The sequence below is a fragment of the Rissa tridactyla genome, chromosome 10 (assembly GCF_028500815.1).
Source record: "Rissa tridactyla isolate bRisTri1 chromosome 10, bRisTri1.patW.cur.20221130, whole genome shotgun sequence".
Classification (NCBI taxonomy): Eukaryota; Metazoa; Chordata; class Aves; order Charadriiformes; family Laridae; genus Rissa; species Rissa tridactyla.
In genome coordinates, this window is record NC_071475.1 from 21175445 (window position 1) to 21319623 (window position 144179).

The window sequence follows — 144179 nt, forward strand, 5'->3', positions numbered from 1 at the left end:
AGAAGCAGGCATGAATTCGTGATGAGGAGCATGAGATACACCTCAGTTCACACACTAACCTAGTGTAACCTGCAAACCAGAGAATTTTTTCATTGCAATAGAGGTTCCACCAGATTTCAGAAAACACAGGGTTATCAACTTGTTTTAAAATTTTGGAAGTTTTATGTTGCAAACACTGTGCTGTATTTCAGTAAAGTATTGACAAAGATGAGCAGCTAGCAATTACTTCCATAAACCCTTCAACTGGTAGAAGACTGAATGGGAATCAGTACAAGAATAGAGCAGTGGATAAAACACTTATCACTAGGAATTAATCATTTCAAATACCGAACCAGCAATGACCAAACACCTTCTGCGTCTGCCAGTCATCCTATAGACTGTTCTTTGGAGCAGGCTCCTTCAATTTGGTATCATTAGGCTATTTGAAGAAAACTGGTCTTTCCCATGTATTGAATCATCAGTCAAATGTTTACTGTCCCTTAGCTTCCCTACATTTTTAGAATTACTTTCAGGAATGAAATGAGAATTCAGTTTCAGCTTTGATGTTTAAGTGTATCCTGTTGAGCCTGCTCAGCCTGGCTGGAATACAGAAAAACAATGCCTGTTTTGCTCCCTGCTGAAAACTAGATGAAGGGGGGGGGGGGGGCAGAATGAAACAACAAAAAACCCCTCCAAGTTGATTTTGGTTTGTACAAAGCCAGGTTGAAAAAAATGGATCTATTCCATCCTCAGTTAATGAATACCAGCTGCATTAGAAACAAAACAAAAGTAAAACACAAAAAGACCACCCAAAACCAAACCCGGCTCTGGTGATATCTGTGGAGAATGCTCTCTTTTTTTTTTTTTTTTGGGGGGGGGGGGGGGATCAAAATTCAGCAGCTCTGTCATAGTTTTACCACTAGCAGTTTTTCATTTCACAGTGTAGGTTTGACTAGTGCTATGTATGTTGGTATCAATAAGAAAAGAAAGGGCCTCATCCTGCACCTGTTAGGTGCAAATGTTTATGTGATATATAGTTGACAGAGAATGTAGGGTGAGGCCCCAACACCCTCTCTTGTGGCATGCATAATTTAAAAGCAAAATTCTAAAAATTTTAACCACAGTAGGAGCTTCAATGTGTAAACACACTGAGGCTACATGTATAAGCTTCCAAAGTCAGGTAAAGTTAATATAAAATCTATCCATAGGCATCTTTCCACTGTCTTCAGTAAGTACTGGATGAGTTTTCCTGGGAGTGTGAAAAGTCTATGGAGCTGGAGGGCAAGAGGGAGAGAATGCACATGGAAGAGCATGTCCCTCGTGTATCCGGGACAGCATTCTCCAACACACTCAAATGTAATCCAGGATTTAAGAGACCGTGTTCCAAAGCGCATCTCCTGTATTTTCAGAGCAAAAAACATTGGTGATCATAGCTGCAATGGGAGAGTTTGGATCTGAGGGAAGAGCGAAGCTAAAACCTGGGTTGGGTATTGCCATTTGCCAAGGTGAAGCTGCGGAGATGAAAAATGGAAGAAGTAATTAGTTTGGGTTGAGAAACATGGAGTGGGGTGGAAATAAATGACCTACCAAAAAAACCAGGGGGTGGAAAATTAAATAGGGAAAAAAGTCTCTTTTTCATGCAACCTGAAACAAAACAGTTTGTATTATTTTTTTTCTTGCTTCTATTTTACACTTCTTTATCTTGAATTTGAAGCAAAATCCCGGTCAGAAATGCCCACGTGGGCCGCTTGTGCATTTTCCCATTGTAACTCCAAAGCGCCCACGTTGTCTCCACACTTTCCAAATGTTCCCCCCACATATTTTTTTTTAATCCGTTCTCCCTTCACCGTCCCTCCCCTCCCCTTCCCCCCACACCCCCCCCGGCCCCTTAATGTCATCTGTTTTACGGCGGGCTCCTTTTTGTAACTTGCCAGCCCCCCCCCCCCCCCCCGCGAGGAGCCCACCCCCGGCAGCAGCAGGCGCGGGGGAGCCGGCGGCCGGGGCGGCGGCGGGGCCGGGCTGTCTCCGCCGCGGCGGGCACTGCAGCACGGCGGCCGGCAGGTGCGCAGCGAGCCGCTGCTGCGGGCCCTCCGCCGGCCGCATGCAGGTCGCCTCCCCCTCGCATAGCGAGGGAACCGAGGGGGCGCAAAGAGCAGGGCTGGGGACCGCCCGGTGCTTGGCCCTGGCTGCTTTGCGCCGGGGCGGGGAGGGGGGAGCGAGGGGCTGGGGATGCTCGGGTGGTGATGCTGGGTGGAGGAGGAGGAGGAAGAGGAGGAGGGGGGAGCTGGCGGGACAGCCTGAGGTGGGCGGAGGGGGGAGGCGGGTGTTATACCATCGCACTGGGGAAGGCTGAGCATTTGCAAATTCCGGCTCCAGGGCGCGGGGAGCATCCTATCCCCGCCGGCCGGCCGGGCAGCAGCCGCAGAACAGGACGCAGCTTCCCGGCTCCTGGTTATCCTAAGGCTGTCCGCCTTATCCCCGCCTCCCCCCGCCCGCCTCTGCCGCTGGGCGCCGGCGGCCGCCCTGCCCCGCGCCTCCCGTGCAACAGAGCGCAGAGCGGCAGCCCGCGAGGTGCGCTCGGAGCCGAGCCCTGAGCTAGAGACCCTGTCCCCCTCCTAGCCGCAGAGGCAGAGCCCTGGGTGAGTAATCTGGGAGCTCCCTCGCTCCTCCAGGCAGGCCAGAACCATTCAGGGCCCCTTTGCCGCATCCCTTTCTTCTGTTCTCAACTGTGTGCCTGAAAGGTGCGGGAGATCTCTGTCCTCTGGTAGGTTAGTCAAGCTGGGATCCTTGCTCGGGGAGGGATTTTTGAAAGGCTTTGCTGTCTGCGCTTTGAAACAATGTTGTACTACTAAGTTGTCTGTCTCAACTTGGAAATCCTCTTCTCCTTCCCTTGTACCTAAGCTTCTCTCCCCCCGCCACCTTCCTTTTCCATTTTTCCTTCTTTATAACTTTTCCAGCCTTACGGAGTTGCCTCCGTCACTTTCACCAGCTAACTTCTGTAGGTAATAAGAAGCCAATGACGACTGAGGGATGACTTTAATCGGTTAAGGTTATTACTAACAAGTGACTTAAAACGCCTGTATGTTTTTCTTTTGTCTCCCCTAGGCTGAACAGTCATGACAGCTGAAAAGACTATTCCTATAATTAATGGCAAGCCAGAAGATGCTTTGGACCCAGAAGCCTCAAGTACCAACCTCGTCCACAGAAACGATAAGAAAGTTCATGAAAGAGGTCACTGGAACAATAAGGTTGAATTTGTGCTTTCTGTGGCAGGGGAGATTATTGGGTTGGGAAATGTATGGAGGTTCCCATATCTTTGCTACAAGAATGGAGGAGGTAAGAAGGCATCATGTGTTGATTTACAACTCACCATAAACGTGGGAAATAAACAGTTAAGCATGCTTTACAGTGATTTCTTGCCCTAGTAAGGATTTCAGTGTATGTGCGGATAGGGAAGTATCAAGCATCTGACAAATAAGAAAAAACTGCTGTGTTTCTCAGCTTCTCATGCCTAAATATTGTGTAGCTTACTTTCACGAGTTTCTTTTGCGTTAGTAAATGGACATATTTTGTTCTGTAAGATTTTTAGTGTGGAAGAAGCCAGTGTCCTGTTACAGTTGTACATTGCGTGTTTTCTTCTGCATGTGAATAGACCCAAGCATACTTAAGTAAGCTTGTCTGACACAGAAAATAACGTAGCAGTTTTTCACAACAGTATACTTTGGAGAGGATGAATATTGTTTTGGATAATGCTATGAAGATTACTTTTTTTCTTTGTCATATGAAAATTTCTTTAACTCAGCCATACTTTTTTTTCCACATTGCTTCCCAAACCACTACAGTAGGGCAGGGGAAGATGTAAAAGCTGCCTGTTACTGAAAGAAGAGAGCAAACCCTATAAAATTTAGAATGTTATTTGAGAAGGAAAAGAATAGACTTAAGTTCTACAAAAGTATAACACGTGGCATGTATTGGTTATAGTTAAGTATAAACTATGTAAGATTTGTGACAGTTAAGAATAAACATGTCAGCTGTGACTTGCGAAGCAATGAGGAGAGAAAAGTAAATTAAAAATTTAGTTTAGAATTCTGTGGACTGGATTCAACATTCTCCCCACTTAAGGTCTGAATCAGTGTTAGTGTCAGCATATAGGCTGGGAGAAAAGTAATATGTTCGGTGGCTGATCTGCAAAGATCTGTTCTTTAACGGGTTTATTTGCTAACAACACCGTGCCAAATTTCTTTCCCTTGTCCCTCCAGAACTAAGCACGGTTGTCTGAACTCAGGAGTGGTTTTGGCCCATTTTATCTGCTGTTTCTGTAAGGCTAATACTACCCTGGAAGATGTGTTTATGGTTTGTGGCTCCTTTCTTTATGTATCTGTACTTTGGCAAAACTAAGGTAACAAGAATTCACTTGTTTTCAAGAATGGTGCTACCAAGTACTGCTGTTAGTATACAAGTATTAATATGCTGGATATGATATGGAGAACAGTTTCTTGTTGGTTGTCAGAGTTTTCCCAGAGAAATTTTGGCAGAGGAAAAAATAGAGTTTGGTTTTGGTTTTTTTTTAGTATATAATGTATATCTCCTTGTGCACAGAGTGGCATTTATATACCCATTTGTATGTATACGCTAGCTTTTCAAAATGTGGTGCTAACATTTTTAAGGGTATAACATTAGGTAGAAAAAATTCTAACCATGCTTTTGAGTGATTTGGTGGAAAAGTAATTACTTAAATATCATACTTAATCACTATTGTATTCTTTAAGAATAGAATTAACATGTGTGGTTTAACGGGGCATGTCCTGGCACCATGGGAAATTTGCCATTGACTTCAGTGTTGCTCAATGAGGACTTGGTCTATGACCTGTGTTTTTGTAACTCTCTGGAATGCCCTGCTGGAATTAGACCAGAGTTGGACTTGTTTGATGCATCAGATGTTAATACCGAAAACTACTTAGTGTGTGGTAAGTGAAGTCATTGGGAAGATCATATGAGCGAGTTATGACATAACTTACTAGATACAGATCGAATCTAGAAGCAGTCGTATGGAGCTTCTGAGGTCTGACCTCTCTCTGTTACTCACTCAGTAACGTAACAGGTCCTAACAGGTAGTCTAGGCATAAGCTTCTATAATTTTAATTTGCTCTTATTATATTAGTGGGGGTTTTAGGAAAATTAATTTCTTTGCATGCTTAGAATTAGATATTTCTTGGAATATGGTGTGTTTGCAAGCTGGAAAACATGATGGCCTTTGATTTCCAGGAGGCATACCTGTTGTAGAACAGCGTTGGAAAAATAGAGTCAAAGCCAATACTTTTGATTTCAACAAGTCGCTATGTTAAACTCGCTATGATTGTGTGTATGAGTCGGCCAAGCTTGGCTAGCAGTTCACCTGGCCTATAAGGATAAATCACATCGAGAAACCATGTTTTTAAGTGTAACAATTCATTCTTTGTGAAATCTGCGTGTATTGCTTGAGATGCAGCTGAGATTCAACTATAGGCAAGTTGTCTGGTTGATGGAAGATACTGCCAATGAAGAGATCTCTCTGATGTTCTGGGTCTGAGGGAAGAACCTGCAAATCAAAGCAGCTGTATTTGTCTCAACTTTTGAATCAAAGTGGCTAAAGCATAACAATTGTTGCAGGTTGTGGGGGTGTTGTGGTTGGGTTTTGGTGTGTTGTTTTTTGGGTTTTTTTAAGGTCATGAATGGGATACCTATTTGCCTTGTAGTTGTAGAAATATTCCTGAATCATATTCAGAAAGATTTTGTTCATAGTTAATATTTTGACAGAGATTTAGTATTAGAGAGGTAGCTGTTAAGGTGCTGTTCATAAATGACCAAATTGATCTTCAGGACTTCCACTGAAGGAAGGAAATGCTGCTATTGCTAGTGCTCTAAAGAACCAATCAATGTACGCAATGATGCACAGCACTGTAAAACGCACCTTCCTAGGAAAAACTGCAGCCACCAAAACTTTTCTGTGTTTAGCGTACCTTGTGTTGATTTGAAATGGAGTGAATGGTGGGATGCTTACATCATTAAATGAGAGCTTTAAATGAAGTAAATTAGTGTTGTGGGATTATTAGTTTGGGAGCAAGTAGGTTGAGGCCTCGATGCAACACATTTAGTGTGCTCTACTAGCCTTTAGTGTCATAACTTAATGAGACAGTTAACGCTTTGTAATTTTCCTACAACTTCAGATAAATTATTATGTGCAGTACTTCACTGTGCTGGTCTGCCTAGTTAAACCGGTAAAACTTTCTTGGTGTAAGTAAAAATGGCAGAATCAGTTATTTTGTGCTTTCTTCTCAGTATTTATTTCCTTCTTTCCTTGTTTCAGTCTAAACTAATATAGTTGCATGCTTTCCACCTCATCCTTTGACTCATTAGAAAGTCTAAATACTTGGGGAATGAGGAAGAAAATTCTTTATGCCTTATGTTAACAGATTCTCTACGTAGTCAAAAGGCTGTATCTTATTCCTTATTATTTAGGTTCAGTTCTGAATGGAATACTTAAAATCTACATTATTAGCAAGTGACACTATGCCTAATATATATACATCTTCTCTGATTTCTTTGCTTCAGCATGCTTCACAGCCATGTTCTTTAGGTGCCATACCCAATAACACGATCAATCTCATTACATAATACAGTACTTCTGCTATGTGCTAATTGATAACAGATTATTTTTTTTGTTGTCATATGCAGTGCTTCAGCATTGAATTCTACTATTCATTATCTATGTTGTAGTTTACTGTTAGCATCTAACAAAAATGTTGATGCTTTGTATTTTGCTATAATTTCACGTTAATATTTCTAGCTGGTAAGGCCAAGCCCTGCTTTGCTGTTCTTGTAAGTAGTTCTAAAACGTATCTCATCACTTCTTTTTCATGATCTTTGTCATCAGGCTTATCCAAATAATGTAAAGGACTTCTTGGATTTAGTTTCCATAAAACTTCTTCATCCCTGCTTTCCTGAGAAAAGCACAGAAGACAAGATAGCGTAGACTGACTTGATGATCAGAGCAGAACTGCGTGGCTGGCTGAGCGAGACTGTGGTCTTTTCTGTGCTTGAGAGACACATGAGCAGAGTTTAGTCTATACTGAGGAACTTTGATCTGGTCCTTTTTAGTCCATGACATTGGCTTACAGGTTAACTTTTGATATTTGAGGCCAGGAGTGAACTTTTTCTGCACTTTCAGCATGATGCTTGAGAAATGGCTAATAGGTGATCCTTCCTTTATTAAGAAAACTAATTTCTCACTATGCTGTCCAGGAACTGTATTGATTATAACCAATACCCCCTCAATGTTTGATTGTAGGTGCTTTCCTCATCCCATATGTGGTTTTTTTTATTTGCTGTGGAATACCAGTATTTTTCTTGGAGACGGCGTTGGGACAGTTTACTAGTGAAGGAGGCATTACATGCTGGAGGAAAGTTTGCCCTCTATTTGAAGGTAACAAACAGTTCTGTGTTCTACTGGAAAAGAATGCATTAAATTTGAAGTAAAATAAAATAAATGATATCAAAATTCAAGTTAAGATATGCTTAAAGTAGTAAGCATTTGTTTTTAAATTACCTGAAAAGTAAGTTTTCTATTGTCTCACTTTTTTTTTGTCTAGGTATTGGATATGCTACCCAAGTTATAGAGGCACATCTAAATGTATATTACATCATCATTTTAGCATGGGCTATCTTCTATTTGTTTAACTGCTTTACTACAGAGCTTCCTTGGGCTACCTGTGGGCATGAATGGAATACAGGTATGACCTTAATAGAGATTATTGCTATATAAATGCCTCCAAGTAATTGATTAATATATTAAAACGTCAGGAACAAAACTATTCTGTTAGAAAAGTCTGGGGAAGTGGACCAACCACATCACACTACGCCATGATAAAGGAATCCTGGAATGAAGACTTATTCATACCTTTTTGGTTTAGGTCATTGCATGAGCATTTCTTCCTGCAGAATGCAACGTTAGATAGCAGAAGATGACTTTGGATTTTGTTAATTCTGTAAGATATTCTAGCTAAATCCCAAGACTCTCATTTGCAATCATATCTATTCTCCCTGAATACAGTAAGTGAATTGTACTGAAGAGCTGATGACCTGATGACAGGTTACAATCTTGCTCTTTCACTCTGATGAAATCAGGAGGAGTTTAAATGGAGAGGAAATTATTAAGTGTGGAACTTTGGAGTCGCTCTTTTTAATGCCAGATGTTGAGGGATAATGTTCATCAAGCTACTTCTGAAAATTTAGTCACATGAATAATTCTTACTGCATGCAAAGTAGCCTCTTGCATGAAAGATGAGGTGTGTATTCATAAGGATATGCAGTATAGGGCTCTTCATCTGTCCTTTCATTAATATTTTTATCTGTAATGTTCAACTTACTGCATTTGAAGACCACAGACATCTATGGGGATGAATACATACCAATGCTCTTACTTACATGTTCCTGAAGTAGCATTTATTCCTTATGTTACTGTCTGATTTCAAATCATGTATCGATTGTACTGTCTTTCATGGTTTTTATTAATTGGTCATTATCTTGATGTGCTCTTTGAGCACATCTAAAACTATCAGAAATCTTGCAATTTAGGTTATGGGAACTAGTCTTGGGCCCAACACACATGGAAGGCTTCGGTATCAATTTTGGCAGCCCTGCAAGGGAGCTTAGCCAATGTTGATTGCTGTTCAAATACTGTCAGCGTAACAATGCTGAGCTGCTTTGATCTCCTGTCTCTGTATTAGAGATAATAGTAATAAGCCAGAGTGACTTTTCACTTGCCATATTAAGGCAAAGTGGAAACTTGTTGCTGGCTGTGTTTCGTAAGCCATTGTTACTATTGGCCATTGAACCAGCGGTTGGAGTAGCAGTATGTTGTAATTCCCAATCAGTTGCCTCAGTTTTTCAAAGCATCTTTCTTCTGCCTCAGATGTTTTATTGGCCCTTGCCGTTGCAACGGTGCCTTTGGAAAGTGTTACAGGAGAATGTAGCATACTGCGTGGATAATTTTCTGGGACAGGCCTGTGATCTAGTGATCACAATATAGTGTTGTAGATGTAGCAGCTGCGGCATTGTAGTGTACCTGGAAATCCTTTAACCACGTAGAGAAAATGTATTATAGAATAGTAGCTTTACAGGATGCATAAACCAGAAGATGCACAAGAAGAAATGTACTTACATGTCAATATAGCAAACTCTTTTTTGTTCTTTTATAGAAAACTGTGTGGAATTTCAAAAACTTAATATGAGCAACTGCAGTCAAGTGTCTTTACAAAATGCCACTTCTCCAGTGATGGAATTCTGGGAGTAAGTGCACATAAACTTTATGTTTGATCAGACTATTCATTATCTTCCAATATTTTGATCATATACACGTGATTTACACCTTGTAATAACCCTATAGCACTTAGTGATGTGAGTTCAGATGGAAATTTTCTCATACAGCCAAAAAGATTCAGGATGAGAGTTTTAACTTTTTTTTTTTCTTCCTAAGAGGATACGAGGCAAGGAATTCCATATCCTGAAAGAACATAGAACAAAGTGTGCCACTTGCTTGGGAGCTTGGCTCCTGCTGCTGGAGGAAAGAGCCTCAAATCCATACTAATGAGGAGGCAGAGGTGAAAGAAAAGGAATGATTTTAAATATTTCTTGTTTTTTTCCAGAATGTTTTTTCTTTTAAGAGTTTGGGAGTTGCATCTTCATCCTTGTTTGAGCTAACTAATGCGTTGGCTTCTGTATCTCGTTAGTTTTTAAAGGACTATTTAAGTGTTAGTTATTCAGCTATAGTAACAGGAGAGTTTAACTCTCTTGTGTCTCCTTGATTCTGATTTCTAGTTAGAATAATGGAAGAGAATTATATCTTTGCAAAATATGGTCTGCTTTTGTGATGTCCCATTTTTTTTCATACTATAAATATTTAATTAGTGCATGTGTAGTTGCATATTTGTTCCTTGCAGGGTGCAGTGTGTTAAGACAGTCATAGAAATGGAATGTTACTTTTAATACTAAGCCATCTCACAGTTCAATGTGTGTTCCAAAATTCTAGGTTACTAAAATTTCTTGAGGGCCCTTTCTAATCTCATTAATTTTATTATTAAGAGTGAGCCTTTTTCTGAGGCCGTGTGTTCAAAGCTCTGTTTTACGTTCAGGACAGCAATAGCTATGCTTCGAAAGGACCATAAATTAAGACTCCCCTTGAAACAAGAACTTTACATTGACATTGTTTTCTTGAATGCTAGCATATGCTATTGTCTTTGCTTCTCAACTTCTTTGTCTTGCTACATAAGTTAACTTAGCCTTCGTGGGTGATAGTCATTGCTTCAGTAAACAATATTGTTTTATTTAAAAATAAAAAATCCCCAAAACCAAATTACGTCTGAACAAGGCACGAAAATGCATATACTCTTTGGTTAATTTCTGTTAAAATTTTCAATAATCTGAAAACCTAACACGTTAAATCAAAATATACCCACTCTACCCAGTTCCCAGCTAACGTTTCAGAATAAACAAGAGTTCCTTAGGTGGCATCTCTTATTGCTATGACTTCATAATTATAATAAAAACATCTCACTGTTCTTTGGGATAACTAGAACTAAGATTTCATATAGTGAGAGTAAAGGAACAAAGTATTTTCTCCAGTACTAGCCTTATTTACCCACTGTGTTTATTTGCTTATTCAACAATATTCAAAACTCAGCAATTGATGGTGACTCCAGTTATCCAGAAAAGCAGGCAATCTTCAGTTGAATTATATGCAGGGCACAGACTAAGTTTTATATGCTCATGTTTCTAGGGATTTGTGGGTTTTTTTGTTAGTGCTCATTTTTGGATTGCCTAAATTCTTATGTCGGTGTTATTTTGACATACATACAGATGTTTTTGAAGCGTGTCTCTTTCTCAGAATTCCCTAAAAATTAAGCTAAACAAGATTCTATAGCTAAACTTGGATTCAAGTTACAGTGGCTTTTAAATCCTTCACATTTTGGACATATTTGCCTGTCTGATTTTGGCTGAGTTAGGAACGAATTATGAAACTAGAAGGGATAACTAGATTTAGCCTCTTCTCTAACTTGTTTTACAGTCTTGTGCATACAAACTTGAAAATACACACTCCAAAAATTTTAAAATCACAAAAATCAAAAGAGAAGGTAAACAAATTAGTTTGGTTTTTTATTTGAAACTTTTTTCTTTGTTGTGTTATGGACAAACTTTTTGTAATACTAACAGTACACCAGCCAAAATAGTTTAAGATATTAAATTTATCTATTTTCTCTGTCCAAGCAAAACTGAAGTTGCATGATGTTTCACCCTTGGAAACTGAATGTACTCTCTTCCTGCTGAGGAAGGTATTTGCCTAGTTAAAATTTAAGTAGGTATGACGTTGCATGGCTTCAAAATAGACACGACAAACTAGTGTTTGGTAGTGGAAGAATGAGCTTTATTAAATATCAGGACTGATTTTTGCATTAAAATAACTAATTGGAATAAACAAAAGATTATTATTAAGTAATGTCTTAAATATATCAGACATAAATGTACAGTAGAGGTCTTGTGTATAGATATGCGGTGCAGATCACAGAGTAGTTAATGTGAAGTGAATATATTACTAGATTAGTTAATTTGTCCAGCAAGTCATTTTATAGACTGTAGATAAGTGTTACAGGAAATGTTATTTCACTTAGCCAGAGGTCTTGTTCACATGATGTTACTTTACTCCGTTATAAATTCTGGTGTCAGGAATCATAAACTTATTGAAAGAGTCTTTTTGAAACAAGCAGTGAAAAGAAAGTTGATGGGGTAGACTGCACAGAGCAGATGCTCGTTGCTATTTTCAGAACTCGTGTGGATAGTGTGTGAGAATCTTCATTTCTGCAATAACCAATCACAGGACTGAATTCATTTGCATAATGACCAGGTTCCTTACAATTAAGCTGATGCCTGTGAAGGGAAGGGGCAGGGTCTAGGTTTCTTCTGAACAACCACGCCATTCAAAACCTTTACACGTTACTCTCTCCAATGTCAAGTCTGCAGTTGAAATTCCTCTAAGTCATGGCCAAATAAAGCAAATTTATCATGTAAAAAGTCAGCTGGGGGGAAAAAAGTTTGAGTTTTGTGGGTTTTTTTCGGTGTCTTGTTTTTGTCTGTTGCTATCTACTCTTGAGATAATCTGTAAATTAGCGGTGATTATTGTGAATAGTGATCCTATTTGCTAACTGTATGTGATCTCATTTACATGTAGTACTGAATACTGCGTTTGTAAACTGTCAGGCTGATGTTACAACCTTTCTTTGATAATGATATCACACTGCCACAGTCTTCTAAAGTATTCACAATATCTTCAGATTATTTTTTTAATTAAAAAAACCCCAACCCCCGAAAAAACCCAAACCAAAAAACTCAAAATGGTTGGGGAAGACTCAATATTTACAAAAATGCATGTTTTAGCAGTGCTATGTGTTTCTTTCCAGCCAAGTGCTCTCAGTCTAAAGGTTAATAACGGTGAGGGATATAGAGGTTGCTACGTATCACGCAGCAGACTGTAGACTGGCATTATGTAAATGCCAGCAGAGGTTAGTAGCAGGGGCACAAGTTGGATTTGGTTTTGTGTGTGTGTGCGTGCGCGTAAATGAGTAGACTGGGCCCAAAAAGATGTCTTTATTTCTGGCTTTTAAAAAAGACTCTTTTTTTTTTTTTTTTGTCTGTCTTTTTTTTTCCTTGTTTTTTCTCTTCCTTTTTTTTTCCCTTCCCTCATTTAACTAGTACTACTAGGTCTTTTCTGTCATCTGGGCTAGAAGGCTCAGCCCTTACTTATTTGTGACTGTAAGCAAATCTAAATGCTCAGCTCGTTTGAGCATTGCAAATAAAAATTTCGGCCTCTCTGCTGAAATATTTCTAGCTTTTATTGCTTCTGTGGCCTTGGCTACTCCTAAAGCTATTGCTGAAGTCAAACAGCAACTCACCCAAGCGCAGTGATGATGGAGAGGGTACTCTGCCGTGCTATGAAGCTTTTCTGACATGCAGACTAGCAGTTACCCTTCCTCAGGTCTGTACAGAGGATACTGTTTCTTTGCTACACTAGTACATATAGAGTTACTTCCTCTGAAAATCCAGCATCTTCTACCAGCTTTGGTGGCTGGGTCACACCAGAGGGTGAAGGCCCATTTATTGTCTTGCATAGATTGTTAAAAAAAAAAAAAAAAGCAAAGACTTTAGAGATAAGTAAGGTCCTAGGTGCTGTTTTCATTTTGGTACACTCAGAAGAATCTCATTGTACATGCAAGGACCTCAAAACTTAACATATTTTTGTGGGCCCGTAATCGATAACTAACTTGTCTGTAGCCATACAATGAAAATGATCTGATCCTGCTTGGAGGAGCAGTAGACAAAGTCTGTGAGTTTGGACCCTCTATGCTTGTTTTCCTGCTTACAAATATCTATCCTTGTTAATGTTTTAAGACTTCATTCAAGTTAGCAGGCTTGCTACTGACTACAGGTATCAGTGTTGACAACTCTGGGAAAAATTAGGAGATTAAAGGATTTCTTACCTTACTTAAAAAGACTTTGCAAGCTATAATCTTGAGAAGTCTCACATTCCATCTGCAAATGCAGATTTCTAAGGTAAGCAGCTGAATTGATAAAAATTCACTTTTTATTCTTCAAACTCTCTGATGCTATGTTCTGAAGGACAGGCAACAGTCTGAAACTTCACTTTTCATTTCATACTGGTGTCCACAGCATTCAGAGACTGTCCAGATAACTACTGTTCATGGTGTTTCTCTCATGCTAATTGTATAGCTTGATTAAGAGTTTTCTAAGGAAAAATAATAATTGTAACTTCAAGGTACAGCACATGGAATTTTTAGTGTCCAAACTTTAAACAGTTAGTAGCAGTAGCTGCAGTAATAATAGAGCTGTTGATCATTTTGGGTATGTTAAAGCTGTCCTATGAACGAGAGTTGTGGCCGTGGATGAGGCTATATTTATAGTCTGGGAAACATAATAGAGGGGAGAGGATACTCTACTCCATTGCTCTGTATTCTTTCTTAGGAGAGGAAATAGGAAACAGGTATAGGGGGCAGCAGCTGTGTCTGTGTGCTCTTTTGGCTGCTACTCCAGTCTGTCACCATGGTCAGGAATTTGAGGTTTCTAGTGCCTGGGAAGGGAGCTGGACAGACAGAGGACCCATGGTTTTGTGGTTGATTCCACCTCAATAGTTTTTTATTGGCTGTATAACAACAACTTAGTCCTCTGTTAAAGAAGGTCTAGTTGTTGGCCTGTCATTCTCTAGAGGGGGTGACACATCCTTAGCATTTCCAAGTAAAACCTAGTGAGAAAAAACATTTTTTTTGTCCAGGGAAGAGAAAAGGGGCTGTTCTCAGCAAAAAGGAAAAGGCACAAACCCTTTCCTTGCAAAGTCAAAAAGAGTTTTTCCTGTTTCATTCAGGCTGCAAATGACTGCAAGAGTTACATTGTGGTTAATCCCTGCTACTCTATGAAAAGTCATTAGCAAGTTGGGCCTGATGCTGCAGTGCTCAGTACCGAGAGACCTTCAACACCTCTCAGAACTAGGCCCTTTGTGCATCTCTTGTAGAACATTGAGTTGTGCCAGACTCTCTTGTTTCTGTTCAGTTCCTAAAAGGCCGTGTGAAAAGTGCTTTTTGTTAGGAGTCACGTGAACTCTACATCTGGTTTTGCCTCAAAACCACTGACTTTGCCCGGTTTCAGCTGAAAGAAGTAAATGGGATAGGTGTCAAAATGCTAAGCTGATTTCTTAATATTGAGGGATAAAAGTTACCCTAAACCAGACAGATGAACTTCCATGTTTTTTGATTTTTATCTTGAAGATTGTACATAATGTTTTTATCATAGAGAAAAAATGACCTTAAAAGTTGCAAAGTTAAGTATTTGGGTATTAGGAAATACTAGAAGTAAGGTTGTGCAATTTTAAGTTCACATCTCTTATGAATATGATCGTCCTTAGTTGGAAAACTGCCTAATATTTTTTTTTCGATAAATCTGCTTTGTTCTTGCTAGAGGATGGATAGGGAGCAAACACTGTGAGGGTATTCAATATTTTGTTGCTCTTGTCTTTGTTAATTTTCTTATGTTTTATATTCTCATTATTATAGGGTTCCTGTTCTGCTGGCAAAGTTATTAATTTAATCAAGGCTTACTAGGGTGCTTATGATGTGGATGGCTTTGCAATCATGGTTTTCTTGATTATTTACATGTTCATTTATCTTCACAAAATCTCAATAAGGTCAAATTATTCCCATTTTACAGAAGGGTATCTGAGCTACACAGAGAGTAAAAGTGCTACTTATGAGAGGCCCAAGACATTTTTTCATACTATTTAGCATTAGGGTTGCGCAAATTTTATTTCAATTAAGAAACAGGAAAATGTACACAATTCAGCTTTGTCCAAAGATGAGTATAAAAAAAGCTACTTAATTGAAGACACTGTAACATTTGATTGAAACAAATATTTGCTATTTGATTTAAAAAAAAAAACAAAACATTTTATTTTGTGCACTTGCATGAAAATTAAAGGGAATTATTAAAAAAAAAAGAAACAGTAACTTTTTGTCATCTTTGCTCTAATGACTCAGTATTTAGAAGGCTCCCTTCACTGTATTTTGTTCGCAAGAAGTTGAGTATGTATGTTCCACTTCCTTGAATGTGTTCTGTGGGGGGTGGGAATTTCACCATCTTCTTTTGAACTTGCTCTAATTTGTATAAAAGGAAATAATCATGGAGTATAGACTGGGATCCTGATATCTTGCTTCTCAGGTAAGTGCCTTAGCCAGAAGTTTGCAGGATTGTTCTCCTACTGCCTCAGTACTTATTTAGATGGTTTAGATTGAAGAGGATGCTTGTGGACAAGAAGGATTGAGGGAGACTTTTCTGATACTTTATAGGTTAACAGTTAAACCATCCGGTTCCAGTCTTTATGCCAATAAATATTTAATTGTTTATCCACAGTACTAACGAGAGAGAATGAAAGTCTTTTCTGAATCCACCTACTGCAGGATAGCAGGAAGCTTGCTAGCTAAGGAGTTCTCGTGGTACAAAACTTTAGGGTAGAGGAGCACTATGAATGTGGGTTTCCAGCTTGATGGGTGAGCTTTTTGATTGTTCCCTCTCCTGGCCTCTTCTCTCTGTTTATGCAAATCAGCTCTTCATTCCCTATGTTTCTAATCTTAGTACTGGATACTTTGAAAGGTCTGTTCAGAGAGAACCTAAATGTTAGCATGCTTCTGGGACATTGGTGAGCTATCTCAGTTCTTATCGTAACTCCTCAGTTGATCTGTTACTCCCTGGTCCATAGCTAGTGCCTGCCTGGCATCCCCACCACAACTGTCCAGTTTAGCGTCCTTCTCTAGGATCCCATCCCATCCTGCCGTTCCCGTGTATACTTTCCATCGCTGTCTCTTCTTTGTGTTGTAATTCATCCTAGTCTCTTTTCTTGGGCAGTTCAAATTGTCCTCTGACTTGTCTCTAAATCACGTATATTACGGCTTCCCACCTCCAGCCACCCAGTCCCACTCATTTTATCCAGCCAGTTGCCCGCTCCCCAAACTTACATCTGGTCTCAGGATGGACACTCACTGTCCTCCGCTCTTAACTCCCTAAACATTTTTCATTTGCTCCCTAGATTCATTGCCCAGCTAATCACAAACTGCTCTTCCTCCCGCTCATTGCTGCTGTTCCTCTGCCCGTGCCTAGCTGCTAGTGAGAGCGAGACTGTCTTCCTTGTCCCAGTCTCAGTCTCCAGTCTCCCTCACTCCCAGTCCTCCAGGTGGTTTTTCCTTCCTGATCTTCTGCAAATTGTGCGAAGCTAGCAAGTATGCAGCGTTAGAGCAGTTTCACAGAGGAAACTAGGAAGATTTTTATCTGTATCCTGATGAAGTCTTCTGGCAATGTGTGCTTTTTTTTGTTTTTCTTCAATGATAAGGCTGTCACATTATTGCAATAAATATTTTTTTCCTATGCCTGGGTTTTGAGTGCAGCCAAAAATTGCCATTAACATTTTTGAAGCTAATTTTCGTAAAAACCTTTCTTTAAACAGTAGGAGTCTGAATAAATATATTTCTATCTGAAAACAGGATATTGTAATGGAAAGTTTTAGTCCTCCAAATAAAAATACAGTGTTAGGAGATGCATCTTTATGTTTTAGAGAAGTAACTTTAAAATGTTACAAACTCCTCTTCAGTAGTTGTAGGTACTTAAGGGAATAATACTTTGATTGTGAAGTTTTTCCTAGCTATTTAGAATGATACCGTTATTCAGATATAGTTCATGAAACATTTATTTCACTATCTACTACTTAGAACGCCTTTTGGGAATTAGTAGCATTCGGTTGGTTCTTACAATAAAATATGGGAAAGTTTTTTGGTGGGGTTTTGGCTTTTTTTTGCCTGCAGTGTTGGCAAAAATAGAGATTACACTTTTGTAGCAAAGATGATACACGAGCTATTTAAAATATCCCTTAATTACACAAATGTAAAAGTTCTAACAATAATATTACCTACTAATAGTTGGAAAACATGCACAGGGAGATGAATGACGTGCTCAAAAACCTGTGACCTCTAGAGGCTGCTGGCTCAGATATCCAGTTTTGCTGAAGAATGCTAAACTGTTGTGGTTTTTTTAAGGATTGGAATACTATGGGCACTTTCCTTATTGTTATTAATGTAGGACTGTGTGTTTAAAGACATGTATATCTATATATGCACTCTTTGATCTCGTAGGGAAAGAAATGTTTGAGAGAAGGGCAGTTTGATTGCAGGGAAATTAAAAAAAAAAAAAAAAGTGAAAGGTCTAAAATAGCAAAACATTAGCTGTGCCATGACAAGCTTGGCCAATTCAGTCACTTGCAGAACATGCCAAAATAACCAGGCATGTTTCTTCTGGCTTTGTTAGGGTTTTAATTGGTTTCCCATAGATTTATTTTTGTTGTTGTTGCTTATGTAAGAGAAGACCTCTACTGAAAGGCCTCCTTTCAGTTATGTCTGGTTTTGTGCAAACAGAAAAGTGAGCTCATCCTCTTCTTTTAAGAGTTATTATGTATAGCCTCTTACACTTGTATCTAAGCAAACTTTTAAATCTTCTAGAAAACTAAAAGCATGATACGGTTAGTGGCAATTGCTGCCTGAAACCAATTAGTCCACTTCAGTAGCTCCCCTAAAGAAGAAAGGTGTCTTGCACAGGACAAGCTGAAAAGTTCCATTCATGTTTTACAAGGTTGCCCTCCCCAATAAATATTTTCCCCATCAGTTTACCATGGAAATTGGATTTGCAAGACTAGATGTGCAAACAAATAGCATGTAACTCTTCCAAGATATATTTTTCAATACCTCTGGAATCCTTTAAATATGCATGGGCCTTTGTAAATAATAGACTGTCATTTTCAACTGTCCAAGAATGTGTCTGTTAGACTTGCTCACTGTCTTGAAATTGAAAATCCTAAGGACCTTGGTACAACGGATTTTAGAGATGCCCAAGTAACTCTGAAAACATTGTTAAACAGCAGTCACGTTCATCTGCTTCTTGGCTATTGTAGCATGTGTAATGCGTAAAGCAGATAGTTCCATGCAATTAAGCAAGCCCCGATCTATTTTTGGCTCTTGAAGAAGTATCTTCACACACACAAAAAAAAAAATTTAGAGACTTTTTTTAAGAGTATTTCCCAAGTATGGCTTTCTAGATTCAGGACATTAACAGAAAGGGTGGTTGCTTATTTTCTTTAGTCAAATTAAATGCTCAAAGCAGAGATGTTCTTGCTGTCCAATAAAATATAGTGAACGCAGACTAGAAAAAAACCCCACCCTTTTTTGGTAAATTTTCCACTGTTTTCTGGTATATTCTTGTATGACAGCAAAAAAATTGCTGTGCAGTGTCAGGAGGACTTCCTGAGGAAGACTCATGAAATATTCCTATGGAATTCCTGTAAAATTTGCAGAATATCAATCAGTGCAGACCTTGAAACAATGATGTAGGTATAGTTGTCTTCTGTGTAGAAAGGGAAATGACTGATATTCTCCCAAAGTCCCTTCCGCAGCTATTTTATAATGACTTCAACTCTGCTGACTATTGTTTTTAGTTTACAAATGAACTACAGAGCCAGTAGAATTTATCTGAATTTGTTCAATTATGAATCATACTGTAAGTTGCAAGTGCTACAGGAGAGTTGTATTTTATGAAGACTCAGTAAATGTGGACAAAGGACTTGGGACCTCCCAAAATAGCTCCTGTATATTCGCAGTTTTCTTTTTTCTCTTTTGACCTACCAGCTACTCTTTACTGCCTTGTGCCCCTGCTCCTTTGCGGTTTCATTTCTTAGTTTTTTTTTGTAAGTAGGATTCAGTACAGGGCCAGTGAGTATGAGAAATATGCTGACAGAGTAATTTTTTAAATTTTGTGTGTGTCAAGTGATGGTTTTATATTGGCCTGTTCTGTGTGGAAGAGATAAGAGCTTAACGTCACTCATTTGTTACATGAGTTTGTAGCCAAGAGCTCACTATGAAGGACTATTCTACAAAATCATGGAACCGTTCTCATTTTTCGTGTGGTCCGTAGTTCTCATTTCATGAACATTTAATTAAGAGTGAACAACCGAGTATAAGTCTACAGATTGTCTAAAAGGCTCAACAAAACTTTTGAGAGCCATCAGGCTAACTTACATTTCTTCTAGGTGCTTTCAGTTCACAGCTGCTACTGTGTTCTGTGTGCTGAACTAATATATGTCACTCAGAAAGTAAATAAAAAGGGAGTTTTTGTTACCGCGTGACTTCTTCAGAGAGGAGTAGGGGGAAAACTGCAAAAAGACCGAAGGAGTCATTGGATGTATTGAGAGAGTAGCAAGAAAAAACTATAGAGCAGAGGTGAGGGGAACAGTGCAAAAAAATTATTTGACAGGAATAAACTCTCAGACTTGGTTAAGAAGTTACCGTGACTTCGGTGAAAAAGGCTGAAGGATAATAGGTCAGGAATGGCAAGAAGAGAAGTGGGATGTTCTGTGTTTATCCATCACTGTCTCTGCTGCTACGGATATACATAAATGCACACATATGCACATAAAAATGAAAAAAAAGCAATATATGTATATACACAGTAGCTGCTAAATAGTGTTACATTATGTTCAGGTAACTTAAGTACTGACTTTAATGAGGCAAGGGTTGACATGAGAAATACATGTCATTATTTGCAAGCAGTGGTAGAAATTTTAGGGAAAAGCCTGGTAAGCAGTGTTTAATCTTACCTTTTAATTTGATAAAAAGCGTAAAAATGAATAATGAATGAAGCAACATTCAACCCTATCAGGACTTTAAGAAGAAAGAACTAGGCTGAGCAGCAGCAAATGTGTTTCAACTAGGAATAATTCATTCTGATGTGTGTAGGTCACAGAAAATATGCTGTGAGAGGTAAATATTTCAGAGTTGTGCATAATGCTTTAGCTGAGGGATTCTCACTAATGTGGCCACTGGGAATTGTCTGTCTGCTGCTCTAAAAAAAAAAAAAAAAGCCAAATATGGAATTAAGTGGATTTCTGGAAGAGAATTCGTACAGTTGAAAGAATTTTATTACAGATTCTTTAATCTGTAGATTATCTTCTAAAAGCTGAAATACATCTTTCTAATCAGTGAGCACTGATGGTTTGAGACTACAAGTTGGGTATCCAGCAATGTCTGGCAAGAATTATTTGTGGTATTTTTAGAAACCTGTGGATATGTTATTTTTCCTATCTTAGAGTTTACATGAAACCTTAAAAAGAGATGCATGTACATTACACAGATTCTGTATCCTTTGTCAGTTCTGGATATATAACTTTCAGAAAAGTGGAAGTATCAGGCCATGTTGACTTCCAGTGAGAGTTTGGTGCCTGTACTCTGTTCATTTCAAAGAACATCCACTTTTAGTGACTAAATCTGCTACAAATTCACTGGAATATTACCTTTGTTCAACTTCATATTTGTAGCTATGCTTGTTCTGGAGGTGTTTCAGTGCTTACCATGTTGCTTCACTGAAAAAAAACCCTGACACAACCAGCACGTTTTTAGTTTCCTAAATGTTAGGATCTGGAGGGGAAAAGAATCCTTTCTTTTTAAGGCATTCGCTTTCTCAAAGGTACGTGCCTACTAGATGGTACTAACATTATCAATATGTCATTCTTTCCCATGTCATCATGACATAAGCAGAGCTCCTCAGGTGAGCAAGGCAAAGGATGGCTCATGCACTTGCCAGTCATGCACTGCCTCTTCTGAAGGCTCCTCTCCTTTGCTCCTATTAACATTTGAGACTGCATAATATGGATGCAAGTAAGATCAGCATCAATTTAACATGCAGCCTGAGTCATATGTGTTGCTAAATTTTGCCATTGGATTAGGCAATGCAGAGTATATTATATGTAGTATAGGAGTAGTACGTAGTACATATTATATGCTGGGGCTTACAATTGTAAGGGTTATCCCTGTTCAAATATACGTACCCTTCCTGTAAAAGGGAGGCGTCTCCCACACATTTTTGCCAAAGTCCTGCCTCAGGTAGGTTCTTTTCTAACAAGAATTTTTATTCGTCTGTTGATTGTTGCTCACTCAGTGAAGCCCAGAAAGTCACCTTTACTTTATTTGGCAGCTACCTTTTAATATATAGTCCTGTAAAGTATAGAACAGGGTGTTTGATTTATATTTTAAAACTGAGAAACATTTCACAGCTTTCATATTGCTAATACATAAAATGTTGCTATACTTGCTAAAACAACATTGTACTGTTCTGTATGTTTTCTTATGTCAAGAGATAATGAACCATGCCAGAGAAAATGCAGAGTTAGAAAAACAGTGTGAGTAATAAACACAGTAATAAGTTGACTAGGGAAGTAACAAGATTGACCCTTTTTAGGTTAATTTTATTGAAGGATAATTTTTCTTTTTACCTTGTCCTATATATAATATATATATTTAGTAGAATATCCCAAGAAGTTTACAAAATAAACTCCTAGCCTTTTGATTTTGTAGAGTTTTATATCCTTTAGCATTCAGCATAGATTTTGTAAGTTTTATCACATGAGTACCATTATCAAAAGTTATTATATGAGTTTGTAAGGCAGCGGAGAATATGATCTCAAATCTTTAGCATCTTGTATACCCTGTTTAATGCTATTGTTTGTTTGTGAGATGGAAGCATAGAATTGTCAGGGTCGGAAGGGACCTTAAAGATCATCTAGTTCCAACCCCCCTGCCGTGGGCAGGGACACCTCCCACTAGATCAGGTTGCTCAGAGCCCCATCCAGCCTGGCCTTAAAAACTGCCAGGGATGGGGTTTCCACCACCTCTCTGGGCAACCTGCTCCAGTGTCTCACCACCCTCATGGTTGAAGAACTTCTTCCTAACGTCCAGTCTGAATCGACCCATCTCTAGTTTTAATCTATTCCCCCTAGTCCTACCATTGCCCGACATCCTAAAAAGTCCCTCCCCAGCTTTCCTGTAGGCCCCCTTTAGGTACTGGAAGGCTGCCATAAGGTCTCCTCGGAGCCTTCTCTTCTCCAGACAGAACGACCCCAACTCTCTCAGTCTGTCTTCATAGGAGAGGTGCTCCAGCCCTCTGATCATCCTCATGGCCCTTCTCTGGACATGCTCCAGCATGTCCGTATCTTTCTTGTAGTAGGGGCTCCAGAACTGGACACAGTACTCCAGGTGGGGTCTCACGAGAGTGGAGTAGAGGGGGAGAATCACCTCCCTCGACCTGCTGGCCATACTTCTCTTGATGCAGCCCAGATTACGATTGGCTTTCTGGGCTGCTAGTGCACACTGATGGCTCATGTTGAGCCTCTTGTCCACTCTGTATTCAAAGAAAGGTGGGAAGCATGTAATTTTGGTGAACTTACCTTCTCTTGGCTGTTATTCCTTACTTTATGAGACTTCTAATGTGTCTAGTCAGTAAACTGGAGACTACTGACTCAAGCGATAAAGCCTTCTCTGAAATATCACTGCTTGTATGTTTATGTATTAATATTAAAATGAACATTTTTTCAGAAGTTTTTGTTTGTCGTAAGCTGTTCCTTTTCCACCTGAGTTATGCAGTCCAGATCCATGGATCAGCCTCTCTTCCAAATTAAGCCACAATTAGCACAGATTAGACAGCCACAAGGAAATGTCGCAACTCCCTGACATGTATTTCAGTACAGAAAAGTTTCTGTGCTGTTCAGCAGAGCTTAGTGTTTTAATAGAATGAAAAGAGCAATTTCACTATTTGAGAGCTCTTTCAAAGCTGCTTGTAATCATAAGAGTTGAGGAAGCACTGACCTGAGCAAGAATTCACAGCACTGCTGCCCAGGGAGAGTGTGGGGTCAAGTGAGCCTCAGCATTCAATTTTTGAGATTCTCTATCAGATGGAGTGAAAGCTGCAGCGATTCAAATGAGAGAACAAAGCTGCAGGTGGGGAAACAACTCAAAATAGATGTTGCGAAGCCATTCCTATAGTTGTATGGTTGGCCACGCTCCCATCAACAAATAATGTGTCACAAATGCATTACATAAGCAGCTGCTTCTGATCTCTGTGACAGAAAAAATGTCACTTTTTACTTACCTGTGTGTCACTGGCAAACATCTCAGCCTTCCAGTGTGTCTGGAAGTACTGCCATCATTATGGTCTTACAAAGGAGGCTGATTTTATGACTGCTAACTAGTTGAACAAGCATCTGAGAGTGCAGCAATCCGCAGTGTGATTGTCTTCATGCAGATGTTTACCAGAACCCTGTATGCTGGCAGCTCTCTGGCCTAGCAGTTCAGCCATCCGCGGAGGATTCTGACATATGGAATCTGAATCCCACCGTTTTCAAAATTCAGTTAATACCTGATCAAATTTCTGCATGTCAGAAACTGTACTTGCACACAATACTTAAATATGTTTGGGTATGGAATACTCGTACCAATAAATTTTCGCAAAAATTAAAGATTCTTAACTGCATAAAGTGCAGTAAGAGAAAGCAAGATGAGAGTTTAGTAAACATGTCTTTGGATAGAAACCTAAACTCATTTCAATCCAGGAATAGGGGATACTTGAAAGATATTGATACTTTTCTACTAAACCGATGGGAAATCTGTGCAGCACTGGTACTCAAATATATTATGCTTTTTGTACAAGGAGCTCAGTAATGAGGTTCACAAGGTAAATATGGACTGGGGCTGAGAAATCTGCAGGGGTGAAAGGAGCATACCAAAACATATAATAAGAAAGGCCACTGTACAGTAGTACCACTGCTGCTTAGTGGCTTCGTTTTGTTTTCCTTTCGTTCCCCACAGCATTCTCTGAGGAGAGAGTCTGGCCCAGAGTAAAAAGGAACACGGCCACCTATGTTCCTGGCTGAACAGATACAGATGGAGAAGTGACCTCAAGAGGCTGCCGCCTTTGTTTGGCGGTGGTGTTGTATTTTTTTATTTTTTTTAAAGAAAAATGTCTCGGAAACATGAAGGGACCTTCCTCAAATAGATTGAATCTGTTCTTCAGCTTCCCAAATGATGAAATAATGCAATAAGTACTCCCGGTACATTCCTTTCAACAATGTGTTGGCAGCAGTTAATCCTCTTTCTATTCAAGAGCCTGGTACAGCTCCACACATTGGAACACTTTAATAAAGACGCTCTTTCCCAGGAAAATGTAGTGGTTTCCCAGCCGATAATGTAGTGTTACAAGCTTTCAAAATGTCAGTTTTAAAATTTGGATGGAAAGGTTACTTTTCAGCTATGACCAGTCAGAAGTAGCAGTTATCTCATAATGTGCCCCCCTACAGCAATTCAATATACAACAATAGACGGGGTACTTCTTCCTGGCAGATGTACTGAACTACTAAATTGAAAGGTGTTTTAGTACATTCTCAAACAAATTAAAGGCGTTTTCACTAAATATATAATACTTGTTGAAATAATTTCCTCATGGGATTTTATCTTCCTAGATTTTGCTAGGGCAATGATGTTAATTGAAAGAACAGAGGTAACCATTAGCAACAGTACGTTCCTGGAATGTAGGTAGCAAAAGGTCGTAGTGTGCTGTCTGGTTTCTTGCTAAGGATATTATTTCACGTGTACTTAAAGTATGCTGAAATTTTTTTATGGCTCTGTTCTCTCTTCCATATGCTGTCCGTTTTCATTTGTTTTTATCCACGCTTACATTTTGATTCAAGTTAAACTGTAAGCTCACAGTAGGCTTACAATATTTGGTACTATAGGCTGTAACCAGAGTAAATCTACACTGTAGTAACAATGTCATGGTTTTTGTCAGTCCAGTTGTAAATACTCTCGTGACCAAGCATCAGCATTTCTGACAGCTAACGGGAAGCACAAATAATGCCACCCTTCAGACCTACGTCCTATTATTGCACTTAAATTTATCTTTTATTTATTAGATTCCTGTAACTTTTATCACTTTTTTTTTTCCTGTGTTATGTACAGGAAGAAAAGTAAAACTCTTCAATAACATTTAGTCAAGCTGTATATGTGTGACTAGAGGTAGTGAAACCTTCATAGTGTGTCTTTGGGTGGAGACACATTATAAATCCACTTTGGTTTAAATTCAATTTCCTATTTAGAAGCAAAATATCCTGTATAGAATTAATAGTTTGCTACTACTGAATTAAAAACCTTACTCTGGTTTGAGTTAACCTTTGCATTCCAAATTAACCCTAACACCAGTTTCCCTCAATATTCTGTTCAAGATGTTCAAATGCCACCAGTCCCCTGGCTTCTTTCCCAGGCTATTGGCTGCTGCAAGAAACTGAACTGCTGCGTAGTTTTAAACAAAAAACCCCCAAACAACTACAACAACAAACCCCCAAACTCAATACCTACAATAAATCTTTTCAAACTCTCATCAATTTCTATTTTCAGTGAGATCCAAAACCAGTTAATGATTTGTATCTTCAGGTCTCTGTGCGAGACAAATCTTTTTTACGGCAAAGTTTCATATGGCATTGTTGAGTTTACTCAGTTTGCTGCCAAAGTTACGCTGCTTAAAGGGGCTTGTACTAACCCTCACCTTACACTCTGCAGTGATTCAAATGGCTACCTACAGCTACTTCCAGTTTGTTGTACCGGCAACTACAGTGCTCCTCAAGGCTCTTGGGCTTTTTTCTGTCAGGACGGTGTTGATTTTTAAAATTTCTTTAAATGTATGATGATTTATGGAAATTTTCATTTATTAAGAGAACGTTAGCTAAATTTCCTGAACCCAGTATCTTTTCCCCCAAATGCCCTGCAAGGTGGCTGAGTTTGCAATATTTTTTTGAAGGTAAGTGCATTCAGGTCTTAGGTCCATGGCAGTAGTGAATTCAAAACATTCCAATGAAATGTCTGTTAAGATATTTCTCCTCATTTAATTTTGGGTTTTTTTACTTAAAGATCCTCAGCTTTAATAAGTCTTGATATACGTAAGGAAGAAGTTTGAGGTTTGGTTTTTTTCCACATAAGTATGAACCAAACCAGCTGAAGTGAAAATGAACTCTCTGGATTCTGTATTTTCAATAGTGCTGTTAACGACTGGAATGTGTGATTCCTTTGGGAAAGCATACAGAATTAAAGAAGCAAAATCTAGGAGGCAATTACTGGACGTGTCTGCTTTTTTTTTATAGTATGCCTGGCATGTCGTGGCACCTTTGCTAAATCATATGGGCACTGGTATTCTAATCCCTCCTGGGCTATTCATATTCAACAATTAAAATGTTTTATCAAAAAGAAATGTCTTGAACTTGTCCCTTAACTTAGACTTCTGATCTTTGATATTTGAGTTATATAAATGAGCTTTGTCAGTTATCGCCAGTGGCTTCCCTGAGATGGTCAGGCTTATGTAGTTATCTAACTAGGGCAGCATGTGCTCAGAAAATCACTATTTTTCATTTTTACTTTTAAAATCACCTGATAATTAGAATATAAAACCACTATGAATTTTTAGTTTGTCTCGGGATCCCATTGTCTTATTTTACAAGCCCGTGTAGTTTCTACCAGGTGATGCTTAGGGTGACACTGAGACCCTCTGTTCAAGAATAATTTCACTTACAACGACTGTGAGGCATTCACAGCCTCTTCCCATCGCAATCGGCATAAATTATGCAATGTGCATGAATTACTCCCTTCTGCTCTGCTTTAGTACGTGCAGTCACAAATGATGAGACAGTGGTGCAAACAGCCTTCATAGATGCGGCTGTTCCTGTATATCTCGCTATAGAACTTCTCTTTTTCAAATGCTTGTTATTTCAAAACAGAGAGTATCGCTTTCAGTGCTGATTTTACTGCTCTTGTTCTTTCTCTGTCCTTCCCTGCGTTAAGAGATGAGGAGAACAAGGTAGTGTAGGGGACTTGCAGTGGTAAGAGAAGACGATGACGACACAGTGAAAGCTACACTATCTCTTTTTGTGTTGTCTGTGTGATTTATGTAAGGTCGTGTCAGTTTTAGATAGAAGCTGAACTGCTGAGGAGCAAGAAGCTGTGATCAGCCATCATCTTCTCACCCTTGAATACATCAACCTCACTTCTTGGATCATGTGTTGGAATTATGTATTTTTAAAATGCTCCCCCTTTTTATTTTAGTTGAATAATAATAAGAGTAGATGTGAGGCTATCTATGGTCAGACTCACCGGCATTGTGAGAAGAATTTTATGTTCTGAACGCCGCCTCCTTTCAAAACCTGCATCTGCTGCTGTTTCGGATGGTTTCAGAAGGAGAGCCAAGGCCCTGGCGTTAGGGAGAGCTGGATTGTGCCTGCGGAGGAAATCACTGCTAGCCTCTGAGCAAGACTTTCTCTTCCTTGGATCTGTTCTTTGCATACATTGTATCTTAGAGTTTAATTATATGTTCTGGACTTGTCACTGCTTACTTTCTAAGGGAAATACTAAAACTTTGTTCTGCTTGAACAAAGAAAATACAAAACAAGTTCCTGCACTTCAGTATATTTAAATACTCATTATGGTGCTAACAGTTCAAGTTGATTGGCACCGTGTGTCTTTTTTCAATGTGAGCAGCAGGGATAATTGTGTTGAGGCCATTCATTTGCCATTTACCTTCTATGACAGTCTTTACAAAAGAATTAGGCCAAGATTTTTGGATGGGCAAGGTGAGACTTCTCATAGAGCATTCAGAAAAGACTGAGCACTGACTTTCTGCAGACAGCTTCCAGAAGCTGGTTGCTTTTAAAAATCCTTATCTCAAATCTTCACTGAGAATTGTGTTCTTAAGACAAAGTTGTCTTCTGGTTTGTGAAACATTCTAACCCTGAGAGAGTAATAACATTTATTTATTAAGAAGTTGTTTGCAGTTAGGGAAGAACAGCGTAGTAATTCAAGCGACTGACTGCTGGAATGGATTACCTTGACAGCTGGATGCAGATTATGGCGTGAGTCTAAAGTAATTCTGCAAGCTCTGTTTGAGCCTGGGTATGCTAATGTATCGGTCGTATGCTTCATCACGGGCGCTCTTTTGCTGTGGCAGCCCTATGGAATTATTGTTGAAAGCTTTCCACATCTCTTTCCCACAGCATGCAATTCTGCAACCACATTACCAGACAGCTGAATAAAGATTGCTATCTGAGTTGACACGTACATGGCTCTGGAAGTTGAGGAGTGCTTGTAGCCCTGTGCAGAACTGTTGGCAGGACATGAGTATTGAGAGGTACTGTGAGGCTGGGCAGGTGGTATTCATGGGAATTAGTGACTGGTGTGGTGCACTTCCAGAAGATTTGTATACAAATCTTCAAGTGAGGAAGTTGCCAACCTCTTAAATAAATTTGCCAGTCCTCCAGGAGCCATTTCTGTTGCTGGGGGTTTGTCTTGTGGCAGATTTTGTCACGAAGTTCATAGCTACATGATACGACAGAGTTTAGTGCAAAGATTCCAGGCTGTCTGAACAGGCTAGTTCATGTGCCAAAGCAGCACAGGTGTAGCCATGGTACATGTGCTACAGCCAAGTAACTCCCTGTGATACTTAGCCCAGCAGAGTGCTGTGTTAACGTGGCTCTGTGGCACACAGAATTTCTCCTTAGCATTGATTTGCATTACTGCAGCCTCGTACCTGTGGTCACACCTCCCCATTTTGGAAAAGAAATGCTACATATGTTTAGGTGCACAAATACATAAATATCATCCAAATACCCAGAAAAAAAATTTCTTTAATTGAAACATAAGGTAATCTGTTATTTTTCAGTGAAAATAAAGCTAAATGAAAGAAAGTTTCCATTTCACTATTATTGTGGCCCAAACCAAACATTTTGTTTAAGTTTTTTTGATTGTATGGTCTCTTAGTTTTCTTTTTCATCTTTAAAAAAACCCCCCACACAAACTATTAATTTGAAAATGTAGTATGCCACTTGAAAATAAAATTTAGAACCTTTGTAAGCAAAACAGCAATTAAAGTTCTTTAGGCTGTCCCTGCTTGTCTTCTGAGTTTCTCTCACTTCATCTGATTGTGAAGTTCAAACTGAACTTGGACCAGTCTCTTTCCAACCTGCATCTTTAAGTCAGTCATTGATACTTCTCAAAAAAAAAAAAAAAAAAGTAAAAATCATTTGTAACTATAAACTGAAAATTATAGGTAATGTACACTTCTGTGTCATTGCAGAAACATTGGGTATGTATAGTGTCACACCAAAACTATGTGCCTTCCATATTGCGGGTATATCAGGTATATACTGTGTAGATGTGTTGACTGTACATTATGCTATGTGCCAACAGGCTGATAATGTGCTGCTTTCTTTTCATAAGGTTGCAAAAGGTCAGAGTGTTTACAACAATCTTTCCTTAATATTAGCAGCTGCATTTGTCAAAGCTGTTCCTCCTTAATCCTGGCAGAGCAAAAATCTTACTGGTGGCTTAAGATTGTTGGACTGGGAGGCTTTGCGTGGAAACACTGGTGCCCAAATGAGGAACATCAACATATTTATTGGCTAGTTCTTTTCCATGAAAGTAATTTATAGTTTGAGCCTTTTTAGTCCATTTAGGAAATGGTTTTCGTTAAAAAGAAACCTTTTAGTACCTGCAATCAAAATAGGTCTCTTTGCAAATACCTGTTCTTTGCTTTGGCATCAAGTTTCGGTGGTGGACTGTTAACTCTTAACATGTCTTTCAACTTGGTTATCTATAACCTGTTGTCAGTACATGCTCATTGGCCTTTTATTGCCTAGTCCCTGTTTAATCATATTATAGCACTTTTTGTCTTGGTTCACTTGAAACTAACACCCTAGTATTCAAGGTGAGCTAAGAATTCAAGCACTTCTTTTGCTTTTTGAATGGGAATTTATAAAGAGGGTGGATGTCATCCTGACTCAAATTCCACATGATACAATCTGTCAAATTGCTTAGAAGAACTTGAATTTTAAGTATCTATTTCATCTGCCTTTCTGTATAATTACAGCTCAGTGATGTTATTCTCAATTCTATACTGTAGATATAAAATATGTGCTTCCCCTTCTTGATTAAAATAGATCCTTCATTAAAAGCTACCTCTCTTCAGGTTTGAACGCATTTTGATGACAGATCTTTAGGTTCTTTGCAGGTCTTAGCTAGCAGAAGATCACTTCTCTCCCTAACTAGATGATGGCAGAAGCTTTGCAGAATAAAGCTAGTTACTGGACGAGGAGAAAATGTGGATGAGGTGGCGAGAATTTTACATTTAAGCACTTAACACTTTCTGTTGCAGAAAGCTTGCCTAACCTTCTCTCTTCCCCCCCCCCCCCCCCCTTTTTTTTAAAGTGGAAAGATTTTCCACCTGTATATTCATGAGAAAATAAGACAAACGAACCTCAGGCTTTAGAGTTCTGGGGGTTTTTTTGGTGATTTTTCTTTAATCTGTTAAATTTTGTCCTGCCTTAGCTAAGCAGTAAACTTGTAGCACCTACATTGTAAATGGCTGGACCCCAGGGCTGCAGCAGCAGCTGCAGCACTTGAAGAGTGCGAAAGACTAACTGGGTTCTGCAGCATCGGGATGGCCATCTGAAAGACCTGCTGATAATTAGATCTTCTCTTTCTCCTACTGTATCACCAGCTGTTGGTGTCTCCATCCTCCTACCCCATCACTAGATGCAGGTGAAGGAACTTCCCTTCATCTGCAACCTGCTGCTGGTGAAAGCAGAAGGAACCAGATCAGATTCCTCCCCAGGTAGCCCCAGTGTTTATATTTATTTTAGGCATGGCCTTGAATTAGAAGATCGTACTTTTTACTCCCTGAATTCATTGCCTCAGCTAATGACTGAATCAAATGCAAAAAGAAGAATTATTTCATATGGGTAATTGTAGGTTGGACTTTTTTTAACTTAATACTCAACCTAAATATATTTTTTGTAATTAATTACATTATCTGCATAACCATATGCACATTAACTATATATACAGGCGTTGGTCTCTTTTGCCAGGTAACAAGTGATAGGACAAGAGGAAACAGACTCAGGTTGTGCCAGGGGAGGTTTAGATTGAATATTAGGAAAAACTTATTCACCGAAAGGGTTATCAAGCATTGGAACAGGCTGCCCGGGGAAGTGGTGGAGGGACTTAAAAGCCGGGCAGACGTGGTGCTGAGGGACACGGTTTAGTGGTGGACTTGGCAGTATTAGGTTTACAGTTGCATCTTAAGGGTCTTTTCCAGCCTAAATAATTCTATGATATAATACAGTGATTATTGTTAGAGGGCTTTTAGCTATGTCAGAGTACGTGTGAAATTCAGTTCACTTGTTTTCATTTACAATGCCTCTGGGAGGGAGGGTAGTGTAAGTCTAGGATCTCTGAAGTTGTGTAGATTACAGGTAATAAAGATTTCTGAGAAAACTTTGCTCAGGATCATTTCCGTAAGGTTGAATGGTGGAAATTTTTATGTGAATGTGTGCATACAGGTATGCGAATGTATTTATGGAAACACACATGGAATGAGCCATGATCAGTCCCTATAGAGATTTGATTAAGCCGATTAAAGGCATGAATGACTGAAATTAATTATTCTGTGTATGTAATTACAAATGACTAATTGCTTGCTTTAAGTTGTTTAAAAATGATGAGGTGTTTCTAAATTGTTGAATGGATGGAATTTAAATCCATATCAACTTCTGACTTCACATACCAGTTAAATCATACTTTTATTGTTCTGGAAGATGGAGATTCCTGAAACGGAGACTTTTTAATTGTCTGTAGGGTTTCTTCTGGGCTGAAGGACAATTGAAAAATCTCAAGAGAATTCATGAAATCGTAGAGTGTTATAGGAATACATTTTTGCTCTTGCTTTTAACCTCTTCATCCATACAACCAGGAGTACTCATGTTTTATTTATGGGCCGGTAAATAATTTACATTTTCTTTAATCTGAGTGTTTATTTAAAGGAAAAATAAAAGGGCATAAAAGGACAATGCATCTCCCAGGTAAAAGAATCATTCTTATATAAAAAAAATCATCCTTGTGAATAACACGCTAGCCCAGGTTTCTGGAAGCCAGCACTGAAGCCTGGTTCTGCAGGTTTCCTGTGTGAATACCAGCAGTTCACTTGATTTTTCTGTTCCCAAATTCTTGTTTAAAAAACGTGAAAATTCATTACTCTCTAACTACTAAGTTAGTAAATTCTTTGCCCCAGGATTGTGAGCTGCGAGGGGTGTTTCTAAAATACATGAGGACTTACATTTATAGAACTGAGTGGCTAGTATTTCAAATACACTATTTTGAACTAGTAAATGCAATACATATTTTTGCTGACCACTTTTCAGAAAAAAAGGGGTTTTTTTGTTTGGTTTTTTTTTTTTTTCAAATAAACATTTTAATGTTAGCTTTTCCCAAATAAAATCCCTCTGGAGGATGTCATGATGTTTGACAGTTCTGGAAATAAATGTTTTAAAAGGAAAAGGAAATTTATGAAAATAAGTGTTACAAGGTAAAAATAAAGGCTAGAACTTCCTTTTTGAAAAAACAGTAAAAGTGAAAAAAATTATTATTGAAGTGTTTTATTTTGGGCTTATATAAGTTATTAATTCAAAGAAATTTGGGGTTTTTTCTTTGAGTTTTACATAATGCACAAGCTATTTAAAAATCTTTTTTATTTTTCACTGACCTGGAAAAATTAAACATTTGTTCATTTTTAACCAGATGTAAAATCCGCTGAGAATATTCTGGTTTTTACTTCTCTCTCTTATGTCTTAACATGGTGCATTTTCAGTAGTCAGTAACCAGGAGTCTCCTTGGTTGAAGCTGATTTGGTTTTAGCCCAGTATTTTCCATGTAGTGCTGTTTTGCTTCAATATTATTACCTTTTTTTCCTTTTTTCTTTTTCTTTTTTCTTGGAAGACGAAGGGTGCTAGCTATATCCGACGGAATTGAACATATTGGGAATCTTCGCTGGGAACTTGCACTGTGCCTCCTTGCTGCTTGGACTATCTGCTATTTTTGCATTTGGAAAGGAACAAAGTCTACTGGAAAGGTGAGGTTAAAATTCTGCGCATCAGCTGTGTTATGACTCTCTTGTGCTCCAAACCTATGTTGTCATTTATATTTATTTAAATCAGAAGGGTAGAATTTCACATGCATCTTGTATTGCTGTAAGCAAATATACTTGGGAGTATATAAATTACGTGGTAATCAAAAATCAGTCATACTTTGCATTGTTTTGTTCCTCTTGGTTTTAATGATTTGCTTTTTCCCTAAACCTGTTGGATGGGGTTGGGTCTTTTTGGTTTGGTTTTGTTAATTTAGCGTACTACACTACTGGCCAATCCTTGGACCCTGAAATCAATACTGGGTTGTGTTGATTTCTGTGCATGAAGTATCCAAAACTTGAATTTTGTCCCAAACTGACAGGAGTTGAAACTCTCAGTCATAGAAGTAATTTACACGTAAGCAGAGAGAATTTATAAATATAAGCAACCTACAACAAATGCAAATGGGACACCAAAAGCAGAAATAATGAAAAAACTCAGAGGTAAAGATGGACATAATAGAGGGAAAAAAGAAAAATATCTAATACTCGTAACTTTTTGAGTGAATGCCATTCTAAAATGGACACCCAACAGAGAGATGCTACTTCACAGCTGAAGTGAGTCATGGGGTGATGGAGAGGTTGCCCCTGGAGTAGCAGCAGATGTACTTCTAAGTAGAATATATAATTACTCAATTAAACAGGTAGAGGAAAAGAGCCATAGTTCTGGATGGGAAAAGGGGGTCTAAAAAAATCTCTGGTTTCTCATGTTGTAACCAAAGAATACAACGGAAAAAATTGGTGCATTGAAACATTTGATGCGTTTAATTTTCAGTTGTTTATTACTTAGTTTGAAAGTGTGGTTGGATTTTCTATTTTTTCCTGGTTTAGTAGCCTACATTTATAAATGACATGTTTGAAAAGTAAAGGGGTTTTTTAATTTAGAAAATGTCAGAGTGAAATTTTTCAGCTTTCTCAACCACACACATCCTTTTTCCTATCAAAATTTTTGCTGAAGCTACTTGCTGAATTCTGTCTGTATTTGCCAACTGTGTCAGTCAATCTGGTACTGCGTTTTTCATCTAAGAATTTGCACACACAGATTTATGCAGCTCTGCTTTTATTAAGTCACTGCAGGAAAAATGCTGAGAAAGACTGTCTAGGGATACGTATCAGCTTGAATAGTTTAGAGGAAAGGGGGGGGGGGCTGGGAAACTAAGGAGAAAAATATAGAGAAGCAAAGGTGATATAAGGGAATGACAAGATAAATGTCCATATGTCTTTGAAGCGTGCACTCCAGGGAGGTACAGAAGTGTTTTAGAGTTGTCTGAGGAGCTACAGCCGGCAGTGAAGAAATGAAACTGAGCAAAACTAATTTTCTTCTTTTCCATCAGAAAGAATGTCTGAAGATGGATATCTATTCTACCGTAGTATAATCTGACCCAAGGGTGGAGGAAAAAAGATGTATTCTGAATGCACCTGCGTGCGTGCATGCAAGGTTGTGCAGAACTGCACTGTACTTAAGAAAAATAGCATTGGTAGAAATCATTTACTGATAGGGAGAGGCTCTAGTGATTTCAGAAAGGATATATTTTTTTTATTTCTGTGGTTTACATTCAGATTTTTGTTGTTTTTCGTATACACGTCACACAAGATTCCTTCGGCTTATACCATTTCCCCAGAAATAGATCTTGCATTTTGGAAGTAATTAAAGTGAAACTGACCTGTTTGACTTGGTTTTTTTTGTTTTTTCCACCTCAGTTTACTGGTAGGTGAAGTAGATTTTATTTCAGTGTGATTTTGATAACCACCTTGCTGATGAGGTTAGGTGAAACAGACTGAGAGACATGTCTTGCCCACTTGAAATGGGATGGTAAGCTTTCCAACTAAGCAGAAGTAACAAGCAGTCTTCCAGCAGAAGTGCAAAGTAAATGGAATTAATACCTAGTATACAGCTTTATACGTCTCAAGCGTAAAAAAAAAATTAGATCAGGGTCCTGTAAGAAGTAGACTCATCGACTATTTACGCTAATTAGATAGGTTCTGTTTCCAAAATCCCGAGGAAGCAGACTGGTAGATTCCTGTGTTCCTCAGGAGACACTGTGGTATCCAGCAGTCTGCCTATGCAGACGATCCATTGCTTCTCAAGAAACATGCAGTAAGGATCTTTCATAGCCAATGTTGATTATTTCTTTTTACTGCTCTGCTCCTGTAATCAGTAAGGAAAGCCTTTTCCTAGATGAATTTGTGACATTGCAATTGGTTTCCAGTGATAACCTTTTTTTCATGAACGTAAGTTCACTTTTTAGATGTATTTAAGAATTATAATATTCTTATTCTTGCCACTCATTACAGGCAAAGTCACTGGAAATGTGTGCCATCTCACTGCCTCCCCAGACCAGCTAAACAAAGACATAGCAGTCAGGTGTTGTGGATGCTACAAAGGAATGAAGTGCTCTGAAATATAGATGACTGGGCTGCAGTTTCCATTTCTGATATATTGCCAATTCAAAAGTTCATATTTAAGCTCATCTAATCATAGTCCTTCACACTCGATTGAATTTATTATATGCACATTTCCAGGAAACATTTCAGATTTACTTCTATATTTTTATCATAATATTAAAAGTGTCCTTAGGCTAGCCTGTTAAATTTGCTATATGCTTTAATTGGATTGAATAATTTCCACAAAATAACACATTTATTCAAAGCAGAAAGCTTCTTAGAATGTTATTACTTTTGGTAGCATTTTCAAAGGGAGGTGTCTGTGGGACAGGATAGCTAGAGCAAAGGAGGACAGGGGGGCAGAAAGAAACAAAGTGAAGAAGGGGAGAGAAAGACTTTACCATCTTCATAGAGCTGTGTTCTGTGAAATATTCAAGAGGCTGGTTTACTCTTTTCCTCTTTTTACTCTGCATCCTAATGCATGGTGAAAAAAAAAAAAAATCCAAGCCTTAAAAGCTGTCGTAAAATAAACCCATCATTTTCCAACTAGCACTACCACAGAACAAATCTAGTCAGATTATGAATATTTAATATTTTAAGATATTAACTATATTAAATCCAACATAAAGTTTAACTCCAAATGAAGTGCTTATGGCACTGTTAACAAGATGTTTCAAACTTTTCCATTACTGTTCTTGAATGTCATCGCTCTGTCACAAAAAACCCTTAGTTTTCCATTCCAACAGACATGTAATATCGAAATAATTTCAGGTGGTTCCGATGGCTTTCAGGAGAAATGTATTTGTGCTTTTTCTGGTTCTTGCCATTACTTATTCAGTCTTTGATCTGAAGTTATTTGTATGCCAGCTTTCACATTTATCATAGAATCATAGAATAGTTTGGGTTGATCAGCTAGATCAGGTTGCTCAGAGCCCCATCCAGCCTGACCTTGACTGTTTCCAGGGATGGGGCGTCTATTGCCTCTCTGGGCAACCTGGGCCAGTCTTTACCCAAGTTAAATTTTAAACATTTAAAATGTTGCTTATATACTAAATGCAGGGTCTTTGAATGAAAAACTCAAAAACAAAAGGAGAAAAATATGACAACGTAATGTTGTCACGATGTTATGTGTATATTGCAACTTGCTGAGCTTGCTAATACATGGTAGCCATCTTATGCAGGAGTATTTTCAGTAGCCAGCATCAAGTGCTTCCAAATATGAGGTAAGAATGGTGTAGAAAGCTGAAGAAAGTTAATTTTCTAAACATTCTAGACTCTGATCATTAGGGCTTGGTTTAGCATCTTATTTTTCCAAAATATTTATGGTTGCTAATTATGACAATTCTTAGTATTTCTGTAATGTGTAGTTGCTGACTAGTTGCTGAGTCTTGCCGATTTTTGGTCTTCATATAACATTCATGAAATGCTCAGGTATGAGGGAACCAGTTCTTTTTTGGATCTTGACTATCCATTTATTAATTTTACTAAGTGTCCTTGTACTTTAAACTATGAGAAAGAAACACCAGAAGTTCCTAATCTATTTTTCCTAAATTGCTTGCTGAATGAAGTAATCCTAATATTTACCTTCTTTTTTAATGAGAGTATGGTATTTTTCAGGTAGTGATCACTCCTCTGAGCTCATAGTGACTCCTCACTTGCAGCAACTTCCTTACTTCTTGTAGCCTCTTGGAGAAAAAAGGATCAATGCTGAACTCAGAACAGTTTTCTTAGTGCTTTGTCTGGCTGCTTCTTAAAAACCTCCAAGGACAGAGATTTCACATGTCTTGGGGCAACCTATTCCAATGCTTAATTGTCCTCATGATACGAGTCATTTATTAATTACTTTTTTCCCTACATGTAGTGTTCATTCCAGTATTTAATTTTCTTACTGAATTATATGGGTTTTTTTGCTTAGCTTGTTATATTTCGGTCATCCACTCCTGATTAAAACACATTTTTGTATCATCTGTCTTAATACGTAGCATGGGTTTGACTGCCTGCAATTACTCATGCACACAAAATTACTTGAAAATACTCTTATATTAATAAGCTAAGTTAATAGCTGGATTCTTTCTTTTCTTCTTTAGTCTTTCTTTCCTAGTCGGCATGACTGGCCAATTCATAGATGGGAGTTGCAGCTAATGGGGATATAACATGTCACACGGCCATGGGACAACTGATCAGACTTGCTCATGTCTTTAGAATATCATTGCATGGTGTGCTTCTGTTCTCTGTGCTGCATAAAAGACCACTACTTCTGCCCACTCCATAGGTGAGGAAGGGTAAAAAGGGTTAAAAAGCAACTCGAAGTCTTGCTATCATTTTCAAGTATGGATATTAGAATATTTTTCTATACCCCCAGCTTTGCATTTTTAAGTGCAATATCTTATGTTTGAAAGCAAGCCACAAAGACAAAAGCGAAACTCCTTGTAAAAGGGAAAGTGATATAATAATGGCTAATAGATTTGCATCCAAAGTCTGGTTTAGGCAAGTGAGTATTTGATGGGTAATGAAGTCCATAAACTGCCTTTGTGCATATGCAATATCTCTTACATTTCTTGGGAAATCAAGCTAAGACCCTTTCAGTCTTACTGAAAGAGTTGGACCTAATGAACAAGTAATGCAAAGTCTGCCGAAGACTTCCAGCAGGTCTGCCAGAGGATATTACAGATAAACATTGCCAAAAAGACAGCTTTCATCTCACAGAATATTCATAACACATAATATTGCCACATGAATTTGTACCCCAAACCATTTTCTTTGCTTTGCCATGTGTTCTATGGCAACAGATTTTGTTACTAAATAATTGTTTGGTTACAAAAAGCAGACAAGAGAAAAAGCTTATGTTCCTTACAAAGTAGTAAACTGCATTCAGATTTACAGTGCATTCCAATTTGTTCTCTGAAACCTTTCCATAAAGAAAGTTGGGTAACACGAATAAGTGTAATTATTTCTGGTATAATTTGTCTGGGTAACACTAATTTAAAAAAAATCTGGATAGCTGGAGGGAAATTGCTTTTGGTCTAGGAAATATCATTTAGTAAACAAACAAACAAAAATGTTCATGTCTGTTGTAAAACTGTAGGTCAGATTTTGTCATTTTATGACTCAACACAAGGTTGGCATTTTCTGATATGAAGTGTTAAAAGAATATTCTTGTGTACCTTCAAGATTTTTGCATTATTTAGTATTAGAATATCCCACTGCTCGTATGACCGTTAAGACCAAGACTCATATTTTTTGGGTCTTTTTGAGTAAGTCCTCATTAGTATCATAAAGACTATACTGCTATTCTTTTGCCAGAGCCAAACCCAAATAGTTCTTCCACACTGTTTCGTACTTCTCTGAGAGCCGCTGGCCAATATGTGTTGAGAAATCCTTCTCACATTGTTTCAGGATCATCTGAAAGAGGGACAAATCTCTTAAGAGTCCATTCTTCAAATTTTTCTGGAACTAATTTATGTATTACAGAGATAGGCTTCAGTAATCACTGAATATTGCGCGCTCTCTCTCTGAGGGCTTCTGAACCTTTTGATCCTTTCCTACTCTTTCTGTTGAGTTCCCTGAAGTTCAGCAGCATCCTTATCTTTGTGTTAACCTTATGCGGTCTCTCTGCTTGAAATACTTCAAAACTACAACAGAAGCAGAGGCTAATAAAAATAGAGGGTGATGCTGAAAGGTAAGGTCAGGAGCGTTGTCCTGATTTGACACAAGAAGATGCAGAAAGGTTCAACTCTTTCACAGGTATCGAGTGACTGCGAAACAACCTAGAGGAGTAGAGCCAGAGCTAAGAGGCTGCCCTCCCTGTAAAAAGCTGTGGAAGTTGCACTAAAACAAATTTGCTTGTTTTTTCAGATCATAATCAACTTTTAAAATGTCTCATCAAGCTTTGACTGGAAAACATGCTAGAAAACAATGGTTCTGTTTATCGCTTGCCACCCTCTTTCGCTCTGTAGGTATTCCCCTAACAATAGCACAGAACGTGTTGCTGAAAGGTATTGCTGTGCTCACATCTGTCCAAGTGCTACAGAAGAAAAAGCACTGATATAGCTGCTCTCTCTACATAAACATGAGTTGTCTAAGATGCTTGATTAAATAGTCCCGCGAGTCAAAAGCTAAAATAATAGATTAATGATTACACAGTATCTCCTCATGAAACATTTATGACTTCTCTCCTAATTCATCATTAGATATCCTCATCCTTTGCATCTCTAAAAAGGATAGTGTTTGGTTAAAAAAAATATCTGTGTCATTGTAAAATATTAGAAATGACCTTGCAGGCTTTCTTGGTGATGTAGTTACTGTATATAAAAATAAAAGTATGAGGCAGTCCCAACTTTTTTACTTGTTGCTTTCATTATTCATTCAAGAATGTAACTTTCTACCATGACTTCATCAGAAAAGTTATAAACACCTTAGCAAAGCAGAGAACTTCCATTTCTTAAAGGAACAGCAGTGCTGTTTTACCTACCACAAGTAAGCAGGATATTGGATTGAATACGTGTAAGTGATGGCATAATTTGTTATTTTACTCTTATGCTATTGAGTTTTTTCTTTCTCCTGTGTATGTGCGTAGTGTCTTAACCTGTAATGTCCTCTATGGTTCTTTTCTGCTTAATGGTTCCGATGAGAGCCTGTCTTATTCTAAATGTTATGTTTGTCAAACTTGTTTTTTCCTGGTTTGAGTGTTTTATTTAAGCTTTATATGTATGTCTAAATATGTCAGAACATATGTCTAAATTGGAGAGACATGGATTTGATGGATGGGACCGCTCAGTGGAGAAGGAATTGGCTGGATGGTCACACCCAAAGAGTTGCGGTCAATGGCTCGATGTCCAAGTGGGGACCAGTGATGAGTGGTGTTCCTCAGGGGTCAGTATTGGGACTGGTGCTATTTAATATCTTTGTTGGTGACATGGACAGTGTACCCTCCACAGTTTTGCAGATGACACCAAGCTGGAGGGAAGGGATGGCATCCAGAGTGACCTGGACTGGCTTGAGAGGTTGGCCCTTGTGAACCTCATGAAGTTCAACGAGGCCAAGTGCAAGGTCCTGCGCATGGGTCACATCAATCCCAATCACAAATATAAACTGGGCAGAGAATGGATTGAGAACAGCCCTGAGGAGAAGGACTTGGGGGTGTTGGTTGATGAGAAGCTCAACATGAGCTGGCAATTCAGACTACATATAAGGAAGTAATTTTTTACAATGAGTTGGACTAGATGATCTCTAGAGGTCCCTTACAACTCTGAAGATTCTGTGATTATGTGGTGAGGCCCTGGCCCAGGTTGCCCAGAGAAGCTGTGGCTGCCCCATCCCTGGAGGGGTTCAAGGCCAGGTTGGAAGGGGCTTGGAGCGACCTGGGCTGGTGGGAGGTGTCCCTGCCCAGGGCAAGGGGTGGCACTGGATGATCGTTAAGGTCCTTTCCAACCCAAACCATTCTATGATTCTGTGAAGAGTATTGTGAAGGCTGCTAAGTGCATTTTATAGCGGTGATCAATATGAAGGTCTTAAGCTGGACTTTGTGAATTTCATTTAGTAACTGCATGGTTGTTGCCCTTCCTAATGCTGGACTGTTCCTTACTTCTTAATTAGTTTCACTGATCCATTAGATTTGCTGAGCTGAACACAGTGAAGGGCCATTTAAGTGTAAATTGTCATGAAATTTTATGTTAGTCTGTATTAATTCTATGTGTTAAAAGAGCAGAGAAAAGAGAAAACAGTAAGGTATAGCCTGTTTGTCTGGGGCTTCCTGACATAGACCTATTAACAATAAGAGAAAAAGGGCTTGGTAACTACTTTTGACATTATTGTTAATCTGTGAATCTGATGAGCAGGAAACAATCGCTGAAAACTAAGATCATTTATAATGAATAAAAAAAGATGGCCAATGAAACAGACTAAAATATACATAATTAGCATCGCCATTTTAGCAAGGTTTAACTGAAGGTGTAGAGCCCTGTTTTTTTCACTCTGTAGTGCTTCCGAAGACCTCCTGTCCCAGGCTGCAGTTCTCATAGGCCAGAGCGCTTCAATACAAAATAGACATCTGAGCTGTTGAGAGTTTATTCCAACAAATCAAACTCCTCCCTATGCATTACTGGAAAAAAAAAAGTCTGCAACTGCACTTAACTATTGGTTACATTTTATTTTTCATTTTTCTGTTGGGGAAAACCCCAGAATTTGTGTGAACATTTCAAAATGCAAAATATAAGCTGTCAGGCTCTGGCTGGCGGAGTGTAATGTCATCTCTCACTATTGAACCCCATTTCCCTCTTACCTCCCTTTTTATAGTCGTGCTCCCTCCTCCACGTAGGATGATTTATGGATGTTTCACTGTTCATCCCCCCAGATAACTTCATTAATCAGGCTGGAGACAATAGAGGGCATGCTAATTGTAAATTATTTTTCACAGGCCCCCGCCAACCTGATAGTTGAGATGTTTTCAATTTTATGTAGCAGCTACTCAGAACTTCAAGATTTGAAGGCTTTTCCCCTTCATTCCAAGCCTTAGATTTTGCATATTTGCCAAAGCTGTCACTGTTAGAATGTACCCCCGTGGCAAACGACTGACCCCACAGAGCTTCCCACCACGAGAAAGGCAGGGAAGGCCAGCAGCTTCTCTGCCAGCCTGCGAACACCTGCTGAAGCCGGCCTCTTTGGATGCAGGACTCTCTTCTTATGCCAGGCAGGGCCTGGTGTTCCTTTTCTTTCTCTGCCCTCAGACAGGTCTCTGCTTGGCCCCTCTGTAGCCCCCTTGCTTCTCTTGCGCTGTGGACCTGTATAAGACCTAGTTTATCACCCCAGAGTGGCAGAGTGTTCAGCTTGCATTGCAGGTCTGTTCTCATTCGGGAGTAAACTGCAGTGCACCCCATTTGAATCTAGCTTTAGTGTCTTCGAGTAGTTTATCACACCATTAGCAGACCTGAACAGTGCTTATATTTCTGACTGTATTAATTGAGAGAGGACCCAATTTTACATCTCTTTCATAGCAGCGCTTCTCTGTTCACGTCAGAGAGCCTTCTAATTCACAATTGTGCAAAAAGGACTGGCATATGGACCTAAACCAAGGAAAATAATTTAGAAGAGTGTATTGATCTGGTTGAAAATACGAGCAGAAAGATAACTCAGTGTATCTTGACTAGTGCATGAAGGAGGTGGAAAAACTGCTAGGGTTAGGATGTTCCTTTTTCTTGAGCTGATTACCAGCAAGGCACTGCAAGGTATCTGGTGTGCTCAAAGACCCCGAATTCAGAGGTGGACTTTTCATACCTTTTACCCATCGGTTTCTGTGCCCTCCCATCAGGAGTTAAGCCTTGCTTGCCAGCAGTTAAGACTCAGTCACTAGTCCCCAAGGAAATTTATTTCTCAATAGCAGGCTATATAAAGGCCTTAATGGATTCAATGAGGCAGAAAGAAAAAGTAAAAGGACAGAAGAAAAAAAAATAAGAGAAAGATGTGTGGAAGAAGAAAAAAAAAAAAAAGAAAGAACTGGGGCCCATTGTAGGAACCCAGGGAAAGGAACTAGGCAGCAATGATTGTATCTCCTGAAGTGTCTTTTGTTTTAGCCTAAAGTAATAGCAAAGAATAGCCCTTCATGGCGAGGCTTTAGCACTCTGTCCAAGACTGATCTCTGTATTCAAAAGGGGAAAGTAGAACATTCATGAGATGCATGCAGAGTTCCTGCTATCCGCCTCCTCTGTGTGAGGTTTTAAAACAGCTACTGTGATATTTTTTTTTCACTCTCCTGTGCACTGAGCATTTAAGGACACCTCAGATTTGTTAAAAAAGGAGATTTTCGTGCCTCTCTGAGTGTTTTTACCAAACTTCTGTTTGGCAGCTGGGAAAAATATGAAATAGTAAACTTAAATCAGAATCATATCTTCATGATTTCATATCTTCCCAGCTGTACCTTAACACTAGGGATCTACTTTTATCTGAATACTCACTTAGACTGGATCCAAGCGCTGGTCTGTAGCCCAAGCAAGTCAAAAGTGCGTTTCAGTGCACTGAGGGACAGCTCAGGGCACATGCAGATGTGAGAGGTTTTGGGCAGAGATATCATCTGATCTGCCAACCCTAATGTATGAAAAAGCAGCATGGGGACGGGAGAGGCAGAGGGCAGAAAGCCGGCTGTGATATTTGCAGTGGTAGTGCAATGAAATTTGCTGAAAAATTAAAGGTAAAGCCAGAAGGCTCAGATTAACATTGAGGCATCTCTACTCCATAGGAGAAATGTATTGATTGGCTAAGGTACTGTATACAGGTTTATTTGTTCCATTGAGGTTACCAAGCACTTTTACTCATTATCAAAAATAAATACACTGACCCAATAAAAAAGACTTTAGAAATGCAATAGTTTCAGTCATTTGTTCCTATATGACTTTTCCTTTCATAGAACTTGCCCTTCTTTACTAGTTGTCTTATCCTCCACCCAAAAACGTTATTCCTTCAAGTACATGACACAGTGCTTGTACCTGTGATTTGTAACTGTTGAGGTTTTATGAAGCTGTGTTTTTTAAAAATGTTTGTGTGGTTGCACATGTCCTAGTCTCTCTATGTATGTACAGAAATCCCTATAGATACTGCTTTTGTTGGATCTTAGTTTATATATTTGGAATATGACTTACATCTTTTAGTCAGCAAGAGCATACAAGGTATTTCCTTAGTCCCTCAACTCGAATACAGAAGCAAGAGATTTGGTACTGTTTATAGCACTGACTCTTTTAGTGATGCTTCGCTTTCATGTTTCTTCAGCTGAAGTAGAATAGATATATTCCCCTGTTCTCACACAGGTGGTTTGTCCTAAGCTAGTGCTAACCCATATCTTCAAGATTGGCTCATTCTTAGGAATTTACAAAGTAGTTTATAGGTATCCATCCCCCTGGCACTATATGTAAAGGTTAGTGTTATATCAAATTCCTGCCAGTGGGGAGTCTGTCTCTTTAGTTTTTGCAGTCAGTATAGGCCAGATTTTTGGCTTTATGTACAACGTGAAGATGTCTTTGTGGTAGAAATTTTGTTTACAAGGCTGTTCTTGGGAGATTTGCAAACTTTAATTCTGTATACCACCCCGGTGTCAACTAACATGGATTGAATCCAAACTCAGTCTTAAGAATGGGAAAGCTTAATGAAATAAATTGCTACATGAGCAACAAAGGCAGCTTGAGGCAGCTGCTGCTGCTGTGTTGGTAACTAACACATCCCTGAGAAGTGAGTTGGCTGCAATGCACCTGCTATTCACTCCTGCTGCTGGGCAATGGAAAAATTTCTGTGGTTAAAAAAGAAAAACCTCAAAAATGCCAGTATAAGCTTGATTGTGTCATGTGTAGGAAGCGTAAGGCAGTGCTATAACTGTCTGACACAAAGAATTAACTGCAATAAAAACTTTTTTGTTACTTGCTGTGGGTATAAAATGTCTTCATTGCTATATGAGATAAGTGACTGTAGTTAGGTCAGTAAGTATTTTTGTGGTTTAGTTTGTATGTCACTTGTTCCTGGAGTGCCTTACTGAGGTTAGAATCTCAGCGTACCGGGCCTTGGATGAAGACAGTGAGATGCCTCTGTTCCCTAAGGAGCTTGCCTTTATATCCGCGCACAAGACAGAGATCTCTGTTGAACTGAAGGATGAAGGGGGAGCAGAGAAATCAAAGCATTTGCCTAAGATAGAAAAATAAATCTGTGGTAGTAACATACTTTTAAGTCACGCTGTCTTCCAGCCCAATGTCTTTACTGCGTGATTCCTCTCATTTTTCCTACGCATTGTACCACCTCTTCTTCTCAGACTGAAACTTGGCTCAAAAATACAGTTAAGTTGTAGCACACTGTGTCAGATCGGAGTCCTACAAGTCAGCCTCAAGTTGATTTAGGGGCTCAATTTAGAGGCTGTTTAGTAGGGAAGTTACAGTGCAATAAGCCTTTGGGTAAAATAAAGATGTGACTAACTGCATTATAATAGATGTAGTAGCCATAAGGAATGGAAATATGGAGAATTAGGGTCTGGGGGATAAGGACCCTTGTTAATTTAGGTGGTAAGGCTATTTATTATATTTCTGTTATAATTATTATATGTAATACACAAGTACTATTGCAAATGCTTTATGGTGAATACATCTCTCGGCTGTCACCATGGTGATAAGGGCCTAAATTCCTCAGTGGATGATAGAAAATGGTCTGTCATCCTGTGTGTAGACAAGCACACACCTTTTTCAATAATAAATGATAAGCTCTTTATTATCCTATAAATGTCCGGAACAAACCTCCCAGTAGAATCAAAGAATGGTTTCTGTTGGAAGGGACCTTTACAGGTCATCTAGTCCAATACACGAGATGGTTTCTTGATTACAAAAATTATCAATAGAAAGAAGAGATATGAGTGTGCTATAGGGATGCCTTTTTTGCCTCCTTGTCTACAAATCACTGTTTTCCCAGCATTTACTGCCCAACAGTAAATACTGCTGTGGTACTCTCAGAAAACAGTGTGCAGAATTGGCTGATAAATCATTTAGAGATGGCCAGTAACATATCTGCTTGAGTGCTTGGAAGATTGATAGACTACATATCAAAAAAAGACTCGTGTGACTAGTTTTGGTGCGAAGTTCTGGGGAAATTCCTAATTCTTATTGCATTGATCTTTCATGGTTTTAATATTTGCAATTTTTAAAAATTTCTGATGTAGTCATGCATTTGTTTTATGAGTTCACAGATGCTGACTACAGTGCCTGATTCTTTTCTTACCTCCTTCCCAGTTAAGGCCTTTGTGCAGATAGTATACTCCGATTGCTATATTGACCTTTGCCGACTGGCACCTTTTACCTTTTCCGTAGAATCATAGAATCGCCTAGGTTGGAAGACACCTTTCAGATCATCTAGTCCAACCATCAGCCTAACTCTGACAAAGACCCTCACTAAACCCTATCTCTAAGCACCACGTCTGCCCGTCTTTTAAATACCTCCAGGGATGGTGCCTCAACCATTTCCCTGGGCAGCCTGTTCCAATACTTAATAACCCTTGCAGTGTAAAAATTTTTTTCTAATATCCAGTCTAAACCTCCCCTTGCACAACTTGAGGCAGTTTCCTCTTGTCCTATCACCTGTTACATTGGACAAGAGACTGAGCCCCACCTCTCTACAACATCCTTCAGGTAGTTGTAGAGAGCGAGAAGGTCTCTCCTCGGCCTCCTTTTCTCCAGGCTGAACAACCCCAGTTCCCTCAGCCGCTCCTCGGAGAACTTCTGCTTGGGACCCTTCACCAGCTCCATTGCCCTTCTCTGGACTTACTCCAGAATCTCAATGTCTTTCTTGTAGTGAGGGGCCCAAAACTGGACACAGCACTTGAGGTGGGGCCTCACCAGTGCTGAGTACAGAGGGACAATCATGCCCTAGTCCTACTCACCACACTGTTCCTGATACAGGCCAGGATGCTGTTGGCCTTGTTGACCACCTGGGCACACTGCTGGCTCATATTCAGCCAGCTGTCGCCCAACACCCCCAGGTCCTTTCTGCTGGGCACTTCTCCCGCCACGCTTCTCCAAGCTTGTAGCGCTGCATGGGGTTGTTGTGACCCAAGTGCAGGACCCAGTACTTGGCCTTGTTCAACCTCATACCATTGGCCTCAGCCAATCCAGATCCAGCCTGTCCAGATCCCTCTGCAAATCCTTTCTACCCTCAGGCAGGTCAACATTCCCACCTAACTCGGTGTCATCTGCAGACTTACTAAGGGTGTGCTCAAACCCCTTGTCCAGATCATTGATAAAGATATTAAAGAGAACTGGCCCCAATACACTAGCTCAGGGGGCTGGGTACTCTGGGTACTTTTGTGTCTACCTGAAGGAGGCGTCCTAGCTAGGAAACCTTACCTACTAATGCTTTCTGTAGATAGCATTGTACCCACTTTCCAGAGTGCATGCAGTCCTCTTTTTTTCCTTAGTGGTGGTGGTTGTTCAGGGTGTGTGTTTTGGGGTTTTTTTGTTTGAGTTTTTTGTAAAGACCAGTGAGGAAATTCAAGCAGAACAAGTGAGCAGTCTAAGCTGGAGATGATAAGGAATGTTCTGGTAAAGCTCTGGTTCACTGGAAAATGTTGATTCACTGAAACTAGTCATTCTTCAGAGCAACTAATAAGTAAATGAGGACAACACTCATCTGGAAAACTCAGTTTCATGTTCTCTAGCAAGCAGTCAGAGGGCAACAAACCTTTACTGCCCTCTGGATGGGAGGAAAATTTGGCCAAAACCTTTGAGTTCATTCCAGTGCAGATTTAAGATCTTACAAATTTTTGTGTGACAGGAAAATCATCTCCTGTTCTGACCTTTGCATCTTTATCTGCTTTACACATTAAACATTTTTAGAATGTGTCAGAACCTACTGTGGTACCTTCAATGAGAGCTGGAAGGCACGGCTAGAGTAGCTGAGAAATCAAATTCATTTAGCACCTTATCAGTCCCCCATCTCTGCCTGTGTAAACTCAGTAACTAAACTGGAAATACAAGTGCTAGTATGGGATAATTCTGACCCGCTGTAAATTATTTTCACCGAAATAGAACTGTCCTATATCAGGAATAGCCATCCCAGATTAAATGTTTTTTAAGTAAAATTCAGGTTTCTGTGCATATATGAACTAACATCAGTATCTGGCTTGTTGTGTATAGAGGCAAACTAGATGGCATTCAGAGGTCTGAAGATCCTGGAAGGTTCTAAAAAGGAACAGCTTTGATTTATAAAAGCTTGAACTCTTTAAAGACCTTTTCAAAATGGAAAGAATCCCTCAGTTGATTAATTAGTCCTAATTTATATTTAAAATTCTTCCTGATTGATTTTTTAAAGTTGACTTTTACTTGATTAAACAGCAGTCTTTGATTTTGAGATATTTGTGGCTCTGCAAATTCCCTACTTGATGGGAGCTCTGCATAAACACTTTTGCTTGCAGTAATGAGCTTGGCCGAGATGCTGAAGTTTGCTTCCTCCCTACCAGTCCTCCTCTCCCTGCCCGCAACCACACGGCAGCTCTTCCTCTTTGTGCACTTGAAAGTTAACAAAACCACTACATTAACATTATTCTTTTAGATATTCATAGTTATAGGATGCCATTATTCCATTTGCTATTCTAGTTCGAGGCTGGCACATTTATGGCGGAGATAAAATAATGAATTTAAATCACTAGTCTCTTCAGGGTAAAAAAAAAGAACACCCAGACAACCCCCCGCCCCCCCAACTTGTAGGTACTAGGGATAATAATACCCTGATTTTATCATGAGATTGTTTCTTTTGTATACACTGGCCAAGCTGTATCTGCTTGCCAGATCGCAGCGCTGGTTTTGCTGAAGGTTTTCTGCAACTTTCTGCACTTGAAAATTACACTACAGACCTCCCCTTGTTTCACAGAATTGTTTTAGGCGTACTGTTTTTACAACTGTTGAAATTTTTGCATTGGCAGTGTATTAACAATATATTAACAATGTGACAGCACACTTTCTAACAAATGGATAGCATGCTCTTAGGCATGTTAGTGTTTAAAATTGTTGCATCCTTTACTTTTTTTATCAACATAACTCCTCTGAGGACACTCAGGTAGTTGGTAAGTGTAGGGTGAATATTGAGTTTGGACAATAGAATTTTGGAGACTGAGGAACACCAGCACTGGGAGGATGCAAGCTGTTGCACTGAGTTCCTAAGATTTCTCTGAGTTGTATTTACTATAGGTATTTATGCAGGAAGTCTTCCTGCTTTCCTCCTTTGGCACTTAATGACAACAAAAGATATAGTAGCACTGATGAAACGGTATAACTAACAGTCTCACGGTGTCTTAGTTCAGGCTGTGTCCCTGTTCAGGCCAGCAAGGTCAGCACGGCGTGGATTCACTAGTGAATCTTTCTGTATGCTTCAGAGCAGGGTCTCCAAAAAATGCTATAGAGTATGCATGAGTTTGTGGACTGCGTAAACTTAGGGTAACCATGCCACTAGTTTCCTGTAAACCTTAATCTAGATAAAGCGAGTCTCTTCTCTTGATGCCCTGAATCAAATTTTACTATGAATTTCACCAAGGCCTATTCAGACTGGAATGGATTCTTGAAATACATGGAACTGTGATTTAAAGACATTCTTTCAGTATCCAGCCCGTCTATTATGATCAGTCCCGGTTTTTTAGGAGCTGTTGGCATATTCTTTGTAAGGGATTAGGTCGTTATTAAACTGTGCATGCATATGGTCAGTTCAAGAAAGAATCTGGTTATCTGCAGTTACCGTTAATTAGTGCTTGAATGCCGGTCCTCAGATAATTGCTTTAAATAATGTAACAGAATTAACTGCTTCTCTACTTCTGTGTGTTCTCTTCCCCATGATTGGGCTTTACTGATTTTTGTCTGCATGGAGTGGAAATTCTGTTCCAAGCAGCACTTCTTGATCTGTGTTTTCCAGTTGTATGGGTCGGGCAGTCTCTGCAGAATCACTGAAGCTCCCTTCTACTCACAGAGCAAGGTTCCTTTCTGTAGGAGAGGTGGGCAGTTTTGCATCCTCTCATTGTGTGAAGGCACCGAGTTGGGAAGCAGGGATAAGCAAGGAACTGGGGTGTTGCTGGGGGTGTGGTGTGAAGCCCCAGTTCTTCGGTGTAGTTACAGCTATGTTCCAAGATATTTGTCTTGAAATCTCTCAGGCTATATTTGTGATCATTTCTGTTTGGTTTCTCTTGGCAGTCTAACAAATGAACGTTTCGGGGCAGCAGTATCTGTTAAATTAGAGAATTTTTGCACAAATACACGGAAATCTAGCTTTGCATTTGATCTAGGCAGTACATTTTTTTTTTTATTATTATTAAATATGAGTCCCCATCAAAATAACCAACCAGCTTGAAGAGCAGTTTTAGCAGAAATAAGACAGACCTTGATTTCAGTGGTCCTGGGCTGTCTGGAAACAAAACCAGCTGTGGTAATTAGCTGGGAAATAATTTCAAGTAACACATATTTAGAAAACTTGACGTTGCTTAAGGAATATTTATGGGGACAAATAGCTCATCATCTAAGTGAATTGTTCCCTCACTTCAGCTGGGGATGTGAGCTGCTGCACTGCAGTGATATTGTCTGCCTTTGGTACTTTTTCATTGCTTTCCAATTTTAGCTGCGTTCCTGGATTGTCCTGGTAGAGGCTATTAGAGCACCAGGGTCCTCAGCACTGAGTCAAAACTTCCACCATATTCAGACAAAAACCTCAGTGTGATGTGGTATTAGAAGTGTTTATTCCTTTCTGCTGGTTTTGTGTTACGTACAATCTTCTGTTTCCGGTGATCACTGTACATTTGACAAGGTTCTTACATACCTTCGTTAAGCGTCCTCTCCTGGCTTCTATCTTCTAGCTCATCTTGCATTCCCAGTGAATGCAAGATTCTTTGATACTTATTTCTCAACTCTGGAATCTCATTAAATTTTCTTACCTGTTGGTTTTTGAACTTCTTTCCTCTCCATGTGAAACTGTCTGCACTCACACATGATTTATTAGTAGCTTAGAAGAAATTCTGCAGTTTGTAAGCAATCTGGTGAAGGATGGTTCACAAGATTATTCTGGAGCAAATCTCCCTCTGTGGATAAACAAACAAGACAAACAGAAGATGATGCTGAATAAATCGATAAAACACACAGACAAATTAGAAAATTCAGCCATTTTGCTGATTTTATCTCCCCCACACCCTCCTAATCATACATCACGCAAATCCACTCATTTGCTATTTTGTTGGAGTTTTAGTTTAGTTTCTTTTTCTGCATATGAAATTTTAGTTGTAAAATGCAGGCAGATCTAGATGATTTTTCCCCCCTTTTTGACATAATGTTTAAAAACTTATGAATCAGCTGTCGTTCCTTTCTACTGTTTTGTGCTGTTTTTCTTGTAAATCAAATTACTGTTGAAAATATCTCTTTTCGGTTGTCATTTGTATGTCCATAGTGTCATATCAGCAAGCCTCTCTTTCAAACAATGCTATGTGGAAAATTTCACAGTATACCATGGTGGTTGCAAAAGAAAATCTTTTATCGTGTTATCATCTGCTGTTAACATCTAGGAAGTTAGAATTTGTGAAACTGGAAAAATATGACTGGAGCCAAGATGTCTGGGTTAACTATGGCATGTAGAAGTCTTTCGAAACTTCTGGTGGAAATCATGCCCAGATTGGTAATACCTGGGTGTGTCTACAAAGACAGGGCTGCCAGACAATGGTAAAATAATTATATTTCTGTAGTTGTGCGAATATGCTCTTCTGTAACAACACGGTAAAGCGGGACAAAAATTACTCTTTTCCCTGTCACATTGCTCAGGTAGTGAACTTTTGGTTCCCAAGTTGTTTCTCCACGCAGCAGTGTACAGCAGCGTGGGCATACTTTTTCTTTTATTTGTCTTGTGTAGGGAAACCTTGTATGTCACTGAGGTCTGAAGACTCAGCAGTCTCCTCTTAACAGAGTTGGTGGTGTCAATCTAGTTCTTGGTGGTCACGGCGTCTACTAAATAAGTAGGCTAAATGACTAGCCAATAGGCTGAAAACACTAAATGAAAGATCCAGGATGGGCAGTGTGTGGGGTTGGCTCTTATTCTCCATGCAACTCTTGTAATACTGAGTGCAGGCGAATTACTGGCAGTCTTGCATTGCTACTACTTGAGTTTATAGCCTAATGGAGCAATAGAGGATTTTGGGGGAAGGGGATTAGCAAGCCAGAAATTTTCTGAAGCATCAAGTGAAATTAAACCCTTTTATTCCATTTAGAAAATGCAATTGGTTCATTATAACGCAAACAAGCTCAAACATCGCACCTTAGAGGAAAGTATTCCCTCAGCTTCCTAGCCTTAGAAAGTTATATTTTGTTCATTGAATTCTAGTTCTGTTATGTTCTCAGCAAGAGCCAAGCAGAGGATTAAAGTTCACTACTTCCTATTTGTGACCCACCCTCCTAAGACGCTGCTGTGAGGTAGTGTGTGAACCTCAGGCCGGTGTGTTCTGTAGTAGCTGTAGCCAGAGAAATCCATTTTTAGGCTTTTAGATTTCTGTGGGTGTGTGGCTCAATTCATTGCATGCAGGGCTTCTTTCTTATTCTTAACAGTTTTGTCCTGTATTTCTTCTATGTTTTCTCACAAACCAAGTCACCTTCAGTTGAACCTCTGTGGCATGATTTGGACAGAATGTTCAGAAAAACACCTCGTCATTTAGGACAAGAAGTTCAACAGTGTCCCAGTAGCCAAATTTGAACCTGTGCACCATATTTGCACTTTGAAGATATTTAGGTATGAAAAGAAGCCACCTGTCAGCTAGTTCAGTTCTCGAGATCTTTATGGTGCCCTTCTCATGAAATCATTGCATACCTAGATATATTTATAACTAACCTTGAGTGATATAGATCTCCAACTCTCTTAAGGTTTTGGTATTTAAAGTTCCAGTACTTGGTACTTAACTTACTTCCAATACTTTGATACTTAAAGTTCATGGCAGTCAATGAAATATCTGTTCTCAGGATCTTTGGTCCTAACGTACCTTCAGTTAAGCACCTAAGTATGCTTAAGAGCAGTTAGGTGACCAGGTAGGTGCCTTTCCACATATTTGTATGTCTAAATATCTTTGGAAATTTGTCTTTCAATTATATTGTAACAGGAGAACTTGGTGCAAAAACTAGCATGCCAGAAATTTTTAGTTTGTTTCCAACTGCTTAAACACTGGCATTGCTCTGACAAGGGTTTAAAAAAAGCATTTTGAGCATTGGAATGCAAATTAACATACCAAGCAATTAAAGTCAATTAAAACAGGATGCGGTGTAATTAGAAACAGTTGTGTTCGCATTTATATTCAGAGAGGTTTGATGTGTTGAAAGAAAAGAAAACAATTCAGGAAACTTTTAATGCCTACAGATGGGATGATGATACTAATAATGGCGCTTGATTTCTGAAATGCAGCATCCTCCCTCACCTCATGGGCTCTTGAGAAGCATGATAAAATGAGCTACTGATGCACTGGAATTAAGTGACTGAACATACTGGGACACTGGAACAACACCCAGAACGGTGGCCTTCTCTCCCCTCTCTGAACACCACACACACACCTATTGCAGTACGAGGGAAGCTTACAGTTTCGGCAGCCTCGTTAGCTGGATGAGCATTGTCACCCATAAACTGCCAACAGTGTCAATTGGCTCAGGAAGGGTGTATCCTTCCCACATATGCTTCCTTGGTGTCTCTTTTGTTGTTGTTCTGGGTATCTGCATTAGTATTTATTGCCAGAAATACTGAGCCAATTGTGCTCTATTTATATCCTCTTTCTGCATAGTAACCAGAAAGGAAGGAGAGTCCCTGCTCTTCCAAAGCTGACGCGCAACTATCCTCACGATAAAAAATATGCTAGAGGTTGTGGTTCTAGCACTTGCAGTAACGCTAATAGGTGTGGATGGGCTGTGGAAGGCATTCAGAAAAGTGAACAGAAAACTGTCGAGTACAACTCTACAAGCCTGGACGGCTGCTGTGGGATTACAGCCTACTGTACAAGGGTGCCTTTACCTGCCCTCTCCTGGGCATAGGGATGGGTGCTTTCAGCTCTTCCTTGATGGAGCTGAGTGAGGAAATACACCCAAAGGCAACTGGGAAGAAATATGCCTCTACAAAATTGTGGTCTCTTTGCTGATGTAAAATGTTTCAAGGCAGTGGCAGGATGCACAAGATAGCAGGCTGCACAAGCGTGATGCAATGAAATGTTATTCTTTAATGTTGTAACAGATGTTCAGGTGCAATACCTTCCATTTCATCAAATGATAGTCTCTTGTCTATCCTCTGTTAAAAGCAACTATTGACTTAAAAGAAGTAGAGAAAAATAGCTGGCAAAGAATTCAATACAGAAACATGAAAACCAGTTGCTGGCTACTGCATCCTTTCCACCCAATATAAGACTCAGAGCGGGACTACGTCCATTCCACGTGTTTCTTAACTCCTTAACTCCTTCTTATCTCCTTAACTGGTGATCCGTTTTTATTTGAAACCTACATGCGGAGACCAGTCTGTTTGAGACAAGGTCTATTTAAATTCAGCCAGTCATATCAGTTTGCATTTCCAATAATAGTCAATAAATGTAAACACTGGGATAAAGCTTTCTATTTTGCATTTTGTTGACCTATGAATTCAGGCTTCTGAAACCTATAGGAATATCATGGTTGTCTCCATTTCCTGGGAAATTCATGGCTTGTCTTTTCAAAAGGGTAAGACACCTGAAAGATAAATAGATGCTTATCTCCTGTTCAGGTCAGTGAGAGCAAAGTGGCTAAATATGTCCTGGGCAGCTGGACATGTTTAAAATCTGCCATGTGATTTTCTAGGTCCTCCATTTCTGAGTGTGCCAGCTGAGGCACACACAAGGTGATTTCGTGTTTGGGGTTAAATACTCAGCACGGTCTGAAAATCAAAATTCAGTTCATTAGTCATGAAAATGAGTTTGAGGATCCTTTCATGGGTGCATTCTCTGATGTATCTCTTTCATTTACATAGGCACGAGACAGGTAATGAACTTTTGAATTTAAAATGTGTATTTTTGAGTGCTGTACAGGTTATGTTTTTCACCAAATGATTTTCTCCATTCTTGCAGCTTGTTAAGTAATTTTGACTTGTGCTAGGCAGGTGTGTAAGACTAACATCTCATATTGGGGTATTTTATACCTACTTTGTACAGGCAGAAATGGCTATAGAGAGTTATGGAGACTTAAGTTTAAGGTATGTTATTATTTAAAGGAAATATTTATAGTGACATGGAATTTATCACTTTAATCCATCTCCAAGTTTGAGTATCTATATACTGCTCTTGGGTCTGTCATTGTAAAACGGGATCAATTCTGCTCAGTTTTTTCTTTGGAAAATAAGACTCCTTGCAGGTTTCTAGAAAAGCTCAGTTGTTCCCCATGCACAGAGCAAACTGATTTCTGAAAAAATGCGGCCATATATATGTGAAAGTAGAAATTGCTGGGCTTGAGCACTTCAGAAATCTTTCCTGAAGGTGCTTTGCATGATAAGGTTACTAGAGCAAATCACAAGGAGATGTACGTAGCATTTAACCTTTAGGTTTGATGAAATGTTTATTCCTCAAACACAGACATGCAGGCAAAGCAGTCTTATGAGATGACAGTTTAGTAATTACTAGTTGACTGAGAATTCATTGCGTATGTTGTTATATAATACATATAATGCAATTAAAGACTTGCTATTATGAGTCAATTTCCCTGGATCTGTGTTTGGAATAGTATGGGGTATCGTGTACAGGTACACTATAGCGTGCTGTCTGGAAATCTGTCACTAAGAGAAGTAAATCATGTACTTCTATATACTTAGAGAGAGACTTCCCAATCTCTCTGTGAAAAGGTGTTGACTTTTCCTACAAGACAGAAATAGTTTAGAAGGGAATATGTTTGGAGGACAAAATTCACCTGCACATACAAGGCTATCAGTAGCACTTTTCCTCCAGAAAAGGATTTGGTTTTTATCTAATCACGAACTGAATGTTGAAATGAGGTGGTTTTTTTGCGGTTGGAAGAAAATACTTCTCTAACGTTTGCTTCTTCTTGCTAGGTCGTATATGTAACAGCCACATTCCCCTATATCATGTTGATGATTCTCCTGATTCGTGGAGTAACACTACCAGGTGCTTCCGAGGGGATAAAATTCTACTTGTACCCTGACCTTTCTCGACTGTCTGACCCACAGGTAGGACCGTGGTCCGTGTATCTATTTTCCTCTTTGACTGGGAAAAACTGCAATAGTTTCTTGATTTTTGAGCCTGAATAGAGGTGATTGCTGGATTAGTTGTTCATTGTTAGAGATCTGGAATTGCAGATAGGGCGTTAAAGCCATCACTGCTTACATGTGTTGGAATATATTATTCTTTTGGTAGAAAATTACCTTGGCTGATACATCAAAATTTTCAGAAGTGTTTGGTTGCAGTTGCTGCTTCTGCTATTGAGGGGCAAGAGCATTGCTGCTCATTTCAACGGGAACAAATTTAACTAAGACTTCTCCATTTTTTGGTTCTTTGGTCATTCCAAATCTAAATCTCAGTCAAGATTAGTAGACAAATTAGTCATTCAGATGATTGTTGTCTTTGAAGCAGAAGTCTCTATGTACAATCAAAGAGGAATGAAGTACTCAAACCAGGAATTCTGTCTTTTTCATTGTTTCCAGAGTAGAGTTGGTCATGGAAATACTGGATAAAGTTGATTTTTTTCAGTGGCATAGGAGTACAATAAAACAGTTGTTATATATCATTTGTCTGATATCAAATGACACAAGTTCTACAAAATCTGATAGGTTGCAGACAGCGTTTCACTTATCTGGTTTGGCAATGTAAAAGACATTGTACAGTGTGACTCCTAAGGCTGTTACAATATTAAATGGATACTGAGATGGAGATAGAAAGAAAGTTTGGGAACATTTGTCAGAACTAATTTTTTTAACCTGCTTACTGAAAACGCATCAGCATGGGGGTTTTTTAACCCTGCTTACTGAAAGTGTGTATTTTTTTTCAAAAAACAATAGAGGAGACCCTTCAGGTTATTGCCTTGAAGCATCTGAAATGACTGACGCATGTAAAGTTCACTTTAAACACGTAATATTTCAACAAAAAAAAACAGCTACAAAGAAAAGGATTCATTTAAAATATTGAAAATTTTAGATGAAAATTTGATCGTGTTGCCACTTTTGGGCTTGACAGTGTTTCCAACTTTTTACATCAGCATAGATGGGAAGTAAAAGGAGAGTTGTGGATGTGGTGTTAGAACGTGAGTGGCGGGCTATGGCTTCCCCGCAGCTAGCTGCCTTAGAGGTGGCCTCAGGTCACCTGAGAAATTACCACATTAACGGAGGAATACAGCAGGGTTCTCTGACACAATCCTGGTTATTTGTTTGCAACGCGTAATACTGTAGTGAATATAGTAAGCCAGTCCAATTTCAAGTGAACCCCATGTATCTTAACTCATTTTAGCAGAGACAAGAAATTTGACTATCGTATGCTTATCTGAGAAAATGGATGATGTTTATTTCGTCCAGTTTTAACTAGTGTTTCACCCTGCTGTGTTGTGCTGACTACTAAAGTTACCCACTGCCTTAACAAAAAGTGTTCACCAAGTACGCTTTTCTTGTTCTACACCATGAGGCCCCCTCCACCTGTGCCGTCCGAGCTAGTAGGAATGCTTACACGCCAAGTCCTTCGCTTCTCCAGTGCTGTGTGAGAGGCCTGGTAACAGGATTTCGCCCCGCGCGTGGATTTTTCACGTGCCACTGACACCCTTGCTTCTCTTTGTCATTGAGGGGCGGCATGCAAGCTTAAGCAACATCATTGTCAGGCTACAAGGGGGTTTTATATGCCTATTTACTATACTGGTTCCATTTGTAAAGAAATACGTGGTTGCCCTGCCAATTTCCAAAGCCCATAGTATTAGCCTAAGCAGCCTGTGAAGTACAAAGCATTAAAAGACACGTGTGCGTCTATCTGTTTGTCCCACACATATAGCTCAGCTGATGCTAGGAAGTCTTTTGGGAAGGCTTAATGGATTGCTTTAACAACCAGTTGCTTTAACTTTCTTCTGCGTTTCACTGAGACTTTGAGTGACACATTGCTGTACTTCAGCCTAAGTGTTTTAAGCACCTCTTTGTAGGAAAGAAGCTGAGGTAGGATGGACTATAATAGAGATTGTGGACACTAATACAGGCAATTTAACTGTAGTATGCGTGATGAAGTGGTTTTAGAGAATTATTTGTGTGTTGAAAAAAATGTTATTTCATTGAATTTGGAATACTTTGTTGAGACTAATCAATTCACTTTTTGAAGAAAGACTGATATCTGCTCAATTTTCAAGAAATAAAGTAAGTTTGGCTTCTCAATCTTAAAAATAGAATTTGGCAAAATTTGTTTTATTAAAAAAGTAAAATGAAACTGGTTCATCTTTATTGCAACTTTCAATGGTAACAAGTAGATAGATATATGGACATTTCCCATTTTTGAAAATGTAGAACCTAATAATGTTCAAACCCACGAATTTTTGTATCAAAAAACCCCCCCTTCCATAACCCTCTTCTCAATTTGTTGTTGAGATTTTTTTGCCAAGAAGCCAGTATAGGACAACTGAAGTAACCTTGACATTTGTGCTTCCAGTTTTCATCTTACTCTTGTTTGTTTGGATTTACTCCACAATATCAAAGCATTATGCATGTGTACTAGCAGAAGTTGTTTTCCTCTTCGGTTGGAGGTCTGTTTAAATAATGTTCCAGGGAGACTACTGTGTCTGTATTAGGAGAGTGGTATTTGAACCACAGTGCCAACTATGTTTACTGTGGATTAAATAAATTAAGTTTCTCTTCAAGGCTCACTTTAGTTTGAAGTTCTTGAATCTTTTGTCTTTGTGTAATTTGCATTCCATGGTTCGTTATAGCTTTCTAAGCAGCTATTCATCTGTCTTTTCAGTTCCTCTTAGCTTTCAAGTGCTGTGTTCTCTGTTTCATTTTTATATTCTATCTTTTCAGCAGACTGAATCCTCTTGGTCTGAAAATGCCATCTTTTGTCCTGTGTATCTGTAGAACTCATACCAATCTCTTTTCATTATAATATGGAGTACTATATTTAAGCTTCAGAAATGCTCTGTTTCATCAACAGTAAGGTCTCTATAGCCTTCATGCTCAAATTGGCTTGAATTATGTCCTTCTACCCCACTCTGGAAGATACAGGTGCTGTTTATAGCTTAAATATGGGGTCTTTCCTGAGTAATAACTCTCGGAAAAAAAAGTATTTTACAAAGTTAATAGGATTGTTACAGTTTTTGTGTGCAAGTCTGACTCAGATTATGGTTCCGTTGTCCCTCAACAGATTTAAGTCGCTTAATATGTAATTGTGCTTGTGTGTGGTACTCACTGCTCCTTTTGGGGGGAAACATTTGGTTCTTCGTAATGGGATTTTCCAAGCAGTTGTGCATGGAAAAGGTTAAATCAGTTAGGGACTAGCAGTCGTACCGGTTTGATGGATCAATGGATCAGTTATGGTCAAAGATCTGGAAGGCACATGTATGTAAATGTAAACCCTGCTGTAGCAGTGGATTCTTAAAGCGAGGAGGAAAATAAAAATAAAGCCTTATTGTTTATTGTGTGCTTGTATGCTAAACTGGCTGGGTTATTGTTTTTTTATTTTACATAGAAGTATTGTTTTAATGAAGATATTCATTATAGCATCTGTAGGGGTGAACATTTCAACACAGTCAGAATTGCACTCTCCTCTGAACAGTTGGTGCTTACCAAAATCTTGAACAAATTCAATTAATCTGGGTTTTGCAACTGAATCGTACATGAGAATACATTTCTACGTGGAAAGAATACAGGATGTAGTTCATCTCTGATCTACTCTCATGTGAATGTTGAGCAAGACGAATGACAGGGCAAATTACATGTAAAGTGCAGGAAAATTTGACCCATCACAGTTAGGATTGATTTTAAATTTCTCTGATCTTTTATTTGCTGTAAGAAAGTGTTAAAATTGCACTAAAATGTCCGATGGCAGAAACATTTCTACAATTCGGCTCTAGTAGCTCAGCTATGAGAGTTCAACTATTAGGTAGCCATGACTGTGGAGATGACTGCGCAAAGCTTCCAGGTGTTTTCTGTGGGCGCTCTCACAGTGGGTACTACACCCAGTCTGAAAATGGCTTCCAGAAGGACTTTTTCCCTACATTTCCCTGGCACTGAAATTTGGTTGACTGGCTTGGAGCTCACTGGATTTTCCTTCCTGGAAATCGGTATCGAAACATGAACGCGCAGCAATGAGCATCACCTTAACCTGGAAAAACCCTTGCACTAGATAAGTCTTGTACTACAAAGATGACTCTTCTCCTTACATTGCCCTCCCTCTCAAAAATGTCTTTCTTGCTGCATTTTCCCGTGTGGCACTTAGGCTAAGTTTTCATGGTCTGTGTGTTTATAGACAAACAGAACATTTTAGTACATCGGATATCTGGTTTAGGGAAAACACTTTTTTGGGGGTAGAAAAATCACTAGAATAAATGCACATGTTGTGTTGTTGCTGGGTTTTTTGCCTGAAAATTGTACATTGCATTGCATACTCCTTAATTTTTAATCTGGCATAAGTCTATTTTGCTAGTTATTCACTCCTTCCATAACGTCTACTTAGAATGTTTGAACAGCTACATCAAATTATACTTTTAAAAAAGATGCTACTCGCCAAAGCCGTAAACAATTGCTACCTAATTATCTTAATTACAATATGCATATGTGTGAGAGACATTTGGGAATACTCTATAGGTGTAGAGATAGTATTTTCTTACGTCCTGTTTTGAAAATCCAAACTGGGAAAGCATTTGAGAATTTATCTTCCCTTAACTTTTTATTTGCAATGTTTAATAATGCAGAGTTGTTTTAGCGATGAGAGTTGCAGCAGTAATGCCACTTGGATTCTTTACTAAGAACTCTCTTCTTAGCAGTAGAGGAAATCACCCAGATTGATTCGATTTTATTACATGCAGCCTTGGAAGCCAGGAACTATCACAATTGTATCGCCACCTTGAGGCCGAATGAAACTTTATGTTTTCAAAGGCAGAAGAAAAGAAAAATTATCTCCTAGCTTTGGAAGTGGAGGAAACTGTTGCAGTTAAACAGAAGTGTTAGGTCTCTGTTTTCTTTAAAAAAACCCCAAATTGTAGAAGAAACTGTGATTTCATTTTTGGGTGGTTTCACGCTCAGAAAATCAAGGGAACTGTATGGATTCCTGAGGAGCGTTTTTCAGACCTGTACAGTGTATCTATCTAAGCATACTAATCCTTAAAATTGAAACCTAGGAATTTTCATATTTTGGCAGCGAAATGATATCTAATTGCTGGAGGATTTTTTGGTGCTTTTATTTGTTTGGAATGTGACAAGTGAGAAACTTGCAGTCTAATGAGAAACTTACTTCACAGGATGCGTTCAATGCTGGATGGTAAGCCTAGTTTTTAAGCATAGTACTTGGAGAAAGGGTTCAGAGGCACGTCACAGGTCCTAAATCTTACCAGCCTATTCATACCACTAAGTCTATTAATATCTTCAGCAATTTACTGCGTTTTTTACAATTATAAGGGTTCATGCATCCATTTCTTACAAAAAAACCCCCAATTAACTGGGAAAAAATAGTAGTAATGAGAGGAGGAAAATGTCCCGTTCCTCATGTAGTTCTGTTAACAGCTATGGAGTTTGCTCTTCTTTTTCCTACCAATTTCTTCCCATTCTCTGTATTGTTTGCTTCATCAGGTATTCACTTTCTGAACCAGGCAGTTGCGATGCACACGCATGGGAGTGGCAGTAAATTTTAAAAAGAGTGAAATGCCAGAAATTCCTATGAGGGCCATAGGTATGAGAATCCTTAGCTGAATTTACTACCTATAAAACTACATTTCCCACTTTACACATGTATCTTTGAACAGTCTTTGTTCATTTGATGTGGAGACTAATTTTCAAACTGTTCTTTCTATGAAAGGAAAGAAGCATGGCTGCTGATTGTGAGGCTCTCATGTTGCTGTTAAGTACTAATCCCCTACCCAAACTTTTAAAATTTAAACTTGAAAAAGAAGTAATTCTTCTCAAAGTCTGCTGTTTGCACCATCATTGTAGGGTAAGCACAGGATATAGACTGGCACAATGTTTAGAAACATTTTGCCCTACAATGCGATTTATAATCTCCACAATGAGGAGCTATTTCATTCTACTGCGCTCTATGGCTTTTGCATTACAAACTGATTATGTGGTTTTAAAGAATAGGAAGGCCAACAAATTGCTGTAGTACATTTTTCTTGCTGAAAGGGCAGGGGTGTTTAACAAAGCCATAAATCACTCCTGGGACAGATACTATTCCCATTTTCCCCAAAGAAAGACTAAAGGCAAGCCTGGGAGCACAGTTCATTTCCCCTGCTCAAGGGAACATACATACTGCTCTCTCGCCATCAATCTGCGCCGCAGTGACTGGGCACAGACGTTTCAAAAGGCATGGGCTGAAGACATTCAGTGAGCAGAAGACATCCTATGACAAAAAATTCCTCTCTGCGATACACGAAACAGCTTAATATTTGTTCACTGCACAAGTCATTACATTGTGCAAAGATTTTTTTTTAGGTGTATTTGTGCCTTCCCCACAGCATACTTAATGTAATTGCATACATCATTGGTAAGCTGTTAGAGTGTATGAGTGAACATGACGTGCCTTTTTATGCCTCAATATACAACTCTTTTTCAACGGCATAACATTGTGAATATTAATTTTTATGTAGCAAATGTGGTTTCAGAAGTCCAGTTAATGCTTGGAGAGTTATTTCAAGCCCTGGACAAATAGCTTGCCGCCTCCTCCCCATGGTCTTTCCTTGTGTTTCTTGCTACGGCTACCCAAGCGACAGCAAGCTGAGCAGGCAGCAGCAGATTTTGGCAGTTAGAAGAGACTTGGTGAAAGAATGGGGTAATGGGGTCATTTGGTAATTTCCCCGGGGCTTCTAGGCCGCATGAAACCTCTTCCAGCTATCCTTGCAACCCCTTAGCAACCTCAGCAATGGAGAGACATCATCTGAGTTTCAGGGAAACTCTAATTGCACTTTAATATTAGGCTTTATGGCCAGTGTGATGTGCCACTGGAGGGAGACAGGATCCACACATTAGCTGAGTGTATTGGCATAACAGGGAGAGATTTTTCACTGTTTGCAATGATGCCACCTGAAAAGAAGTGCTAGATAAACTTGAAGAGCCATTTTGTGCATAAATTCATTAATGTTCTCAGGAACATTTAGGGAATTGTGGATGCTATCAATGACTGCAGCCTGTCAGCTGCTCTGGAAGTCAAGTCTCCTTAGCAAGAGAAAAGCTGCTGTTAAGAATTCATTTGTTTCAGATGAAATTAAAAATTGGTACCAAAAATACTGTGATATATGGATATTAATGAGGGAATAATAATCAGAGACCTTGTGCACAGTAAGGATAGTCAGTAAGTGAAGCAGATAAATATTCCACACTATTTCTGGGACAGTCACGAGTGGGTATATAATGCCATATAAATAGAGGCACTGGAAATACATAGTTATTTTAAGAATTGCTAGCAGGATTCTTGTTAATCCTGTTATTCCAGAGGAATGAGAAAAAAAAAGAAAAAAAGAAGATTACTACACTGTGCAGCTTGCAGAAAATCTGTTATTTACTGTTTAAAAAATTGAGTGCTCCTAAAGATTTTTCTTTGAAGACCTGTACAAAAAGTGCTTTCTAATCCCCCAGACATTTCTGAGACTCTTTTTATTTCTATGCTAGAACTGGAATAACAGTTGAATTCTCAAAAAAATCCAGTAAAAAGCAGGCTGGGCAAAAATCTGCAGAAAAGTAGTAATGGCTGGCGTGTATCGCGTACAGCCCACAGCCTACCCCGGGAGAGATGCTGTGCTGTAGGGGCTGACTGGGAGCCTGGCAACGTCTCTACCTAAGGCTTTTACAGTAAACGCACTGGGGTTCCCACACGTTTTTTCCTCAGAAGTAGCCCAGAGGGGATTGGTGCTGGAGTTTCTCCCCTGAAGGTGTTCTCTGAAGGACTGGAAATACAAAACGAGAAAGGAGCAGAAGAGGTGCTATAAGTTGGGGACTGCATTGAGCTGTGGGCTATGTAGGCGTTTTATAACTACCTGTGCCTTACGCCGCTCCTCCCTCTTCCTACCATGCTTTTTGTATCTGCCAGCACATAACTTGTATGACACTTGTGCGTACATGTGCAATTTATTTACAAGGGCAGTGTGGGAAAGGGAGAAAAAAGTGATAGAAAGCCAGGCGAGGGAAGCTGGGAGAAGAGGTGAGAGGTGACTGGTGACAGTTGCTGGCTCACTGCCCTAATGTATGTGGGAAAACAACCTGCCTCTGCCGTCAGGAACCGTCCCCAGCTGCCGGGCAGCTGGCAGCAAGGATCCAGGCCCAGCAGAGCAAATTGCAAAGATGAGGAGATGTGTGTATTGACAGATGTGACTTTCTGATGCTCTCTACTCTCAAAGTCCATGCTAAATTGTTGACTGTTCCTTCGTTATGGATAAAGTAACTCCATTGGATTCATATAGTTTTTGTTGAGGCTGTTGAAGCTGGATGGATTGTCAACTACTTTACCTAGCATTGCATATTTGTTTCTTCCTTGTGCTTTATGAAATGTTTATACGTGCACACATACATATATACACACAAAAGTTATATCATCAAAATTGCCCATGAAGGTAAATGGCAGGTTGGGATAGTCAACTTGTTTTCTTAACTTCATATTCTGCTGTCGTGCACTACTACCTGACCTGGGGATACAGTTCTCTTTTTTTTTTTTATCTGAAATAAGAGTCTTTTAAGAAATAGATGTATTCCTGTGTTAATGTTAAATTCCAGAAAATTTTGTAATACGGGATTTCCTGCAAAGGTCAGCAATGTCTTTAAAGATATCTTCCTTAACTCTGTTCATAGTCTTAGATTTCCATGTGTTAACGTATTTTCCCCTATGGATGTTTATAGACAGCTACTTTAAACACTGAGGCTCAAATAAATGGAGCATTCTGTGACCATTTGCACCAGAATCCTGGCTGCAAGAATATCTTTTCATGCCATCAGAGAATAGAGGCAATAACATGTGTTTTGTCACACCAGTGCCAACCAAACACGACTGCTTCCATTTAGGACTGTAAATAAGGATAAGAAAGAAAGCATCTGACTGTCATAAAGAGAGAGACAATAAAATGCATTGAGTAGATTTGTTACCAACTTAGCAGGAAATCGTCAGATGTTGATGCAGTTTGGGACAGGGGTTCACCGATCTTTCATTTGTTTGTTTATTGTCAACCCATGTGAACTTTGCAGAGAACATGTGAATCAAGAAAGCGCAGCTGAATTTGTAAAGAATGGGAGGCAGGATCTGGTTCCTGGTGATTTTGCACTGAGGTTCTGTGTTCACATATTGATACTTTAGCAGAACAAACACAAAACATTCCACACAGATCAGAGCTTTAAAAAGTACGTCTGTTTAAAAGAAGTATTTTCCTTGTTCTTTTTACATTTATTATTATGTTTCGAAAGAAAAGATTTAGGAATTAAAAATCAAACGCTTCATTTAAAAATAGAGAAATAATATTTGACTTCTCAAAATAACCTTTCAGGTTTTGACCAAATTGTTTTAGTTTTTAACACAAATTTACAAATAATGTAAATTAAACTGAATCTTCATTCTTCTGCAAAATGAAACATTTGATCAACGTCAATAGTTTCAGTGGCTCCCTTAGCGTCAAGAAGTGCAGGTCCTGAATAAAATTCCTAAATGGCATTTTTTTAGTCTAGTGCCTTTTTTATCTTGAACTCAGTTTTACTTTAAGTTTCTGCCAGCTCTGTGGCATAACTGAAAGGTTTTTCATTGCCCAGCTCTCTTTAAAAAGGACTAGGCTCACAGCAGAATTTTAGTGAATGCTGAGTGGCTTGTTTACTAAAATTTGCCAGATGGGTATACAGTTCCTGTCACTCTAAAAACAACTCATGCTTTTAAAATACTCTAAATCCCTCTGTGTAAAATAATAAAACAACCCGGTGACTCTGAGGGATGTTCACAAAAAGGTATAGTGGGCGCCGGCGCTTTACCAGCCTGGAGGTCTAAGTGAACTTGTTTCTCCATCCGTGAAGGTGAGCAGAACGTAGGTGGAAAATGATTGCAGCAGTTAAAGGACTGAAAAAGGTATAGTTGGGGAATGAGCCTTCAGTGAGTTACTGTCTTGTGGAGGAAGGCAGAAAAGGTGGCACATAATTAGGGATTACAAACGAAAATGATTTGTTCTGTATCTTGATCTTCACAACAAAGTAGATAAGGTGGTCCAGAGTCGTCCTATGTAACATTACGTGTATAAGTGGCATGTGTAAGCGAGGTTCTGACTTTGCAGACGGCTGCCTCTCTCATCAGCGGAGAGCGAAAGGTGTCTTGGAGGTGTAGTTTTGTCACCCTCCATTTGCATGAGTCTTATAAATTGCTTTTTACATTAATTCTGTAGGGCACCTGAAATGACCAAAGTCTTACAGCCAGTGCAGAGACTGGTACCTCAGCTTGAGTGAGAGAGGCAGAGGCTGAATAACGTATGAGCCGATTTACTCTTCTGGATATTTTGAGACTGACCAGGCAACGATTTTCAGTACTGGTATATCACCGATAACTGTATTTTTGTATTTATATAACTCCACTTACCTGCAGAATTTTAAATAGTTTAGGTGACAAAAAGGTAATATACATAGTCACTGAATAAGTCAGTTGTTAAAGAATCCAGCCTGTCAAACACAACTCCAAATAATAAAATATTAATATTTCTCTCTCTTTAGGTCCAAGAGGGGTCGGTTGGTTTTGTGGTTTTTTGGATTTTTTTTTATACACTGGCTTAAATTTTTGCTTTAGCTGCATAGTCATACAGGTGCAAGTAGAAGTAAGAACTGGGTGCATATTACCAAAATATGGGTTTGAAGAATGCAATGCAAGACTAAATGAGTTAGGAGCAAGTGGGAAAGGGGAAGAAATAAACAAAAACATGGTCCTTTTGTCTTCTTTCCATCCTGTTGTACTGAGTACTGTAGATTGGAGGTATCAGACAGAAGCAAATCGTCCTTCAGATGGAGGGGGAACATGAAAGAAGTGATTCTGAGGGACAGACACAGCATCAGAGATGCTTGTATGTTGGGACGACCTATGCGTCACTCTGTGCTCCTGGTTGGATATGAGGAAAAATACCTACCAGCACATCAGCTCTTTGAACAGTAGAGATAAGCATTTTAAATAAGCCTAGGATATCAGCAGTACAATGTTTGTTTCCTGAATTAACTTCTCCAAGACAAAGCCATCACAGGGAAGAGATGACAAGCTTATGGCTGGAGGTCTAAAGCAAATTTGCTTTATTACTTTGCCTATCTCTATCCCCCCTTGCATTTATTAAAATTATGTAGGGAACTCATTCTGATTTTTCTATCTGTTGAGCCCCTTATGGGGCCCAGCGTATCTATGTAACCCCTTATGGATGTTGTTAGTAGCTCCTTACCTAGTTTAAACTGTCAGTTGGAGTCTCAGCGACTCATAACTGAGAAACACCAGAAAACCCAAAATGCCCTTTAAAAAAAAAAATAAAAATCTGAAGATCTGAGATTGATTGGCTAAGATGTTGCTTTAAGCTTGCTAGAGGAATCTGAGATTCTTGGCACATAACACTGGGTAGGTGCCAGGCTCTTGGTCTGGTTCCAAGCAAATTCCAACGACCATTCACCAGTAATTAACTCTGAGATACATAGTCAGATGGTACATACCAAGTTATCATCTTTGCATCAATGCTGTGGTGCCCTGCCCGTTGCAGAGCTGTGGTGATGCTCATTCATCCACAGCATCACATTTGTCCAAGTCCACAGAACGAGTCGATGGCTGGTCTACCTACCCTTAGGTACCAGCCCAAATTCCTCCCTGGGAGTCTTGGTCGCACACCCTTCATAGCAGTGCTTGCTGTCTATGGCAGGTGCCGCAAGGCTTCCCACCTCCAGCTGCCCATTACATTTAGGATTGGAGGCTTCTGACTTGCATGCAAGTTAAGAGTATGGGGAGAGATGAATTTAAAGCTTAAAAGGTTAGTTTAAAGTTAGTTATTCCATGATTCTACAAAATGCCTAAGTTAATGACTATCACTTGCTCAGTACTTAATCACTGATGAAGTTCAAGGAGGAAGAGGCTACAGGACAAAGAAGCAGAGTCTCTGTTTGTGAATGTGGAGTCTTTGAGAGTGCAGTGAATAAATATATATGGTTTTGAGGGACACGCTCACTGAGGAGGTGACTGTAATGCTCAGTATTCTGACATAGTGTATTACCGGGCAGTGTTGCTACAGAATTGATATTCTGAAGGTCTAGCTGTGAGGTAACCTTAATGGCTTCTTACTTTTCCTTCCTAGAATATTTTGATGGAGAAAGATAAGTAATACGTAGCCTTTTGTTTTAACTCATTTGGGTTTGCTGTACACAGTGGGGGCATGCCCATTTAGCCTTAATTGTTGCTTAAAGGCATTTATTGTCTTTTCATGTCTACGTACTTCCTTGGGCTGTCATGCAGACAGTTCTGCGTATCCTCGACTCATTCCTGTTACTTGTCTTCTGCGTTCAAACAACTGGGTAAAATTATTTGTTTGTAGTTTGAACGTGATTGTACAAAACATCAGGAAGTAGGGCACCAAACGCCAAAGCTGTACCCAAGGTAGGGGCTGAGATGCTCTGGCCCTGAGAGTTTCTCTGCGAACTCCTGAGGCGGAGGGATACAGTTTAAAGCCTGTTCCGTACCCGTGACCTGCAGCCAGAAGGTACGTGGTAGGGGGAGGAGAGGTGGTGGGGCTCCCAGGCTTCCTGTGCGGACAATGGAAAGAGAAAGCCGCCTCTGGAGAGCCTTTCCATTGCATTGTACTCAAGTCATTTGAACATACAGTGCCATGTAACATTTTGATACGGTGTAACTAAGTAGAATAAACGTTTGCTGTAGTCTTTCCCTGAGCATCTGGGTTTGGCAACCGTTGCAAGAGGGCAGCGGGTACCTTTGCACTGATTGAGTGTGGCCGTACTTTTCTTATGTGTTTATATCCAAATATGTATCCTTTGTACACAAGCAGCTAAAGTGAAAAATGGTTCTGTTTGACTGTCTTGATAGTAATTTGAATCCTTTCCATTCATGGTCTCAAGTCATATTAAACAGAAAATGACAGTTCTCAAATGAAAAGAAGACTTAAGATACTTTAGTAAAGCGGTTAATGCTCTAAATTAACTCTACGGCTTTTCTTAGTTTTCAGGGGCAAGTTGTGCTGAGTTAGGATGGGATTATCCACATGTCTAGCTTTGTTGAATCATGAGTGACTAAAATGTGATTGAATTAGAATAAAATTATATACTTTTTTGTTTGTCATTTTGGGTTGTTGACCTATATTGTCTACCAATATTTGAAGGAGTGTGTTGCACAAGATCTCAGTTCTTTATATTTTGAGATTACTACTTTAAAAAGATAATTAACTTTTTATTACTTGTTTTGCCTAAGTATTCAGCTTTTATTAAGCTTGTGAAGGGCAATGTTCAAATTATTATGCAGACAGCGTGAAATCAGTGCTGTCTTCAGTTAAGCATTTATTTGTGTAACAGAATGATAGGTGATAAGTTGTCACTTGGCAACTTTAATTGGTTTATTAAATACTGGTTTTAGTTGAGGGATTTTCTAGAGATATTCCTGCTATATTTTAAAAACATTTTCCACTTTTCCTTTTCGTCATTAGGCAATAACTATTTTTTAGAATAAATAAACTAATAAACTACAGTAGAGGTACTCAGTAGATATTAGCTGGAAGCTGGATCACAGTTTTGGTGATATTGTAGAAAATTAAGTAGTCAGAATGTTTTTTCAGAGAACTGTATCGTATTTGTGATGCTTCTTAGAAGGCTGGTCTGCTAATTAAATAGCAATGGTAGCTCTATAGGGCAGTATATAGCAAACAGTCACTGGTGGGGTTTTTTTTGGGGGGGAAGCTTTTACACACAGTCTGACCTGAAACTGGAGCACAGTCCTCCCGGTTCTGCAGCCAAGAAACCATTCCCTGTTTGTGTGGCAGTCAGCCAGTAACTCAGGAGGTCCTACTGGAACCCTGCCTTTGATTTGGCAAAAGTCTATAAAAATGGAGATGTAGTGGGTTTAGAAAAATACAAAAGAATGTTCTATTTCACACAATGAATAACTAAATGGTCGAACTCACTGCTAGAGGATGTGGGAGGCCGAAAGTATAAATTCATTCAATTAATTATGGGTAGGTCAATTGTGAACTGTTTAACACAAGAGTCCAAATACAACCTGGGGTTCCAGCTTTTCTCCTGGAGAATTTCTGCCCAGCTTCTACTGGCAAGTTCCCTGTCCTGGGGTGTCCACCCTGCTGGGTGCAGTCTTCCGTGTCTGTACCATAAAATAAGATGAAGTACATGCCAGCTAGTCAGAACATGTTTATTTGAATAGAAAATAACCCTTTAGTGGCTGACTACTACAGATTTGTAGTTGTCTGATGTCTTTAATTTTTTGATAGCAGTTATTCATTGTTTTCATTATCCTACGCATCAGTTGGTGAGAGAAGTTGTGCCAGAAGTTGTATAGGCATGGAAACATAATAATCCTTGTTTGGGTACTGGCATTATCAGCTGAGAAGTGAAGAGAGTTACAGAAATAAGTGTAAGAAAACAATTAGATAATGGTGAATAGAATGGACAGTCAAGTCCAACATGCTAATCTGTTCTGCAGAACAGGGAGCATTAAAGTAAGCATCAAGCAATATGTTATTTGCTTGAAAGTACGTAAGATGGTGCTTTACATACAAACTTACCTGGAACAAAGATCATGTAGCCCAGCGTGCTGTCTCCAGCAGTGGACCTAAGAGGATTCCTAAGGGAATACATGATATTTGTCCCTTGAACTCTTTGGACAGCCAGGTATTTTCAGCTCAGCTGATTTCCTGAGGTCTGTGTGGCTTTTAATGTTCAGAAATCCTCAGTGGATTTCCCTTCCATGTAGTTTTCTGAACTCCCCTAGAGCCCATGAAGACTTTTAGTATCCCCAGCATCTCTTGGCAACAAGTTCCACAGGTCTGCTAATTGTATTAGGAAGAGCTACCTCCTTTCATTCCTTTTGAACTGGATTCCTAGAAACTTCACCTGATGATTCAAAAGTTCTTGAACTGGAAGAAACAGTGAACATAGTATCCCTAATCTTTCTTTCTCATTCATGACTTGTTAAAGTGCACTGACATCCCACCTCAGTAGAAGATGTCCTAGCCCACTCAGTCTGTTCTCACATAGAATCACAGAACAGTTGAGGCTGGCAGGCAACTTTGGAGATCTTCTAGTCCAGCCTCCCTCTCCAAAGTAGGTTCGACTAGAGCATGTTGCTCAGGACCATGTCCAGTTGAGTTCTGAGTATCTCCAAGGGTGGTGACTCCACGAGCTCTCTGTGGGCAACCTGTGCCAGTGTTTGATTGCTCTCACAATAGAAGTTTTTTCTTTTAAATGGAATTTCCTGTGTTTCAGTTTGTGCCGGTTACCTCTTGTCCTTTCATCAGGCACAAGTGAGAAGATGCTGGTTCACTCTTCTTTACTCCCTCCCATTAGGTATTTATACACATTGTTCCGATCCCCTGAGTCTTCTCTGCTCTAGCCTGAACAGTCCCAAATCTCTCAGGCTCTCCTTCCATCTTAGATGCAACAGTCCCTTAATTGTATTGGTGGCCCTTCACTGGACTTACTCCAGTATGTCCATGACTCACGGTCAGCTTGTCCCTTAGGACCTTCCAGAAGGTTGTCCCCTAGCCTGTATGGATGCATGGGGTTGTTCATACTGCAAAATACAGAGCTGGTTTTGGTTATCTGTTTCGTCTTTTTCTTAGCCCTTTCCAATTCTATTGTAACTTTTTAACGTGAGGAGACCACAGTGAGAACTGTATGGAGTATTCAAGATGTGGACAAATGATGGATTCAGTGGTATAATGCTCTTCTCTTCCTTAGTATTCCTTGTGGTTATTCCTTAATAATGCCTAGCACTTAATTTGCTTTCTTGAGCACTGCTGAGCACTGTTGGAACTATCTAAATTAACTACAAGATAATGCTTCCAAATCAAAATTATCAGCTAAGAGCCCATCATTTCATAGGTCAAATCGGAATTGCTTTTTCTTGTATATTTTACTTTAAATGTAATTGAATTTTATCTGCCATGTTTTAAAATCTTGTTTTCCAGCCACGCCAGTTCGTAAGATCCATCATCATAATTGGCTGTCATTCTTGCTGGTCTGGGTAACTTAGCGTCTTCTCTTTTAACTATCATCTTTGCAAGTCTGACTAACTTTGTGTCACCCTTTTTTTCCCAGCGACTTGTGAAGAAACTAAGCAGCAGAGGCAGAGGTCATTGTAGTATTCTGTTGGCGGCCTCCTTCCACTGTAAAAAATACTCCTTTACTCTGATGTGGTGTTTTCTGTCTTCTCGTCAGTTATATTTCCAGCAACAACTTTTGTTCTTGCACTACGGGCACATTCCTAAAGAGCTTTTGGTGACAGATTTTTTCCAAAATGCTTTTGAAAATCAAAATAGGATTCCACGACCTTCAACCACATGGTTGCTGACCACTTCCAAAAAATTTAGGAGGGGTAATCTCTCTTGGTTGGTGTTTATCTTTCCTGCAGTTTCTAAGCTTTACCAGCAGCTTCAGTCATGTTTCCAGCACCAAGTATAAAACGAACAGAAGGAGCAGAGGGAACAGGCTCTGGAAATAGAGATGAATTCTGCACTGCTAATGCTTTAGAAACTTGATTGGTTTCTTAATTTTTGAAATGCAGTTGCCAGTGGCACAATTCCAGCAGCTGGGCCAGAATCCAATGGTGAGGTGCCCACCCGCGGCACTATGCCAGTGTAGTTGAGAAGGGGAAATATGTTCTTCACCTCTGGGCAACTCAACACTGCAGACTTTTGCTTAATTTGCCTTTGGGCTTTTATGCTTTTGGCAGTGGCTGGCGAAAGGCAATGCTGTGGGTCAGGAAGCTGTGCTCTTATGACTGCTTCTCTCTGCTTTCCATGAAGTGTCAATGGAGACAGACCATTTTCTTACAATCACTTGCTGTCTGCAGTCACTGAAAGAAGAGGTTGTATGAGTAGAAACTACAGCCATAAAAAAGATTATGGAGACTTAATGCCATCTTCCCCAACGCAGTTGGAGGAAGGCAGTAATTTAATCTGATCTATGCTGGGAAAGTGTGAATCAAATGTTTAGTGCATTGATTGCCCCAAGCAGCCTTCAGTGCTGGTGCTGCTACTGTAGAAAATGCAAAAAAACAAACAAGAAAAAATACGTAAAAATGAAGAGCATGTGTTGAGAGAGAGCTGTTTCCACTCTGGCTGCTCGCTCTTTGTATGGATGGTGTCTCTCAGTCTCTGGACACCCCACTCTAAAGGAGAAAGTAGGGTTATTAGATCTCAGTGCAGAATGCAACCTGGGAAAAAAAATATAGTATTGGTATGTAGAGGCAAACCACTGTCATATATGCCTTCGACACCCACTCTACAGTCAAAGACAATTCTTTTTGCCAGGAGTTAATGAGATCTTTGTGTATGTGTGCAAAGACAGAATTATGACCTTGGGTATGCATTACGTACTAAGCTTGATCTCCCAGATCTGCGAATCAACAGTATCTTCAGACTGACTTGACCAGGTAGTGCAGTGACCTTAACAGGGACCTTCCCTGTCTTTGCCATGGTGTACACAGGCCAGAATCTCTCTATATGCTTATTTTATCATATTTACTACAATGGTCCTAATACCTGAATGCCACCATTAGGGTTGCTTCTGCATGATATTTGCAGTCAGGAAAATCTTTTGTGGCATGAAAGGAATTTTTGAAGTGAAAAAAGACTGGATGAACGTAGATAAGCTTTTGTGAGAGAAACTCTTATTTACTGCTTAGAAAATTTGAATATGTTCCCGAGGGTTTTTTTTTATTTAGATTAGAATTTATATTATAAGTTTAATTATTCCAACCCAGCTCAATTTTAAATCCTTTATAATCTAAGGGATGAGTATTTTCTTTGTTTTAATCTGCATATAGAGTTCTGTTTTCCTAACGTAAATTGAATCCACTCTGGGAGTATCTTTCTGGCATGCTATTAGGCACAGATTTGCTGAGCAGGGAGAGGGGACCGTGAGCCACCTTTTTACCTGCTCCTGTAGCAGCGTCTGGGCTTTGTTCCATTTTGGGTATGCTGCACGGCTTCTCCCTCCACGGCACCGCTGGACTCAGCCCTCTAGTACAGCATCCTCCTTGCATGGATGGAATACTTGTAGCCTGCATATGGCTGTAGTGTTTTTTAAATTGTACTTTGTTGTAAGGCTGCTTAACAAGCTAGTACAGACTTGACTATTTTGTGCGGCCGTATTGCGTGACCTTGCTGGGGAACTGTCTGGCCTATAAACACTGGAACAAGCGTGCTACTGCCATGTTCTCAGTACCATGAGAGTCCCACTTCTGCCTAAATGAAAAACACTGTCATTTGAAAATTATCTGTAAGGTGTGATTTTACAGCCTGTCCGTCTTTGAGTTGCAGGTTTACACAAACCAAAAGGCTTTTCATTGGTTTGTACAGTATTCAAAGATGAGGAAATACTTCTTTCAAGAAATCTAGCCTCTATTTTAAAAGTGGTTCCTATGCAGTTCAATACAATTATGTCAGTTATTCTTAGTAATACTTAGTATGTGTTCTAGTTATTACTGTGTACGAATAATACATGGCCCTAAGTTACTTCATCAATACAACTGAAGCTTTCGGATCAGCATTCTACAGCCGTAACTGTTTAATACCACACGTACAATACACAATACTTCAAAAGTCAAAGTTTGCTTCAGTCAGGGTTTACGTATCCTTTTAGCATTCACCAGTGGGGACTTGGGACAGTGTCTAAATTGTAGAAATAAATGTAGAAATGTGGAAAACTCAGTTTAGTATGAGGTTTAGGCCATTTTCATTAAAAGGAAGAATTCAAGATCAACTAATTCTCATGCTTCTATAACTGTATTTTCTTCTGTTTCAAACTCTGTTCTCTTTAGACACTTTGTTAAAAGTGCAGTTTCTAAGGTAAGTATTTTTAAGAAGATTGCTTAAAAAGAATTCTTGAGAATATTTATTTTTAAAGAAGTTAGATTAAATAACATTTAACCTGGTTTTATATAATGTAAGTATAGTTTCCTCATAATTTCTGAGTAAACAGGATTCTTTGAATAATGATTCATGACCAAAACACTTACCCTTTTTTAAAGTATTTGCAGTCAGGGCTGAATACTGTATTTAATGTGTTCCCCAAGCTTCAAGGTGCTGAATCTTAAGAAAGGAACAGGACTAAACAAAAACGCTTTCGGAGAAGGATCTGTTTCGTTACTGTGATACTACAGTTAAGTGGCTCCGTAGTGGCAATTAGGTATCTTGAAATGATCCAGTTGCTGAGGGGACACAGAACCCCTCCTGCAGTTGCTACAGCCCTGCCTCACCCTCTCCCCCTAAACCTAAAATCTGAAGCAAGCCCAGAGCCCTACTTTCTGGCAAATGTTATGCAAATGGAATATTTGAAGAAAAAAAGACCTTAAAAACATTTTGGTTTGGATTCAGAATACTCCAGAAATCAGTCAGGATGACTTCTCTCCTCAGGCCCTCCGTGCAACTGAGCGTAAATATTTTGAAACCCCTCTGACTGTCCATAGACCTTTTAGTCTATGTGGGAGCAGCCAAATATCTCCTCCTGAGTGCGTTTGGTGGTAGTGGCTTCGTCAGTAAAGAGGAACACTAATCAACACCCGCATTTTAGAAATTAGTTAACTGCACTTCCTGCATCTATTAAAAAAAAAAAAAAGAGCATCTTTATTTATCCTTTATAGGAAATGATATTGAGTGTGCCTCAACTCCCAAACATGCCCCCCAAAAGACCCGGTGAATCTGGTGTCTCTAGGACACTGAAAATACACTCTCTATTGAAAAGGGAAAGAAAGGCAATGGCTGGTTTTTGTGCTTTTTCATATCATGCACAGAATTAAAAAAAAAAACCCCAGCTTACTTTATTTCCAAATGCCTGAAGCTTTATATAGTGCAAGCGTATGAGAAGGCAAAACTTTCGATGCTTTTAAGGCATGCTACAAGAGAGCTGTACAGCACAAGTGGAACATGTGGATGCTCTAGCAGTCACCCACCCTACCAGCAGCGGCTGAGGCAGCCCATCCTGCTGATCTGAACCCTGTGTGCGTTTGGAATGCAGTTACAGGAATTGAGTCAGTGAAAAAAACAGGTGTTGCTCCCAAGAGATATTGGAATTTAATGAGATTTTTGCCTCTTATCAATACCTTTTTAAAAAGGTTTCCAGCATCCCAAATTTAAGCTACCAATCTACGAAGAGAATTTTCATTTCTTATCACTCAGACACAAAAGAACTGTTCCAGCTACTGAGTGACTTTTTTCCCCAGAAATCACGTTCATCATGGGGACATAAATGTTTTTATATGAGTAATATCTCTTGAATATTTCTGTGTATTTCCTACTCTCAGCCATCTCCTTACCTTATGCTCCAGAACTAAAGAAATGGAAAACTGGTACATATTTCAAGGGGAAATTCTGTATTATGAGATAACTCTCCTTACGTGTATTCTAGGCAATTGTTGTAACTATTGGCTGTACATGAAAACATGCGAGTTTTATCATAGTTTAGAGAAATACCTGGACTCATAACTACCATTGTAGGTAGGATTTTGCCTTTGGGCAAAGTCGGAATGTTAGTATTGACTTTCAGATAAAGATAGGCCTGGCCAAGTATTTGTTCTTTTATTGGAATTTTTCTTTCTAAATATAGGGAAAGTCCTATGAAAATTATTCCTGGGATTTTGTGTATCTGCATGGAAGAAATCAAGAAAGACGTAAGATAGGTTGTGCTATTAAATCAAAGTAAGTTCTTTAACAAGGATCATCAGATAGCCATCTGTTATTTCTTTCACAGCTTTACATTTCTTGGATGGTCAGGACAAGACAACTAATAGCCGCTGAAATACCGGTCGGAGAGAGCAGCTCCAAAGGGTTATGCCTTAACAGTGCTATTTTACACACCTCCAGCTGCTCTTTGAGATGCGGCTTTGTGGCAGTGGAAGTCTCTGCAGAGGGTAACCTGAAGGGGCGATGCCCTGGCCAGAATGGTCTGCTTTTACATCCCTTGCAGGCAAAACTGCCCTCAGGCATTGGTGTTTTGGAGTTTGGGACTTAAAGACACTGGGAGAACCCAGAGGTTAGAGCATGCTCTTACCTGCGTTGACACTCCTGTAGTGGCCCGGGCACTCTTCTGACCTCCAGCTCTCCACTTTTTAAAAAGACACTTTTAAAAAACCCACATGGCCTTGCACTTGGTTCACTGCCCTTCCCACAAGCAGGCACAGGTACCTGCTATCCGAAATGAGCACTCACACTCCTCGTTACCTCAGCGAGCACGCGGCAGAGAAGAGTCCTTGTTGGCTAATGTTTATTTCTTTGTTAATGAGCGTAGACCCTAACCTATATGAGCGCGCTCATGATTATACAAACAGGGGAGCACAACAGCACTTTGTGGCTGCCAGTTTTGGAATCATGCCAAGGCAATCAAGAGATCTTCTAAGTTTTGGGTTAAGGAGTTCAGGAAGGTAAACCAGTCTCATAACAAACATTATTTCAGTCAGGAAAAGCAGTCGGAGGGAGTGAAAGAATCCGCCTCCTGAGTCCCAGAGGGTACCTCAGTGTGCTTTGCTCCAGCACCTGACTTTCAACATTGGCTGGCAACACAGAAACATACTACTAGTGTGGCTCCTGGAGCGAGGAAGGTCCTGTTCCATTTTAGCCGGGTGGTACTTGGCTAACAATTCTGCCTCGGAAAATTAGCATTTAAATATGTGTAAAGTAATCTGAGGTATAGTGTTGGTCTCCAAAGGCAGCAATGAATAAACAAAACTTCAAGTATTTAGGTCCTTCTCCCCCTCAGCTCACCATTCTCGTAATGAATATGGTGTATTCATCGCGGCTGTAAGTAACATTAGCAGAAGGTAGGAGCAAGACTGCCTAGCAACCCACAGAAATCCCAGAGAGAGGTGGAAAGGAAGTGATTTTCATGTAATTATTCACTTCTACAAAAGCTGTTGTCAGGTAGACACTAGAAACATAGCTGTTTTATTATTCGTCTAACCTACTTTTAATCTTTTGAGAATCACTACCATTAAAGAGAAGGGAAAAAAGAGCTTAATTCAGCCATTTTCTGCCTGGCCGTTTAAGTTGTGTTTTCCTGCTCTAATGAAGGCTCTGCTTTCAGAAGCTGTGTTGTTTAAAAACCCCTGGGTAGTAAACTTCAGAAACAAACTAAGTCCTGTATCCAAAACTCAACTTTTTTTTTTTTTTTTTTTTTTTTTTTTTTTGCTGCTTCTCCACAATACACGGTTCATATTTTGGTTTGGTTTGGTTGCCCATTTAATGACACTTCCCATTGAGCTGAGAGAGCAACAAGATAATTTTTCTCTTTTTTTTTTCTTTTTTTTTAAATTTTCTCCCCCCCCCCCCCCCCCCCCGAAGGCATCTGGGGACAGGGGGCAGGGGCTAAAGAGCTTATTTACTTTAGATAACGCAGTTGGTGCCAGGGTGCTTGGATCCAGCAGGTTTTGTTACTTTACTTTTCTGCAGAGGGGACCCCAGCTCTAGGCTCGGGTAAAGCTGAGCTTTTCCTTGGAGCTGCCGGAGGCTGCACGGAGATAACTGAGGGATATTTTCGGACTATTCTTACCAGCTGGAGAAGCCTGGAGGAGTTGTGCTTCACTTGTAAAACATGGTGCTAAACCCTCTTTTACATTGAGGACTGTCTGAACAAACAGTTGCCACTTTCAAGTAGCCTGGGGACAGGCACATTTTCAGGGAATAGTCTGCTTTATATCCTCATTTTCCTACATCACACTTCAGCATAGGTTCAATAAATGTAGATTGGATAAATTTAGACGTTGAAAGTTTTCTTTTAAAGGAGTATGTGTAATGGAATATATCAAAAGTATGTTGAAATACTACTGAAAGTATATTTGTTGAGGCAGTGACTTTCAGAGTGGTTTATTGCGAAGGTTGTCTTAAAAGTTCTCAGAAGCTTTAACCTGTGCCTTTACTTCAAGTAACATTCTACTTGGAAAAGTTACGTTAAAATTGCAGTGTAACAGTCTGCTTTGCTCACTGGTTGTTCCAAGGTTTCCGTTGCAAGCAGGAAGCTGTTATTTTCCTAGTCAGCAAAAAGCTTTTTGTTGTGACCCCTGGGATTAACTAGTTTAATTTTGTGAAACATCTTTTCGTCTGTTTTCTAAATGAATGTGCCTTTTTTTATTACCTTTGTTGAAAAGATTGGTAAACTAAACATATACCGAGATCAGAAAATCAGTCTTTTCTGCTATTTCACAGTCAAACATGAGAAAATATGCAGTTACAATAACTATGTTGATTATGTGGGAAAATTAAAATAATAAAGTTTGTTCTTCCCTGTTTGATTTTCTGTGCAGGATTCGTAGGAGTAAGACACATTATCGGTGTACTGCCAGTCAGGAAAAGAGCAGAATGCATGCAAGGAATGGATTTATTCTCTTTGAATATCTGCGTCTTCCAAGCATTTGGGTTGTTTTTGAGAGTAGGAGAGTACATTGAAATATGTATTTTGCACAGTTGCGTAGCACGGGCATTCAGCTGATTTTTGTTGGCTGCTATTGAAGAAAAAAATTCAGAGAGAGAGACTAGAGAATAAATGAAAACTGCTTAATTTTCATTTTCATGGCTTTGAACAGAGATTTCAGTTGATGGCAGTGAATTGTCCAGAGTACGACCTTGTGGTTTTGCAATGGGAGCTAAAACCACTGCGTGTTTCTGCTCAGCGTGGCCTCCGGGGCAGGCGTGGGTGTTTGGCCTCTTCTCCATCCAATTGACAAAGCATTCCGTATTGAAAATATCCCAAATTAACCTCTGTCCGTCTTTTCTGGTGGGGTGTCAAGTGAATGCATAGCATTCTTCATCTTGGTTAGCATATGAGGAACATAGGAAGTGTCAGAAAAACCCCAAAACCAAACAAAAGCCACAAGTATAACTGTTGCTTTCCTTCCAGTGTATTCTGTCCAGCCTTCATACAGCAGTCTACTTAGCATCCTGCCGCTCTCTCCTGCTCTTGCCAACTGTGCCACACCATGCCAAACATAATAGTTTGTGATGCAGGTGAATGTTCTTCATAATGAGAAAGCTGCAAAAAAATTAGTTTAATTGGAATAAGATCAGAGGTAAAATGGTCAGTCCTCTTCTAGTGCCTATTCTATAATTTTTCATAGAAAATACATTCATACATGCATAAAAATGTAACTTGTAGCAGAGGAATGTAATCAACGGCGATTTAAGAAGTATTCTGGGAATGATTCTTATAGTTGCATGTTAACCTACACTGTAGGCATGCTTCAGTCAGTAGAATAATTCTTAGTTTCCCAGTGTCTTCAAAAGCTCAGCTTAGTGATAATGGGAGAGTGCTAAGACTGGAAAAAATAGTCTTGAAAATAGAAAATGGTAAAGCTCATTGCCTGGGAAACTTTAGCCTTTGTGGTACTTTCCTGTGGCAGTAGAGAGTACGTGCTCTTTATGCTTTTAATGTCAAAATATTTTGTAGCAGAGTCCAGTGGCCTACACCACAGCAGTTACGGTCAGGAGCCTCTGCACGTGCAGGATTTGTGCATTAGCAGTACGTCTGCAGGGAAAACTTACCATTATGTATGAACGTGGTGGGTAATATAGCGCTGATTTATTGGTGTTTGTCTCATATGTCCAATCACAGCTCTTTTTATTAGTGTCAATGGAAAACGAAGGCCTATTAATCATGAGAGGAAAGAAAGGTTCCAGTCTGACTTCGCAACAAAGTCAGAAGCTCTCAGTAGCGTCTGTCTATCCACCCCGTTGTCCTCTGAGTTGGATGTGTAGGCTCATAGCATCAGCTATAAACCTGCTGGTTTATCCACAGGGTTACAGCAGCAAGGTCAGCCTGGTCTTCAATTTCAGCTCCTATTCAGTCCGACGCATTAGCCTGTAACTGAAGGCAGTCTTCCATGATGAGCGGAGAGAAAAAGACCCAGACAATCTGAGATGAAAGGACAGGGTGAAATAGGGACTTCGGCTTTTTCTCAGAGTCATTAGAAACTGCATTTTTTTCACTGTATTTTACTCAGCATATATTTTGGGGTTTTCTACAAGTTTATGTCGGAAATGATTAGAGCTGTTCTGACCTGCTGTAGCAGTGCTTGGAGCTGTAGTTGGCATTGCCCAAGGCAGTCCCCTGAAGGCTCTTACCTAATTCACATGGCAGGAGGAGAGGGAGAAAGCCTGTGGCAGGGCCTTTGGAAATGGTTTGCTTCTCCAGAAGCTTCCATTAGTGCTCATAATTAAACCTGTTGTTAATTCCCACATGTCTGATGGGGGCACTCTTTAAATGCAGGTGCTACTTCAAGATTAAGACCTAGAATTTTTATAGTTTCTCATGGTCCTGTCATGTCTAAACCTATATGATAATGAAAGAATGTACAGCACTTTTTCTTAAAAGATGAAGGTCAGGCCTTTGTCCTGGTCCCCCTGTGTGAGTTCCATGAACTGTTTTCAGTCTGTTTGCTGTCTATCTACTCTTCTTGTTTCTACACTGCGTATGGATTTAGGGTTTGGTTTTTTTTTCTGATCTTGGTTTAGTCTTCTCATTGTGGTCTCCTCCATTCTTTGGATTTGCCTACCTTTTATGGCACACGAAATACCCAGAGGGACTCCCAGGTGGCTTGGATGTAACCCGTGCTTTGCGACCATGGACTCACAAATCATGTGGTTTAGAAGTCAACTTGAAAATGCTAAGCCCTGTGGTCTACTACAGGTAGAGATGTTCTGTAGCTGACATGAATTTTTGACACTTTCCACACATTCCCCACATATTGCGAGAGACGCTGGCACATGAACATTAAGCCTGTCATGATGCGTAGGACTTAAACTCTAGTAATTCTCCTACTTAAATCTGTTTGGCAGCAGGTTGTTTTAGCCAGACATCCTTACTGTTAAAAAAATCTGCAACTCTTCTGAGCCTTTACCTTGAAATTTCATTTATTATGTCCTGACAGCAAAGGCTTTAGTTTTACAATTCTTAATTTGAAACCAAAGGCAAACTGCTTTTTAAAATACAAACACTGATGAGATTCATCAAAAAGTAATGAATAATTTAAATTAAAAGAAAACTCTAAAATGATTGCTCATTCTGTGGTAACAAAATGGGAAATAAATGACAATCACCATTTGGAACATCATGTTTTAAAGAGCGAGTGCAGCATTTGACTGGCCTATGAGATCTCCCATGTTCGCAGACAGAGGGCTTCATTACGGAATTGTCATTAACCACTCTAGTTAAGCGTGCTTTGAGCTTTGCAGCTGAAGTGGGTGTTCAATCTCTCTGTTACGAATGAAAAAAAAAAAAAAGTGCATATTTATGAAACTACAGCACTGGGATGCATATTTCAACCAGTACTCAGACACCAGTGTGAAATTAATTCCCTTGATTTTGATAGAAATACTCAAGGAAGCAAAGTTAAGTGTGTAGGTACAAACATTAGCAGCCCTTACATGTTTATCATTTCTAACAGATCTGTTAACTCTAGAGTGTGGGGAAGGTCAGGGAAAGACAGATAAACAGTATATAGGTTGTGTTTAATGGAAGAATCCTCATAGTGGACGATTGTGCTTGATTGATCTTCTAGTTCTGCACAGAGAAACATGGATGTTGCAGTTCTTTTGGATCAGCCATTACATTGAAAACTCTCTGCACCATCTCCTGAACCAAAGTATCACAATGATTTAGTACCATTAAGACTTCTGTGAAATATAGTTTAGAAGATTGCAAAAAGAGAAAGGGTGACGTGTCTGCTTCTTTACATACACAAGTGCCTCTGAAACCGGAATACATGAGCACCTGAAGCCAACGTGTAACTTCAGTCGAGTATCAGGAACCCGTAGCTCCTCCCCTCCATCCCTGCTGATTCCCGGGGCTCAGGGAGCAGTACCGTTGGGAGGAAATCATGACGTCTCTCCCGCGACAGGTCAGATACAGCTCTTAGGTCAGAGACAGTTGTAATGCCATTGACAACACTGTTTCCCTGTTGGTATGAAGCCGGGAGCCTTACTCTATAGCCGCTTTATTTGTTCCTGCTACTTTCCTTTGTTTGTAATTAGGCATATACTTCATCATCTAGACACTGCCTGCTCTTTAGAGATCTTCTGGTTTCTTTTGGTGTAAATTCCATCGTATTTTTTAGGCCCATATCTGGTCTTTCCACTTAATGCCACAGTGACAATAGCACTAGTGTTATACAGTGGTTATTCTCATCTGTTGACTCAAAGTAGAGAAAAAAATCCACCTTGCAATCCCAGTAGATCTGTGCATCAACAGTTAAAGGCTGCTGTTACCATGCGCAGGGAGCCTGGGAGGACGTGCAGGTCCCCGCTCAACGGAGGCATTTGAACAAGGAGTAAGTATAGGAAGTGGTCAAGGTCATTTAGTGCTGCATGGGGCCATTTCTAAAAAATCATATTCTCTTTTGTTTGCTTTTCCCATTTTTACCATTATTTGAGCAACAGACCGAAAAATCAAACCATTAACGGGTGTTTATCCCAAGAGCTTGTCTACCCAGCGCACAGACCTGATCCTGGCAGGCAGAGGCAACGCAGGCTGACCAGGGCCTGTCTGCCTGCGGCACTGAGCGGGGAGATGCCCGCTGTGGATTTGAACACGCAGCCTCCCATAGACATAATTTATGAGTATCATGTTTTTAACAAACCCCTCCCGCTTCTGCTCATAATGTCCTGAACATGCATTTTAGGCATCTCGCATTTTTCCTCTGGACTAGTATGCAGAGACACGGACAATGAGACAGAATAGTGACATTTCATGAATAGCTTCCTAGCTGAGGTATAAAATGAAGCTTTTCAGGTGACAACAAAATACATTTATTTAAAAACTATGTATCTTTTAGGAGGATCAGGCAGAAAATAACTACTTAATTTTCCCATGTTCCCTAGACATGAAAAAATTTTACAGCTTTTGAATTACATTCGACTGTTTGTCATGACTCTAGAAGCTTGTGGAAATGCCAGTTAAAGTCAGTTTATCCTGGGAGATGTTTCCTGCAGTCTCGGGAGGATTCCACGATAGCTGCATTGTAGCGTTTGCTTTGTTTTAAGAGCAGTACAGGACTTCTATAATGCGATGTGGCCTTAAGTGGTGAATGGTATTCTCCCAAGATGGAAAAGATACGGACAAAAGGTGGCCAGGGCTCCCTCCTGAGAGAGGCTGCTGCAAGAATCCCCGTAGGTCTTGACCTCCCAGTTTCCCTATCCCAGCATAGGGAATATGTCAGTAGACCTGCGCAGACCGTTTTGGGCAGACGTGAGTTCATGTGCCTTGTTCTCTGAAGCAGGACATTTCTCGTAAGGCAGCAGTAAGTGCTGAGATGTGGCAGTAGTGATTCTCTATATGGAGGAATTGTCTGCCCAGCTCTCTACACTGTGTACTTAGATACAGTACAGAATCACAGAAAATATATACAGAGAGTACGGAAGGTGAAGGGAAGGTACAAACTTAGAGAAAAACCTGGAATCTAATGATAGTCCTTCAGGTGAGCAATGTTCATTTTTATTCCATGCTTTATGGAAATAATAAACGTCAACACATAACAGGTTTTCCCCAAGGTCTCTGCCTTATTCAGGTACAGCATCAACGAAGCTCCTTTCAGGACAGTTATGCAATATTTTGTTTTATCTTTTTCGCCCATTGCTTGGCCCTGTAAATATACTGCATATTATTCAGACCTTGATCATGAAAAAAAAATGGCTCAGCCTTTCAAAGTGACTTATCTCTGCACTGTCCGCATGCTTCATAAACCCTAGTTATTTTGTTTTCAATGTATGGCATAACCCCATCTTACTGATGTAGAGACATGTACAGTGAGACTAAAATGAGAAGCCGTCAGTCATTTTAGGATTTTTAATTTGAAGTTGGCAGACCTGGCTTTTCATATTGTGTTTTCTTCACTTGTTCCAGACATGGCTTTCATTCACCTTGGTTGCAACAGTGAATGCTCAGTAATTTTGTACTTCACTTTGGACACCCATTAAATGAGGACTATGCAGTTAATGAACATTTGAGAAAGGGTTGGTTTAAGTGATTTATGGACATAACGTCACATAGACACTTTGTAGCAGAGACATGAAAAGAATCTAATTCTCCAGAGCTGTATTCTGTTGTCTTCACTACAGCACATCCCCCTTCTTCCCTCTTTATCCTTCTTCATTCATTACATGCACTACAATCATGGCAACAAAGGAGGCAAGGGATCCTCCAGACAACAGGATCCTCTGTTAGCCTAGCTTGATTCATCTCCCTGGGCACAGAGATGAATAGTCATGTAAATGAAGATTGTGTCCTAGACCTACACACAAGAAGGCCAAATTAAGATTACCCAGGCAGATTTAGTATCTGGGTATTGCTAGCTTTCAGAGCTGGACTTTGCAAAACAGCACTTTCCATTTTTAGTAAGAAAATGTTCTTGTTGATTCTGTTCTGTGGAATTGTGTTTGTACCAAGGTAAGTTAGTTACCAGCAGGACACCGCTGAGACACTGCTTGTGGGCTTCTGGGGTGAATCGGGAATGCTGTAAAGTGGAGCGTGGGAAAGCCTCAAAATGGGGATCAGGGCACAGACAGCTCTGCTGCTCCCCTTCCCGCTCGGAAAGTGGAGGGACTCGCAATCTCTCGCCGTCAGGCCCCATTTCTACTTGCAGAGCACAGGCAGTGCCACAGAGTTGAGGCTTGTTTACTTTGCCTTCTCCCTTTGGGAATTAGAGCTTCATCGTATGGGCTTATTGAGCAGCCCCTTCTTCCCAGACAGCAGGAATTCTTTCCGTAGAGGAGTCAGAGCAATAGCTGTGCCGCTGTATTCTGCCTTTGCGTTCTTCTTGTTTGCCCACGCTGTCGCTAACGTTGTGCTGGGCTCAACATGTCTAGAAAATGGCTGTGAGTGGGTGCAAAAACTAAATGTAGCAGATATAAAGGTTCTGTCCTTCGGCATTTGGATTTTCTAATTATTAACGTATAATAGACAAAGGGTTCGTGCTTTAATTTTAATCTTGTTTTGGCATGGAAACATTCTAAGTATGAGACGAAAAAAAGAAGAAATATTTAGTTCCATCTTTTAAAGTAGGAGCTAATAGAAGACTATAAAACATCTTCAGTCCCTAAAATAATGAATGCATATTGCTGAATTGACTTAATTATCACTAACCAAAAGATTTTCAAGGTACAAAGTTTATAAAGCATGAGCTGTTCTCTGGTACCGGTCCTTTCCTCTGGAATTTACTCATGGCAGAAACGGATCAAGCCCCGTGTCATTTCAGAAAAAGCGTACTCCTGTTGTCCCGGCCTTTGCCCAGCTGCTGGCTCCAGGACCCCTGGCTGCAGCTCACTGCCAAGTGCTTGCTTTGTCTCTGTCCTTCAGAATGGCATTGTTCTGCACAATCGTGCTGCATTCATTCCATGTACTTGAAAAATGTTACAACTTCTAGTCTAAGCCAGACGTTGCAAATTCAGCACTCTCAGAAAGAATTAATAATGCTTTTGTTGCCGTAAGCCAGATGGATGACACCTGGATTTGTGAGTGGTATCTACAAGAGCCCGCCTGTACCCACTAGAAGTTTTAATGAGAACAACTTCCCCTGAGGTACAGTTTATGAATGACTAAGACTGGCTGTGACTTAGACTTATAAATAATTTGTGTATCTCAACAAATTCTCCAACCAGCAATGAGTGATGCTAAACGGTCGCTAGCTCTTGGGGCAAGAATATGAAGAACTGTAAGACAAACTGCACAGCTTTAAAATGCTGATGTGTCTAGCCTGGTGACAAAACACAACAGAGCTGGTCTCTCTCTCATGTTTTTTCAGCTACAAAAATCTACCTGTGGTTTCTAAATGCATTTCCTTCTTTGCCATTTTCTCGATCAGTTGTAGGTGTTTTTGCCACTTTAGAAACCTGAAATTGAAATACTAATGGTCATCACAAATTAAGCGTCACTGGTTCTCTGAGTATGCAACCCAAAAGAAGCTACACTGATTCTGTTATTCCATTCAGTAAATAAAATTACTTCCTCCTTCCTGTTTAAATATTAGGCGTAAGTTCTGATGGAATTTCTAGATTGATGTCATATAATGCAATAAAAATAAAGGGATCTTCAATCCGATTCGACTTTTATAGAATATGTGAGCATGTGCTTACAGAACCTGTTTCTCATAAAGTATTTGCCACTTTTTATGTTGAATCACCGTCAGATGTCACGGTCTTTAGAGAAGACTTGTTTTCTTTGAAGGAAATAATATCACTTATGGCCAGAATTTTATCTGTATTTCTGTCTGGGTACACAGGACCTCCAGAGGGGTGTGCTCTCTGCTCCTCTTCTCCAGCAGCTCTGGAATGTCTCACTTGAGAGTACAATTCTCCTTTGCCCCCATTTCCACTAGAACTTGCTGTCCAAGGAATAATCAGACTTCTGTGGAACTGGCGTATGCCCAGGGGAAAGGCTATTGCTCATCTAAGTGCCACACAACGCACTGCAACGATCCGGCGTGCGAAAGCTGAAATGGAAGGAAGCAGCAGATTCTGGGTGTGCTGATCCAGTTTCCTAGCCTTTGTTTATGCTTAAGACGACCGTGCATTTTCAGTTGACCTATGCTACTTACAGCTTTCTGGGAGCTTCCGATCTTGTTAAAGAGCCTGTCTGTCAAAAGCCTTTCTCTGTGCCGTTTTTTCTTTACCAAGTGGTGAAACTTTGAGATGTAATCGGCTGTATCTTATTCACTATGACAGCAGTGAAACCATTTAAGCCACTGATGGAAATCAAATGTGATCTTAATGTTATTCCTAAACAGAAACACTCTCAACAGCTCCAGAGACCAAGGTCTCATTTGATCACATGTAAAACAAATACATCCCCTTCCACATATTCATAAGTATTTGATTACTGTTATTAGTATTACTATTATCAGTCATGAAATCATTACCTGCATTACCTCTTTCTTGGCTCAAACTTAGAGTCGCTAATGGCCACACAGCTATTGCCTCTGGTCCTCAGTCAGTGTTTTGTTACTTCTCTTTGTTACTTCTCTTTCTCTTTGGAAAAGCACTTTGGTTGCTCTGCTTTTAAAAAAAAAACAAACACCACAAGCCTTACAGACCTCATTTACCCCAGGAAACCAGGAGTCAGAATTTATTGGATTGGAAATAATAGTGCAGCTGTGTAGATGTGGGTTCTTCACATCGCTCACATGACAAAATCAGGAGTTAAAAAGTACATTCACCTCCAGTAATAGCACACACAGGCTCTAGTCAAATGAAATGAACTACTTTGTTGGCGTATTTTTTAAAGTAAAAAAAAAAAAAAAAAAAAGCATGTTATATTAACATTCTGAGATTGCTGTGAGGAGAATAATCTCACTGTGTCAGCTCATGTTCCTTTTTTTCCCTTTTCTTTGATTTAGAATTTAATATTTGCATCATTTTAGGATATAAATGTTACCATAATGATATTATAAAGCTATTTACTTGCTAAGCTCTACAGAACTTTTATTTCTTAATGGAAGAGTGACCAGAACAACCACGTCCTTGTGCTTAATTGGGGTCATTAAGTATTGCTAAAAAACCCCTGTCCCTGGATAAGTTGTCTCTTCTCTTTCCCCACCTTCATTTGTATGTTATCTATGAATGGCATATTTTGTCTTTAGAGTATTTTTTCATAGTAAATTTTAAAATTTGAATAAATAATTATCTGATGAGACTGAGATAAATGCAGATGATTCTATTTAGTTTGCAATTACTAACACCTTATACTGTTAATAAAACCATTAAAGAATTAATACTGGGTGAGGTTCTTCTCCAGAAATTCTGTCTCTCTACTTAGATTAGGCTGAACCTGTGAAGACCAGCTGAGTTAATCCCTGTCTATACCACTGGGAAGGAGAGGGGAATTTAACTCCAAGCGTATTTTTTTAAGGTTGTGATTTACAAAAGTTTTGCTGGACGCTCTCACCCTGTACAGTTGCCTCTGCAGATCTGCAGTCAATATATGCATAAAGGTGATTCCTTCTTGACATCTTTTTAACCACTCCATTTTTTTTTGTTTTCAGGTGTGGGTGGATGCTGGTACACAGATATTTTTCTCTTACGCGATCTGCTTGGGATGCTTGACAGCCCTGGGAAGTTACAACAACTATAATAACAACTGCTACAGGTAATATCTTCCACGCTTTATTTTTACGTTAAGTTTCAGCAATGGAAGTCTCCACATACTTAGCTTCACTCAGAAGTACTTCCCTTTTCCTTTAGCTATTTGCATGAGTAATCATAAGCGTATGCGCGTGTTTTTGTAGAACAGAGATCTGTAATTTTTCTCTTTTCCAAAATTGGTGGTTTCATCCCTTTTGATCGTATCCGACCCTTGCCCAGCCACAAGCCACTCAGTACACACGGGTATACACAATTCCACGTATAATATACTGAATTCCATACATACATAATTGCATGTGTATTGATTGTATAATGTATATCTCCTTTACAAAAAACCAAACAACTACCAAAAATGGTTATTAAAACTCACCTGAGTTTGGTCTGTGCTCGGAATGTCACTTTTCCGTATAGTTTACTGGCTGCTAGCTAGACCACAGTCTAAATGGATAGCATTTCATGGCTTATCTTTATAGAAATCAGTAAGGAAATTGGTAATGACTTCAGTAGGTTTTAATCTTTCCTGAACCAATGTCAAAAGGATATGACTCACACAAAATCCTTGTTCCATTTTATTGGCATGGGCAGGAACATGAGCACTACTTTTTTCTTTCAGAATAACGATCAAGATGCCCCAACAGAGGGTAATGAGTGCCCCTACAGAACAGTGGGAACCTAATTAGCATAAGTGATCCTTTAACAAAGGCTCTACTTCTTTTCTCTCTTAATTTAATTTTTATTTCTTTCCAGTTGCATCCCATCTAGGAACCAGTCTGTCACTGCCTCAAGGACTGCAGTAATCTTTTGACTGCAGTTTTGTAACTCATGACAAAAAGCAGGGGTTTTGAGGTGTGATCAGAGACCTCACGTAATTTCCCTTCTTTTCCTCTGACCCCAGCAGCGTAGGTTGTAAAAACATCATCAGCTCTCTCGTAAAGCTCCTCAGCAAGATGCTGCCACAGAATACTTTTTACTGAATCCAAGCTTCGCAATTCCTCTAACAAAATGTTTTCACAAATTTCCCGAATAGGACAGATTTTATTATGTCCCAAAGTATGATTCTCAAGAAGTCTGAGGGAACAAGTAGGACAGAAGTTAACTGCAGAAAGTGGCCGAGTCAAACGGGGTTGTTAGCAGAGCAAAACAGCGCAGCAATTCTGCAACGGAAAGCAGAATTAAATTTGTATGCTAATTAGCACGTAAAAAAATTAAAATTAAGCTATGGATTTGCCTCTTGCAATACCCGCAGTGCACTGGCTGCTTGTAACATCTACTTCCACTCTTTTTGCACTCCGTTTTACTAATTTATGTTTTTTTCTAAGGGACAGTTGCAGTGGAAAATAAACTGGAAAATAAACTGCACAAGGGTTTTCCTTATTATCAACCTGATCTAATTCATTAACATTGTAAATGAATTGCAAACAAGTCACTTCACATCTTTGAATAGGAAATGAATTTTTACTGTCCTTACTTATCTTTCGTTGTAATACGTTAATACAGATCCTCCCTGGATTTACAACAGTTGATATCCAAAGTGACTCTTATGAGAAGATTAAAGTAACGGCAGTAACATCAGCAGGCAATGTTTTCCCCATATAAATAAAAGAAAGGTGTACTGATGTGTTTCCTCTAATTTTTGGCAAGCTAAGAATTCCTAATCCACTCAGACCTTCCCAAGGGATGGATTAACTTCAGACAGACAACCTCAGCAGACAGAAAAGGAAAATGTTGTTTTTCCTGCTCCGCGTGCTCTGTATTTGCAGAACCGATCCAGCTCCCTGCTGGACACTCTGCCGTTCCCCACTGGGGGAAACACCATTTGGTTTCTCAGCACCACTCCTTTGTGCTGGAGGCTGCACCTCAGCAGCACCATTTTTATGCATGAGCCCCATGTACACAGCAGGACTTAGCTGCTGCGTTGCTGCTGGGGTGCAGAAGATAAATCAGTGACTTCATGCGCTGTCAACAAACGGACAAAACTTTTAAGGATTGAAGGTGTGTCCTTTATCAAGCTTCTAGTCTAAGAGGAAAAGAGGAATGGTAAAATTGGTCTTGAGGGCATCCATAAGGGCAATGAAGTAACTGGAGGGATGCAAAAAGGCTCTGTGGGCTCTTCTCTCTAATCAGAGAAGCTTCTGAAGGAAGGCAGAATCAATTTCCAGCAGTATCCTGCCTGTCAGGCAGGGAGAAGATAAGGAACGCATGTCTTGAATTATTCAGGTGATTGGCAAGACATTAATTTGAAGAATGTGAAGTTTTCATAAAAATTTGAAGTTTTCCTTTCATTTGAAATCAGTTTGAGCTTCAGTCAGGCTCTGATGCTTCCCTACCAAGGATGCTTATAAAAAATGGATGGAAAATTAGATAAACCTCATCTTCTCCTTCCAATGGTTCTTTGGCATTTGTGTTTTAAAATTCATTGGTTTCACAATCAATGGATCCAGATCCCCCCTGCCCAGTTTTCCTTCCAATAGCAGAAAAAACGACTGACCTACAGGTTACGTACTTGTATCTAAAGGAATAAAACAGGAGGAGTTGAGGAGTCAGTAGAATTCCTACAAAGATAAAGGAAGGATGGAAATTAAAATCAGAGGTAATATTTTTGTTAGGACAGGAAACACTGCTAGGTCCCTAGAGAACCGAGTGGTCAGTCTGTGGCTGCCTAACTGGGGAAGAAAATGGTGGAGCTGTGGCTGTGTTATGTCAAAAGAATAGGAACCTGGCTAACTGGAGATGATGGAAACCCCCTTAGGTTCGCTTTGGCCCATTTCCTTGGAGAAATGCGTATCCACCCATAACTATTTTGTACCATGGCACTGTGTTTCATGGGTCTTCCCTGTGAGCGCAGAAATGTCTGTGGTCCTCTTGTTGTCTCACGGATGATGTAGTTATATAGGATTGTCCGGCTTAAACCGCTTGGGCCTTGTCCTAGGACCTTCCTTCAAGAGGGAGCAGCAGAAACTGCAGGTGCACAGGGAGCAATGTGTCTCCAGCTGAGCTGTTTTTCACACGGTTAGGAACCCACAGCTCTCAAATGTCCTGTGCCACACCATTCACCAGACGAAAAATATCTTGTTGTTTGGGCTGCATTTGAAGCCTGGGAATTATCTAAAATAAATCTTATCTGCAGAAAACAGGCTGTTCCGAATGGAAGCATCATATGACTGCTGAGCAGCCAGATCCACCCCACTGAAGTAGTGCCTGGGTTTTTTTCCCCAAAGGATTAAAAAATACATCTTTCTGACATCTTTTATTGACAGAGTTTCACCACACTTAGTTTTAAGTTCCCAGCGTTGAACTCACCAGTTTCTTAGGTGAGATAGGCTGGGGTGAGAATCTCTCCAGAGCTACTTCAGTGCTGAGGAAGAAAAATGGTTAGGAATATGATATTTTTCTCTGTTTTCTTTCTCTGCAAAACACAAAGTACTCCGTGCTCCTGGTTGCTTTCTTTTAGATTGCTATTTTGCTTTAAAAGATCCAAAGCTTATAACTAGTCTGGCTGTGCATAACTACAGGAAGCAATTTCATATGAAAAGCAAATTAACAACAGGTTAGAACTCTGACCATTTTCAGGAAGTGTTTTAAAGGACCTGTTTACCCCCACTAATGGACAAACAGTGTTAGAGAGAGTCCATGCATGAAAGGAGCGTGAGCATCATTGGACTTCTCCATGTCTCAGTCTTGATTTACAAATGGGAGTATTCACTCTTTTTCATTTCTGGACAGTTTTTGGTGATTTACAGATGATATGCAATAGGGATTTTTTTTCCTATGAAATGATTATGAAAACATAAAAGCATTCTCAAAACAATGGTTAAAATTAACCGTAGATAAGGTGATGAGAGAGAGCCAAAGCCTCCCATCGGCCATAGTTGAGCTGATGGCTCGCTTTGCAGCATGGAAGCATGTGGCTGCTTCCTGCTGTTGGGAACGGCCTTGGTGCTAAAGGGAGGCAAAGTCCCCAACAGGAAGAGCTTTGAGCCGATGTGGGAGGCAGTGCTGGGCTCACTAGTGAAGGAGTAAGATGCTGGAACTGGTCACCTCACTTTCAACTTGATAAACTGATGAGATAAAGTTACAGGATAAAAATACGAAACAAAACAAGCAAGAGGACAGAGAGATTGGACCAAAGACGTTTTGCTGGAATATATGCCAGGACTTCAAAAATATGAATGGTCTCTGATTCTCAAAAAGTCACTACAAATCTGTGATAAAGATGGGAATCATTAGTGAAGATGTGGGATCAGAACCTGGGAGATTTCACAGGGTCGTTTCTTCTCATAGATACCAGAGTAAGGTATAGGCTTGACACAACTACAGGCTTGCCTTGTGCTTCTGTGTTTTAGAATCCTAATTGAATTTCAGGCATCTAGGTTAGGTTATTGCTTTCTCAAGTACACCGCTGTCTCTTGTAGCAAACAGTCTTAAAAGATTGACTGTCATGATAAATCATTCCTACCTCATTGTCTGTCAAGCCTGAAGTGCTGTCTGAAAGCAGGATGAACAATGATATTTCACCAGCCTCTGGGGAAAGATCACACCTTTCTGCAAGAGTGTTTTCCCTTTTTTTAAAGTGATTTACTACTGTGACGTTTCCAATCTGAGAGAAGAAATATTTCTTCACCTTGGCCTTGTAACTGTCACTGTTTGCTGTTTGAGAGATCAGTGTCCCTGCACTGTCTTTGCCTATTTGTTAGGCACTTTTTTAGGCATGTACGCACTTCTTAGATTATATGTGGTGCTTTTCGTTACCAAATCTTCCTAAAAGAAGTTTCTAAACCAAACTGAGTTGTATTTTGTATGGGTACATATTGCCAGTATACTGTAACCAGAATAGAATTAGCCAAGATCTGACCATAAGATTTTTTTCCAGGAAACAAATTGCTGCCATTTTAATATAGTTTATAAATGAGTTCGTATCCTCTGGAATATATTATTACAACTACTGTAGAAAAATTGTTAACACCATTCTTACAGTATTTTTACATGTATTTTAAAGATTCTATCGAAAACCAGTAAGTGAGAAGCAAGGGGTTTGCAATTCAGCCAGTTAAAACACAACAAGGGTATTATGATGGTACCCTCCTGGAAGTGCTTGTGCCTGGCTGATGGCTCTCAGGCACAGTATCGCCTGGGACCGCACTCTTAATGAGCAACTTCACGTCCATCCCTGCAGCTCAGGGTTCTGTTAGTCCTATGGCTCAGTACGTGAATGAAACCCAGGCTCTGGAGATCAACTGCAGTGTTTTGTATTTCTATTTTCAGAGACTGCATCATGCTCTGCTGCTTGAACAGTGGCACAAGCTTTGTTGCTGGTTTTGCTATCTTTTCAGTTCTTGGATTTATGGCTTATGAACAAGGCGTGCCCATTGCAGAAGTTGCAGAATCAGGTAAGTTCCAAAAGCAGTTTTCTGAGTTAACAAAAAATGCCCAGAGGTTGCTGTCAGAATACTTAGTCTGTGCCGCTGTCTTATGGATAAGCTGACTGTTTTGCAGGTAGTTTTACAAAACTTCTCTTATAAAACCTGTTACCTGACTCATTGGAATAACTGCTATAAGAAGAGTTCTTAACTGTTTTTATGGTCATACATTTACGTGTGATAAATATTAATGTTACTGTGCGTAGCACCAAACTCATAGAGTCAAGGAGGTCTTGTAACACAAACTTACTCCAGCTGAGCATCCAGAAGATTGTTTAGCAGAGATATATTGCTCAGTTATGCCCCTTGGGTGTTATAGCCTCATGAAAGGAGCATTCAGTTTTCTTTAAATGAGACACACCAAAACCCACACAAATATTTGTTCCTTCTGGGGAGAAAGAAAAAGAAAAAAGACATAGCTATTAAAGTAATGACAAACTAGCTGCGTAGGAGAAACCTTTGGAAGTCCTCTGAAGTCTTGCTTAATGTACGCTAGCCTAAGAACAGATTTCTATCAGTCAGATGGCTCGTGCCATCTCCTAATGTCAGTAAGTTTTTCTCCCGGGGACATACATTGAGACACTCTGGTTGATTAAGTTTAAAAGTTCTTGGTTTGAGTCCAGAAAGTCACAAAGGCCTGCTCAATGAGAAATTAACACCTAACATTTATTACCATCACTTGGAGTTAGGCATGTAATGAAAGTTAACTACTCTTTAAGACCTTCGCAGATATAACATCTTTAAGCATCACTTAAAACTCAACAGAACGAGAAGAACAGGAGCACTGCCCAGAAAGACAAGCAATGTAACGCTGAAGTGTTGAGAAGGAGAAATGACTCTCGTGAAGTTAGCCAAGGGCAGCAGGAAAACTGCAAAGCAAGTAGAACTTCACTGATACTGTCATGGAAAATATTTCTCTTTTCCTAAAGCCCCCAAGACAACTGGCCTATACTATTGTAGAAGCTATATGGAAAAAAGTTAAAAGGCTACCGCAACTCTAGAAACTATAGGAGCTCGCAAATCCTGCGTTCAAAGAAAAAGCAGTAATGTGTTGACAGGTCTTCGCTGAAATTCTTGCAGCAGGAGCACAGAGGTACTCCTTTATCAGCCTTGTGATATCACCTCTGTTTCCCTGCTTTAAAAGCTGGCTGACTTCAATAAAAGTGGCTACAGCATGGGAGTCCGCAGCAGCTGAAAAATGGGCACAGGTAAATAAGAACAGGAAAATATGAGCAAGGTGAGATGGTATTTTAGCAGCTCTGAGCTCTGCTGTTGCAACAATGTTCTATTTTAAAGATTTTTGTAAATACTCAGCCAACGAATTAATGTTATGTACCAGCAGCAGCACTCAGAAATGCAGAGCAGGCTTTGAACAAACCAGCAGACGTTTGGCCAGCACCATGTATGGCTTCCAAGATGCAGCTCTGACCATTGCCTGTGTTCTTGCATAAAACGTCAGATACACTCCTGTCTTAGGGGGAAACAAAAAGCTTGCTGACTATGTTAATAAGTTATATAAGGCAATCACAGGACCTCGTGCTATTCTTTATTCAGGTAGGTGAGCCTTGATGTACAGCCACACAAAGAATAAGCAGAACATAAAGTACAGTGATGGCTTAACAGAAGTCTTGACCTTCAAACACTTGGACAAGATGTAGGCAGAGCTGATGTGCCTCATCACCAAATATTTAGACTAGTAGAGATGTAGAGTTTGTCGAGGTTTTCCATCTTGTATTTAGCAGCTCTTATCTGCCATAAAAGAGCAATCAAGTTGTGGTGGGTTAACCCTCGCCAGCAGCTGAGCACCCGCACTGCTGTTCACTCACTTGCCAGGAAGAGAAAAAGTGAGAAAACTGGTGGGTCCAGATAAAGGTGGTTTAATAAGCGATGCTGTGCAAACACCGTTCAGCAATAGCCACAATGTTGGTGTTAGCAGTGCTGTTCTACCCACAAATCCCAACACGGCACCCTACAGGCTGTTATGTGGAAAGTTCACTCCATCGCAGCCAGACCCAGGACACAAGTATAAATATTTCCTTTCTTTTCTTCCTTTTCAGGACCGGGACTTGCATTCATTGCTTACCCTAAAGCTGTCACCATGATGCCTCTTTCTCCTCTGTGGGCAACTCTGTTCTTCATGATGCTCATATTCCTTGGCTTAGATAGTCAGGTATGAAACAAACGCTATTTAAACATTTTGTCAGATTCCCTAGCATGTGTATATCAGCACCCTTGATAGAAACAGCCTCTAACCTGAGGAAAGAATGAACCCTAACTTAATTCCTTGCTTAAAACTATTGATCCAAGTTCCTTATTTTAAATCTTAGTCATGTGATACTGGAGATTCCTTCACGATTTATTTTGAAAAAGGATTCAGCCTGACTAAAGCTTTCATTGTTAACATGGAAATCGGTTTAAACTTAAAGATGGGTGATAAAAATTCACAGTTCAGTAAAATACCAGTGTGTCGTCTTTTCCCATTTTTAAAGCACTTTTCAGTGAATTTTGAAACTGAATATCCGATAGTGATAATGTAAGTTCCTATGGTGTACTTATACTTCAAGATACCATAGCAAGAAATGCATAGTTATATTCTGCAGCAAAGTGACAGCGTAGAAGTTGTCATTCCTATGTGACCATATAAACTGTGAAAGCTGTTTGATGAAAAATGTAAAGTAGCTGGCATTTGTAGCATGCAGCTCAGCTCTCAGCATGATTTGGTTCAGAGAGTTTATGATTGTACACTGTAAAATAAAGCTCTTCAGTGCTTACTTTGCATGACATTTCCAATCATTAAATTTAATGTTTTAATAATTGCTCTTTTTCCTGATCTAATAATTTTTATAAGTCTTTTTTAAAATGAGCAGTTCTTGAATTCTCCTCTTGACTGTTCCAATGAAGCAGGCTTTATGTCGTCTACTTTTGGGCATTCGTTTTGGTGCCTATTTTAGAAACCTTGCTCCAGAGCCCAGAGTCAGAAGCTCAGGCCTCTAGCTTTCTGCTAATATTTAAAGTTAATAAGAACATTCCTTCCCTCCCTCATTAGATGCACTTGGCTTGGGCAGTTAATAGCTTTGTGGAACTTCTCTCTTCTGTAAAATGGAGAGAGCTTCTCCAAAAAACCCTGCAGTTCATTTAGCAGTGCTTGAAGGTGCGCAGCATGGCATATCATGCCTTTGAGTGACACGAGTGCAGGATGCTTGGAGTGAAATACTCCTATGAATGGTTTGTACATTATTTAAGTCCCGTTCAAGCCACATATGAAATTTTTATGTAATCCTTCTGCTACAGGGCAAATGCATTCTGAGATAATATTAGTGGATTCAACTATTTGAATTTGGTGGTGGACTGGAAATCCACAGCTTTGAACTTTTTAATTCTGAAGTGATGTTCCTCTCAGTTTGAGCTTCCGCTTATTGAGTGTCCTCAGGGCTCATTCAGGCTCTTTGGATATAAGGATATCTGAAGTGTTTGGTAGCAAATCCAAATCCCAGCAGCACTTGAGACACATATTTCATTTGTACTTTCCTGTCATTTGTTCTAGTTCGTGTGTGTTGAAAGCCTTGTGACAGCTGTTGTAGATATGTACCCAAAGATCTTCCGAAGGGGCTACAGAAGAGAACTGTTGATTCTCGGCCTTTCCATTGTGTCATACTTCATTGGCCTAATCATGTTAACTGAGGTAAGATGTGCTTTGTTGTACTACTGCAGAAAAAAGGAAATGGGTTTCTGTTTATAATCGTAACATGTGAAATGCAAGAACATTTGCCATAGACAAATTTCCCTGTGAGGAATATGACTACAAAATACTGGAGAGACTGTTCTCAGCTACTGTGTAACATTTGAAACGTGGAATGTATCCTCAGTTTTTCGGTAGAGCTTAGGAAATATTTTAATCAAAGTTACGTAGCCAAGGAAATTCCATCAGCTTTGCACGAGCCAACCACATGCACTGATTGTGGTTTCTGCCTACTTACTCTGGGCAGACCAGTCTGAGAACAACTACGTTTTGGATGAACAGATCAATAAAGAAGATGAAGCAAAGTGAAAACAGAAAAGTAAAACATCTTTGATTTTTATATCACCAGGCCAGGTGAATCAATACAGCCAATCTCTGAGCAGAAATTGCTTCATAAGAATAAAAAAAAAAAAAGAAAGAAAAAAAAATTCCAACAAACCAAGGTGTTTGCTTTGGGATGTTCTAAACCACAAATTCTGAGGGTGTCAGTCCATCCCATCAGTTCATGATACAACATGTGGCACCTACTGTGTTTGACACCCAGGTTGGGGAGGGATTCTGGGATCCTTTGGTACTTGTCAGGAGTTCAGTCTTGCTTTACAGAGAGAGTCGTATCAATGGTCTTCCTCTCCTTCGTGTTACCCTTCCGAAACAGGAGGACGAGGGGCAGAGGCCACACTCCCCTCTGCCCATATTCTTCTGCTTGCCGGGCCATTGGAGCTTCCCTGTACGAGGGAGCGAGACAAAGAAAAACATTTCATGTCTGAGGAGTTGTAGAATTAAATGTCTGAGGAATGTTTGTCCGGGGAAGCCTGGCTGTATTAGCCGTGAAGGGCCACAACGTGTCTCTGTTGTGCAGCACTCTCAGGCAGGAGTTCCCAGTGAAGCAGCCTCTCACGGCTTCACAAACTCATCTGGGGTCACTTAAATTCGCTCTGCAGAGATCCACAGACCTTAGACTATGTGCTTTCCAAATTGCTTTGTACTGAAAATGAGCAAATATCACCCCAAAAAGGTGTTAGGCAATTGTAAGCACGTTAGATTGTTGCATACTGCAAGCTTTTACAAGGAACAGAATAAATCAACTACGCAGAATATAGTAGCTGTAAATACACTTTCAAGGAAAGTATAACTAAAGATGAGGAGGAAAGTGGAAAACTAGGACAATATGAAACTTATTTTTCTTTCAGTGACGGTTTGTGCCAGACTAATCAGACCTCTTTCTCTGGTAAGAGATATGACGCTCTGTATGAAGCAAATGCAGTTAAACAGAAATCTTATATACTTCAGTGAAGGAATTAAAAATTCATCACAAGAAAAGTTTTTAATTTTATTCAAAAGAAAAAGACCGGTACAAGTCACTGGACAAAGAGGAGATGCTGACTGTTGGTGTTGAAAGAGACAGTGGCTGAAATGAGATTCTTAGTGAAGTTACACAGGCAGCGCTTGGTAGCAATTTTATCCAGTATCTGTAGTTGACTTGCCACGGAAACAAGTGACATATAGTCATTGGCTACACGCGACTAGCTCTCTGGTGATGTATTCCCTCTTTATTTAAATTTTGAACCTATTGGCAGATTTCAGTCAATTTAACAGAAGTTTCAAAGAAGTTCAACGTTCATGAAAGTTGGCAGCCAGATAGAGAAGTCCTAGAAGTGTCCTTATTGTTCAAAAGAACAAAGCGTGAGTTCAGTTTTCGTTAAAAAACAAAGGATTCACAAAAAAACCTGTAGCCTAATGAGTGCATGAGGTATAAGGGCTTACAGTTAGCTATAAGATTTAAGTCCAAATCAGGCTTCATTAACTCTGATGTTCCGGGGTCACAGAAGGAGGTATAATGATAGGGAAGGACCGGATGGCTGGAGTATTAAAGACGGGGTAGGCTGCAGTAGCACAAGGTATAAGGTTGTCCATATAGCAGTAAACATTTCTACTATTGAAAGTGGTTAGGAGAGAGAAGGATCTGGATGTGAACCTAAGCACTACAAACATGCTGTAGACAAAAAACTATGTTTCTTAGATGTTTTGGGAAGGTACTTCCAATTGAGAGGTGGGAATAGTCCCATGACTGGGGAAGGTAATGGTCCCACTGAAATATGATGTATGACTCCAAATATTTGTATTCTGACTGGAAGAGCAGGGAAAGCAAGAGCGGTGAGGATGATCCTGGGAGTACAGAGCCAATTTTACCAGAAACTAGCAAAATGATGATAGTATCAGCAAGGGTGTAAGATTTCTCTCTGTAAGTAAGTACATCATAGGTGTAACAGCGAGTATAAACATGAACTGTCTCTGCAAAAAGAATGGCTCCCTTTCCTTCAAACCCAGCCCAGGGTGTATAAACTGGCTGTGAATAATTAGGCTGAAAATTGAGAAAGATTTCTATCCATCACAACAGTGAGGTTCTAGGAGTTTTTCCAAGAACAATACTTCTGGCTTTAAACTGGAATTATGATTGTCAGTGTATGAAAGGTATTACGTGCCACGGTTCCCTGTGAGAACAGAGGAATTGACGCTGGTTGATAAAGAATTCCTTCCGGATGTGTGTCCCTGTAAGGTGAGCATTGGAGCAGAGCAACCTTACAGGGACCAATTTGCGTGTAGTCATTCTTATCCTCGGTAATATAAATTGTCTTTGCTGTGTAAAACGGGGAAATTTTGGAATAATTCCTCCCACAGCACAAGTGTTAAGCAGAGCACTGAGAGGTACATTATCGAGATGTACAGGCTAAAACAAATAGAAGCATGAAGTGTGAAGAGGAAGCAAGTTCTCCGAAATGACAGGAATATTCTTGCAGGAATTCTGTGGAATTGTTTTCCTTACACTGTATTGTCTTAGTTGGTTGATCTGTACGTTTGCAATTCGCTCAGATATTTGCTGAACCTGACAGCAAACTCTTTGCAGTAAAGGCGTTCGCTGGTGAGATTTTGGGAAGCAGTGAGCTGGCAGAGCTGACTAAAAGCAATGTAGCTCATCATCAACAAAGCATCTGCATTAAGAGGAAAAAAAAGTAATTCAATTGAAAAAAATTTACTTCAACATTTGCATTCTGGTCTGGGAGGGCTGACATTCCACAGTGCTTTTACTATAGCGTTTTGCTCAACGGAAACCTTAAAGGACAGAGAAACACTTTTTTTTCAGTATCGCTAGAGAGGCATAAATTATCACTGAGAGATGTGACTTACTGACGTCGCCAAGTAGGCAATCTAAGTAGCCGTCGCCCAATGCAGAAATGACACGCTGGCAGAGAACCCTCCATTCCACGGTACTTCAGTAAGGCATCAAAGCACGGAGTGAGACTTGCAAGGGTAAATATATATCCCAGCTCTGTCCTGATCCTCTCCTGCATTCCTAAGTACACATCCCTGGATTTTATTCAGGCTTTGCATTAGTCATAAAAGGTGTTTTACCTTATAGGAAAACTTTCTCGTTCAGATATATGGTCATTTCCAAACTCTACAGCACTAATTTTGCCAAATGCCTGCTTGAACATCAATGTAGTTTTATATACAATAACTTTAGAACATTCTTGTGTTCCATAAGATTTAGACAGGATTTCTAGTTTACAGAGTCCATCTTAACTTACCTTCAGTCAGTCGATGCAGAGGAAAAAAGGGGGAAATCATAGGTATGGGTTTTGATTTAGGTTTTTTTGTCTTTATAGGGTTCTTTTCCATCTGCAGAAAATTGCCTGAGATGTAAGTCTTAGGATTCCTTTCCATTGAAATGATATTTTGTGAATCTCCTCCTCATTATTATCTCAATATTGAACACACGTGATAAAAGATTAAGGATCTTGCATAGAAAGTAGTGTAATATTAATACAATTTTAATAGTCAGGTTATCCATAATGTAATTAATTGAACTTCATAAGCTTCCTGCTCATCTTGCCTCAAGGCAAAGGCTGTAGAAAGCCACTCAGTTCCCTGAACAGTTCTGACTGTTATAAGCAAGAGAAAAATACAGGAATGGAGGAAAAGAATTATGTCTTTGACAAATGTGGTGATACAGTTGAGTCATGGTCAAACAGAAAGTAAGTGAGGATGTCTTAGTTGAGCACATTTACCTTTTTCTTACTGCTTGGTGTTGTGGCACCACTGAACGCAGAAAATGACAGATCACTGACAGCATCGTGCGCGTTGTGTCTGGGTGCCATGCTAACTTATACACTGCTTGGTTTTGGTTGCTCTCTTTTCTGGAAGCACAAAGGTTGCTATTTTAAAGCCATTTGGAGAATAATTTTTAAGTTGTTAGGAAAAGATTCTACAAAAGCTTGCTTGGAGTCAGGGTGATTCTTATTTCACTTCTTTTTTGTCAAATAATAATGACTCATTTAAGTAATGGAACTTAAAGGCTGTGAGTTACATTAAAACTTTGTAGGTCAGTGTACTCCGTTTACAGTCCCTGTGCCATTGGAGAGTGATTCTAGCGGCTACAGATTTTACCTTCTTTCCCCACATTTTAACTAATTCTTTTACATATTAATTGCACAGACACAAAAACAAGACCCCACATCTTAGAATCACGGAATCATGGGATCGGAATAGTTTGTGTTGGAAGGGACCTTTAAAGGCCATCTGGTCCAGCTCCCCTGCAATGAGCAGGGACGTCTCCAACCAGACCAGAGCCCCATCCAACCTCACCTTGAATGTTTCCAGGGAGAGGGCATCTACCAGGGATGGGGCTACTGTTTCACCACCCTCAGTGTAAAAAATTTCTTCCTGTTATCTAGTCTACATCTACCCTCTTTTAGTATAAAGCCATTACCTCTTACCCTGGTAACAGGCCCCGATAAAAAGTTTGTCCCAGTCTTTCTTATAAGCCCCTTTAAGTACTGAAAGGCTGCAATAAGGTCTCCCTGGGGCTGTCTCTTCTCCAGGCTGAACAACCCCAGCTCTCTCAGCCTGTCCTCGCAGCAGAGGTGTTCCATTCCTCGGATCATTTTTGTGGCCCTCCTCTGGACTCGCTAAACAGGTCCATGTCTCTCCTGTGCTGAGGGCTCCAGACCTGGAGGCAGGACTCCAGGTGGGGTCTCACCAGAGTGGAGCTGAGGGACAGAATCACCTCCCTTAACCTGCTGGCCACGCTTCTCTTGATGCAGCCCAGGATGCGCTTGGCTTTCTGGCCTGCGAGCGCACATTGTTGGCTCATGTCCAGCTCTTCATCCACCAGCACCCCTAAGGCCTTCTCGGCAGGGCTACTCTCAATCCCTTCATCCCCCAGCCTGTACTGATACTGAGGGTTGCCCTGACCCACGTGCAGGACCTTGCACTTGGCCTTGCTGACCTCAGGAGGTTCACATGGGCCCAATTTTCGAGCCTGGCCAGGTCCCTCTGGATGGCATCCCGTCCCTTGGGACTGTCAGCTGCACCGCTCAGCTTGGTGTCATCTGCAAACTTGCTGAGGGTGCGCTCAATCCTGCTGCCTGTGTCATTGATGAAGATACTGAACAGTACTGGTCCTAGTATGGATCCCTGAGGAAGACCACCTGTCACCGGTCTCCATCTGTACATTGAGCCATTGACCACTACCCTCTGGATGCGACCATCCAACCAATTCTTTGTCCACCCATCAAATCCACTGCTCTCCAATTTAGCAAGGGCATTACAGAAGTACAGCTAGACAACACCTGTAGCTCTTCCCTTGTCCACTGACATTCCATCATAGAATGCCACTAGGCTGACCAGGCAAGACTTGCCCTTTGAGAAACCATGCTGGCTCTCTTGAATCACCTCCCTGTCCTCCATGTGCCTTAGCATAGCTTCCAGGAGAATCTGTTCCATGATCTTCCTAGGCAGAGAGGTGAGGCTGACAGGTCCATAGTTCCCAGGGTCCTTCTTTCTTTTTAAAATGGGTGCAATGTTTCCCTTTTTCCGGTCACTGGGGTCTTCACCTGACTGCCGTGACTTTTCAAATATCATGGACAGCGGCTTGGCAACTACATCAGCCAATTCCTTCAGGACTCTGAGATGCATCTCGTCTGGTCCCATAGATTTCTCTACATTCAGGTTCCTCAGGTGGTCACAAACTGATCTTCTCTTACAGTGGGAGGGATTTTCTCCCCCAGACCCCTGCCTTGCGGCCCATCCACTCAAGAGGTGTGGGGAGACAGGTTGCCAGTGAAGACCAAGGCAAAAAAGTTGTTGAGTACCTCAGCCTTCTCCTCGTCTGCTGTTACCAGTTGTTACCATCTTCATGTGCAGTGATCTGGAGATCAAATGCACCTGTAGTTGTCTACAGCTTGATGTGATAACGAATGAAGTTAAAAAAGCATGGTGGTGGGAGAGCATTTTGGAAACAAGTCAGTTGTAGTTCTCGCCACTCTGGGATTTACTACCTTAAAGCAAATGCACAGTATTCAGCCGTCATAGGGAATAATCTTAAATGCTATGGAAGAAAAAAATCTTTCACAATAACAAATCACTGAAAAATGAATATTCTTTGTTCAAGAAGGACCCAACTTTGGTAGGAAGATTGCCAAGGAACGAACAGATTGGCTGTGTAATTAAAGCCATATTTGCTATAAAATATTGCTATAGGTGCCAATACAATAATATTGTTCCTGTGTTTGTCTTTCAGGGTGGGATGTACGTCTTTCAGTTATTTGACTCTTATGCAGCTAGTGGCATGTGCCTTCTTTTTGTTGCCATATTTGAGTGTGTCTGCATAGGCTGGGTTTATGGTGAGTTGCTGAATATTGCTGTGGTTTTGAGTTTTACAAAAATCTTCTATTTGCATAAAAGCAATGTGAAAGCCTTGTATCCTTATGGAATGGGGCCCTCCACATTCCCATGCCCTACCAAAAGTCAGGAATGCCTTTTTCCCCCCCTCTAAATAACAACAGTAGTCCAATAGATTATTTTTTTTAATGCCCTTGGTCCTTGACAGGACTGACTGGCACCTTCCTTCCCCAAGGAGGTCCCCAGCTGCCTTAGAAAGTAGGGGTGGCACTAAGTCTTTCTTCTCTCACAAAGCGTCTGTGCAGGGCATGTTTCCCCTCCACTTCTGACACTCACAGATAAACCCAGGGGAGTCGGAGTTCATGCCTCATGAACACAAAAGGGACATAGCAGTGTCCCTAGCTCTGCTGCTTCTGGCGGTCAGCAAAGTCGAGAAAACCACCACAGCGCTGGCTATGTTCATGGTAACATCCTCAAGCGGTTTTTGCGCACAAAGGACTGACAATTTTACTTTGTAAAACAATGTATGAACTTCAGATCACACATATCCTCAGCTATCTAGGGATTCACACACGAGCTTGCGGCGTATAGAGCCTCTTTAACTGGGCTTGCTCAGCCTGTTACTGACCAGAAGCCATTTCTGTTTGACAGCTTGCCCACTCCTACTCCCTGATCACACTGGTCAGACACAGACGCAGGCAGCGGCCTCTGCCCCAAGCGTGGAGCAGGTGCCAGGGACGTATGTGCCAGGGAAGGAGACAGCAGCTGCAGTCCTTGCAGCTCTCTCAGAACCTATGTTTTTACTGTTTTAAATACTGACCTCTACAACCTCTTACACGTACATTCTACATCTGCTTTTCGTCTGGTTTTTTTTGGGCAGGCAGCAATCGCTTTTATGAGAACATTGAAGATATGATTGGGTATAAACCACTGTCATTGATTAAATGGTGCTGGATGGTCTTAACTCCAGGTATTTGCGCAGTAAGTACAGAATATCCAAATAGCTTCTTTTAGACGTAAAGAGGGTTTTCTGGGCATGTTTTTAGAATTTCGCTGCTGATGATATTTCACAACGGTTGAGGAAAAACACTTACTGATCTGTAGCATATGTTTTAATTAAAAAACACTCTGTAGGATCTGTAAAAATTGTGAAATGTTCTGTGAATTGTGAGAAATCCTAGTATATACAATAATAGGAAAAAAAATACACTCAGGGCCCTAAATGAACATTCGCCAGTACAACGGAGGCTTTTTTCACACCCTCGCGAGTGTACCTTGTGTCTACCCAGCATAACTCAGGCTCCTCCAGGCTCATGCTGGTTTTCTTGCTGATCCAGCCTCCGATTTCCTTCCCTCTCTTTGGGTGACTACGTGTTTTTCAAAGAAGACGGGATATTTTTTCTTCTAGTAAAGGTAGCAGAAGAGGCCAAGAGCACATCTTATATGCAGGAAGAACGGGAGGGAATGTGCCATACCAGAAGCTAACAGTACTGGTACCAGCTCTGGCAATCCGCTACGGCTATATAACAGGGGAAAAATCACAAAAGGAGCATGACCAGATTGCCCGTGAATCTGAGGATTAGGTACTAAAACTTCCAGTTCTCCAATACATAAGTGATAGCAACTGCAAACCCACAGATGCTGGGGCATGTGGAGATCCACGTTCCCTTGAGCTCTGCCAGTTTATTGCAAAGGGGAAAATTTCTGACTCATTTTCAGCAACTCTGAAATGAACTTGCTATTGCTTGCTCTCGTACACTCTTTCCTCCACTTCGAAGAAAAGTACGGAGTAACTTTTCTGTATTTCAGAAACTTAAATGGTCCAAACTCCTCGATTAGACACCTGTCGAATTTTGACAGATATATTTGAGCTGTTGTGAGGATGAAAGAGTTGGCCTGCAGAACTGCAGATACAGACAGTGGATTAAGGCAACTTTGAAAATTTTGGCTTTCCTTTTTCATCGTGACAGGTTGGAGAGAACGCAGCTTGTGTTACTTAATCACAGCTGGTTCACGGTAGCAAAACTTAATCTTTCCTGCCCAGGTACTGTTTGCCATCAAAGTGCAGGTTTTATTGTCATCGAGAGGTAAATAGGATTTAAATTTGAAAGGTTGCTCATTTCTGCGGAAGCTACTGAGGCGTGTTATTTAAGCTGTACATAAAAGAAGATGTTGCTGGTTGTTTTTTTCTCTGACTGAAAAGCTTACCTCTACTTTCCATCCTCAGGGAGACTGGCCTTGCCTAAACAGTCAATCATTTTCTTGTTATATGTAACCAGTGTTTTTTCAAACGCCGCTAATATGTTTCTCTGCTTCTTTCAGGGAATCTTCATCTTTTTCCTGGTGAAATACAAGCCTTTGAAATACAACAATGTATATATATACCCTGACTGGGGCTATGGCATAGGGTGGATGATGGCGCTCTCCTCCATGATCTGTATCCCTTTGTGGATCTGCATTAAGCTGTGGAAGACAGAAGGCACTTTCATAGAGGTAAAATATATTTTCAGATTAACGATACTGAAAAAATGAGTGGGAAGGGAGCGTGAATTCTCACCTGCACGAGAATAAGCACAATTTAATCAAAAAAGCAATGCCACGTACTTGTTCCCGTGGCAGCTTGGGTTAGGCCTCTCAGTCACTGGTAGAAAGAGGCATCCGAATTTTCTCTGTTTTCTTAGAGTCGTAGAATTGTTTTGGTTGGAAAAGACCTTTAAGATCATCGAGTCCAACCATAAACCTAACACTGTCAAGTTCACCGCCAAATTATGTCCCTAAGCACCACATCTACACGTCTTTTAAATATCTCCAGGGATGGTGATGGTGACTCAGCCATTTCCCTGGGCAAAACTTATTCTGAATTGTTTTTTTTGCCTTCACTGATTTCAGCCTGTGGTAAACTAACCAATACTTTAAGGTGCTCTTTTCCTGCTCCATTTGTAGCTTAAAATGTCCGTAACATCAGCTAAATCCCTCAAGAAGGTTTGTACCAGCCATTCATTCAGGTCAGCTGCCTTCTTTCCATGATTTTGGTAACTAATGTGTGTGTTGCCAGGATTTTCCTCCAGGAACCGGGTAGTGAACACTCACATATGTCTTCGGGACAGTTTTCCTGATTACAGTTCTCTAAGTGAGAAATTGAGGCAAAAAGAAATATTCAGTGCAATTTACTAACATTCGGTATCAGATTATCTCAGGTCTAGGCTGAGGTTAAGACTATTAAATATAAGACCTTTTCTCCAAAGAAAGATGGTGAAGATGGCTATAATGGAAGAAACAAAGATATAAATCTTATTGAGCCGTTTGGGATTTCTCATATTCCAGAAAAGCCTGGTTCTGTCATCTGGAGTTCCTTAGATACTAGTCAGTAAAAGTCGGTACCCCCGTATTGCCTCCCTCTATCTCAATACACGTATGGAAGGGACTTTATTCAGTCCCTTCATGCGTTCTCCATCTTTCTGCCATTCGCTAGGATAATGCCAACGTGAGGAACAAGACAGCAGGAATTTCTGTGTCTAGGATGCTCGGGGCTCATTAACTTATCCAGTATGTTTGAAAGATCTGTCTCAGCGTATACTCACACTCTCAAATCATCCTCCACTCAGAACCAAAGTGTATGACTTCTGAATAGAACTGAGGATATCTCAGGATTTATGTCACAGTTACCGCTTTCTTGAATGGAGAAGCTAACGTGCAGCTTCTTGTGCTGGCTGAGGGTAGTCCCTATTGAAACATGGAATAAATACGGCCTGGAGACTACCTAGAAAATCTTTACCGTGGGTATATAAACAAAAAATGAATTGTCCATAATACAGTTTTCTTAGCATGTCAAAAAAAGGAATTTTTGCACGAATCTTAACATTAAATACCTCCTTAATGCATGAATCTTAGCCTGTCTCTGCAAGTAAATAGACTTTGTGTGTAGAATCTTGGTTCGTGTTGCCTTGTAGTCTGAAGCACTGCAGACAGGTCATTATCTTTTCTGTACCTGAATGATGAGAGGGGGTTTTTTAATTCCAGTTGAAAGCTTTTCAGGAAGCCAACTTCCTGCAGCAATCTCTTCTCCCCACGCTGTGAGCAGCAGCGTTGCTACTGATGTTATTGCTATAAAAGAGAAAGTTCTCAGCTGAACACATATATTTTTCTTTTGTTCTTTATTGTAGGTTAATACGCTCTGGCAGTCTCGTTTGTTTATTTATTTTTGGTATATATTCTTTGATTATACCATGAGAAACCAAATGTACCCATATACCAGGCCTTACCCAGAGCATTGTGCTGAATTTCTTCATGGAAGGGAATGTTCTAAATCGCGAGGAAAATTCACTTTGCCTTTGCCTTCATTCTCCAGCTTTGGCCTGGTGTGATGCGGGACGTGCAAGAGAGGAGGGTTTTACAGTCAGTCTGTTTAAGAAATGTGTGTCTGTGACCGAGAAAAAGATAATGATTTCCATTTTCTCGAATTTTCTAGAAATTCAGGAAGTTGATTACACCTAGCTCCGATCTGAAAATGAGAGGGAAACTTGGAGGAGGAGCCTACATTGCAGCAATAAATGACTGCGACGCCAAACTGAAAGGAGATGGTGCCATTTCAACCATTACAGAAAAGGAGACACATTTCTGAAAGAACTATGTTTTTTGTTTTATTTTTTTTTGTATAAATAAATAAATAAATTCACTTAATTATAGAGGCTGGCTTGTTTTGCACAAAATTTTATTAACCAGTTAATTTTAAAGTGAAAATTGTATACTTGTTTAAAAGTGATTTTTTAAATTACTATATAAGTAATGATTATGTAAAAGAAAAAGAAATAGTATTATATGGTATGTTAGTGATGACTTCTTGTAATATGGTGATTTCAGTAAATGTTTTTTTTAGAAGTTAGAGGGACCTGTATAATGTGCTGTAAAACTTTCCTACTTTGATTTCTGGCAGGTGTAATGTTGTATAGATATACGCATACTAACGTGGGAGCGTTTCAGACCATTTCAGCTTTTAATGTATGTATATAAAGGGGACCAGAGTATCCTTTTGTTTATATTGCAAGCAACTGTGAGGGGATGGGGGGGATGCCTTGTAACTGCTGTTGCCTTGTTACTCTCTAAACGTGGGCTGTATCCGAAGTCCGCTGAAATCCGAAGGAGCCTTCCCCGCTGAGGCCGCAGGCCCTTGCCCAGGCTGGGTGCGATTCAGCCGTTCCCGAGGCAGCTGCGAGACTCAGCTTTGCGCCTGGCAAAGCTCTTCTTTCTCAGAAGTTTTGTGAAGCCGACAGACAGCACCACCGCAGCTGCTCTTTCCGCCTTCCCTCCACCCTCCGTTTGCTTCAACAGGTCTAAAAATGTGGTGGAATGGGCCCACTTCTGAGCCACTGTTTTTCTGGAGATTGGATAGAGAATATTTCTTACGAGCTCTGAATTTTGCTGCTCTTGTAAGTTAATGGTCTCTAAGATGCCGTGTACTGCTTCAGGAGACCTCTAAAGCTTTTTCATTTTCTTTAGTGTCTGGGTGGCCAGTACTTCATTTCACTTGACGCTTCCCATCCCCTGAAGTGAAACGTGTTTGTCTGTGCTTGTACAACAGGAGATCGAGGTTACTTTATATGTGGAGATATTCTGAGGAAGAAAAGAGCAGGTTTAGAGCTCTGCGTACCTTGGCCTCTGTCTCTCTATCTGTTTGCCAGTCTGTCCGTCTGTACATCTGTTAATTCCCCTCAGAAGAAATCAAGGATCCTGTAATGACAATATATAGCTTTTCTCATCTTCAGGGTACTTTCTAGATGGGGTTGCACTGAAGCCAGAGTAGGAGTTTGTTTGGTGGAAGGCTCGAGTAATTGGTCCAGAATCAGAGAATACCGTGTTGGGAGGGACCTCAAGGATCATCTGGTCCAACCTTTCTTGGCAAAGGCCCGGTCTAGACAAGAAGGCCCAGCACCCTGTCCAGCCGAATCTTAAGTGTCCGATGCTGGGGAATCCCCCACTTCCCTGGGGAGATTAATCTCCACAAGAGTTCCGGGAGGTAATTTATATATGGTGCAGATTAAGGAACTAAGGTAGGGATGTTGTGACTTCTCTGTTTCCCAAAAGGAGCGTTATTGGCTCTGTGATATCAGGCCTTTGTATTCTATCAGTTGTATCAACCGACTCCCTCCAATGTAAACCAGATTGTGCATGTGAATCCGACTGACGGCTGGTTGTTACTATGAGGTATGCAAATGCTAGCCCCAGTACCAAAATCTCTAGACTCTCTCTCAAGTGGTTTTTTTTTGTTCTTCTCCCAGTATTCCAAACCCTACTATTTGTACTGGATTTTTTTTTTCCTTGTCGTGTTTTTTTTATTTAATGGTTGTATGAGAAAGCTGTGGAGGAATACTGTACTGCACTGCACAGTATTTGATGGGGAGAGACAAGCAACAGCCTAAAACAGCTCAGAAGAAATGTCATAAAATCTGCTGTCTTCTCTGCAATTCAAAATCACCAAAGCTCAGACACCAGCATCTGGAGTAATTAGGAGCAGAAGTGGCTGCTGGCCTTCTACGGAGGAAAACATTTCACTAGGAGTCACTAGAACTGTACCTGTAGTCAGCATTTATTGGAGACTTTACAGTTACCTCTTAGAAAAGCATTTTCATAGCGTCACTTTGTCTCGAGTCACATCATTAAAATCTAACAGTTCTGTTTAATTTTACTTCATCTTATTTGTTTGGTCATTGGGTTTTTTTGGGGTTTTTTTTTGTGGTAAGGTGGAAGTCTAAGAGAGAACTTCTCTACCACAATTCTACTTGAAGTATTTTAAGTACCTTGCCTTTGCACATCTCCATCGTTAGGTGCTTAGGAAAGGACGTTTTGAAGGAGCGTGCCTTTATGAAGGTACAGAACCATCATCTCGTGAATGCTGGCCTCCCTCGGGGGAGTCCTCAGCTTGGCATCAGAACTGGGGGCTACCAATGGAAATCCCAGTCCCATTGGAAAGGGATACTTCTGAGAGAAATGCTCCCAGAATTACAACCACAGGTTGAGGTATATAAGTACAGAAAATGCAACAAAGCAGCTGAAAGCTACATAGTGATATTGAAAAAATGCCCACTCCAAAACTTAACATTTTTGGAAGTTCTAATGAGCATAAATATGTCTAATCCAGTGTCCCTTTCTGGTCTTTCTCTCCACCCACCAGAGCTGCAGAACTAAGGCCCCAAAGCCACATATGGGCCTTGGGATGGATTACGTTCCCTCCCAGAGTAAATGTCAACACATTTTCTTACCAGTGAAGGGTGTGCAAATGCAGATGCACTGTTAGGGTACGCTTGATTTCAATGAAGTTACCTTCAGCAATCAGGACTCCATGAATGTTTACAGTGAAGTGTGCCAAGAGGTGGAACCCACACCACTCAACTGGCCGTGCATTAGACACAACATGAGAATCCCAGACAAGTCACGATTGCCCTTTGAGTCATGACACACGCGGCTGTAGCAGAAAAAAATGACTTGTGCTTTTTAGCGTGTCAGTGTACTTTGAACTGTTGTACTCATCCAAATATCTCCACAGGAACTACGTGCTTCGTACGGAACATGCTTCCTATTCTGCTGCTATGAACCCTTTCACCCGTAGCTTTATACACATACATATGGTTTGGCATGGTCGAAAGTATTATACAGTGTTACTAATGTGCTGTGCTTGTACATGTGTGCGTTTAATACCTGACTTGTTTAACACTTTACTGATTTTTTAAAAAAAATTTTTTTTCTGTTGTGGGGAGGGATGTGGGAGGGTAAATTTCCTAATAGTATTTGTGTTTTGGTTTTGGTTTTTTGAAACAATATGAAGGGGAAAATGCAAAAAAACAACTATATTGTGATGATTTTTTTTATGCGGTAGAAACAATATTGCCCTTTTCTGAAACATCTGCAGTATTATTAAAAACAATAAAATAAAAATGAACAACCACTAAGATTTGTGTAACATTTTACACAAAGAAAGATTCTGTTTGGTTTTGAAGGGCATAAGATTTCGTCTACTTACTTGTTTTCAAAAATTAAAGGAAATGGGCAAAACCCATTCTGTGTATTTTAGTTTATATCAGTGTATTTTATCTGACCCTCATGTAGGCAGACACGTGTCCCCTGAATTTAAACTTAGAAACAAGAGAAGATTTAGCAACTTCTTTGAGCTCACCCAGTAAATCTGTGGCTGTTTTGTTGGATTGAAACGACCTTCTAACCATGGCCTCAGTCACAGGCCAATGCTCCGGCCCTTTGATCGTCTTTTGTATTACGATTTTATGCTTTTATACTCTTCTGTCTTATGTCAGTGGCCCACATGTAGGGAAAAATGCTTGCTTTAGTACATGACACACTGATGAAAAATTCCGATATTCTACCCCGAGGCACCCTATTACATAGCAGCCTGCCACACGGGAAATGAAGCTCTGTTCTGAAGGGCTGTTTCTCGTCTTGATTAATGAAGCGTGGTTATAATAAGGAAAATGTGCTATGGATTTTGACAAAGCCTTTCAATTCCTCTCTGTCTCTACCCAGCAGCAAAGAAACCCCAGGAATGAGGTGCACCCTCTTCTCCGGGTTGATGCCCTTGCACCTGCAGCAGCCCACGGCATTCCTAGGACGCAGCCAGGCAGCAGCACAGGGTTCTTGGCCCCATCTTGCAACTAAGCATTGAGTAAATCTGAACATGTCGGGAAATTTGGCCTCAGATGTTGGTGACTCCCCATTCAGAGGAATACCCGAATTTGGTCATCCACAGTGCAGCAGCAAGTCTAGTGAAGATTTCTAAAAATACCAATTTCTGACTAGATCTAAAATGTCCTGGTGGATTACATACTTGGACATTCGGCTGGAAGAAGATGTGAAAATTTGCACAGAGACAAACATAAAGAGGAGAAAATTTGCTGGGATTCTCTTAAAAAAGGTTTGGAGAAGGCTTGAAAAGGTTAAGAAGGTGTAACGCACAACTGCTCAGACTCCCCAGATCTGTACGAACGCTAAAGGGGGAGCGCTAATAGTGCAAGGCAGTTCCCAGCTCCTCTTTCTAAAGCTACTCTTAAAATACAAAATATTCATTACAATGTAATATGGCAAAAGGGACTAAGATTTGGGTGCTGATTTGAAGTGAGAATTTGAGGGAAGAGGTACACAGCCCTTTTCTTACATACTTTAATTTTAAAAGGATCAGCTCCTTCATTTTTTTTTTTTTACCCTTTGCTGTCTGAGAGCTGCAACCAGCCTCAGCCGCGTCCTGCGCTCCCTCAAGTCCTTCTGAGTTCCCACATGCCCACCTGCTTGTTGGCTAGCCACACTCGCCTTGATGGCAGAAGGCTGCTCTTGGGCTTTCCAGCTAATTTTCTGCATCCGCCCCCCTCAGTTGCCTCGATCGTCACCTGTGCTTGCCCATCCTGCAAACAGAATAGCCTTGAGCTATACTGGTACCGCCGGATGAGAAACCCGAGTATCACGTGTTGTCATAAGTGGAAGGAACAAAAATCTTTGCATGTTCCTAGAAATGTCTTGCCAGCAATTGTTTCTAGTGCTGTTCTGACACGATAGGGGCCTCAGTCAGGCCCCTCTTTCCCACAAGATCCTACTGTTAGGTGATGGAGAGGGTCCTTCTCCATAGCAATGAGGTCCATGGCTTTTAAAAGGAGAGGGTCCTTGCTACTGTGGTGTTCCAGTTAAACAAGAAGAGAAGCGTAAAGATTGTTGAGTTCCTTGCTATAAATGGTTAGTGACAAAACATTGGGGTATGCTTTCTATTTCTATCGGCTTGCTGTTAACATAGTCAGTCAGCCAACTCCACTATCCATTCCCGGCACTTACTACAGCACTATGCAAGAGGCACAGCAGCTTTTCTTAAATGTTATTGTAAAACGTCTTACCAGAAACATGGAGCTCTGGCTGAGCTCTTTTTATTTGAATGCAAACACCCACTTATTCATCACACTATACACAGATGAATCATTCCTCTCTTCTTCCCAAAGGGCTAGGAACTGCAATCAAGGCATGCCACGCTCAAAAGAGCAAACTACAGCTATTCAGGCAGACACCTCCAGGGGCAATTCTGTTTGGGCACAGCCAGTGACATGGAATTAGGCTGTGCTCTGATCAGCACTGGCATCAGGAAGCCCTGACACCCATACGCACAGCATGAAAACAGCGTGGCCAGCAGATCAAGGGAGGTGACTGTAACCCTCTACTCCGCTCTGGTGAGACCCCCCCCGGAGTACTGTGTTGAGAAGGACACGGACCTGTCGGAGTGAGTCCAGAGGAGACCACGAAGTTGATCAGAGGGCTGGAGCACCTCTGCTATGACGACAGGCTGAGAGAGTTGGGACTGTTCAGCCTGGAGAAGAGAAGGCTCCGGGGAGACCTTAGAGCCCCTTCCAGTATCTGAACAGGGCCTACAAGAAAGCTGGAGAGGGACTTTTGACAAGGCCTGTAGTGATAGGACGAGGGGCAATGGCTTCAAACTGCAAGAGGGGAGATTTAGATGAGATCTCAGGAAGAAATTCTTTGCTGTGAGGGTGGTGAGCCCCTGGCCCAGGTTGCCCAGAGAAGCTGTGGCTGCCCCATCCCTGGAGGGGTTTAAGGCCAGGTTGGACAGGGCTTGGAGCAATCTGGGCTGGTGGGAGGTGTCCCTGCCCAGGGCAGGGGGTGGAATGAGGTGATCTTTAAGGTCTCTTCCAACCCAAACCATTCTGTGATTCTATGAAGTGAGAGGTAAAACTGATCAAGACAAGAAAAAGCATGGTAAAGGGACACAGTCAAGTTGTTGCACCACTCGTGCCTTCACAAGCCTTAGGCATTTGGAAAAGGTATTGTGTGGTTTAGTCATACGTGACAGGAGACATGAGGTTGTTTTTGTGTTTGCTTCCTTCCATCTGTGAATCAGCACATCTCAGCTTGTCAGCAGCAGCAAGCTCAGCTGCTGCAGAGCACCGCCTTGCTTTGAGCTCTGGTGAAGCAGGCGTGCCAAAACACTCATTCTTTCTAATCCAGCCTTACTCTTAGCTTGCTCCCAAATTAATTTGGAAGAAGAGGTGTATAAACTTCAACAGAAATACACCCAGAAATTATCTTGGGCTTCATCGGGTTACTTGGTTTTGGTGTTTTGTTTTTTCTTTTCCTTTTCCAGTGAAATTATTTCTGTTGTTTGTGTTGAGATGCAGGCAAAAATTACAAACCAGATAATACAGTACCAGATCAGTAAGCAGAAATCAAGAGAAGAACAGGCTATTAAGGCAAGCCAAGGACAACTAATCTCTTTGTGTTGTCTGCAGGGATGAAAGCATGATGTATTACAGGTGACATTTAAATCAGTTTTTAACTTTTACTGCTTATTTTTAGAGGTTGTTCCCAGAAAACTAGTCCAGGTTATGTTTAAAAGTCTCTGCTCGTTTGCCAAGTTTTTGCTTCAGGCTTCATGGAAAACTTGTTGGGTTCTTGTGGTATGGACTTCTCCTCCTCCTCCTCCTCCTTCTCCTCCTCCTCCTCCTTCTCCTCCTCCCTGAGCTTTAGGGCCTACTCCTTCTGTAGCCACCACTGTTCTCCTTCCCCTCTCCAGATCCATGCTTCCTCCTCACTACCACTCAGAATACAGCCCCTGCTCCTGCAGGAGGAAGTGGTGGCGGCAGAGGCTCTCAGCTGATGGGATTAACCAAAGTAATTGATAGCACATGGCCACCACGACTGGGTAAGGACAGGGAAGTGATATAAAAGAAGGCAGGGAGAAGCACAGGGGATGTGGTGGCCTGGATGGTTGCTGTGTGGCTGTTGTCTGTTGGAGCTGGTCTCAGGCAGCAGTGACCGGGATCTGTTCTACCGTCCTCAGGCACACAACAGGTAGGCATTGTCACACGTGGGGTGGAAAACAGAGTTTTGTCTCAACTCATTTTCTAGCATTGTAACTTCTGGAATTAATCTGTAGTTTTTCATGTGCGTCTGGATTGTGTTGGAGGCCTTTGTGTGCTGGTGATGTGAATTGGCAGAACTGGTGCAGGATTTGGGCTAACAGAACGTGCAGGTTGTTCCTCAGTCACTCCCACCCTTGCCAAACTCAACCTCCCCGAGCTCCTGTACTAGCTATCCCACCCCTGCACAGTTCAAACTGTAAGCCTGCTCCGTGCATTACAGAGCTATTGCTAGTTAAAAAATCCCTAATTATTTAAATCATTCAAGTGAGTGGGTTTAAAAGTCTTTGTCGCTAAAGGATTTTTTCAGCACACTTTCTCAAAACCTTTTTCATTGGGAACCGTAACACCTGGTCTGGCATAGTCCTGTTCTACTGTACATCACTAGCCTGTATGGGCTTAGGTGTCACTTATCTGTACTTTTGTAGAGTTTCAGGTGTTTGTATGAAAACACCAACTGCTGCAATAGACAGTTCCTCCTTCCCTGTTAGGTGCTCCAGGAAGGTACCTTTTAACAGCACTTCTGTGGTGCAGTGGGGACACCTTTTGGTTAGAATAGGTCTAAACCTGATGAACCTAGGAGTTTGTATACAAAACCCACCTGTGGGCCTGCTGTTTGCAGCAGGCAAGTAGAGGCCAATTCTGTCATCAGCTTTTCCTGGTTCTTCATGTGTACTTGACATGCACCATTTTAGGTAATTAGACTTGCAAGTCTTTTTTGCAGTTGCACCCTCTTTTGATGCAGTTCTGATTCTTTTTGTCAAAAGACTTGGTTTTCATATCATTAGGTGGTAGTGCTTCGCCTGTTATCAGTTTGCTATATTCCTAAATGTAATAAAATAAGTTAGAGCTGCTTCAGACCTTTGGGAAGACTTGTAGAAAACTGTTATGGATCAGTGGAACCATGTTTCATTTAAAAACAAACAAATATAACCCAAAGCAGAAAAAAAAACTCCACCACCACCACCCCCCAACAGCCAGTTTACCTAGAATCATAGAATTGTCAGGGTCGGAAGGGACCTTAAAGATCATCTAGTTCCAACCCCCCTGCCACAGGCAGGGACACCTCCCACTAGATCAGGTTGCTCAGAGCCCCATCCAGCCTGGCCTTAAAAACTTCCAGGGATGGGGCTTCCACCACCTCTCTGGGCAACCTGCTCCAGTGTCTCACCACCCTCATGGTTGAAGAACTTCTTCCTAACGTCCAGTCTGAATTGTCCCATCTCTAGTTTTAATCTATTCACCTTAGTCCTACCATTAGCCGACATCCTAAAAAGTCCCTCCCCAGCTTTCTTGTAGGAAAGCCAGTTTCATTCTGAGGTCACTCTTTCACATAAATTAGATGTATGGATCTCTTGCTCAGGTCTAGTTACTTGAACCTTGAAAGTCAAATTCGAATTTGACTTCTTTAGTCCTCCTGTTATTCTTGCTGTGTCTGAATCACATCAAATATTTCTGAAGAACATCGTGGAACATACGGTCTTCCATACACACAACTAAAATGTGCCTACTGTCAGCCAATCCTCAACCATGGCTATGGTTCCTAGGTGTTTCATTGTGTGTCTGGGAATCAGAGAATTAATAGTTGATGCAAACCCCCTATTATATTAGAAGAGGGTAGAATTAGTACCTGTAGACACAGTTTTGTATACAGATGTGAGGTGGAGATGTACTTAATAAGCAGCAGGCAAAGGAAAATTGGAGCAGGGTGCGGATATGTATTTCATTGTGTGTGTATATGTGTACACATACAAAGCAAAACCTTCAGTATCTCTACATATTTGTTGTGAACAGCCCTGAAAAGTAGCTGTTGGTGGGGGGAGGGGGGAAAGGCCTCTGAGTTTGAGCAGGACATTGCTTAAAAAAAAAAAGTCAAGCAAGGAACAATTTACATGGAGGCTTCAACCAAGAGACCACAGAAGTTAGTAGGAGGTTTCTTACTAAAGCAGCTCTGCAACTGGACTTTTGGTGGTCTATCGAGGTCCTTCAACTCTAATTTATGAGAGTTCTTTGAAACAGCTAATTAAAAACTGAGCTTGGACCTTTGGGGCTTGCCCTAGGGATTCTGTGATTCTTCAAAGTAGCTGCGTTGCTGAACTTCAGTTTCTGTCGATATCAGTTAAAACTGCTCTGCTTTCTCAGTCCCCCCCTTCCCCCAAACCTTGTTAATCCTTCCAAGTTCAATCTTGGATTGGAGCCCTGAGCATCTTCAAATAATCTGAATTGTTTTGTCACCTCTGACTAGGATTTTTCTTTTAGACTTAAAAAAAAAAAAGTATTCCTTAAGAATCTCACATGAGAAGGTAATTGCAGTGCCGTTCTGAATAAAGAGCCTGATTTGCAATCATAAGGAGGCCTTCCTTCCATTACTGCTAATAAACAACTGTAAAAGATGGTGACTATTTAAAGCTCCAAATTTACCCTGCCTTTCTCCTGACAAGCCTGCACATTGATTCTGACATGCAGACTGACAGCTTCATGGCATTTCGGAATGTTCCAACTGCACTAAGTATGTGGTACTACTTATTTTAGTGCCCCCATTCCCACAGCAGCCACTGACTCACAAGAAAAAGCTAAGAGCAATATTTGGCATTTGTTTCCTGCGTGGTACAATTTGCCTGGTTCATTAACCTTCTTTATGTAGATGTAAATTCTGAGTCTGACATGGTTATTTTTGGGGCGCATGTCAAAACTAGGTTTGTCTGTCTGAGCAACACTTGCTTCTGAAAATGTTTAAAATTGCTGCAGCAATTTTGTCTTTTAAAGCAGATTTTGTATTGTACGTTAAGCTATGTTTATGTTGTACATTTGAATCTCTAGCACCGTTAAACTTGCGGGAGGCAGAGGAGAGTGTATAAAGCACCAGCCGTGTGACGTTATCCTGTACCTGTTTTACCAGAAATAGGGTCTGCTTATGCAGCACAGCGTTACTGCAGATTGATGGAGGCGGCCCATAAATTCTGCTGTCACTTGTAATGGGCTGGATCGGTTGTATACAAGCAGGCATACATCAAGAAGGGGCGAGGCTTGTGTTAGTGTAATCACACAAGAAAAGGCTCTAATATGTCTATACTTCTGCGTACGTGATGCAAAATACGGTGGCAAGTAAATTAAGCCCCCATTTCTGCTACGGATTCCTTGTGTGATGCTGGTAGACGCAGCAGTGCTTTTCCTGCTGCAGTAAGATAACTTGCAGAGGAAACTCTTAACTATTGTGAAACTTCTGCATGCTGGGCAGCGCTTTACCTAGGGTGTACCAAGGCCCCTCTCTCAAGCCATATAAAAAGATATTTTTCTTTGGGCCTGCATGCTGCAGTTTATGAATGTGCTGAAAGCCAGGGTATTTCTAGCAAAAAAAGCTTGGCTTGTATTGGATTTCTAATTTTTTGGTAAGAATGAAGATACCTGTCTACAGCTAGAAACTGTTTGCAACTGATCTCCTGTCACATGAGTAATGTCATGTATCAAATGTTATGAATAAAATGCACACCAAGAGATGTGAACACTTGTGAGTAAGTTGGGAATAGTACATTAACTGAAGAACTATCAGCAACGAGCTTATTCGCCGAAACCAGTTTGCTTGGTAACACATTAATAAGCATAACTTTATTGTCTCTTAAAGCGCTCTTTCCAGTTCCTCTCCTCTGTTAGCCATGTTTACCAGGAGAAAGGAAACACCGCACTCTAGGACTTAACGTCTGTAAAAACTGTCAGCACTGAGACCCTAACTCAGTGGAGACTAGTTCTATCAGCACCTCTTCTACATTCCCCCTCTTCCCCCGGTTTGTGCCAAGAACTGTGGGGAAGGAGGGAGGAAGAGAGAGGAACACGGTGGCCTGTTTTGCTGTTACGTTTCAGGGCTTTGTCTCGCCAGTTGTTATGATACCAACTCCATCTCTCTACTCCAGTGGCTTCTTTCTTGGAAAAGCTGATGCTCAAAACGTGTAACTTTCCTCCTGCCTGACGTACATGTGTTTGGCCTGGGGCTCAGCTCACACACACACACTTTTCCTCTCCTCCTCATAAAAGAAATTGCATTAGGAGTTGGATCCTGAGTGACCTCGCCCTCAGTAGCACCATACAGTCCAGCAGCCGTATCAGTCCTCTGCTATGGTAGACTGAGTCTCCAGCTGCTGCCAAGGTGCAATTGGATTTGTTTCATCTCATTTTCTATCATGACCTTAAAAATGGCCCCTTGCTCAAAGTATAGGACTTAGTTTGGTTTCTCTTGCTGCCTGGCAAAAATGTCTTCCAAAGCATTTGGAGACCAAGTTAGGAGGAAAATGTCCCCCACAAGCTTAGGAAGGATGCGGTTTCCTCTGCGGTTTAATCCCCCTAATCAATAGGAAAAGTTAGTTACAAAGGTCAGAAAAGCTATCAAGATACGAAATATGAAGATGGGATCACCTCTGCCAGTCTTGCATACTGAGACACATACTCCCTTTTTGTGCTTTCTATGCTGTTCTTTGGACTACCAGTTCACACTACCAAGGGTCTGGACTTGGATGGAAATACATTCTCTGCATCAATGCAAAACTTTTTTCAAATTAAAAATACTTCCTGGACAGAGCATGGTTCTGCCATCCTGCTGTACAGAAGGATGTTTAAACTATGATCTAATGTTGAAATTGGTTGAGAGATTGGGCATGTCTTTTCCTATACGCTAAATAAAACACTGACTAAGTCCTACACATGAGCATGTGGAAGTAGGCAGTAGTACAGGCCACAACTCTCACTGGAATGGCTAAACATGTCCAAGGTGCTCCAATGCCTCCTTTGTGGTGTGTGACTTCTACCTCATACTTCTAGCGTGCCCTGTGTGGAGAAGGGCAGAGATGCCTTTGAACTGGTTTTGGGTCTCCATGATGGCTTTTTGACCAGCAAAGAATTAATGCAGGTGGGCTTTCTTTGCTGCTTGAAACATGGTGGCTGCCTTCTACTGATAAATATGAGCTTGGTCTGCAACCACCAGCATTTTTTCCTGTGACATTGAACCTTCCTTCAAGTTTACCCCCTGACTTGCCCTGTTAGGTGCCTTTTTGCAGGACTTGGGGAAAAGATGTCTACAGGGATCTAATTTTTGAGGTTTTAATGCCTTTTATGCGCAGCAGCTGGATTAAAAAAGCTGTTCCAGAAGAGATAATGTTTTTTCAGGTTTTAATTCTGCAATTCCCAGTAAAGTATACATTTAGGAATTTTGTGAGATGACCATCTTAAAGTGGTCTTTGAAACCAACAAGCTGGGTTCTAGATCCGTGCTCTTCAGAAGTTTCAGGCATCCACAAATTCCATAACAAAGTGGAGTGTTCTGCTTTTCTCAATGCTAGCAGGTCATTTATATAGATAAGTTAAAAAATCAATTTACGCATCAGACTTCAGGCAACCCAGTCTGAAGACTTCAGCTGATGCATTTCCTTCTAATGTCTAAGTTACTTATAGGATCATGAAAAGAAATGTTTTTAAAGCTGGTAGTACACAAATAGATTTATCTGCAAGATGTTGCCACAAGGAAAAAAACTTTATATGCCACTGGATGTCACTCTAACAAAGCTCAAAGTACTTTGGCAGTACAAATCTTTACACTTCCATTATAAAACAGTGTACAGCCTATTAAACTCCGGATTCCTCAGTAAAATGAGGGCAAAACAATATAGAAGCTGTCATATTAGCTGTCCTATGGAGAAGCCATTGACATCTCCAGTGTTACATTGGGCAAAAGACAACTAGGTTGGGGTTTTTTTCTAGTAAACCATTAGGGATGACAAATCAACATTGAATCTCTCACCTTGCTTTTCTTTCAGGATTTCTTTTCTAGACCCTTACTCTGTTGCATGGGTCGTTTTGGGCTAAGAAGCAAGGCGAATGTCAACTCTTGGCTATTTTTCTGTCTCACATTCATACGTGTTTGAGAATTTCAGCAGAAAGTGTGGAAGTTGAGTGTTCAAGTCCAGTTAAAAGTCAATGGAATCTAACCCTCTCCTCAACTTTCCATTTTCAAAGTGGCAAGAATTTGTAGGTCAGTAATCTGCCAAAGGATAATTTAGCACAAGAACCAAGGATGCTGCCATTATGAGCTTCACATATACAATGTGAAGAGGTAGAGAAGGGACTCATCTGGGGACAGAACAATAAGTAATGGGGTTAAATTGCTGCAAGGAGAACTGTAGTCACAAATCTGCAAAAGCTATAAATTGAGGGTGGGTGCTCTTGATAGAGATAAGCATCCTCTCAAAATACTCGGGAGAGAAGCACTGAGGTATACCAGTAGAGAATCTTCATTGCTGAAAGACTGTAAGACTAACTTAGATAATGTTTTGAATTATCCAGGTACAGCTGATCCCTCTATGAGGCACAGTGACATCTTGATCTCTGCTGAACACACTTGTTATGATTCTACTACCCTTTATATTCTGGCTAACCTGCATAAAACACTTGCTAGGCTCACTTCTGCACAGACTTGCACTAGTTCTCTCTACCTCTTTCACCTTTGCAGGGGCAAGGTAACTGTCTTCCACCATCCTTTTACTCTTTGGTATGAAAGAGTAGTGAAGAGTTTGCCCAGAGGCTGCAGCCACTGCTTAAAATTTAAATAGCCTTACTAATTTCTCCTAAAGTATATCTAATATCAGATACAGATAGCTAGAAAATCCAGCAAGTACTACTGAAATATGTACTTGCTACAGCGAGCTGGATAACTTTCATGTGTCGCACCATAGAACAGAATGTCAGGGCACTGTACAAAACTTTAATTACATAATTAGTTGACTGAGTCATACAACTTTCCTCTGTTAATGTGAGCCCTACTATAGATGGTTTTGTCACATAGCAAAATATTTCCCGGTATAGCTTTATTTGGGTGGTTGCTCCTCGTGGATTTTGAAACCAGTAGAAATCTCAGAGGGACCATCTTAGAAATTGTAGTTTGGGGCTCTTTTTGAAGAGGTGATACTAAATAAGGTCACAATGAGATTTGCATTAGTGATGTAAACTAGCTTCATGTATATTGCCAAAGAGCAATGGGATCATTCTTTTTTTTTTTGTCATTAATGATCTGCAGTTGACTTAGTGGCTACAACTGAAAAGCTCTGAATTCCATTACCTAGCTCATCTCAGAAATCAGTGAATGTTTCCCTGATGACACATAAATAGCTCAACCCTTTTAATAAGTGTCAGGAAGGAGCCTTCATTTTCCCCATGTGCCTCTCTATCATTCATTTTAATGGGCAGAAAAAGAGTCCTCTTAGACGTTTCCAGGTTTCCAAAACCTCATTAATACAAAACGTAAGATGCAGACAGACCTCTCTCCCCAGGCAAGCCCCTCCAACTTGTATCTCTCCCCATTGCATGGGGAATGGCATCATTAAAGATGGGACTTGCATGGTATTCTGAAAATATTCCCATTGAGACTTAATATTAGAGGAGCTATCTCGATTGATGAGGTAATCTCTTCAAAATACCATTTACACACATTTAGGAAGACTGGATATGTTAGGCTCAGTTTCAAATTTAGGCTCAGTGTTAAGAAAGAAATGCTGAGAACAGAGCAAGATCCACATGTTGCGTGTGGACTGGAGCAGAAATGAGCTTTGACTCTGGTGTGAATGACCCTGTGCTCCAGGTAGAGAGAGTCCAACTGTTTAACCTGGAAAGAATAAAAGACTACTGGCAAACTCCTTTGAAAGGAGTGAAATATCAGTGACACTTTTTTCAGCTTTCTATGATACTCTCTTCCAAACAGGTAACTGCTGGGGAGTTAGGAGTGGTGGTGGTGGTGGTAAATACAAGTTCTTGTCAGGCAGTAGTGACACAGTACATGCCTTTTTTGCAGTGGAACCTTGATTGTCTAAACACCACAATGGTGTCCTGTTGTAGTCACTAAATAATGTTGGCCTCATTTAGTCATTAATAATTAATACCTTGCCTCACTTTGGCAACTTCCTCCCTAGGACATTAAAAAGGTTAAAAATCTTTTACTGTACCTCATCATAATTTGATAAAATCAGTAATAAAAATAAAACCATTAATTTGTAACAGGTAGTTGTGGTCTATTTCAAGGTATTTTGGTTACTTTCCTGATTAGATTGTTTGTGTTTAACTGCAAGTGTTACAAACCACAGATGGCTCAAACTAATGGTCATGAATGTCCCTACCAAGTTACCTGCCTGAAGCGGTAATGAAAGTCCTTACTAGCAGTTGAGGATTGCTTGCGTTATGTCATTCTTGCCATGCGAAATTTGAAAGGGTATGTGTTGTCCTTTGTAGGGCATAGCTCTGGTTGAAGTCTTTATGATACATGAGAAACATGAGAGACGGCTTGTCTGAAGCTTGGTCTCCTCAGGTCTAGCCTGTGCATATGACATGATCTTCTACATCCATTAGGTTAGAAAACTGCTCCCTCTCTAGTGTAAATACAAACCTTGGTTCTACAGAACAGTAAAGCAAGTCTATGCCAACGTCCAGCCTGACTTGTTCCTTAAAACAGTATGTACTGGTTTACAACACTCTCTTTTGTCACTTCTCCAGCTCACGTTCACTCTAGAAGATCTTATTTAAAGGGCTTTTTGCAACCTAGTGGGGATTGTCACTGATACTCTCGTTGAATCATTTAATAGTTTGGGTTGGAAGGGACCTTTAAAGGTCTAGTCCAACCCCCCCTGCAATGAGCAGGAACACCTTCAACTAGATCAGCTTGCTTTCAAGGGAGGTAGCTCAGTTGTGAGTTCTGGGGTGTGTATTACACTGGCCAAGATTTTTATCTAACTTCTTGTATCATCTTGATGATGATAACAGAGCCTTGGGCCTGTACAAGTAGCTTAAAGCCACCTCAGCTCCATCTAAACAGTCTTGTAGTATACATAAATATTCCCTCAGCTGGGATTACAAATAAAGCCAGGAAGGAACCAAGGTTCCTATCAAGATGAGGCTACTTTCTGCTTAAGTGATGAATTTGCTAGCTCTGCTAGCAATACCTGTCTTCATGCATATATGTATTTCCATAACTCTCATAAATCCGGATGAACAAATCTCCTAAAAAGAAACTGGTGGGGTGAGTAATCTAGAAGGGCTTTCCATGAAAAGTTTCTGTTGACTTCATGAAAATCTGCTTAAGAGATTTCATTAAAATCTTCCTGCTTAATCTAGCAGAGTTCTTCAAGCAAAATAGTGAGATCATACTTCTGGACTAAGTTTAATTTTGTATCTGCAGTGGATTGTGAAATGTTTGCAAGTGAGAATGCTCTTCAATACAGATGAAGCTACAAACTCTGTCCTCAGCCCAATGTCATTAAAAGGTTATTAAATTTTTGTGTAAATTTAAGCTCATCTGGACTGAGGTTATTATGATTACTAAATTTGCAGTGTAATGTAAGAGTCCAAGAGCCTATTGTGCACAATGAATCATAGAATGGTTTGTGTTGGAAGGGACCTTTAAAGGCCATCTAGTCCCGCTCCCCTGCAATGAGCAGGGACATCTTCAACCAGACCAGATTGCCCAGAGCCCTATCCAGCATGATCTTGAATGTTTCTGAGGGTGGGGCATCTACCACCTCACTGGGCAACCTGGGCCAGTGTTTCACCACCTTTAGAGTAAAAAAAAAAAAAATTCTTCCTTGTATCTAGCCTGAATCTGTCCTCTTTAGTTTAAAACCATTACCTCTTGTCCTATCCCTACCGACCCTACTAGAAACCTTGTCCCCATCATTCCTGTACTGTTTTTTTAAGTTCATTTAAGTACTGAAAGGCTGCAATAAGGTCTCCCTGGGGCTGTCTCTTCTCCAGGCTGAACAACCCCAGCTCTCTCAGCCTGTCCTCACCGCAGAGGTGTTCCATTCCTCGGATCATTTTTGTGGCCCTCCTCTGGACTCGCTAAACAGGTCCATGTCTCTCCTGTGCTGAGGGCTCCAGAGCTGGAGGCAGGACTCCAGGTGGGGTCTCACCAGAGTGGAGCAGAGGGACAGAATCACCTCCCTTAACCTGCTGGCCATGCTTCTCTTGATGCAGCCCAGGATGCGCTTGGCTTTCTGGCCTGCGAGCGCACATTGTTGGCTCATGTCCAGCTTTTCATCCACCAGCACCCCTAAGGCCTTCTCGGCAGGGCTACTCTCAATCCCTTCATCCCCCAGCCTGTACTGATACTGAGGGTTGCCCTGACCCACGTGCAGGACCTTGCACTTGGCCTTGCTGACCTCAGGAGGTTCACATGGGCCCAATTTTCGAGCCTGGCCAGGTCCCTCTGGATGGCATCCCGTCCCTTGGGACTGTCAGCTGCACCGCTCAGCTTGGTGTCATCTGCAAACTTGCTGAGGGTGCGCTCAATCCTGCTGCCTGTGTCATTGATGAAGATACTGAACAGTACTGGTCCTAGTATGGATCCCTGAGGAAGACCACCTGTCACCGGTCTCCATCTGTACATTGAGCCATTGACCACTACCCTCTGGATGCGACCATCCAACCAATTCTTTGTCCACCCATCAAATCCACTGCTCTCCAATTTAGCAAGGGCATTACAGAAGTACAGCTAGACAACACCTGTAGCTCTTCCCTTGTCCACTGACATTCCATCATAGAATGCCACTAGGCTGACCAGGCAAGACTTGCCCTTTGAGAAACCATGCTGGCTCTCTTGAATCACCTCCCTGTCCTCCATGTGCCTTAGCATAGCTTCCAGGAGAACCTGTTCCATGATCTTACCAAGCACAGAGGTGAGGCTGACAGGTTGGTGCTACACACAGTGCTATACAAACAGAACAAAACTTTTCCATGAAGGGCTTGGCTTGCAAATGGTAGCAGACTTTCACTGCTTGGACCAGGGCTTTAGAAAATGTGGGGGAGTGAGCTGCACTTCATCTAGTTCATAAGGAGATTTTTTTTTTTTCAGAGATAGATGGATGCATACATGGATGCATATGTATTGGTATGTGTGAGCGTGCTTATCTGTTGGGTGGAAATGTAGTAATTTCCTATCTGTATACTCATTTCTTTCTCTTTAACGGTAACAGGAGTAACATCTCCTACTCTTGTTTGTTTTCTCTCTTTCATTTGTCTTTAAAAGAAAAAAAAAATCTTAATACTTGCTGCTTCAGGGTCTGACAGCGATGACTCCCATTTGGGTGAGATCTGCTCTATATCCAGTGATTTCTGAGTGCGCTCTGAAGTATCCTAGGCTCAGTGAGCCCAGAAGTCATGAGCACTTTAAGAACTCACTGGAACTTTTCTGAGTTGGTTCAAATCTGACATAGGACAGCCTTGCTGCGTTTAGATATCCCATTTCTGGTAAAAAGCAGAAAGACTGGCATTAGGAATTGAAAGATCCTATTTTTAGATCCTTGCCATGAGCATCTATGGAAAAATACACTGTTCTTTTAAAATCTTTGTGAATATAAGTAGAAGCCTAAACATAGGTGGAAGGTTTTGGCTTGTTTCTTGCTTTGGAAATGGTTTCCTTGTATCTAATTGTCCTATCACTCTGATGCAATAGAACGAGAAATGCGCTGAGACACCGCATGGTAAATGTGCGGTTATGTAGCATGAAGTCTAAACTGAAAACCATGCAAGCCTAGGCCTTGAATGTCTGATACCAGTTCAGAGAGCAAGCATTTAGCCTGTTTTTTTTTTCTTTATTACAAGTTTCTAGTTATTTGTGGATTTGGATAAAGATTTCACGCAGCTCTTATCAGTGAGAGGTTGGCAATCATAGATAGCACACTGTGCTCTTCCCAAGCACAAATATTGGTTTTAGCAAAGCATTTTGTATTGTTTGTATTGTTACACTTCAAATTAGAGCTGCTTCCCTTGATGTAAGGAAACAGATTGTAGCCACCTTTTCTAAAACTTCTCTAGTGAAAGCTACCAAAGAAACCTTGACTGCATCACGGTAAGATTTACATCCTTAGTTTACTTCTGCTTGCTGTCTGAAGCCCATGCCAACCTGCAACTTTAAATCTTACTGCTGAAGGCAATATTTCTTTTAGGCTATTCCCACTGCCTGAGAATCAAGCCTTTAAGCTCATCATGCGCGCCTGTCTAGATGTCTTCATGTCTTAGCACACTAAACTGTTGGAAATGAAGTGATATCAAAAGATGCTCAGCCAGTCTCCTCTGTAAAATGACACGCAAGATGCCAGTTTAGCTTAGGTAAAAGGGTGCTTGATCAATGGAAGCTCACTTGTTTAAGGACCCCACATAACTTTGCTTTTTCCCTTGGTCTGAGCCAGCATATTGACCACAGTGCCATCAGTTCTCTAATATCTTATTCATGTTGGTGCTTAAATTACAGCTGTTTTCAGCAACCGTCGGTCTCAACCTAGGATAGTGTCTGTACTGCTTTGCTGCATAAGCAGTTATGTGCAGTTTTCACTGTCAATACTGAGGGGTTTCTTCCCTTCTTATAGTAAATTTTCCAGTAGTTTTCCATAAAAAGACAGTTGCAATTGTCATCTGGCCTCTGCCTACCACAAACCAGATATTCCATACAATGATTGCTGCAGTAAGTTTAATAACTTCTAATGCATGCTTTAGAAAGATGGTGAGGCTGATTTAAAGGCCCCATTGATAATATGTTTATTACTTCCCTTGCTAAACTACTCTAACAGTTGATTACTCTGTTATAAGCTTAGCGTGTAAAGTAATATGGCTGTGGCTACATCTCACAATCTAATTATAGGAAGAAGCATTTATAGCTCTTCAAAGTCCTTCTCAAATAAGATTTCTTTGCTATTTGAAGTATTGATTTTTATTTTTTTTCAAACCACTGAGATTTAAAATTGCAATTGACTTCAGATTAAATGACTTGCTTTGTGGCAGGTTTTACAGAAAACTAACACTGATCACTTTCTGGCAACGAATAGTTTCATTTCATCAATGTATCCCAGCTCTGTTACAGGAGCCATTCTGTATGTATAAATGCCACCACTGCAGTATTCAAGCTACCTACCAATATGCCAGGTGTATGTCAGCATGGAGAAGAGAAGCAAAAATCCTAATTTAATACTTGAAAAGATACCAATAACTTAATTGCTACAGAAACCATAATTAGAAATCACTAACTATTAATAATGTGTTTAGAAGACTCAAAGCATTACTGGTGGTGAACTATCATCCATCCGATTCATTTATATGCTAGACAAGCTTTAAGGATTTATGCAAGAAAAGTCAAGGTGACAGCAGAAAAACTAAGAGAAAATAATTTTCTAATCCTGCATTTCCATTCACTTTACCATAGCTGTTACCACTAGCTTTTTAGTTGGAAAGATTCCTTTTCCAAAACTCAAGTGATTCATTTCTGAAGACTGCAGTAAGAAAGCAAGCCTTCGTTAAAGAATATTTGTTTGCTTTTTATTGATATTTGCATTTCTTCCTTAATAGTGCATAGCTTTACTGATCCATCTCCACTGTAACCTACAGGTTAAATCTTGAGCTACCACAGCAGGAACAACTGCCTGTATCATAGAAGCATTTAGTTTGCATTGGATCTTCTATGAATTTTTAACAACACAAAATTATTTTAGTAAACCATGCCCCCTTAAAACTGCAGAAGTCCTTGCTGGAGAGAGCTGGAAGGAGATGTAATCATTATCCTGACTATAGAGTTAGATAACTGAGCATGGACTGCACATGTGGAACATAAAAGCACCCCCCTGCAATGGGGTAGATTTCTACACCTAAACTGGGTGTAGACCACAGACACCTTGTCTTCCCTCACACTAAATATAAAGTAAAAATTTCAAATTCACACATGAAAGTAGGATTGCAAATGTACTGTTTGGTCTGTGAGAGGAAATCTCAGAAGTACTCTAAGGACCTGGGCCCAAAGTCTGGAGGAAATACAACCTAGGACCATACTTCTCAGTTGCGTCTGGGAACCACAGTTGAAGGCAGGTGTAGAGACCAGACACAGTCACCATGAATGCTGGAGAAATGATGGGAGGTGTGTAGCAGCGGTCTTCGGGTGCTGGTGGCAAATATGGTCACCTACACACATTTCTTAAACAGGAAGTAACTTTGCATTCTTACTCATTTAGAGCCAAAAGAGCACTAGCTTTAGTAGCCTACCTATCCAGCTCAAGTTTTAGTCAGAATAGCTTCATAGCAATAAAGTCAGAGGAATAATAAATCCATTCAAGTCACTGGAGTCGGCTGCGTGTTTCTCTGGTGGTTCTCTTTACAAGATGATAACCTCTGCAGTAATTGTTTCTTCTGTGTAACTGACTGCTCTCCTGATTTCATGCACTGTTGTAACGCTGTACTCAAGGCTGTACATACATATTTGCAAAGTAGACTTGTCTGCTTGTATTAGCCTTCCGTAGAATTAAGATGTGTTGCTAAATCTATTGTTAATATTCATTAAATAGTTGAGCAGATGCTTTGGGGTTTCTTCCTGCTCCTTACTGTCATTGCTTATTTCATTATACTTTTTTTCTTCCATAGAAAGTGAACACAAATATCTTTCTATCCAAGTAGATGATATAGGGGGAAAGAAGAGATTGAGTATTTAAACCTGGCTGTCCTACTTGGAAAAGAAAAGTTGTGAATTGTCCTGCCTATCAATTCAACAATAAAATGTCTGAATGTGCCAAACTGTTAGTCACATAGGAAGCAGTTGTCAGTATGAGGAATCGTAGAACTCCTAGGAAAGATGTTGCTCACTGATGACAAGGCAATTTGTTTAAAAAGTTGTTATTTCAAAAATCTTCATCTAGTAACATGTTCAACAGGTTTAAACCTCTCCTCTCTGTGTGTAACCATTCTGCTCATGTGAATCTTAGAAAAGCTTCAAAAATGTCACCTAAAAATGCCAAGCAAAATAAATGTATTTTGCTTTTGGAACAATAACTGTCATGAAAACTAGAATAAAAGAAAGTATAAAATGAAAGTTATAGCTGATGTGATGATCAAAAAAGTCCACCTGAATGACTTAACACCTACAGTGCCTCTTCCCATGAAGAAAATGCGTGAAAATTGCACAAAGCAAAGTAAATATGGCGTGTCCATTTTGCAAGAGATCAAAACTGTTAGTCATGATTTTGTTGGTAGGATCTTCAATTGCAACTCTAAACCATTGCTAGAAATAATGAGTTGAGGACTGAGAAAGATGCAATTCAAAATATGTAAGACCAAGGATGAAGGAAACTAGCAAGTAAGTATAGAAATTAACATCACAACCTGTTGTATCTGGAAAGAATGATGCGGAGTGAGCCAATCCTTAAATTAAACCCATCGGTATCTAACATGGAGATCCTACATAATGTGTGTATATGAATAATTTAAGGCTTTTGAGATTATTGGCAGTTTCTCAAACAGAACAAGGATCTCGTGCAGACATGTGGTCCATCTGAACTGTAAAAGCGAGCAGGCCTACTGTTGACCAAGAGATGAACTCACTTGTACTTAAATGTCTTACTGAGGCTGCATCTCTGCCCTAGAAACAGCTTTTGACTGCTCAGTTGTTGCATTAAGTACCCGGTGGTAGGGGAGAAAATTATATACTACACATTCCCTAGCTATAGTTGAGAGAAGTGTTGAAGTAAAGTTTTATTTCTGGAAATGTATAATCTTCTTACATTAGCCTTCTGCCTCTGTGGAAAGCATTACTTGTAGAGAGTCACTGGGCCTGTGACAGGTTTGCAAGAAGAGAGTGGCATGGGTGGTGTAGGCTCCCAAATTGCCTCCCTAGTTGCTAAGTAACAGATGTTCAGCTCTCAAGTGACTGGAAGCAGCTTGATTGTCTGGCTGAAGGAAACTGCTGACTTCTGTACGGTGTCCTTGGACAGACTTTCTACAGGGTTAAATAGTGAGGAAAGCCAAAACCCACTGCTCTGAAAACAAAATGTTTTATATATCCATCAATATAACATGTTTTGAGCGTGATGTTTTAGATGTTGTATGTAACACATTATTCAGATTGAAACCAAGCAACTGTACCAGGAAAACATGGAGTTTCCTTGCATGGGAGGGAAGCGATTCTTCTGCAGGGGAGGCTGGTGGCTGTGCACTATGTTCTCCATAGGCAAGTCTTCGACACCAGGCAGAGCTGGCAGCACTACAGTTGTGAAGGCTGGGAACGTGAGCCCTTTGCTTGCTAGCACTTCAGCTCTTGAACTCTGGCCTTGAGTCATGCAAAGTATGAGAGTTCTTACTTGCCGTGTTGATGGGTAGTTAAGCTGTTCAAATTTATTCAGAAAAATGGCTATTGAGCCATAGTTAAAGAATTGTCCTTTCTTCAGAAAACTCCCTTATGATGAGTAAATCTAGAAATCATATTCTTCAGAGGTCGTTGATGATATTGATTAGTTTAGATTAACTATCATTTGGAACATCTTCGGCTATATCAAAAAAACCCCACATTTCTCTACCATCATGCTTAGCATAGTATGGCATTTTCCTGCATCAGTGTGACTGAGCTGGTGTCTCTTGATCTGTGCAGGACACCTCTTCCACTACTGGTCTTATCAAATATCCATTGAAGGCCTCAAGTATTGTTCAGTGACTTTAGCAGGCATCAGGTCAGCTCTCCCTGACAGTCCTCACTTACAGAAGGTAATGACAGTCTGTGGCTTCTGGCAGAAAACCCTTCAACTGAGAAAGCTTCCTGGATTTTTCATATGTGAATGCAAAACTAACTTCTGAAGCTATTCCAGTAGGTACCAAACCCCAATATAATTTACATCCCAAACAGAACAGCAGCTCATTACCCAGGGTATAAAAACTTCTGCTGTTGCACTGACTTTGCAGCAAAAGAGAATTAAAGACTATGGGGTTTTGTGAAAAGGAGTGAGATTTACCTAATCCTTTTATCTCCGATTGAAATCTCATCCTGCAGCACCACTCAGACGATTGAATCGGACACAGCTGAAAAAGGAGCACTATAAGGAGCTTTAACTCTGTGCTGGGTAAAAAGAAACTCTAAGAGGTTTTCAGAGACATGCCATGAGTCCAGCCCTAAGGCATGTTCACCAAATAACCAATCGGCCACCTACAGCTTCAGAAGAAAAACAGAACTGAGCTTTGCAGACCTGTTGTCCTATTGCAAATCCCATGAAAACAAATACTGAGTATAAATACCATATACACAGAACAGTACGTACACTTTTTGCAGTGCAGAGTCAGCTATTTATACCTGTTTAGTGAAACACTTCAGCCAGCATCTCATCGGGTTTGATGTGTCTGTGAGATAAAGGGCTTTGTGCTAGACCAGAAGAAAAGCTAGCCTATTGACTACTCTAATAAACTGATCCACATCAAGAAATGAACATACGGTAGCCTAGAGATGCTATGGACGTATCCTTTTTCCCTCACCTGTAAATCACACCGGTGAATGCACTTTGATTCTCAAGGCCTAATGTGAAGTACATTGAAATCAGTGTAAGGGAAGTATTTTCTTTGGGCTGTAGTCATGCAAGTATACAATCAAACTGCTCCAAGGAGAGCATGCTGTTAGCTACCTCAGAGTGAAAAGATGGAAAAATATTTTTTTAAATGAATCCATAAGAGAGCATTGTGAAGGACAAACACAACTAACTTGAGCAAGATGTTTGCTCTATTTCTATGCTACAGAAGAGCATTCCTTAGCTCATGACCCCGACGTGTGAACAATTTCCATAAAGCTGTCATTAATTCTGGCTTGTGTTAGTTACAAGGGTTATATATTTACCTATGACAAGAAGGAGGCTCCCTATTGTTATCCCCTTGCCTTTCAAAAGCTGGCACTTACTGGTGTTTTGTTGCATCTTTTGTTTAATGGCTAAGAAGGAGTAGCTGTCCCTATAGTGCCATTCAAATGCTGATATGCCCATTCAGACGTTAGGCATGGAAGTGTACACAACCTGTAAACTCTAATTTGACACATCTTTTGCTCCAAGGATGCTGTAGTCTATTCTCTGGCATACAATTGCCTTTTTCTTTTCTTCTCTAGACATCTACTGAGAAATTGCTTCCAGATCTTGGGTATGGAAAGGAAGAGAATCCAAACACATTAAATAAACAAGTCTTTTGTGAGAACACTGGTGAATAAATTATTTGATAGTAACAAAAAGTTCTGATCTAACACGCACACTGTGTGAGATGAAACATTTTGTGGCCATTTTTGTATTGGGAAAATAAGGACCAACATTATTTCACAGGCAAAGTATCTCCAGCTGAGCAAAACACTTGAGTATGTGCTTAATTTTAAGGACATGCATAGATCCATAGCCCTTCAATTACTCTTCTTTATTACTATGTAAATTCCTGAGCTCCTTTCTCAGAGCTTTTACTCCTTATTTCTTCTAATCAGGCAAAACTCCCAATAATTCCATAACACACTTGAGGTGTTATGCAAGCTATTTATAGACACTTTCAACACAAATAACTTGGACAAATCTAACACGCAGAGACTTCCAACCAGTGGCAGCAGGGTTCAAAGTTCCCTCGGCATCTTTTCTGTGGATTCACACTAGAAACTGGAGGGGCAAGTCGGGCGACTTAAAACCTCTTAAGTATCTTGTGTGCTGATGAATAGAGTCAGCTTTGCTAGTCTCTGCCTGGATTGCCAATTGTATTTGCAAAATACAGCCTGGTTTGGAATCATAGAATCATTTAGGTTGGAAAAGACCCTTGGGATCATCGAGTCCAACCACATGAAATGGACCAAAGGTTGACCTTATATATAATAAGGTTCACCTATATATAATATCTTCGGAAGATGATGGATGTATTTAGCTAGAACAAGCTACTACAAAAATAGAATTCTGGTTCTTTTATTTTGGCACAGAAACAATGAAATGTGGAAAGAGGAGAAAGAGCCTGAGAAACTCTGCATCAACTGCTCCCAGCTGAGCCCAGAGGCCGCCTGCAAACTCATATCCTCCCAAATTCTCCAACCAGGGGTTTATCTAAAAATGTTTGGAAACTTATTTGCTTTCATCTTAGGTTCCTAAGGAAATGCATCTTATGAGGTTTTGACGCTTGTTTTCTCATCACGTCCTCAGTAATCTTTGTACTCGGTAAAGTTCAGGCACATATGATAGAGGAACAAAGGGCTTAAGACATTAAATTCCTGTAAGGTTCTCCAAATTAATTAGCCAAGGAGAGAAGAGCCAACCTATTAAAGATGCTATATGTACAGAATTGAATCTATTTTCTCACAGAGCAAAAAGCTGCACTGTCATGTTTTGACAAGAGGAAACCAACATGGAAGAAAGGTGTTAAAAACTTCCAGTTGTGACAAACTCTTTAATCCTTTTGTAGCACCAAAGAAGCAAAGTCTTTGGAAATCACATTCCTACAATTGCTACCATCTTTGCAATAGATCCTTTGATGTTAATTTACCACCAGTTTCAAATAATGCAATAGTATTAGTAAGAGAACGGAGATATCTGTTCAATTGAATAACCTTTCCTTCTTATTCTGTACACAAATAGTTTCTAGGGGGAAAAAAAAAGCTTCTCAACACCTCTAGTTCAGTTCTAACACACTAAGGATACATAAAAATGTGGACTGAACAACAAATAGCATAGCTTGGTTAAAACAATTTTTCACTCTTTCAAATTCCTTTGTCATTAACACAATTATAGCTAGCAATGAAATATCACTGGGCTTTTGCATTTTCAGTATTATTTTTTTCCCTAGCAGGCTCCTTGGGCAGTATCTGACTGAGGCTTTTGCTTGGTTGCAGGTTTATAGTCTCAGTGTGAACTGCATGCTCAGAGCACGTTTAGACAACCAAGTAAGTCAAAGTTCACACATGAAGAAGTTATAAAAGATGAAGAATGGCTAAAGTTGATATAAAGCACAGTTCAAATTTGAATTTAAACCCGTTTGAATGTTAGAGTTCCTCTCATGCTTCTGTCTCTGTCATAACTAAAGGAAGGTGATGGTACACTTCTCTTCCACTATTTGTGATGCTGGTGCTTGTCCATTTGATTGCAAAAACTAGCGATGTGTTAGAAAAAGATGGAAAGACAGAAAATGTTTGCAAGACATCACTATAAAAAGCAATGTTCTTGATAAGCTGATTCCACTAAAAAATAAAGAGGCAGAGTAGGATCTAGGTTGCTAACTTAAAAGCAAAATTTGAGCTCCTCCATCATCAAGGGATGTCCGGACCCTGGCTCTTTGTTCCGCTGCCTCACTCCAGTGCAGACTACTGTTCATGATACTACATTCTGCACAGATGGTCATCCGAAATGTATTGAAAATTTCTGATGTTGCTCAGCTGCTGGTTGTGCATTCAAACTAACTGTATGCATCACTGTAGGGTTGTCCATAGTGGAGCTGAACAGTAATTTATCTAATTTAATATCTTTCTGCTCAGGGCAAAGCAAAGTACAGGAAATTCCACAACAGACACCTCCTGATGAGGACAGTAGAAAGCACTAATTATGAAATGAAAAGGATAATAACTAATTTTCTCCCATCATTAGCCTTTGCTTGTATGAATTGGGAATAATTACAAAAGAGGGTGGGAACAAGAATATAGTCGGGCTATGTATTGACACTGAGAGTTCAGTGCGACTACAGCTCCTGCACTGTAACCAAGCTAACTAGGCATTGCCTCTACCTGCAACTTTGCCACTCGAAAAGGATCCCAAAGGAAATCTTTCCTTTCAGTCTTCCAGCCTTACATATGGCCAGATTAGCAGTCTGAGCTGAGCTTCAAGAATAAGAGCAAGCCCTGGTCCTTAGAGCTGATTGTCAGTATTATGTGCTTGCTAGTTTTCTCCTGAGATTCCATCTGCTAGAAAGTAAGTGCTGACACTCAAAAGGAGACCAGGCACAGACCATAGGAGAGTTCTTTCCGGAAACTACTCCAGTAGTTTGGACACAGTCCATACCCTGCTTGGAGTGCTTCATCTCAAACAACGCAACACCCAAAAGTCTTTAGGCCGCTGCATGGCACCCAGGTCACACAGTGTTGCCCGCAGCTCTGGGCTGTCAAACAGCATTTCACCAGGCAGCAGCACAGCAGTCCCCATTATTTCAGCCCCTGTGAACTGAAAAGGAAAATCAAAAAAAGACTAATAGTCATTTTAGTTACTTTGCTGAGATACATTCCAAGAGACCATGACCTGAGTAAGCGTGAGAACGGAAGCTTGGTATGCAAGAAGGATGTTTTTGTTTCCTCAAGAAAGAATGAGATGCAAACTACTATTCATGCAGCCGTACAGCAAGTGAACAGGAGTAATGGGACCAGGGCCCAGATCATCTGCTCTCTGATCCAAGGATCTGTGCAGTGGTGTACCAGTAGTCACACATCTAAAGAGCATCATAATGTGAGGGGTCTGGAGCACAAGTCTTGTGAGGAGCGGCTGCGGGAGCTGGGGGTGTTCAGCCTGGAGAAAAGGAGGCTGAGGGGAGACCTTCTCGCTCTCTACAACCCCCTGAAAGGAGGGTGTAGCCAGGAGGGGTCAGTCTTTTCTCACAAGGAACAGGTGATGGGACAAGAGGAAACGGCCTCAATTTGTGCCAGGGGAGGTTTAAGATGGGTATTTGGAAAAATTTCTTCACTGAAAGTGTTGTCAAGCATTGGAACAGGCTGCCCAGGGAAGTGGTGGAATCTCCATCTCTGGAGATATTTAAAAGATGGGTAGGAGTCGTGCTGAGGGACATGGTTTAGTGGTGGCTTTAGCACTGTTAGGTCGATGGTTGGACTCAATGATCTTAAAGATCCCTTCCAACATAGATGATTCTATGATGCCATGTTAGGGCAGATGCTGGCTTAATCTTAGGATACCTAGCAAAGTCCATCATAGCACTATAACGTCGGGATTACCGCAGCAGGCAGGATCACAGACTTGTTGTCTGATACGTAAGCGGGGCCAATGTGTCCTGCCAGGCTTCTGCCTAAATGCTGTGCAGGAGCCTGTGTGCTGGCTCTGTTGGACTTGTGTGTCTATGTCGGAAATCCAGCACTTTTCACCTGTGTGCTCACTTTGGGCAGAAGTAGACATTCTGTGAACTAAAGTAGTGAGTTGGTCTTGGTTGTGTTTGGATGCAGAGGACTGACATGCAAGGGGTCCAAACTGCCTTCTTTTCACCCAGCTCTCACTCAGGCAAACTATTAGTTTCTCTACTAGTTCACTTCTAGTTCCTCACTTCTGTGAGCAATAGCTAAACTGGAATTCCCAGTTAAAAAAAAAAATATCAAAAGAACCCCAAATCGGGCCGCTTAACTAGCAAACACCTGGTCCCATTGCAAGGCTGTGTTTTGTGCTGCAGTGTGGTGGTGGTCCTTCACACCTGAGCTTGTGTTCTGTGCCTCAAGGGCAGTGGAGACTGAGCATTAGTTGTAGCATTCTCTGACCTGGCGACAGCTGAGCCTGCAGTCACAATCACGAGCTCCTGCTAACCGTGAGCAGAAGGTGCCAGGCTGTGGCCCTCATCCTGCAGTCCTCAATGCTTCGCTAGCAAGGCAGAGTTTGGTCCCTGTGTTCTGCGTTACTCTGCATCTTGAAAGCATTAAAGAAGTGATGGAATCTCAAAGCAGCTTTTCTCTCTCATCTCCACAGGCAGACTCTCTTTGGTGTGCTCTCTACAAATTATGTGCTTTTAAACATGAAATGTACTCGGTGCCTTAAAAGAAAACTCTTTAAAAGCCATGAAACAATATTCATGTCATATGCATACATGTCTAGGAGCACATACACATGCCCAATCACACACGCATACATTAAGAGCCCATTTTACTTTCCAAATAATTTTTTTAACACAAAATCAAGCCTACATTTCAGTCTCCACTGTAATTATAATCAACATCGTCTTCTAGGAAGATAAAAAGAGAAAAGTGGGAATCAGGAAAAGGGAAATGTTACAAGCCTTTTCATTAGGGTTTTATGTATTTAAAGAATTTACATTTTTAACCAGTGGCGAATTTATTTCATACTACATAAGCTCTGAGAATCCTTTGGGATAAACAGCACGAAAGCTGTCATTTTAGAACAATCATCTATTTTCTGTTTATTGAAAGTTTGCTTTTTTTGCCACGGTGTTTTGCGCGTGGCTGGAAATATTTGTTCAAAATTATAATTGTCAAACAGCTTGTTCTGTTTGGAATTGATTTGTTAAAGAGAGTTGCTTCTGCTGTGAAAATAAAGGGAACGGTGCCAGTTGATTTCTTTGGGCTGCAGGTTGCAACCCGGGTGATGGCCCGCCTTCCCTAAAGCTGGCTGTAAGGTTCCATACCAGGGTGACCACCAGCACTGTGCAGATAGAGAGGAAAACCTTCCATGACTTTCAGCATTTGAGGAGAGGGAGCCTGAAATCTGTGTGTGTGCAGCTGTGGAGATCGCAACTTCAGTGTCTGTAATTTAGGTTTAAGGTCATGGATGGCCAGTCATTTTCCATGGGAACTAATTGATTTCCTTGTGGAATTAGTCAATGGCCTCATTCTACTTCCCATCAAACAATACTTACACCACTGCTACTGCACAGTCAATCTAGACTGGATATTTGGAGCTTTTTGGTTTGGAATACTCTAAATTATACAATCTGACATCAGCCTGTAGAGGGGCGTGTTGGCAATTTTTAATCCCTAGTGTTAGTCTTGGGTCAGGAGCATGGCAGACACCCAGCAACGGCATTTGACAGGGTAGCACTAAGTAACGCGAACTGAACTTTTACCTTTGGCCCATTTTGCTGAAGCTCTAGCAAGACTCTTCTTACCATTGCGACTCTTCTCAGACACTGTCTAGTTTGCGGGCTCTGTCTGTGCGTGTATTCAAGTATATACCACCACTTACAGGGGCTTAAAAATCCTGATTGATGAGTAAGAGATGCACATCAGCAGATTCTAACCTTCTCAAAAACAGAAGCCTCCTGACTTCTGAAACGAGACTGTCTCTTCTGCGAACTGTCGCTAGAAGATGCAGGAGGATGGACGTCCTAAAACTTTGCTGAAGCACAAATTAAGACACAGTGCTAGGATCTACTTCACATCTTGCTGGTTATTTGCAAATCTATAACTTAATTCTCTTTGTCTGGGTCCCACTGACCCTGATTGTGCTGACCGTGGGAGCTGAGAGGACCAGGATTTTTGTCCATGTTTTGCATTTTAATGTAAATAGCAGAAAAATATTTATTGTCTCAACAGCTATGACTTTTCCTATTCGGCCCAGTAGAAACAAAGAGGACTAAAGTCCCCTCCTCAACTCAGTGATGGCTTTTCAACAGGGTACTAGTATCTTTGAGATGACACTGCATTAGGGCTGGGGCAGGATGGAACATGAATTTGCCACTTTTTAGCCCAAGAATAATATTCTGCTTTCTTAAAGACACGAATTATTTCTGTCCTCGCCTTCAGTCTAGATTTAAGGTAAATCCATTTGTATGTCAATACGCAGCTCCTGGGTCTTATGCTCATTGTAAGACTGTTGTTACTGTGTAGCCGTATTGATAAAAAACATGATCGTTGAGTTCAAGTGTCCTTGGAGGAATCCCCTTAACCTGAAATACTTATTAATATGTAGCCCTTCCTCCTCCAAATAAGTGTATTGTTTGCTGTCCAGTTAGTTCAACTTCTTGTTTGTTTGATTTTTTTGGATACTGTGAGTTGCGATAATTCTTTCTTTAACAGTTTTCTGTTTAAGTAGTAAATGTAGAACACAACTATTACATGTAGAGGTTGTTGATATCAGGCTTTCCAAAAGTGACCAACAGAGGCTGGCTGCATGTGAGTGTTCCTGTTCTGTGAACTCAGAAGTCACACCCAGAAATAGTTTCATTGCAAATTGTGACTTTTGTGTAGATTTAAGAGGATCAATACAATCTCTAGATGCTATTTGTGTGAAACCTGTGCTTCTTTTTATGGACGCGTTGATATGTGTTGCTCCCAAATGCCCTAAGAGAGCTGACAAAACAGTTAGACGTTTTGGAAAGCAGTGACTTTCACAGCAATAAAGGCATTAATTAAATTCTGAGGTAAGAAAACAAGGTTAATAGTGTCTTTCATTATTACAAAGCATTCTTGCGAACCAAAATATCAATGCAAAAATCAGTAGCAGGATGATCCCAGCAGGCTTAGAGCTGTTGCTAGGCAACCCTTCACATTAGCTTTAGGGCACTTGTGCTGGGATATGATTGGGATAGAAATCAGAGTTGCTGCTTTCTTTAGAAAAAGTAATAACGAACATGTATGTTGGTGTTTTGTGGGAGAGGGGTAGGGAGAGTGATCTAATATGTACTGCAGGTTAATACAAGGCTTGAAAAGAAACATAACTATCTCTATGTTCAGAGAGTATCATTTCACAGAAAAGTTGGTGTGTAGCCCTTAACGTGTCCTCATCTGAAGAGTATTGAAGCCAAGACCACTTTGCTGCTTTCAAAAATAAATGTTTCGGAAGTTATTTCCATGGAGGAAAATGATCGGTCCCTATTCTGCTTTTACCAACAGACTGATGTACAACTAGAAACTGTAGATGCTGTATACTTGCGGCTAGATGCATTCTTTATGGAAGAGATTATTCCAAACAGTCATCGCTAGGTGACAGCGAAACTGTGATTTAGGTCTGGACTGTAGCAACTTGTACTAGTCTCATGAAGTGTAGGCAATGTAATGACTGCAGCCTGCCTTCCACTTACACAAGAGTAACATACTGCTCTCCATGTTTAATGGAACTATGGAAGGGTGAAGTCGAAGTTAAGTTAATTAACAGCCCTTTTCCTTCATCTTTTTAATATCTCATGTTTTCTTTTGTCACAACTCATTTATGGTGCAATCTTAACTGAGTTTTAGAGCTGGGGGTGTATTTTATTGCAACTGTTAACCCTGTAAAAATGTGATTTTCAGCTAGTTAGAAAGGCTCTGCGAACTGTTGTCTTGGAACAGTAATAAAATCAGTTCCTGCTGCAATATATAGAAAAGATTGTATGTCGGCCTTTGGGTACGGATGATGAAATCTTGGATCCTTGGACAAGCCAGAAGATTCTAATTATAGGTGAAAAGTAACAGCACGTGGGAATACTTAAGATATTCTCTTCTTCATCCTTTTAACCCCAAGTCTTTAAATTCAACACCATTTGCTACACAGACACACTTTAATTGGAAAACATGCAGGATTTTGCAAATGAGATTGAAAATCATTGCTTCAGTGAATAGGCCCGAGTTACTCATGCACTCTCTTCCCCTGCAGAGACAACACCTTCCACATCGGCTGCTTCTGTTACTGTAACAAGGAACATTTTGTTCCCTACCTGGCGATTCATGAATCAAAAATGATCACAGGAGGCAGTTATAGTATCAGATGCTCCCTTTCAAGTGAAACAGGACAATACACATCACCAACCTCAGAAACAATTTGGAAACTATTTCTGGCTTAATTTTTTACTTTTTAAGGAAAGCATTACCAAAGGACCCATCTATGTTTCTTTTTGCATTATGAATGGCACTTTGGAATTAGGGCTGGTGAGTCTTTGGAATTGCTTTGCCAAGAGGCTGCGATATGGGTAGCCAGCTTGGTCCTAGGGGTCTTTAATGAGATTGCCACCATGCCGTTTGCTGCAATGATCTTTACGTGTGAAGAGCGCACTGCTCCTAACTGAAGCTCCTATCTGTCCATTGAATGGTGGAGATCTTTTGTTGTAGTGAGCTTTCAGTTACTAGAAACATATGTTAGAACTGAAGCTCTAAGTTTGTTACAAAA

At 40.3% G+C, this 144179-nt stretch overlaps 1 protein-coding gene across 2 annotated transcripts; it reads left to right on the forward strand.

The window, feature by feature from the left end:
• Window positions 1-2523: 2523 nt before the first annotated feature.
• SLC6A11 (solute carrier family 6 member 11) lies at window positions 2524-110345 on the forward strand. 2 transcript variants are annotated; one of them, XM_054216547.1, is made up of 15 exons: window positions 2524-2618; window positions 3085-3315; window positions 7307-7441; window positions 7608-7748; window positions 9216-9306; window positions 33294-33426; window positions 56428-56562; window positions 89723-89826; window positions 95085-95209; window positions 97297-97409; window positions 98784-98921; window positions 105559-105661; window positions 106540-106640; window positions 107982-108152; window positions 110128-110345. In XM_054216547.1, exons 2-15 carry the CDS (start codon window positions 3096-3098, stop codon window positions 110278-110280), a joined length of 1863 nt encoding a protein of 620 aa, XP_054072522.1. In that variant the 5' UTR covers window positions 2524-2618; window positions 3085-3095; the 3' UTR covers window positions 110281-110345. The 2 variants fall into 2 exon arrangements, with proteins under 2 accessions (XP_054072522.1, XP_054072523.1); XM_054216548.1 differs by having other exon boundaries at window positions 2616-2743.
• Window positions 110346-144179: the final 33834 nt, after the last annotated feature.

Bases quoted from the DNA above. Each gene is read 5' to 3' on its own strand.
- SLC6A11 (XM_054216547.1), top strand. From the start codon at position 3,096: ATGACAGCTGAAAAGACTATTCCTATAATTAATGGCAAGCCAGAAGAT. The intron at 7,442-7,607 runs GTAACAAACAGT...TTTTTTGTCTAG, and splicing joins AGTTTGCCCTCTATTTGAAG to GTATTGGATATGCTACCCAA. The intron at 97,410-98,783 runs GTATGAAACAAA...CATTTGTTCTAG, and splicing joins TCCTTGGCTTAGATAGTCAG to TTCGTGTGTGTTGAAAGCCT.